Source organism: Dama dama, chromosome 11, assembly GCF_033118175.1.
Source record: "Dama dama isolate Ldn47 chromosome 11, ASM3311817v1, whole genome shotgun sequence".
Taxonomy (NCBI): Eukaryota; Metazoa; Chordata; class Mammalia; order Artiodactyla; family Cervidae; genus Dama; species Dama dama.
The window spans coordinates 98,469,580-98,577,091 of record NC_083691.1 but is presented as its reverse complement, the minus strand read 5'-3'; the positions used below and the strand labels follow the sequence as shown (position 1 = coordinate 98,577,091).

The following is a 107,512-nucleotide window of genomic DNA, read 5'->3' as shown; positions in this document are numbered from 1 at the left end:
GGTCAGCTATTCAAATCAGACGTGAACCTCTTCTGGAAACATCTTCATAGACACGCCCAGAAATAACATTTAACCAGGCATTGCGTGATCCAATCAAACTGACACATAACATCCACTCTTCCCGGAGGCCGTGGTGTTCTTTTCTCCCTCAAAGGGCCTGAAATAAGTTAGACTGTGTCCACTTTACACTATTATGAAATGCAAACCAGTGAACACAAACATCCTTTGGAAGTTTTGAAACCAGTGTCCCAGCCCGGTGTCCCTGCCTTTCATGACACCAGCCCCAAAAGTACTAAAAGGGCAAGCCAAGCAGGGACAGCTCGCAGCTGCTCTTTAAGCGGTGCCTTGTTACTGTTGTTCAGTCACTAAGTTGTGTCTGACTCTGCAACTCCATGGACTGCGGCACGCCAGGCTCCTCTGTCCTTCACTATCTCCCAGAGTTTGCTCAAACTCGTGTCCATTGAGTCGGTGATGCCATCCAACCATCTCATCCTCTGTCGTCCCCTTCTCCTCCTGCCCGCAATCTTTCCCAGCATCAGGGTCTTTTCCAATGAGTCAGCTCTTCATATCAGGTATCCAAAGTATTGGATAAGTCCTTGCAATGAATATTCAGGGCTTTCCTTTAGGATTGAGTGGTTTCATCTTCTTGCAGTCCAAGTGGTACATTATAGGGGGAAAAAAAACAACTTTGGTTTCTTTCTTTTAAGTAACATTCTCAGCAATGTGTTTGTGCTTTTGGGGCAGGGGACATAAATAAATATTGTGGAAAACACATTTGCATACCTTCCAAGGTCTCAATCATTGCAGCAGATATCAAAAGCTCCAGAAGACGTCGGCACCAAATCAAGGGACTTCAGAAATGCAGTAATAAATCTGTAGTCGAGCCTTTCCAGGAGAAAAGTGAACAACAAATCAACTGGCCTCACATAGTTCATTTATTTAATTTATCCTTTGGATTTATGAAGGGATCCAATTCATCTAAAGATGCTTCATTAGAGGTGGCTGCTCGGATGGATTTTCACTGAGAACATAAAGTTCCCGGAACCAGTGACTCACAGCTTATATTTTTGTGCATCCTGTTCAGCCCCTTGAGCCTAGTTTTCTCCAACTCAGAAGGTGCAGGGATTAACCCATTCAGCACCTTTAGGGGGACACTTACTCAGTGCCACTGAGACTGTTGACTTCAGTTGCAGCTTTCTGGGCTCATAAAATGAACAATAATATCCACAGACAGGGGAGGGAGGAAAAACCAGTTCTACCTAACGAATGAATAACATTCTTTCAAACACCCCTAGAAAATGAAGAATCACTTACTCTTTAACCTGGGTTAAAATTCTGTCTTGGAGACCTCTCCAAATTAGCAAATCTCTTTTTTAGAAGTACTATTCCGGAGCCTCCCTGGTTGGCTCAGTGGTAAAGAACCCACCTGCTGATGCAGAAGACATGGCTTCGCTCCTTGATCTGGGAAGATCCCACGTGCTGCGGAGCAACCTAGCCCCTTGCACCACAACTCCTGAGCCCATGCTCTGGAGTCTGAGAGCCACAACTGCTGATGCCCACATTCCTAGAGCCTGTGTTCTGCAATAAGAGGAAGCCTGCACACTGCAAGTAGGAGTAGTCCCCGCTTGCTGCAACTAGAGAAAAGCTCATGTAGCAATGAAGACCCAGCACAGCCAAAAATAAATAAAGAAAATTATATAAAAAAAGAAGTACTATTTCTTCTATTCAACCAATGGAAAACTATTTCTGTTTTATGAGATTATCCATATTGTCTATTTGTAGGAATTATTTGGTTTAAAATTTTGCCAAAGGTAAATTGACCTTGTATATTTCATCCTGTGGACAGATGTGCTTTCTGGCTTCAGGGTTTCTGGGTTGCCTCCTTCCCACAGTTCCACTGAGAATGCTATGAAATGGAGTTGAAAATGGAGTAATTCCATGAGACAGCTGAGAGTGGTACCCAGTGGCAGATTAAATTTTGATATACTTCTGGAAGGTGGAGAGGACATGTGCTGACACTATTAAGTTACCCACAGCAGGGTGGGCCACAGCTCAAAAGATGCATCAGAGAAAATGGCCTGGAAACAGAGCCCTCATCTTTGCTCCCAAAGATGCTGAAGTTTCAATTTCACAGATACAATCCACACTGGTGAAAAGAGGGGCTGAAATTAAACTGGTTCTATTGTTTGTGCAGTCACTAAGTCATGTCCAAGTCTTCGTGACCCCATGGACTGGAGCACATCAGGCTTCATTGTCCCTCAGTATCTCCCAGTTTGCTCAAACTCATGTCCATTGAGTCCGTGATGACATCCAACCATCTCATCCTTGGCCGCTCCCTTCTTTTGCCTTCAATCTTTCCCAGCATCAGGGTCTTTTCTAATGAGTCGACTCTTCACATCAGGTGGCCAAAGTACTGGAGCTTCAGCTTCAGCATCAGTCCTTCCAATGAATATTCAGGACTGATTTCCTTTAGAACTGACTGGTTTGATCTCCTTGCAGTCCAAGGGACTCTCTCAAGAGTCTTCTCTGGCACCACAATTTGAAAACATCAATTCTTCGGCACTCAACCTTCTTAATGGTCCAACTCTCACATCCATACGTGACCATGGGAAAAACCATAGCTTTGACTAGACGGACCTTTTTCAGCAACGTGATGTCTCTGCTTTTTAATACTCTGTCTGGCTTTCCTTCCAAGAAGTAAGTTCTATAAAAGTCTCTGAAGAACGACAGCCCCTCTGGGCAGTCCCCTCACAGTTGCAACTCCGGATATTATTCCTGCTAAGTCAGCAGAGCTGCCCTGAGAATGATGTGGTGGGGGTGGGTGGGTTAGGGTTAGGCCCAGTGTGGATGTTGGCACCCCACTCCTGAGGAAAGCCCTCCTCATGTAGGACTTTGTGCAGGTGGGAGGGACCAAGCATCTGCTTCCTGACCGTGCTTCCTAAAATTGAACCTATCAGTTGAATCTCCCTGTCCAGGGACTCGGTCTTCCTGTTCTGGAAGGAGAGTCTGGGGAGGAAAGGGTTCTGCATGTACAGAGGTATCCACAGTGCACATCCTCCTAGATCAACCAGTCTGGTTTTCATCCGTAAATACAATGGGCAACCAAGATAGCCTTGAGGAAAACCAACAGCTTCAAAGAAGGGGACCAAGATGAGGAACCTGGGGATGGATCCCAGGGGAAGGAGAGAGAATTCAAGAAATGGAAGTCTCAACGTAGATCAATGGAATAGAGTAGAGAACCTGCAATAAATCCAAGCACTTATGGTCAATTAACCTCACAAAGGAGGAGAGAATATACAATGGAGAAAAGACAGTCTTATCAATAAGTGGTGCTGGGAAAACTGGACAGCTACACGTAAAAGAATGAAATTAGAACACTCTCTAATGTATATTTTTTCATACAAAAATAAACTCAAAATGAATTAAAGACCTAAATGTAAGACCAGAAACCATAAAACTCCTAAAGGAAAACGGGCAGAACACTCATTGATATATATCGTAGCGATATTTTTTTTATCTGTCTCCTGAAGTTCAAATACAATAGGAAGTAAACAAATGAGATCTAATTAAACTTAAAAGCTTTTGCACAGCAAAGAAAACCATCAACAAAACAAAAAGACAACTTACTGAATGGGAGAAGATATTCTAGTGATATGACCAATAAGAGGTTAATACCCAACATATACAAACACATCATACAACTCAACGTCAAAAAGCAAAGAACCCAATTAAGAAATGGGCAGAAGAACTGATCAGACACTCTTCCAAAGAGTAAATGCAGATGGCCAAAAGACACATGAAAAGATGATCAACATCACTAGTCATCAGGGAAACGCAAATCAAAATTAGAATATCACCTCACACCTGTTGGAACGACTTTCATCAGAAAGGATACAAATAACAAATGTTGGTGAAGGTGTGGAGAAAAGGGAACCCTTGTGCGCTGTTGGTGGGAATGTAAATTGGTGCAGTCACTGTGGAAAATAACTAAAAATAGAACTACAATATGATACAGCAGTTCCACTCCTGAGTATATATCTGAAGAAAATAAAAACACCGGTACATGCATATCAACATTCATGGCAGCATTATTTATAATAGCCAGGATATGGAAGCAACCTGAGTAACTATCAAAAGATGAATGGATACAAAACATGTGAGAGATATAGATACAGATATAGATATATGATGGACTACTACTCAAGTCATAAAAGAAGAAGGAAAATTTCTCCTTTGTAGCATCATGGATGGACTTGGAGGTATTTTCCTAAGTGAAATAAGTCAGAAAAAGACAAATATTGTATTATATCACTTAAATGTGGAATCTAAAAAGTACAAGAAACCAAAGAATATAACAAAAAAGAAGCAGACCCACAGATACAGAGAACAAACTACAAACTACCATGTATAAAATAAGCTACAAGGATACATTGTGCAGCATGGGGAATCTAGCCAATCTTTTATAATAACCGTTCAGCAGGTAAAGACTCCGCCTGCAATGCAGGAGACTCAAGTTCGATTCCTGGGTTAGGAAGATCCCCTGGAGAAGGAAATGGCAACCCACTCCAATATTCTTGCCTGGGAAATTCCATGGACAGAGGAGCCTGGTGGGCTACAGTCCATGGGGAAGCAAGAGTTGGACACGCCTGAGTGATTAAACTACCACCATAAATAGAATATGGGCTTCCCAGGTAGCATTAGTGGTAAAGAACCCATCTGCCAATGCAGGAGATGTAAGAGATGTGGGTTCGACCCCTGGGTTGGAAAGATCCTCTGGAGGAGGGCATGGCAACCCACTTTAGTATTCTTGCCTGGAGAATCCCATGGACAGAGGAGCCTGGTGGGCTAGGGTCATAAAAGAGTCAGACACAACAGAAGCGGTATAGCACGCATGCACATAAAGTATGTCAATGAAAACTCAATTACTATCAAGTTAAGAAGAAAACAGAGAATTCAATTTGAGCCAAACTGAGGATTACAATCTGGAAAGCAGATTCTCAGACAGCCCTGAGCACTGTTCCTGCCTATTAGAAGTCAAAGGCTTAGTTGTATATCAGTATGACATACTGATATTTTACATAAAGGTAATACATAATCCAGGTAAACACATATAAAGTGAGTAGCAAGTCACCATGAACCACTACAGAGTTGGGAAAGAAGGCCATTTTAAGAAGTTACATTTCTAGCCTCAGAAGAAAGAAAACAAAAACTTGTCTTTATGGTTGAACAGGCACGCCCATCTTTGGGGAGCTCTGGTTAACATATAATGCAGATACACTCTGCACATTGCGGGGAGAGAATTCAATGTTCAATTTTTTTCTTGTCTTGCCTTTAAAATATAAATTTTATATTATCAAGTATAACCTATAAAAATTGTGAATCATTATACTGTATACCTGTTACAGTTTCATGGGGAAAATGTCACACAGAGTTCTGAGACTTATATTTCTTTCTTTCTTTTTTTTAATTAACTTTTTATTGAAGTATAGTTTATATAATATTGTACATCAACTATACTTCAATAAAAATTAATTAAAAAAATAAAGAAATATAAACCTTGGAACTCTGTGTGACATTTTCCCCATGAAACTAGAATAGGTTAATCTGAAAAAGGAGCAGGGAACAAGACTTCTTGAAGATTAATGATAGGATTTTCAGGACAAGACTGCAAACTAAATAACAGTAGGATTTTGAGTATTTGTTGGAGTATAACCAAAAAAAATTCACATGGCTTTGATTCTGGGAACATTGCGGAGATGGATTTAGTCCCAGAGGATTATATTTATTCCTCCAATCATACTACTTGGTTCTATAGTGATTGACAATGATTAATACATAGTTAAAATGTTATAAATGCAATTTTTAGACTCAACTCATGGATCACCAAAGATATAGCTAATTTACAAAGTGAATGCAAACATTATAACAAGGGTATTGTAAGTCACATTGAAACTTAGAGTAGCTGGGCAAAGATGGGGAGGAGTATAAGCAAAGGGATGACCAAGAGGAATGGTGTCTTGTTAATGGGAAAAGAAACAGCAAAAATCTTCTTTTTATCCCTAAATTACATTTTCTCTAATCACAATGCGTGTGACCTTGAAAATGGATTACTTACCGTGGAAGCCAGGAGAAGATATAGAAACAGGAGTCTGGTTGGCTGTTTGCTTATTTTTTTTCCCCAACAAAAAGCCCAGTTTTCCGAAGGTGTTTAGAAAATCAGGTTTTGATTCTTTCTTCATCACAATCTTATAAAAAGTCTTTTTAAATCAAAGGAAGGACAAGTGAGAGAAATTACAGAAAATAGGGATTGTAAATAAGACACTACTGTCCAGCAACCAAATCATAAATACTGTTAGAGCCCAGTAGACTAAGGACATAGCATAGGAATGTTTACAAGTGGCTGAAAAGAGCCTCCAGTATTCACAACTTACAGACTGACACTTGTTTACTGGGATAAAACAATTCACTACACCATGATCTGAAGTCACAATGAAGCTATAGATGGAAAAGTAACAATCTCGGAGGCATTACCTCTATGGTGATGTGCCTTTGTTGTTGTTGTTTAGTGAGTAAGTCGTGTCTGACTCTTTGGGACCCCATGGACTGTTGCTGGCCAGGCTTCTCTGTCCGTGGGATTTCCCAGGCAAGAATACTGGAGTGGGTTGCCCTTTCCTTCTCCAGGGGATCTTCCTGACCCAGGGACTGAACCTGCATTGGCAGGAGGATTCTTTACCACTCAGCCAGCAGGGAAGCCCTGGAGGTGCTTTTACTCTGACAGAACTCCCCCCCCTCCCCCGCCAGTTTCTGGCTTTTGATTCATGAAAGCAACAGGAAACACAAATCAGATTTGTTTGTTTTCTTCCCAGGGTATTGTGTTAATTAAAATGCCAAAGTAGGCTTCCAGTTTCAGCTCAGAGATGTAGACAGCTTGAAATAGAGTTGTTACTGCATTCACAATAAGCAAATACCACAGTAGACTACAAATTAATGACTTAGAGCCACTAGAGAACTGAGGTTGCAAGACAAACAATTTACCTGAAATCTGGAGACAGATGTTTGCTGGGAGAAACAGGACCCAAGCATTTGTTTATCTAGAACAGAAGCTACTGAACACTGTATAGGTCAATATGATGGTTCAGCTAGAAATTTCTAACAAATTGCTAACAGCTGAGAGGAGGCTAATATAAGAGAGGCTTCTGTTGCAGTATTTCCTCCTGGGAATTCTACCAGGTGACGATAGACAGGATTAGGAGAGATTTCTGAGAAAACTTTCCTGTATTACTAGCTGAGCGAGGGGACCATTAGCCACTGACACACTTGGCAGACTCACATCCCGCATCTTCCCTAGTTCTCTAGGGAAGTTCCTAGTTCCCTAGTTCTAGGGAAAAGCCTTAACATGCAGAGGGAAGTGTGACAAAACCTGTACCCTAAGTTCACTAGTGGAAACATGCTTCAGCTAGGGAAGAACAGAAAAACAAAACCTCTACCCATGAAGGAGGGACAGGAATACTTGTGAAGGTTTTACCTCTGAGACCCAGGTTGACAGTGTTTCCTAAGACTGAGGCTTAATCAGAATATCAGAGAATGAGCCATCTACCCTCTTCCCTCACACATGCTAGCAAGCATCCAATAAAAATAATGGCAGAATAAAAATCACTGTAGATGGTGACTGTAGCCATGAAATTAAAAGACGCTTACTCCTTGGAAGGAAAGTTATGACCAACCTAGACAGCATATTAAAAAACAGAGACATCACTTTGTCAACAAAGGTCCATCTAGTCAAGGCTATGGTTTTCTAGTAGTCATGTATGGATGTGAGAGTTGGACTATAAAGAAAGCTGAGTGCCGAAGAATTGATGCTTTTGAACTGTGGTGTTGGAGAAGACTCTTGAGAGTCCCTTGGACTGCAAGGAGATCCAATCAGTCCATCCTAAAGGAGATCATTCCTGAGTGTTCATTGGAAGGACTGATGTTGAAGCTGAAACTCCAATAGTTTGGCCACCTGATGCGAAGAGCTGACTCATTGGAAAAGACCCTGATGCTGGGAAAGACTGAAGGCAGGAGGAGAAGGGGACGACAGAGGATGAGACGGTTGGATGTCATCACCGACTCAAAGGACATGAGTTTGGGTAAACTCCAGGAGTTGGTGATGGACAGGGAGTCCTGGTGTGCTGCGGTCCATGGGGTCACAAAGAGTCAGACACGACTGAGGGACTGAACTGAACTGAACAGCAGGGAGGTGAGGGACAGGGAAGCCTGTTGTACTGTGGTCCACAGGGTTGCAGAGTCAGATGTGACTGTTACTGAACAACAACAGTAGGCAGAGCTACTTGAGATAGGTTCTCTTTTGGTAGTAGAGGAAGACCCAAAACCAAATGGGGAACAAAAATTCAGAAAAACTCACTGACAAAGTAACCCACACCATAAATATAGATAGCTAGAAGACTTAAAGCCTCTAGTGCAATGAAGGAAGCTAAATCAAATAGAAACTTAAAATCAGCCCACTTCCTGACTAGATTAACACAACTCACCACACTAAAGTCCGAGGCAAAGGAAAGGTAGGTCTATCTTCAAATATTAAAAAAAAAAAAAAAAAAAAAAAAAACCACTTACCTTAATATCTATTGTCTTATTCAGCATTTCCAATTTCTAATAAAAAATTATATGCACCCAAAAAGGCAAGAGACAACATAGTCTGAAGAGATGAAGCAATCATGAGAACCAGACTCACAAGTTGAAGATCAGACATTCATTGTGATTAATATTTCAAAAGGCCTAAAGGAAAAAGTAGATAGCATGCAATACCGAATAGGTAATCTCAGTAGAGAAATGGAAACCACGAGAAAGAATTAAATGGAAATGCTAATTTTTTTTAAACACACACACACACAAACCCGCAGTAACAGAGATGAAGAGCACTTTTGATGGGTTCATCATTAGAACTTATTGAACTGAATAAGGAATGAACTTGAAGAATTCAATAGATATTACCTAAATTGAAACCAAAGGGGGAAAAAAGTGAAAACAAGCAAAAGAACAGATCATTCAGTTCTAACATAAGCATAATTGGAGTCACAGGAGATAAAAGAGAAAATGGACAGAAGACATAACTTGGGGGGAAAACAAGGCTGAGAACTGTCCAAAATAGACGACAGATACAAAAGCATAGATCCAAGAATATTAGAGAAGAACAAGATAAATACCAAAACCAAACATACCTACGTGTATCATACACAAACTGCTGCAAACCAAAGACAAAGGGAAAATCTTAAAGGCAGTCAAAAAAGCAAATATACATGGGACAAGGGTAAGAATTGGGACAAGGGTAAGAATTACAACAGACTTCCTGTCGGAAACCATGCCAGCCAGAAGACAGTGGATTAATATCTTTAAAGTTCTGGGAGAAAAAAATCTCACAATACAAAACTCTATACCTAGTTAAAATAGCCTTAAAAAATGAACGATATGAAAATTCAAAACTTTCTCAGACAGAAAATTTGAGGAATTCATTGCCAGCAAACCTACCCTTCCATAAATGCTAAAGGAAATTCTTTAGGCAGAAAGAATATGATAAAGGTCAAAAGAGTATCATAAATAAATGAAGGTTAAGTAAAATCCTTTATTTTTATTTACTCCAAAAGATAACTATTGGGCGCCGTGGCGGATGCGGGGCGCGCGCCCTGCGGCTCAGCTCGGTCCGGGCCCTGGAGGCGCCTGCTGCCGCGCTGCAGCTGCGGCTCGCGGCCTGCGCCCCGGCGCCGGGCCGCGCCTCCTCCGACGCGCCGCCGCCGGTCAACGAGGATGTGAAGCGCACGGGGACCGCAGCAGCCACCTGGCCAAGGTGACGGCCCAGGTGGTCCTGGCGCGCGCGCGGCTCCTCGCCCCGCCTCCTTCCTGCTGGCGCTGGGGCCCGAGCCGGAGGCCCGGCTCGCGCACCTCTGCGTGCAGGTGAAGGAGGAGGATGAGGAAGAGAGCAATCTGGAAGTAAGAGAAACCAAAATTAAGGGTAAAAGCGGGAGATTCTCCACAGTCAAGCTCCCAGTGGCTCTTGATCCTGGGGCCGAGGTCTGTCATCGTGGAAGCCGTTTATACCCACGTGCTTCAGCCGTACCCACCCAGATCCCCCAGTCGGAGAAACAGTTCGTGGTGTTTGAGGGGAGCCATTACTTCTTCTCTCCCTGCCCAACCAAGACGCAGACCACGCGTGTGAAGCTGGCCTCCGGGAATGTAGAGAGCTGCACCAAGTTGGGGAACCCCAGGGGCCCCAAGGACCTTCTGGATTACGGACCCTTCCGCGACGTCCCCGCCTACAGTCAGGACACGTTCAAAGTGCGTTCTGACAGTGTGGAGATTCCTTAAAAAACTGGAAATAGAACTGCCATATGACCCAGCAATCCCACTTCTGGGCATACACACCGAGGAAACCAGATCTGAAAGAGACACGTGCACCACAATGTTCATCGCAGCACTGTTTATAATAGCCAGGGCATGGAAGCAACCTAGATGCCCATCAGCAGACGAATGGATAAGGAAGCTGTGGTACATATACACCATGGAATATTACTCAGCCATTAAAAAGAATTCATTTGAACCAGTTCTAATGAGATGGATGAAGCTGGAGCCCCTTATACAGAGTGAAGTAAGCCAGAAAGATAAAGAACATTACAGCATACTAACACATATATATGGAATTTAGAAAGATGGTAACGACAACCCTATATGCAAAACAGAAAAAGAGACACAGATGTACAGAACAGACTTTTGGACTCTGTGGGAGAAGGCGAGGGTGGGATGTTTCGAGAGAACAGCATCGAAACATGTATACTATCTATGGTGAAACAGATCACCAGCCCAGGTGGGATGCATGAGACAAGTGCTCGGGCCTGGTGCACTGGGAAGACCCAGAGGGATCGGGTAAAGAGCGAGGCGGGAGGGGGGATCGGGATGGGGAACACATGTAACTCCATGGCTGATTCATGTCAATGTATGACAAAAATCACTACAATATTGTAAAGTAATTAGCCTCCAACTAATAAAAATAAATGGAAAAAGAAAAACAAAACAAAGTGCATTCTGAGAACAATGGCCCATTCCTGCCCATCACCAGCATGACCCGCGTCATCGAGGTCTCCCACTGGGGCAGCATCGCTGGGGAGGAGAACGTGGACCTGAAGCGCATGGGCTCCGTGCTAAAGGGGCCTTTCTCGAGCTATGATTACCAGAGGCAGCCGGACAGTGGGGTTCCTCCGTCCCTTCTTTCAAGGTGTGGGCTGTTGGGCCTGGACACTGGGAGACATTGTGACTGTCTAGTCAGAGGGAGAACTACAGCCCAGCTTCAGTCCCTGGTCGGGGAACTAGCAGCACAGCCCCCAACCCCCCACAAAAAAACCCATTCATAAAGAAAATGGGAATAATGGAAAAAGGAAAAACAAAACCAGACCCTAGTATTGCTGACATATATTTCTTTTTTCTTATAATATGGTTTTTAAAAACATTTGATCATATTGCAAAAAAAAAAGGTAACTATTCAAAGCAAATACAATAACAATGAAATATGTTTTTATAGTATATGTAAAAGTTAAATTTATGATAACAATGGCACAGAGAGGGAAGAATCGAAAATATACTTTTATAAAATCCTTATAATACTTCTGAAATAGTATATTATTTGAAGAAAGACTCAGATTATTTCAAATGTATATTATAAATTCTAGGGCAGAGATTTAAATTTTTTTAAATTTAAGATATAATTGACATATTAGTTTTAGGTATATAACATAATATTTGTATATATTGCATAATGACCACCACAGTAAGTCTAGTTAACTTGCATTGGGCTTCCCAGGTAGCTCATCAGTAAAGAACCACCTGCCAAATGCATGAGACATGGGTTCTATCCCCAGGTTGGGAAGTGGCAACCCACTCCAGTATTCTTGCCTGGGAAATCCCATGGACAGAGGAGCCTGGTGGGCTACAGTCCATGGGGTCGCAAAGAGTCAGACATGACTGAGCAACTAACACTTTCACTTGCGTAGTGAAATCATTTATCTTAATCACCTCTTCAAAGGTCTATCTCCAAATACAGTCACTTTCTGAGATATGGGGGTTAAGACTTCAACAGTTGAATGTAGGGACACAATTAAGTCTATACCCCAGCAGCCCCTGGGAAGAGACCATATACAGAAGAGAGCCCTGAAAACCAGCTACTGGCTGTGCAAAGGTGGCCAGTGGATGCACAGAACGGCAGCCTACCAGAGCAGGAGTTGCCAAGACTTCCAGGATCCCTGGGTGACCCAGGACACGTCTGGCTCCAGCCTCTGCCAGAAAAGCCGGCTCCCAACTTGGCACCTTTGAATTTAATGCCTTAACCCCCACCCTTTGGGAACTTTCCAGGTGCTCAAAGCATTTCAGCAGCACCAGTGGCATGGCGATCTGAGGCGGGGACCCCTGGGGGCTGCCCTGCACTCGGCAGGGTTGTGAGCATCCAGACCCTGCCTCCTGCTCGGCCCTCAGGAGAGCCTGGGAGGCCTGCCAGGTGGGAGGGACTGGTCCTTACGGGTGAGCTGGTAGATGAAGTGGGGGGAGTGGGCGACAGTGAAAGCAGTCTGCTCATATTCCCTCCCCTTCCTCCTTTGGAAAGAAAGATGGGGCAACTCCTTTTAAAGGCTTCAGCTTCTCAAAGACTGAGTTTATTTTGCCTAAAGGACTCCCTGATGACTTGCCTCTAGTTTCCCTCATCTCAGTAGCAATTTTGTTATTTTCCTAAGTTTGATAGCAGAATTCTTGTCCCTGTGGGGAAGCTTTCAGGGACAATTTGTTGTTGTTGTTGTTTTTACTGGATGGTGAGCTAAATGGTGACTTTCTGTTTTTTTCCCCCCCAAAATGTAATAGCAACTGTTGAGCAAGGTTCTTGGCAGGGAGGTTTGTTTGAGCTCAGGGGCGTGCAGGTCTAGAGGTCTCTGGTCTCTCTGCAGATATGTCTGGGTGCTCTTAGGAGAAGTCAATAAGCAAGATTTTAGAGGACACCCCACAGCCAGCCCTACTGTTACGGTTTTTGAGAACCTTCTGGGCATTACAAACACATCTCTCTTTTATCTCCATGTTAATGAGGATAATTTCCCTATGGAGGAGTCAGGAAGAAACCTGGACCACGTGGATAAAGCAAATGTCAACCACCGCCTGAACACCTGTGCTGTTCCCCCAAACACACTTGCATTATTTCTGCTACTTGGTCCTGAAAAGCCTCTTTACTAGAGATTATTTTCATCTACCAAGGAATAAATTAGTATCTGTCTCCACATGAGAGTTAAACAAAACTGACCAGAAGATTCAGGGCTGGGGTGGGGGGAGGGGCAGGTCTGCATCTCTCCCGCCATCACATGCATCTCTAGAGAGGACTGCAAAGGACCATCTTCTGACTGGCTGGTTCCACCTGGCTTCCTTCTCTGGGTAGTAAAAAACTTCCAAAATGCTCTGGAAAACTACATTCTGCATAAAAGTCCATTGGGGTTATTTTCTAGATGATTATTTCTCGGTAATAATTAGTATTATGCTCAGTTACTCAGTCATACCTGACTTTTTGTGGCCCTGTGGACTGTAGCCCACCAGGCTCCTCTGTGCACGGGATTTCCCAGACAAGAATACTGGAGTGGGTTTCCATTTCCTTCTCCAGGGGATCTTCCCAACCCAGGGATTGAACCTGAGTCTCCTGCATTGGCAGGTGGATTCTTCACCACTAGGCCACCTGGAAAGCCCACAGTAATTAGTATTAAGAGCAATGTAATGTAATCATATTAGAAAACTAATGTGAAAGGCCCCACCTCGGATCACTACATGTTGTAGATCCAGAGCTGCTCCAGGCTGGGGAGGCCACCCAGTCCAAAGTCCTTTCCAGGGCGGACACAGATACATCATCCTGGAGGGACAGCCATCTTCCCTCTGCTTGCTTACTTTGGGTGTCAGGGAGCTCACCCTTGACCAGGCATCCTGTCCAATGCTAGACAACTGTGAGTGTTAAAACATTTCTTCATTTGTCCTTCTCTTGAACTTTCATTTCTGGTCTTGGTTCATGACCTGGAATCATAGTAAGTCAATTCTATCTTCTTTCTTCAAACAACCGGATAGGCTTAAAGTAGAGAAAATTTTATTCATTGAAATTCCCCTCAGTAAGATGACTCCATTTGTTTTGGAGAAATTCTGTTAAGCTGCTTGGAGGGTGAGTGATTGGAGGGACCAAGGCAGGTCTGATTGTTGTTGTTCAGTCGCTAAGTCGTGTCTGACTCTTTGTGACCCCAGGGACTGCAGCACGCCAGGCTTCCCTGTCCTTCACCATCTCCTAGAGTTTGCTCAGACTCATGTCCAGTGAGCCAGTGATGCCATCCAGCCATCTCATCCTCTGTTGCCCCTTCTCCTCCTGCCCTCAATCTTTCCCAGCATCAAGGTTTTTTTCCTATGAATTGGCTTTTCTCATCAGGTGGCCGAAGTATTAGAGCTTCAGCTTCAGCATCAGTCCTTCCAATGAATATTCAGAGTTGATCTCTCTTACAATTGACTGGTTTGATCTCCTTGCTGTCCAAGGGACTTTCAAGAGTTTTCTCCAGAACCACAGTTCAAAACCATCAATTCTTCAGCACTCAGCCTTCTTTATGGTCCAACTCTCATATCCATATATGACTATTGGCAAAAATATGGTTTTGACTATATGGACCTTTGCACTTGAGATAATCAGGAGCAATCTGGGACTTCCCTGGTGGTCCACTGGATAAGATTCTGTGCTTCCAATGCAGGGTCCCGGGTTTGATCCTTGGTCAGGGAACTAGATCCCCCATGCCACAACTAAATATCTGGTGCAGCCAAATAAAAAAAAATGTAAACTTAAATTTAAAAAAATCAAGAGCAATCTGTCCCACTGGTGGAGGCGGACTATGGGATGAGGAAGCTAGAGAGGCTGCTTCCCCTCCAGGAGACCCCCATCCTGGCCCCAAATATTTAATAGGTCTGACCAAGACAAAGAATGCCAGGTGTGCCTGGATTCCTTCTGCAGACTGTCAAGGGGCTAAGTTCTCTGAAAAGATAGCAACAACCAACGCCCTAAAATGCACTCAACTGGAACAGCAGACCCGGGGGAGGACGTGACTAGGGCACTGCCATCACAATGGGGCCTCCCCTCGCAGCTGGATCAAAATGGGGGACTCCTGGCTCTAGGAACAACAGCAGCCCACACGTGCAGGCATTACATCCTGTTGGAAGCCCTGGAAGGTGAGGTGTGCTTCACAAAGATCAGCAATTCTCCTTCTCTCCTGCAAGTTCACTTCCTTCCACACATGAACACAGTCCTGTATGTCCCTTGTAACCAACTAACCACAAGCCTCCTGCTGGCCACACACATCTCCCACCTCTCAGTTCAGTTCAGCTCAGTCGCTCAGTTGTGTCCGACTCTTTGTGACCCCATGAATTGCAGCACGCCAGGCCTCCCTGTCCATCACCAACTTCCGGAGTTTACTCAAACTCATGTCCATCGAGTCGGTGATGCCATTCAGCCATCTCATCCTCTGTCGTCCCCTTCTCCTCCTGCCCCCAATCCCTCCCAGCATCAGGGTCCTTTCCAATGAGTCAACTCTTCGCATGAGGTGGTCAAAGTATTCCAGTTTCAGCTTCAGCATCAGTCCTTCCAATGAAAACCCAGGACTGATCTCCTTTAGGATGGACTGGTTGGATCTCCTTGCAGTCCAAGGGACTCTCAAGGGTCTTCAACACCACAGTTCAAAAGCATCAATTTTTCGGCGCTCAGCTTTCTTCACAGTCCAACTCTCACATCCATACGTGACCACTGGAAAAACCATAGCCTTGACTAGATGGACCTTTGTGGACAAAGTAATGTCTCTGCTTTTTAATATGCTATCTATGTTGGTCATAACTTTCCTTCCAAGGAGTAAGCATCTTTTAATTTCATGGCTGCAATCACCATCTGCAGTGATTTTGGAGCCCCAAAAAATAAAGTCTGACACTGTTTTCACTCTTTCCCCATCTATTTCCCATGAAGTGATGGGACCAGGTGCCATGATCTTAGTTTTCTGAATGCTGAGCTTTAAGCCAACTTTTTCACGCTCCTCTTTCACTTCATCAAGAGGCTCTTTAGTTCCTCTTCACTCTCTGCCATAAGGGTGGTGTCATCTGCATATCTGAGGTTATTGATATTTCTCCCAGCAATCTTGATTCCAGCCTGTGCTTCCTCCAGCCCAGCGTTTCTCATGATGTACTCTGCATCTCCCACCTCTAGTCATGGCCATTTCCTGGCTCCCATTCACACTTCCTTGATGACTCAGCCATAAAGAATCTGCTTGCAATGCAGGAGATGTGAGTTCAATCTCTGGGTTGGGAACATCCCCTGGAGGAAGAAAATGGCAACTCACTCCAGTATTCTTGCCTGGAAAATCCCATGGACAGAGGAGCCTGGTGGGCTGTGGTCCATGGGGTCACAAAGAGTTGGACATGACTAAGGCAACTGAGCATGCACACACACATTCACAACAATAGTTCTTGAAAGTTGAGTGTAGCTCTCGTGTCAACAGGCTGGTTGGCTTTGACCCACTCTGCCTGTGCTTCTGCTCTCAGTGTTCTACTGAAATGGAAAAGGTCACCTATACCTCCATGTTCCCGGGGTCAGGGATCACCCTCATCCCCGTCTCTTGGAGGATACTCCCCTACACAACGTATGCCTCCCTCCTGCCCACACCTCCTTCTCTTGCCTCCTTCTCCTTCACAGATCCTCCCTGACTCCACTGCTCGCTCATCTTTTTGAGGATCTACAAGTGTTGGCCAATCCTCAGGTCAATCCAGGGACTCTCCTCTCCTACTTTCAGACCTTGCATTCCTAGCCCATCTAATCCTGATGACGTCTCAGTTTGTAACTCTAGTTTATATTTCCCCTTGCAGGTGTAATGGGAATCGCAACATTAAGATGTCCACAACTGAACTCCCTTTTGGTGGTATATCACCCCCTCCCCGCCATTTCTGTAATGATACGAGTCATCAGGATCTTGAAACAAAAATGTAGGTACTGGACCTCCCTGGTGTTCCAGTGGTTAAGAATCTGCCTGCCAAGGCAGGGGGCATGGTTCGATCCCTGGTTGGGGAGCTAAGATTCCACATGCTTTGGAGCAGCTAAGACCATGTGCTGCAGCTACTGAAGCCCGTGTGCCTAGAGCCTGTGTTCTGGAGCAAGAGAAGCATTGCAACAAGAAGCCTGTGCATTACAGGAAAGAGTAGCCCTTGCTCACTGAAACTAGAGAAAGCCTGTGGGTAGGAACCAAGACTCAGCATAGGCAAAAATAAATACGTAAGTAGCACAGAACTGAAATTCCAGGATCAAACACTCAAATTAAAAAAGTACGTGTCATTTCCACACTTTCCTTTTCAAAATCATAACCACCAGCACATGAACGTTACCCTTTTAAAAGCGTTTTGAATCTCCCACTTCTCTCCACCTCCACCATGAATCTAGACCACCATGATCCCACGTGGACCATGGCAACAGCCTTCCAGCCTCCTGCTTCCACTGTGTCTCCACATAATCCATTCCCATCCATCAGCTACAGCCATCTTCTTCAAATATAAATCCCCTCCCCTCCATCATTCACCTTTACTGACTTCCAAAGCACTGAGAACAAACCTGTCTTAAAAACAACAGAAATTGGTTTCTCATAGTTCTGGAGGCCAGGAAGTCCAAGATCTGGGTGCCTGCAAACTCAGTACCTGGTGAAAGCCCTCTTTTTGGATGTACATGGCCATCTTCTCACTGTATCCTGATATGGCAGAAGGGGCAGGGGTGCTCTCTGGGGTCTCTTTTATGAGGGCACTAATCCCATTCATAATGGCTCCATCCTCATGATCTAATCATCTCCCCAAAGCCCCACCTCCTAACACCGTTGCACTGGGCATTCAGATTTAACCTATGAATTTTGGGAAGACATAAAAATTCAGTCTATAGCCAGGCAAGAGCCCTCCAGGCAAGTCTAGTGCTCCTTTTGTGTTACATCTCTGAGGACACACTCACCTCCACACTACTACTTTTTAAAAATGGGGATCCACTCAAGGGTAGTAGTTAAAAGCACGGGGCCTGGGGTCACTTCCAGGAGCTTTGCTATGAGAACTTGGACAGGTGACCTTAATCGCAATAAAGTGCCTCTTGTTTCCTTATCTGCAAAGTGGAGATAGGGTCTTATCTCTGAAGGATTGTGGGAAGGATTATAAACAATAATCTGAGAAGCACTCAGAGCAGTGCCTGGGACAGAGGAGAGACTCAGGAACTACTGTCTTCATTGTTAGGAAAACCGAGGCTGGCAATTACTTTCAGCTTTTACCATCTCAGCTGCCATTCTAGACTGCCCACATCATCTTAAATTTTGGTCTCTGTCTCAACTCCTCTTGTTAGGGAAGAGGGTCACCACCTCCACGCAGGGCAGAGGGAAGGGTGGCAGCTTCAATATCACCCCCCGAGTGAATTCCCTGAGTCTGAAAATTCTATATTCTCTTAACTTCTCAGGGGCCAGAGAGAACAAGAGCCAGTCCTGAAACACACAGAGGGTATGAACCTGTATTTGAACAAAATGGAACCAAATACCTTTGATCTTACAGTGAAATCCACTGCCTCAAAATGGTTCACCTGAAATGTTCTGCTAACAGGAGAAGCCATGGTGTTGAGTAGTAATAGCCAACACAGTTTTTTCTTAGTTAAAGCTATTCATAGAGCAAGTCTTTTGGAGCAAGACTGGATGAAGGGAGTTCTTGCTTAGAGCACGTTCTCCAGGGAATTCGGCATTGGTGTTCTCTAAGAGAATGCAATTAATTAATTAATGCAATTAATAGATCAATTTGATTGGGGGGAAAAAACAACTACCCCAGGACTTTTTCAATACAGGCAGACCCAACAAAGCAGTGTAGTTCTAACAGAAAAATATTCATGAGGATGGAAAATACAATAAAAGGAGCAGAACTTAGGGTATATAAAATCAAATTATACTATATATGAAATCTTTTTGATTCTGAAGGCTAAATGTCCCCAGCTACACACATTCCCATGGAGATTAGCTTGTTCACAGGAACAAACTGGAAAGGTTTTTAAAAAGAGAGGTGTTATATAATTGAGACATAATTCTGAGATTTCAAATATATCCTCTTACTCTGCTGGCTTCTGCACTTTCATCCTGCTTAATGTACTGATAACACAGGTTTCAATAGAAACAAACAGGTTAGATTAACGAGATGCTGAAAAGTGGCAACTTTAAAGGAAATCTTATATTTTTAATAGGTTGTATCAAATAGTTGTAAAGAGCCAAAATCCTACAGTAGTTTCTGATTTCCAAAAATGAACAACAAAGTTTTATTGTGGGGGGGGGTGCGGATCTCATACAACCCAAACTCCCCAATCAACCTAACATGAAGTTTGACCATGACCTCTCTTATTCAACGAAACTCCACACACTGCATGTAACTCAGTTGCTAGAGGACACTCTCTCAGCCTGAGTAAAAATCACACACGTGTGTCAGGTCTGAAACCTTTTATTCGACAGGCAATGCATTGTTCAATGGTGAAGGACATGGATGACAAGTGGAGAAGTTTAAAAACTGATTTTGGAAGGAGTCTATGAATCGATGGAGCCTGCTGTGTTCCTTCCACTCCTTCGCAGGCTGGCTGCCTTCAGGAAAGTGGACCGTGCGATAGCTGCTCTTGGAAAAAACGACATCTCTGTTTCACCATGAATGTCATGCCTAACGGTAAACGTAAAAGGAGAAGACGGACTCCGCAGGCAGGACGGGGGCCCAGAGACACAAGCTGATCTCTGGTGGTGGCGCGGGCACGCGTTCTCCTGGAAGACCACCTGAGTTCCGTATCCGCGCTTCATCTGCATTTCCTCCCCTGCCTGAGCCCCCTCTCTCCGGGGGACTCTGAAAGACTCGCATTCATACCTGTGGGCACAGAGCCTTGGCCCTGGCCCTTTTCAATGGTGTTCTTGTCCTCGGGCGTCTCTGGCCCGGGGCCGCGGCCGAGCGTCCGTCCGACTCGTTTGCCTGGTTCCGCCCTCTTCCCTGAGCTTGCTCTCTCGAAACCTGATGATAAAATCGCTCTTCAGTTTCACAGTTTGTTTGCCTTGATTGAGTGGCAGTTTGAAAGGAAGTGACTCGTCAAGGAAGTAGACATTCTTTACCAGAGCACTGGTAAACCTATTTTATAATTTGGGGCATGTCACTCCAAGCTTGCGATTTCTTTCTGGCCAGTTCCATCCAGGAGGGCTGGTCTGTGCTGCCGTAGCTGGCTCGCTTCAGCTGATGCAGTTCCTTCTCCATCATCGCTGCCGACTGGGCTGCTGGACAGAAGACAAAACAAACGGAAACGTGAGAAACGAGTTTGGATTTGCACTTAAGTTTCTTGGAGGCCTTTTAAAAAACATGTCTAGAGTCTTAACCGTAGTCTCAAACATAAAACGTGCAAATGTGTGAAGAAGATGTCAGCATAGGATAATTTACAGTTCCAGCAACGTGGTGAGTTGAGAGAAACTTTCATGATCAAACTGCAGGAACTCTGTGGGTAAATATTCTTAACACCACTGAAATGGACACTTAAGAAAGGGTTAAGATGGTGAATTCTATTATGTATGTTTTAGCAAAATGAAAACTAAACTGAAAAATACGGTTACATGCCACAAGAAAGTTGAATCTAGAAACATTATGCTCTGCGAAAGAAGCCAGAAACAAAAGAACACATATTTTATGATGCCATTTATAAGAAAGGTCCCCCCCAAAAGGGGGTGATATATAGAGAGATAGAAAATAGGTTAGCGGTTGCTTAAGCTGGAGGTGAGCATGGTGAATGACTGTAAATGGGTATGGGATAGCTCTTTAGGGTGAAGGAAATGATCTAAAATTGGACTGTGATGGTTGGACAACTTGATAAATATATACTCACTGAATTGTATGCTTAAAATGGGTGAGGTTTTTTTTTTTTTTGGCCATGTAAATGATTATCTCAATAAAAGCTGTTTTTAAAAAAATCAACATACAACATTATAAAGCAATTATTACTGCTGTTTAGATAATGGCTCTCTTCAAGACCACATGGACTGTAGCCCACCAGGCTCCTCTGTCCATGTGATTTCCCAGGCAAGAATACTGGAGTGGGTTGCCATTTCCTCCTCCAGGGGATCATCTTCACCCAGGGATTGAACCTTCATCTCCTGCTTTGGCAGGTGGATTCTCTATCACTGAGTCACCAGGGAAATAAAGTCACTCTTCTATAAGTAAAAATAATAATAATAATAAATAATTGAATGATCAATGTGGCAGGATGTCCTTGGTGGTCCGGTGACTAAGCCTCTGCGTTCTCAATCGGGGGCCTGGTCAATCCCTGGTCAGGGAGCTGGATCTCACACGCCGAAACTAAAGATTCCATGTGCCATAACTAAGACTCGGTGCAGTAAAATGAATAAATATTTTTTTTAAAAATTAATGTGGCAGCAAGTAATTCAGAAAAGACAAAACAGAACAAAACAAAGCAGGACTAAACCTGGAAATGCATTTCTAAGGGCTCAGCACGATTTCCGGGCTTCATACCCAAATTCTGATGGGACAAGGAGATTCCTCTTTGCAGCCCCTCCTGGAGGCGGAGCTTTGTCCCCTGCCTCTGGTCCACAGGAGGCTTGGCTGGGGTCATCAGGAAAGACTTGCTGCGGACAAAGTCGGCTTGCTTCACGGGCTCCTGTCAGGACACAAGAGAGACACACGCTGTCCCGTCACCTGAGATTCAGACGGGGACAAACATAACCACAGGTGATGGGCCATGAAGGCTTCTCCACCCACGTGGCACATACTGCTGGCACCTTCTTGGGGAGCTCTGGTTCACGACTGACTGCCATCTAGCCTCCAGGATGGACTTGCCCCTGGCTCCTGACCTATCCTTGGCCATGGCCAGGTCAGAGGGCCAGGTTCCACTGGAAGGCGAAAGGAACTATGTTTGAAGATAGTTTTATGACTTTTAGGACACTTGGAATGACCGTGGATGCCAGGATCACTGGTGACTATTTGTTTTATAAATTCCCTAAGCCTGCAAATTTGTTTATAAATTTGGCTATGACAGCGGTTTTGGTGAACATGAAGAGAAGCAGGTTCAACTACAAGCTCAGGCTCACTTCCCCACATGGCTGCAACATGATTTGGGATTTTTACCGTGGCGACTGGGGGGAACACAAAAGCTGTGAGTCTCAGCCTGCTTTTAAGCACCGTCGCTTGGGTTGGAGAAAACTGTTTTCAGTCTAGAGTGTACAAGGGACTCCCAAGGTCCAGCCCTACGGACCTTGGTGAAGAGTACGGACCCCAGTGGGTGGCCGGGGCAGCAGCACATGCAGGGCTCGGTCATTTACTGCAAAATGAGTCAAGACGGGGCTGCTGACATGGTTGCCTAGCATCCAAATGAGAAGTTACTTTCACCCCGGGTCGCTTTCTCCAGATGCTGAGACATGTTGCCAAGGAGCCGGGGAGCAGAGGGCTGTCTGCACTGCCTGAGTGGTCCACGGCTCCTCTGCCACCCTGGCCACCTGGCGCAGGCACGGGGCAGACATCAGCTGTCATCACAGGCCACGGTCACTATAATGACCATGCAGGACGTGGGGCCACCATGGGGTCCCAGCCCCCAGCCCCCACCTGGGGCGCTCCCCTGCATACACGGGGAGACGGAGGGTCCACTCTAAGCACCTGGGTTCTCTCGGGTGCCTTGGCCGGCCTTCCTGTGTCAGACTTCAAGGTCCGGGCCGGTTTGTCTTCCTGGCTGGGGGGCTGCTCCAGAGGTCCTCGGCGCTTCTGGCGCCCCACGGGGATCCACGGCGGCGTGGGCTGGCCGTTGGTTCCAGGCCCTGCTACCTTCTCTGAGGGTAAAGACACAGGTCATACAAAGCAATCCTGGTCACCTCCAGCCTGGCGTGACTCCCCCCACCCACAGCACACTGCACAGGGGCTCTGGGGTGGGTGGGTGTGTGGGGGTCCGCAAGCCTCCTTGGTGACACTAGTCCTTTTCTTTCAGGGACTTTGTTTTCTCAGTTATGTTATGTTCAGTCACTAAGTCATATCTGACTCTGCGACCCCATGGACTGCAGCACACCAGGCTTCCCTGTCCTTCACAATATCCTGGAGTTGGCTTCAACTCGTGTCCATTGAGTCGGTGATGCCATCCAACCATCTCATCCTCTGTTGCCTTCTTCTCCTCCTGCCTTCAATCTTTCCCAGCATCAGGGTCTTAGTTAAAGATGATTCAAAGAGATTATGCCTCTCCTGCCTGAGTCACAAAAAAATCAAATGCAACTGCTCCCATACACACATTTAAAAGCAATCTTCCTCCTATGGGATGTTAGGGAATGAGATAAGAGTCAGTACCTAGATAGAGAAGATTTCTTTAAGACAGGCCTGTCACTTGGGACCAGTATATACTACCCAATACTCAATATGCTTGGAACACTATGCTTCTCTTTTATTTTAAAAATTGTAAGCACAATTTTCCCCTGTGGACACTGACACCAAGAATAAGCCACGACTGTTTTCCTTGATGTCTGGGAAAGAAGAGAAAAAAATGCCTTTAAAACAAAACACTATGATGAATTTCCTTCCATGTTCACAATTCTTGTTTTGGGTGGTAAAACTGTGGGTCGTTCCCCCTTTCCCTTGCCTTTCAACTCTTCTGTGTTTTTATATTTCCTATGATGAGAATTTATTCCCTTCGTCAACAGAAAAAAGAAGCCAGTTTGTTTTTTCAAGGAAACCAAGTGATCAAATAAGTGGCTTCTCACTTATTTAGAAAGTTCATTGTGTCTAGAAAGTTCACTGAATTCAAGGCCCACGAGCCGGCCTCCCTGAGTATCTGCCCACCACCCACAGAGCAGATGGACACGAATCCCCATCTCCAGCCAGGCTTCTTCCTGCTTCTCCCGTCCACAGGGCACGGCCGTCAGCAGCTACAGGCCGCACCATGTCACACACACACGGGGACATCCAGGGTGAGACAGTGCCCTTATTCTTTGTGGCCTGACAGACATCACCCCTTGATCGGGTGTGTTTAGAATTTTACTCTGTCTGGTTTGGCTACTGCCTCCAGTTCAACGTGGAGCCCCTTCTCCCACCCCCGGTCACCGAGGAGGGGTCAGAGACAGAGCCACCGCCCGTGAGCTTCGCCTCCCACCAGGGTTGCACACGCACGGACCTGCCCTTGGCCCCTGAGAACCTGCTCCATCACGGCGACTTGCCCCTCGTTCCCTCCGCCCTCTCAGGCTCTCCCTGGGTGCTGACCTCTTCCCCGACACTGCAAAGCGCTCGGGTCTCCCACAGCTCAGAGAAAAACGTCTCCAGAACCTCACCACCTCCCTGCAGCCCCTGTTCTCCATTCTCCTCCGCCCTCAACTCCAGCAGCCTCTGCCCGTGTCTCTTCAGCTAATGTCGGACTCAGACACAATGTGAACACCACGCCATCCATCTGCCCAGCCACTGGACCGCAGATCTGGGGCCTTGCCTGTCCTCCAGCTGTTTCAGCCCTGCAGCTCAGTTGCGACCATGTAGCCCCTGTGGGCCTATCTCCTGTGGGCACCCCACCTCCAGGACCCTGCCGGACTCCTGCTCATAAACCTGGAATTCCCCCTTGCTCCTGGTCCTCAACCTTTCTCTCTTGTTCCCCAAGTATTCTCTGTTCAACTCCTAACTTCAACACTCACAGTTGCTTAGATTGCTTCCAAATGTGTAATCCAGCCCTACCTTCTACTCTGAGTCAGAGCCTAGCATTTCTACTCCCCGCCCCTCCTTCCCTTCTTCCTCCCTCCCAATCATTCATTCATTCATTCATCCACTCCTTGTTTGCTATGGGCAGGGATTGTGCTTAAAAACTAAGATGGTGAAGAAAAAACTGTTTCTTTAAAGACTTCTGGGCTTCCCTGGTGGTCCAGAGGTTAAGAATCTGCCTGCCAATGCCGGGGACACAGGTTTGATCCCTGGTCCGGGAAGATCCCACATGCCATGTGGCAACTCAACCCCTGCACCAGAGCTACAGTGCCTGTGCTCCAGGGCCCATGCTCCACAATAAGCAGCACACAGGCCACAACTACAGAGGAGGCCCCCACTCGCCGCAACTGGAGAAAGCCTGTGGCAGCAACAAAGGCCCAATGCAGCCAAAAAGAAATAACGCGGCGGAAACCGGAACTCGCTGCACTTCACAGCGTGCTGTGGACATGGGGTAACACCGATGGCGGGGAGCTGAGGATACTGTCTGCAACTGGCACCTGAAGAAGGAAACTTCTAGGCTGAGAAGACGGGCAAGGAAAGGGGACAAAAGACAGCGACGCGCAGGCCAGCTCAGAGGGGTTGAAGGGTAGGGTGGGCCAACTGAGGGGGTCTTCCTGGCCTTTTTCTTGTCCATTGCAGGTTTAAACCCTGGGTACACTCTGGAGGAGACTGCGTGGGGAGTAATGTGAGTGGCGCTGGAGGCGGGGAGGGGGGTGGGAGGCTGTGGCCATGGTCCAGGAGAGGTTGGACAACGACTGCAGGATCGTCCCTTCACGTTCACCAAGCTCCTGCCTGGGTATCGCCTCCTCCAGGAAGCCTGTTCCGGTCACTCAGTTGGACACATTCCCCCTCCTAACCCTGCGGGAACTCTCCTGAGATGTTTGCCCCACTGTTTGGTACTAAACACTTCTGCCAGCTGACTGACCACCCCACTGACATATGCTTTTGGTCACCAGAACTTCTTATTTACTTAACAAACAGCCGGCAGCGACTACATACCAGGTGCTGTTCTAATATCAGCTTATCTAAGATGTAACTCTGCACTGTTTCTCGTCCAGAGGACCAATCACTTGCTGGGCACACAGGAGGCAGGCAGCGTGGCTGTGTATTTCACCAAAAGTCTGCATGCCTCATCCCTCCTTCTCAATTCCTCCTTCCAGGGTACTCATAATCTCTGTCTTTCTGGAGTTTTCCTGCAGGGAGGGGTCCTTTTATCCCTCTCAGATCTCTTCACGCTCAGTGGCTGGTCGTGCTCTCTGCTCTCTCTTGGCCCCTGACGTCTGGCCACACAGTTTCCCGGCAACACCCAGCACACGCCAGCCTTCACATCTGACAAGGAGACTGGAGAAGAGGAGGGCTTTGACAGGGGCTGAAACTCACTATCTCAGTCAACAAAATTATTCTGAGTGATCGAACCTGGCTCATCTGCATTGCAGGTGATTCTTTACGGACTGAGCTACCAGGGAAGCCCCTATTTATCATGTAATCTTTTTTTAAAAAGCCAAAAAAAAAACCCCAAAAAGCACTCCAAATTAATCAGGACTCAAGCGGTGTTTGGGCAGCGACCAGGGGAGGAAGTCAGTCCCTGCTCATCCTCTTCACTCCCCCTCGGGCCTCCACACTGCCTGGGGTCCTGGGACCACTTGTCTTTTCTACGGTTGCCCCCCGCCCTCCTACTCCTCCTCTGAATTCTCTGAAGGCTTACTCTGAATCTCTCCTCCCACTTTCATTTCCTAACTAAGCCCCCAGACCAGCAGGGGCAGAGAACCTGCCTCTCCAAACGCAATGGTACGACGCAGCTCTCAGAGAAGCACTGCTGTGTCTGCCTGCCGGCCTCCTTCTCGGGGCGCGGCGGGCAGACTGTCCTTATGCTGCTCCCCTCCTCCTGGGTCAGGAGGCACTGCTGGCATCCCAGCTCCTCAGAACCCACCTTCCCTTCGCCACTCATCGCCTCTCTCCCAACCTCCACACCCATGTCCGGGAAAAAAAGCTCCTGCTGCTTTCACCGTCTCCCCCTGGAGTGTTTACATCATAACAAGTGAGTGCTGGCAAGGCCTGGACAGTGCCCTCTGCCCCTGGCTCACAGACAGGTCAGTACAGCATCTTGTGCCCACTGACCCACATAGGACACAGTTAAACTGTGATGATAACTATCAGCGTGTCAAGGTTTTACAATGAATCCAGTCCTGGTGAAAAGGGCTGATGAGCTGATGGACTTAAACAGTGTTCCGGGTCAACACTGACCAGGGTCCAGTAACCCAGCGTAACCCAGGGTCCGGTAACCTCCATTTGTGGAGGGGACAGGGGGGCACTCCTTGTCCAGGGCCGGGCTTTGCGCAGGCTCCAGAGCAGGAATTTCTGTGATTTCTTTTTTCCCTGAATGGGGACCTAAAGTCTGCTCTGTTCATTGATAAAGCGCCAACTATAACAGTTTGGGATGGGGCTTCCCTGGTAGCTCAGATGGTAAAGAATCCGCCTGCAATGCAGGAAACCCGGGTTCAATCCCTGAGTTGGGAAGATCCCCTGGAGTAGGGAATGGCTACCACTCCAGTATTCTTGCCTGAAGAATTCCATGGACAGAGGAGCCTGGCAGGCTACATACAGTCCATGGGGTCACAAAGAGTCGGACACAACTGAGCGACTAACACTAACCCACTCACTCACTCATATAACTCTTTTAAGGCTCCGTGGCTCGTAGGTAAAATTTGTGAAAAAGCATTTTTAGAGAAAAATGTGTGAACCACATCTGGATCTGGATGTGCAGGGCTGGGCATCTGGTCATCCAAGGGCATGTGAACTGGAGGCTCCAAGGGTCAGACTCTTGGCCAGGCTCTTTGCTTGAGTTCAGGGCCTGAGCCAGGCCTCAGCATGTGAGGGCTGGCAGACCTTGTACCAACATCTAGTCCAACTCCCACACCTCACGGTGGTGACCTGGGAGCCAGCAACAGTCTCCAGGGCACAGAGCTGTGATGGTGGAACTTGGATTGAAAGCTCATTTGCTCAACCACCACTGTCTGTGCAATTAAGACAGTCTCTAAGCAGAAGACTTCTGAGCACAGAGACAACCCATCTCCCTGACCTGCCAGGATATAGATATCCTCCCTGACCTGCCTTATATGGATATGAGGGTGGAAAGACACTGTAATTTGAAAATAATTTTGAGGGCTTTCCTGGTGGCTCAGTGGTACAGAACCCACCTGCCAATGCAGGAGACATGGGTTTGAGCCCTGACCGGCGAAGATACCACAGGCTTTGGAGCAACTGAGGCTGAGCACCCCACTACTGGGCCTGTGCTCCACAGCACGGGAGCCGAAACTACTGCAGCCGCTCACCCTGGAGCCCGTGCTCCGCAGTAAGAGAAGACACCACAGTGAGAAGTCTGCACGCTCCAACTAGAGAGTGGTCCCCCCCTCTCTGAAACTAGAGAAAGTCCATGCGTAGCAACAAAGATCCGGCACAGCCGAAATTAAATAAATAAATAAATTTTTAAAAAGCTGGGACAGGAGAATCCCATTCCCGCACAGCTGAGAGGAGGGAAGCGTGACTGTATGGTATGAAACCGCATCACAGTCTGCAGTTAAAAGGCTCCTGCTGCCCTGTGAGTTACTACTAATCTCATTTTACAAAGGACGAAGTTAAGACGCAGAGGTTGACAAATTCATTTGCTCAGAATCTCACAGCCCCTGAGAGGTGGACCCCAGAATCGAACCTCCAAACCCAGGCTCTTCAGCCTCCCCACCCAGTGCCTGCCTGGCTCCCTCCCCTGCCTCATCCCGCCCCCAGCACAGACGTCCTACAGGGAAGTGAAGTCGTTGGTGTTCTCAGGAGCTGCTGGCAGGGGTGGGGCTGGAGGAGCCGTCAGAGGGAGGGAAGGCGTGGCAGATGAACTTGGGGAGGCAGAAATGTTGACTTTGGCCACAATCTAAACAGCCTTAAATGCCTTACATGGGAGTGTGAGTTTTATTCTAAATATCATGGGGAGGCATCCAGAGGATTTAAAAAAACTTTTTTAATTGGAGGAACACTGCTTTACAATGTTGTGTTGGTTTCTGCCCACAACAACGCGCATCAGCCACATGTACACATATATCACCTCCCTTTTGAGCCTCTCTCCCACGCCACCCCTCAAGGTCATCACAGAGCACCAAGCTGGGCTCCCTGTGTTATTCAGCAACTTCTCACCAGCTCCAGCCTGAGAAAACCGTAATTGAGAAAGGCACATGTACCCGTGTTCACAGCAGCACTCTTTACAACAGTCAGGACACAGAAGCAGCCTCGATGCCCACTGACATTCACAAGGTTTAAAGAGGAAAGTTCCAGGGTTAGACCCACGACTTGGGGAGAGAGAGTAAAGAGAGAGTTGGAAGGAGCGGGCGCTGCCGGTGTCCGGTTAAAGGTGCTGAGCGGGGACCTGGGGGCAGGCGGGGGAGGATAAAGACCTTCACATCAGGATGACCAGGGTGTGCTGACCAAGGTGTAAAACATGGCTGATCTTCATCCACCAGAAGGAAAAACGGAAACTAAAACTAGACTGACAGCACGTAGTGCTGATGAGGTGAAGAAACAGTCTCATCTCTGCTCTCAGAAGTGTAAACCTGTGCAACCTTTGTGAGGGTCATCTGAAGTTGTCCATTAAATTAAAACTTCCTAGCTCGGTGAGCCAGAAAATCCACTTTTAAGAATCTATCCTATGGTTTCCCTGGGGGTCCAGGGGCTGAGAACCCGCCTGCCGAGGCAGCGGACACGGGCGTGACCTCTGGCCCGGGGAGCTCCCGCACGCCGCAGAGCAACGAAGCCTGGGAGCCGCGGCTACTGCGCAAACGTGCTGCAATGACCGAGCGCATGCGCCTGGGGCCCGTGCTCAGAAACAAGAGAAGCCCCGCAACGAGACGCCCGCACACCGCACCTAGGGAGCAGCCCCTGCTCTCCACAGTTAGACAAAAGCCCGAGCGGCGACGAAGACCCAGCGCGGCCAGAAACAGATACAGCTTGAAAAAATCTGTCCTAGAGATAGAACTCCCCAGTGGTTATGACTCCAAATTTTCACTGCTGGGGGCCCGGTTTTGACCCCTGGTCAGGGAACTAAGTTTGACCCCTGGTAACGAAACTAAGATCCCACAAATCTCATGGCGTGGCCAAAAAAAAAAAAAACAAAAAAAAACACAAAACCACAACAAAAAACATTCTAGCCTAGCTTAGAGAAATGATTGTGTGAACACACAGAACTAAAACAAACAAGGATGGTTACTGCAGCAGTGTTAGCAAAAGGGGAAAACAAAACAAAACAAAAAAAACCCTTTCAGCAATCGGAATGCCCTTCAGCAGGGGAATGGCTAAATAATATGGTAAATGTACTCTGGTAGCTCAGATGGTAAAGAATCAGCCTGCAATGTCGGAGACCCGGGTTCGATCCCTGGGTTGAGAAGATCCCCTGGAGAAGGGGATTCTTGCCTGGAGAATTCCATGGGCAGAGGAGCCTGGCGGGCTACAGTCCATGGGGTCACAGAGTCAAACACAACTGAGCGACTACACACACACGTTGCCCTTAAAAAGAATGAGGACAAGTGGCTCACTCTGATCAGAAAAGATGCCCACTCTTTATTGTGGAGTGAAAACATCTAATTGCAAGCTAACATGGACAGTATTTTTATGATTAAAAAATAAAAAAAGATTGCTGGGGACTTCGCTGGCAGTCCAGCGGTTGAAATTCTGTGCTTCCACTGCAGGGAGCGCAGGTTCAATTCGTGGTTGGGGAGCTAAGATCCTGCATCCCCATTGGTGTGGCCCCCCAAATAAATAAAAACTAAAAAAAAAAAAAAACAGATTGCTGCACCGCCGGTCAATATTGCTGTAACTATGACCACAACCGGCATGAGAAACAGTAGGGATGAATCTATTAGTGGTGATACGTTTTGCATGTGTATGTGTGTGGAAGGGAGTTAGGGAGGTTCAGAGGTGGGTGGAGAGGAGGCTACTACATCTTTTTGTGTCATTTAAAAGATTTAAAAATGTACTTACAGTGAGATGCATTTTTCTGTCATACAGTTCTGGGTTTGAATATAGACTTAAGATTCTTGTGACAACCACCACAAATGGGCCACAGAACAATGTCAACACCCCCCAAAATTCTCTCTTGCTACCTCTTTGTAGTCAGTTATTTAGTTACTCAGTTGTGCCCAACTCTTTGTGACTCCACGGACTGCAGCACGCCAGGCTCTCCTGTCCTCCACCATCTCCCACTCCTGCCTAGAGAATCCCATGGACAGAGGAGCCTGGCAGGCTGCAGTCCATGGGATGGCACAGAGTCAGACAGGACTGAAGCAACTTATCACACACGCATGTCCATTGAGTCAGTGATGCCATCCAACCATCTCATCCTCTGTCTCACCCTTCTCCTCCTTGCCCTCAATCTTTCCCAGCATCAGGATCTTTTCCAGTGAGTTGGCTCTTTGCTCAGGTGGCCAAAGTACTGGAGCTTCAGCGTGGTGAGAGAAGGCGATCTTCAGGACAATAGCACCACATCTGTTGAGGGGGTATGGGTTCCATCCTGGCTCTGCTGAGGGGGAGAGTTACCGCACTGGGAAGCAGGCAGGGATAAGCAGATGCACACGGTTTGAGGAGCCCAGAGAAGGCAGGGAAACTGAGGCCCAGAGTGTGGGCAACACTTACTTGCCAGGAAGGGACCGTGGGGGGAAGGAGAAGGATAAAAAGAAGGGTAGGTATGAATGAAGTTGGTTTTCTTTAAGAATAAAAGACATGAATATATTTCTAGGACACCTAAAGCAAAAAAAAAAAACCCCACCAAACTCCTTGTATTCTACTTAAACAAACTTGAATACACTGAAATAACTGCCATTAGAGAAGGTGACAACCTCATCGAACTCATTTCCTTCAGAAAATGTCCCTGACATCCAAAGACAAGAGGGACATCTACCTACACTCACCACTTGCTGCCTCCCTAGGCCCTAAGTTCCTGGATGGCAAGGCTGCCAGGCTCTTCCTGACTGCCTTTCGGGGTCAGAACAGCACGTCGTCCAGCTACTCTCCAAAATATCCAACAAGTGTCCACCACAACATAGAAGATAAATCACATACACACAACTAGAAGGAAGGCGAACAGGAATAACATCCAGAGAATGAACTTAAAAGTGATGACTTTTTTCTATATATGTTTAGTATTTCACCATTTTTTCCTATGCTAATTCTAATCCTGTGAGCAGAAAGGTGCTTCCAGCCTGGTAATTTAGACTGTGGGACAGACTGGTCCCGGCCAGGTGAGTCAGCAGTACATGGCATTCTTAATCCCAGGGTTGTGGGTTCTAGCCCCATGCTGGGTGGTTGCTCCTCAATATTTGGGCTTCCCGGTTGGCTCAGACAATAAAGAATCTGCCTGCAAGGCAAGAGACCCAGCTTTAACCCCTGGGTTTAGAAGATCCCCCAGAGAAGGGAATGGCCATCTACCTCAGTATTCTTGCCTGGAGAGTTCTGTGGACAGAGGAGCCTGGTGGGCTACTGTCCACGGGCTGGCAGAGTCGGACACGACTGAGTGACTACTACTTTCACCGGCACAGATTGGTCCAGCAGGGGTGGGGACTGCCCTGCACACATCCAGGGCCATCCACCTGCTACGGCAAGTGAAGGGAGCAGACTGATCGGTCTCCTCCGTGCCGACGAGCACAAACGTGCTGGGCTCACCGTGAACACCCCAAGGTGCCCTGTGAGACTCAGCCCAGGCGGCAAGCTGGGAGGATCCTGTTTACTGCAACAACCCATCTGGGGCCCCTCCACCACCCAGCTTATGGTCGCACCCCCTCAGGGGGACAGGGGAGGTGGCAGCCCATCTGGGGCTCTGGATAAGGTGCTGTCATAACGAGATAATGAACAGCAACAATCAGGCCTTTCTAGAAAACTGGATAATACAACCTTTTATTATCTGTTTGTTTTATGTGAATTTAACTGCCTTCAGCTGCTATAATTTGGGAGCAAGGACGGTAGCAGAAGTTATAATAACGAATTGAACCACAGGCAGACCCAGCGTCTGGGGAAGGAGTGGAGACTGCTTCACTTAATGGGCTTCTGGAGCCGGGGCTCTGAGACTCTGCTCTGGCCTGGGGGAGGCAGCCCCCAGACTCCACGGTCCCGGATGGGACCAGAGAGCAGCCCCACCCGCTGCTGGCTCTCATGCCTCAAGTCTGGAGAAGGAAATGGCAACCCACTCCAGTACTCTTGCCTGGAGAATCCCATGGACAGAGGAGCCTGACGGGCTGCAGTCCACGGGGTTGCAAAGATTTGGACACAACTGAGCAACTAAACAACAACTGAGAGGGTCAGTTCCCAAAAGAATGTAAGAATTATCTCCTTTCTTTGCACAGATATGAAAATCACTCCCTGTGCCCCCTATAGTGACCTAGATTCTTCCCCTCCAGAATTCACCCGAGTCAGTTATTTCCATGGCTTAGGGAATGCTAATAAAGTTAGACAGATGAGACAATTCTCTTCCACTATTTAAGCAAAGAAATGAGTAAGTGTATATTGTACTTTATGTGCTGGGCTAAGTTGCTTCAGTTGTGTTCAGCTGTGCCTCAACCCAGGGATGGAACCCGTGTCTCTTACATCTCCTGCAGTGGCAGGTGGGTTCTTTACCACTAGTGCCACCTTAACCAAAGAAAAAAAAGAAACAGATGGTTTTTTCCTATGGTCTCTTAACTACAGACCATTCCAGCCAACTGTTCTTAACAATGAACAAGGCCTAACCCTCCCAGCTTAGGCAGAGGAAGTTATAAATTGTCAATGTGTCAAGCACTGCCCTCTGAAGTTTCTTTTCCAGCTCTGACCATGAAGCTGAGTATCCTGTGTTTAAGTTCCATTCATTTGGCAAGCCCATGACATCTTCATTTCTAGGCCACGGAGGTGGACGGTGCTGACATCAGGGTTTTACCTGCAGCCCCCTCCTCCATGGCTAGTTCAATGGCTTTTTAAATCACTCTATAGTAGCTTCAATAATCTGTAAATTTGCAGAGTGGATCACCAGTTATAGTTTGAACCTCCCCCAAAGCTCCCTATTATTCTAATGCAACAGCAGCAACGCAAATTACAGTGGAGCCAAGGGGTCTGAATCAGGAAAGTTACCTGTGGTGGCTCTTTTGGGGATGTGTTCCCGGAAACTTCACCTGCATCTTTGGGCGTTGCCTTAGGAATTTAGAGCCCCTATTTTTTTTTTTTTTTTTAATTTTCTGATTTTTTAAAAATTTATTTTAAATTGGAGAATAGTTGCTTTACCACGTTGTGTAGGTTTAGGCCATATAACAGCGCGAATCAGCCGTAAGTATGCGTGTAACCGCTCCCTCTCAAACCTCTCTCCCACCCGCTGCCCAGTCCAGGTGGTCACGGGGCACCGGGGGCACTCCAGGTGTCACAGAGCAACTCCCCACTAGCTGCCATTAATACTTCATATATGGTGACGCGCGTGTTTCAGTGCTGCTCTCAGTTCTTCCCACCCTCTGCTTCCCCCACTGGGTCCGCACAGAGCCCTTCACACACTGCTCTTCTACTAATATCTCAGGAGAAAGACCACAGCGTCTTTGAACCTGTCTTTGTGTGTGCCCTTCATCTCTCGTTTAGGGTGTGGGATCCCTAAGAACTGGCTTCTATTTCAGCTGTTCCACAATGAGTCCTAAAGGAGGCCTAGACTCACAGCACCCACTTAAAATATCCTGAAAGTTGTGTTGTTTTATAAAATCTACCACGGAAAATTTCTCCTTAGGGCCCCCATACCTCACTCTCACACACACACACACACACACACACACACACCTGGCATTCCTAGTTCCATTTCTGGCACACCAACTGCCATTAATAAATAAAAGAAATCAGCCATAAGAGATTCTTTAGCTCTGCCGAATATATCTGTTTCCAACAGATTTCATGAGACGCTATAAATAGTGACGCATGTCAAAGACACAGAAAGGTCATCTATTTTGTGTCTTATTTTAAAAGGCAGTTGCTTTAGAACTTTCTTACTTTCTACCCCAACCTTAACACCATCTCCCTTTGGGGACAGTTCACTCCTAACCCACTGAGGAACTCACAGACTCGTGACTCCAATAGAGGAGATGCTTCCTGTGTGAGGCTGGGCCCTGGGAGCCTGACTGTTAATAAATAGGAGGAGCTTCTTCCTTGGGAGGAAAGGTCATAAAGATGCTAAGTGACAGCAGAGCCAGATGCTTCATTTATTACCAAGAACCAGCTCAGGCCCCAGGAGGACCTCCATCCAGAGAACACACATGTCCCGGGAGTCTGGGCCTCTGGAGGAAGAAGCATGTGAGTGGTCCACTGAAGAGCCCACCTCCTCATGGAATGTTCCTACATTTTCCTGACTTCTCTGAACACTGCACATGGGATCTTAGTTCACCAACCAGGGATGGAACTGGTGCCTTCTGCACTGGAAGCAAGGAGTATTAACCAGTGAACCACCAGGGACGTCCCCTCCATTCCTAACTCTTCATCAAATACGTTAGTGCTGTCAACAGAAATTTTTAGTTTTCTTCCAGTTCTCCGGCAGCAAGGTTTTCACAGAAAGCATTTACATACCTCAGGGATGCCCAGAGAGACAGTCAAGCTGACCTGATCTCCCCCTGCCCCTCTGCATACACCCTCCCCAAGGCTGCTTCCACCTGGTCTCTTACCAGTTGCCCTGTGGGGTGACCTCCTCTCAGCCCGGCTCTCCTTCCGGGGCTCCATGGGCAGCCCCACCTTCTCGGGGTCCCCAGAGCTGGTGTCGGGGGGCGCAGGCAGCTGCGGGAGTGTGAGGGTCTGTAGCAAGGGCTTCCTGGGCAGGGGCGGCTTGGAGCTGAGCTGCTCCGTGGGCCGGGTCTTGGCCTTCCCGGGCTCACTTGGGGGCCTGGCGCCTCGGGTGGAGGGGCCGCTCCCGGGAGGCCCCTTGTCGTCTCTGGACAGCAAGCTCAGCCCTCCTCTCTCCAGCCTGACCTCCGCGCTGTACCTCTTGATGGCCTTCCCCTCCGGGCAGGGGGCTTCTCTGTGTTTGAAGGACAGAGACGTGGAGCGGAGCTTGACGGGGAAGGGGCCTCCTTCCCCGCCTGCCGCCCGCTCCTGGGCAGCCGGGTGGGCGGTGTCCGCAGAGCCGCGCTCGGCCGGGGCAGGCGACTTCCGAGGGCCGGGCTTGGGGCCCTGGGGCTCGGGGGCCGCCGGGAGGTCGTCGAGGGCGGCCTCGCTTTTCCAGGCCGGGCCGCTCCGGAGAAGCGGCAGCCGGACGGCCGGGCCACGGGGCTCCAGCAGGCGGCCTCCCGCGCGCGGCCACTCCCGGCCAGACGACACGGAGAACTTCTTGGCGGCCCCGCTCGCCTCGCAGCCTCCACGTTCCGTCTTGCGCTCCGGGGCCCCCAAGGGGGACCCCGCCCGCTCTGCCTTTGGGGGACCCCGGGGGGCGGCCCCCTGCTCTGGGGATCGGGGTGCGGGCACCTGGGGAGGCGCCTCGGAGGCGGGCGGCGAGGGGGCCTTGTGCTTCAGGCAGCTCTTGGGGGGCGGCGGGCTGGGCGCCGCGGCCGGACTTTCTGGCCCTGCACCCTCGGGCGCCGGCAAGTCCAGCGTCGGCAGCGTCTCCTTCTGGCCCGCCCTGTCTGTTCCGTCCGGACCAGGAGGCGTCTCCGGGGTGGCGGCCGGGCCCGGCTCAGGAGGGGTCGTGTCCCCCTCGGGGGGTAGAGTAGACAGTCGACCCTGGACGTTGTCTCCCGACGCACAAACCGCCTCATCCGCTGTGTCCCCGCCGGGGGGACACGCGCTTTCCAAGGACACGTCCTCCCTCTGGTTCTCGTTGTCGGGATTAGGGTGGGGGGAGCCTTCTGGGCGGGATGGGGACTCCGAGTGGGGAGCTGAGCCTGACAGGGGCTCTGTGACCTCCATGACCTCCAGGGTGGCCTCTGGGGTGGCCTCTAGGGTGGCCTCTGGGGTGCCCTCCGGGGTGGCCGGGTGGCTGGAGGGGTTCTCCCCTGGGGGGCTCTCCTCCTCCGTGCTGGCAGTGAGCGCCGGGCAGTGCTGCAGGCGCGCCCGCCGCAGCCGCGGCCCCGCGGGTGGCAGCACGGTGGCCGGCCCCTCTGGCTCAGAGCCTCCGTCCTGTCCTGCCTCCTGCTGCCCAGAGCTGGGCGGCTCCTCCTTGCTGACTTGGAGTAGCGGTTTCTCATCGTCTTCCTCCTCCTCCGGGGTGCAGGTCAGATCGCTCAGGGATTCCGACTGTGCTCTCTGAAAGTAAAGGGACAATGGACGAATATTAGGAAGCTGATGGCCTCCCCATAGGGCTTCCCAGGTGGCGCAGTGGTAAAGAACCCACCTGCCAATGCAGGAGACACGGGTTCCATTCCTGGGTCTGGAAGATGCCCATGAGAAGGGAATGGCAACCCACTCCGGTATTCTTGCCTGGGAAATCCCATGGACAGAAAGTCCATGGGGTTGCAAAGAGCTGGACACAACTAAGCGACTAACACTTTCACTTTCTTTTCATGTCCTCTTTGCACTTGGAGAACTGGAAGCTCCAAGAGGTCCCCGGCTCCGCCAAGACTGAGCTAGTAGGTGGCTGAGGGGCAAAGCTGTTCCCCCTGACCCCCATGCTGCCCCCGAGCCCATGTCCCATGTCAATGCCCTCTTTCTCCAGGGTTGTGCACTCATAGTGAAGGCGGGCTGGTTTGCCTAAAAGCCAGTTCATGTCATGTCCAACACAGTCAATAGCAAACCATCTCTGTAGGACAAAGCCCAAACTTCTCAGCTAAATTTGAAGTCTTGTATTCTTCGGTTTTAAATTATTTCTCCCACTCCCTACTCAGGTCAAGCCAAGCCCCTGCCACTGTATGTGCCAGATTCTGGATCTGAGTGACTAGTCGGCTGGCTGCCCCTCCGCTCACCTTCAGGGTTCCCCCAGGACCTCCAGAGCTATCTCCAATTTCACTCCTGAAGAAAGCCTCGCCTGGTGTGGTGTGACAATGAGACATAGCCTTGGGGCTTCACTGGTGGCTCAGACAGCAAAGAATCTGCCTGCAATGCAGGAGACCTGGGTTCCATCCCTGGATCAGGAAGATCCCCTGGAGAAGGGAATGACTATCCCACAGAGGAGCCTGGCAGGCTACAGTCCACGGGGTCACAAAGAGTCAGACACAACCGAGAGACTAACACGCATGCTATTTTTCTTCCGAAAGGTCTCTGGAATCTACAGTTAGTCCACTTCCTCCCGGCTATCCACAAAGTCAAGTCCTGCTCTTTTAGGAAGGAAAGGAGATCAAGGTAATCAAGATCATTCAAAAGCAGATGTGAAAATGACCAAAAGGCTGAGAGCGTTGAGGCTGGTGTTTCAATAAGACCTTAGGCCTGTCTTCAGATTTTTCAAGCTTCACCCTGGCTGCTGCACACGTGCAGTGACCTCCTCCCGTCTTTTTAGGAAACACCCAGGGGACTGTCCGCGATAGGTTTCTGTTGTTATTTGAACACTTTCCAGCTGGCATCTGCTTGCTCACACAAGATAACTGGGATGTTTGTGACGACACCAAAGCCAGCTGTGCCAAGACGCACAACCCTATTCCTCTGGTTTGAAAAGAGGAATATGTGAAACTCCCAGAAGAATTTTCAAAGGTTGCAGGTTCCTAAGGTGTTATTGGGGCATCCCAGGTGGTGCTGGTGGTAAAGAACCCACCCACCAATGCAGGAGATGTAAGAGACGTAGGTTCAATCCCTGGGTCAGGAAGGTCCCCTGGAGGATGGCATGGCAACCCATCCCAGTGTTCTTGCCTGGAGAATCCCATGGACAGAGGAGCCTGGCGGGCTACAGTCCATAGCGTTGCAAAGAGTCTGCCACAACTGAAGTGACTTAGCAAGCACGCAAGGTTTTACTGATCTTTTGTTACTGCGGGAAATCCTTGATGTGGAAATCCTTTAGGATATGGGTCATGTTTTAAAATGGCTAGAACTCAGGCTAAGTCAGCATAAAGTTGAGGAGCAGGCCTGGCTTGGGTACATCCAGCTTGAGCCACTGGCAGCTCCAAAGGGGTTACAGTGGGGGGCCAGGAAGGAGGAAGCTGGCATGGACCCAACAGTGACACAGTTGACACCTCTGTGCAATCCAGAAAATACAGACACCCCCAAAAATGTATCCATGTCTGCTCCCGACCCAGAAAGGGGGCAAGATGTGCAGAAGACAGAGTTTAAATCGAGGAATGACTGAGTTTACACAGACTGCCTAAATCAGTCTGTGTAAATCAGTCTGAAATCTTCTTATTCTAAAAGATGGGGTTCAAAAGCTAAGTCAAGTTCAAAAGTAAAGAAAGAGGATGAGCTCTGCCCAGGGGACAGTAAGAGAGGACGATGCATTTCTACCCGGAGTACGAGCTAGGCTTCCCGCTGCCAAGTCCTGGCCAGGCAGTGGCTGGCCACACACACCCGCTTCCAGGGCAAAAGACATCCCCGTGGGAAGGAAGCTCAGTCCTGAGGGCCAGAGGGAGCTGGCTTTGCCCTGGTCCTGTGGCTGCCATCAGCATGAGGACAGGCAGATTGGAGTTACTGGGTCGTGCAAGTCCCCATGGCACTGAGCCTTTAACTGGAGAGACACTGCAAACATAAGCATTTGCCCAAATACCTAGGTCCCCCCAGTCTGCAGGGGGGACAGGACAGGACATTAAGCCTGAAGGTAACATGGCCTCCTCCTTTCTGCAGCATTATTTCCCTCAGAATTCAATCCTGCTGGCCTGAGTTTAAAAAGCGCCTTCCACAATCAAAGAATGTGAAAATCCTACGTTACTTCATGTAAACCTTTAGATGAAGAACAAAACTAATGCATGACTTTGGGCAAATTATACCATCTCTGAGTTCATCACTATTCTCTTTATTTAAAATCTAGTCTGTAAAGCAATTATATCAACTCTAGAATTTTAGTTCTGAGACATAAATTATAAACCACTTCCATAATATAATAAGCAAGAGACAGACAGGGAGGAAAAAAAAGAAAAGCGCCTTCCACACGCCCAGAGGAAAAGCCACTCTCTCCAGGGCGTCCCTGGAATCTGAGAGGGCCCACCCACTGCCCTCCAGCTGAAGTGTCCAGCTTGCCCTGGTACCTCATCAACACCTCATGATCTTGTCCTGAGGGAAGGAGGAAGGGATGTCCATCTCTGAGTATCCCTTTCTTAGCCCTGTCATTCTCTGTGGCCAGGCAGGCCCCACACCCTGCATCTCAGCTCCTCTGGGGATGAGGCACAGCAGCGGTGAGGGTGGTAACTGTCCCATGAACCTGATTCACTGCACGAGGGAGCTCTTAGCTCCCAGGGGGATAAGCTGATGACTGCCCTGGGCAGCACCTCTAAAGAGGGGTCTGTCCTTACAGGGCACCACCCCTCTGCCGGTCGTTCACTCACTCACCTGTTTGATCATTCATTCAGGCATTCCACTAACATTCACGGGGAAGGCATCTCTGTGACTAGTGTTCTCTGGGGCTTAAAGCACAGTCTTCTCACAGAAAGTGAAAAAGTGCTAGTCACTCAGTCACGCCCGACTCTTTGTGACCCCATGGACTGAAGCCTGCCAGGCCCCTCTGTCCATGGAATTCTCCAGGTAAGAATACTGGAGTGGGCTGCCATTTCCTTCTCTAGGGGATCTCCCTGACCCAGGGATTGAATCCAGGTCTTCTGCATTGTAGGCAGATTCTTTACTGTCTCAACCATCAGCGAAACCTAAGTGCCTCCATTTACAAAGGTCACATCTGTGTGTGGCCAGTGCCATGGAAAAAGTGCCCACGGTGATGGGCAGGGGGGCTGCTTTCCACAGGATGCTCAGGGGGAACCTCATAGGGAGGACCTGGGAGCCCATCCCCCCAAAGGGCTGAATAGGGGCTGTCCCAAGCAGGGGATATAGCAGGTCCTAAGGCCTGGGGTGAGAGACTGGTGAGCTCCAAAAGAAGAAAGGAAGTCAAAACACGTTCAGTGAGAACAGGAGGAGATAAGCAGGCAGGGCCTGGTTGTGCCAGGCCTGCAGTGTGGACATCACCCTGAAGGCAGTGGAAAGGAGGGGCCCCATAGCTTACAGCAGATTCTTGGCACATGCTGGAGAATGAATGACCAAACATATAAATAAGTGTTTTTGTTGGGAGGGGCTTATCTGACTTAGGTTGACACCCCGAGCACCCCCAGCTTCTGGAGTCTGGTCGTGGTCTCACAGATCTTAGGTCCCACGGGGTAGGTGGTGGCTCAGAGGATGGGGACCCTGCAGGGGAGGAGTGGGGTGTCTGGGTGCTTGGGGCCTGCCCACCCTGCCTCTGCCCAGTTACCGAGGACAGCCGCCTCATCTTGCTGGACCGCTGGTTGCGGGGCTTGACGAGGAGCTTGTGCTTGGCCGCAGAGTTGTCCAGACAGGAGGAGAACTCTGGCGGGTAATCGAAGTCAGCCACAGGCACCATGCTGCTGTCCGAGGTTCTAGGGGAGGTGGAGGTTTCGCTCACTTGCCTGGAGAAGAGCTGGTCCGGAGACTGCGGCCGGGACGAGGAAACCACACAGACCTTAGGGGGACAAGGAGCAGACAGGCCAAGCATCAGCCTCCTGATAAGACAGCAAACAGCACAGCCAGCACATCCGCCTTCCCTTTCATCATGCTCGTCTCTGGGTTCGGGGTTTGAAATGGTGGGTCAACCCTGCAGGCCCATCACTCATTTCCAGGAACCCGAGTCTGAGGTGCTCCATGGCTGGGTAACTCTGCCTTCGCCCGCCCACAGCAGCTGCACAGGTGCTTCAGACAAGGAACTTTCTCCCATGAAACTGACCAGCCCAATTCCTCCGAGGGTGGGGTCTGGCTTGGCCCCATCTCTGAAAGTCATGGGGAAGGCCCAGGAGTGTGAAAGAAGAGAAAGAATGCTCCAGTATTCTTGCCTGGAGAATCCCATGGACAGGGGAGCCTGGCGGACTATAGTCCATGGGGTTGCAAAGAGTCAGACATGACTAAGCAACTAACGCTTCTAACACTAGGTAACTTCATGTTTAATTTTTTTCAGGAACCATCATACTGATTTCCATGCAGCTGCACTATTTTACATTTCCACTAACACTGCACAAGGGTATCAACGTCTCTGTATTCTCTCCACCAACACTTGTTATTTTCTGGGTTGGTTTTTTTTTTTTTTAACAGTAGCTGTCATAATGGGTGTGAGGTGGTGCAATGTTTACATTTTAACTCAAGACCATAAGTTTATGCACCTCAATATGATTTAGTCAATGGTCTTCTCAGGAATGAGGCAGCCAACACCTCATCTCAGGATGATACAGGTGGCCAGGGGCCTGTTAACATAATTAGCTCCTACTATCTGATGCCATGCAATTAAAAGACGCCTGCCCCTTGGAAGAAAAGCTATGACCAACCTAGACAGCACATTAAAAAGCAGAGACATTACTTTGCCTACAAAAGTCTGTCTAGTCAAAGCTATGGTTTTTCCAGTAGTCATGTATGGATGTGAGAGTTGGACTATAAAGAAAGCTGAATGCCGAAGAATTGATGCTTTTGAACTATGGTGTTGGAGAAGACTCTTGAGAGTCCCTTGGACTGCAAGGAGATCCAACCAGTCCATCCTGAAGGAGATCAGTCCTGGGTGTTCATTGGAAGGACTGATGTTGAAGCTGAAACTCCAATACTTTGGCCACCTGATGTGAAGAACTGACTCACTGGAAAAGATCCTGATGCTGGGAAAGATTGAAGGTGGGAGGAGAAGGGGACAATAGAGGATGAGATGGTTGGATGGCATCACCGACTTGATGGACATGAGTTTGAGTAAGTTCTGGGAGTTGGTGATGGACAGGGAGGCCTGGCGTGCTGCAGTCCATGGAGTCACAAAGGGTCGGACACGACTGAGTGACTGAACTGAACTGATCTGATGCAAGTATGAAGTTTATCCCTGTCGACTGGGAGAAGACAACTACTAAAATGAGGGGGTGGGACTTCCCTGGAAGGCCAGTGGTTTAAGACTCCAAGTTTCCACTGCAGGAGGCACAGGTTCAATCCCTGGTCGAGGAACTAAGATCCCACATGCTGTGCAGCCAAAAAATTAAAAAAAAAATCTATTTGTAAAAATAAATAAATAAAATGAGGGAGAGAGGAATCTAAGTGAATATAATCTCTTTTAGTTCTGTGGTTTTATCGATTTGGGTTCGTACGGGAATAAAATAGAAAAAAATTTTTACATGAACCATAAGACATGGCCATGTCTCCCTCTGTGCCCGTGGCTTTGACTCCCACCCAATCGCTGATGACTCGGGAAGTCACCTGTGACTGGACAGGTGATGTCTTCCCCAGGTAGTTCTCCTTAAAGTCACAGCAGGATGAGTCCATGTCATTCTGACTCCATGTCAGAACCCTTTGTCTGGAGGGACAGTGATATGCACGCTTGCTGAGATTTGGGTCTTCTTTCTTACTGCCTGGGAATCAAGAGAGCAAACAAGACGAACTGCTCTGCACATGGGGTGACTCTCACTCCGCAAGCGAGAGCGATCCCCAGTGACAACATGGGCCGGGGTCACGCCTTTGTAAACCTGAAGGACCAATATTCCCTGCCTGCTCTTCATGGGGCTCCCCTGAGTGCACCGTCCAAGCAGATGGTCCACCCTGGCTCTGAGGAGGGGGTCTGGGAAGGAGCTGAACGTCTCTGACACTGAACTTGGGCCATCACTGCTCGTCTTCCTGAAAGGGAACTGGACCCTCGCCTCTGTCTGAGCTGTCGTTCTGAGAGTCCTTGGAGCCACTTCCTAATCAAGGAGAATCAAGCTGTGAAGCAACTACGTGAGCTGGGCTGAGATCCGGGAGAGGAGGAGAAGCTGACTTGTCTTTCTATCTGCGGGCCAGCAGCTTCTGGAGCTCACTGCTTGCTCCCAGTGCCCCAGTTTTCCTGGAATCTGTGCTTCTGGATGATTCTGGAAGTGGAGCATTTAGTAAGAGTCTAACAAGTTGCTCTTTGTTGGGGGACTATGGATCAAAGAGCCCTGAGGAAGTAGCCTGGGATTGAGAGGCTTCTGTGGGGTGACCCTGGGTGACAGCTACTTTACCCTGACCATTCTCACAAAGAGGGGCCCTGCCACGGAGGAGGGGGTGGAGTGTGGTGCATGGGGAACGAGTCCCTGCACGGGGCAGGTCTGGTGGGAGAAGGGGAGGCACGGAGCTGCCCGAGTCCATCCCGTGCCCCGCCAGACCCCAGAGGTGACGGATCTAGACTGCGGCCTCACTGGCAGTGACGATGTGTCACCTTTTGCCGCCAGAGCGCTACCGTCTCCCTTGCTCTCTTCCTTCATCACCCAGAGCAAATGAGACCTGCCAGTTTGCCACCCTGGGCCCCCCCGTTAGCTACTTAATGGCAGAAAACCCAGGCAAGGACCTCTGAGGTGTCATTTTACCTAAGCAAACATCATCTGTTGTTACCTCACATGGTAATGCAATTTTAAAAATAATCCCATATATTTTCTGAAAAACCTATTCCACCAGGAAGTGTTTCCTTGGCAGTGTCACCAAATACATTTTACTGAAGACCTTTTTTTCATAATAATCTTCATTAAGTTTCTCTGTTGAGCAAGTGGGCCTGTGTGAGGTGTCACAACAGGAAAAGATCAAACAGCCCACAGTCCCATCCTTTTGGGGTTCATGGTTCTATTATATCAAATGTTGTGTGTTACATAAATGCATTTAAGAGTGCATTGTTTCCCCCTCTTGGTTGACTCCCTGGGCCCTAAAAACTTTCAGGGCACAAAATACGGTCATTGCATCTTCAAAAGCACAGTAATAAATATTTTATTTTTTTTTAAGTCTTAAAGGCTCAAATTTTGGTTACCGATGATGCCAGTGAATGGGTCCTATTACCCAATTAAAAAAACAAAGAACGTCACTACGAAAGGAGGGATGTTGAGGAGGACAAGGTCAGCCCTGCCCTGGATGAATGGCTCCCAGTCAGCTGACTATGGAATTTGTGCATCATAGCACTTTGTGGGTTTGAGGCTGGGTTCACACTTGAATCCTTAACAGATTTAGAAGCTACCAACTCTCCTGTGCTGTCTGTCCCAGCTAAATGCAGAGAACCACGCTGCTGGGAAAGTCAGAGAACCATGGGATAGAGTGGAGGTGAGTCAGCCTATAGCGGTTCACGCTCCCCCACCACAGGATACAAAACACACGAAATCACACCCATTCCTGAGGCTCCGCCAATGAAGATGCCAAGATATGTGTGTTACACGGCCATCAGCCTGTCACCTCTTCCCTGCGCCTAAGGGGTGCAGGGCGGGCTTGGAGTCCAGGAGATGGGCCACACCTTCCCCCGTGTCTTCTCTGCTTTCTTGTCCAGCTGGGAAAGCAGGTATGGGTGGCCCGCTGCCCTTTGACCTGCTCGTGGAGCAAGCAGGGCAGAATTCTGGAAGGAGTCATTCTCTGGCCTGCTGTGTGGGAACCCCTGCCCTGGGTGTGTTCACACTCAGCTATACCACAGCCCTTCCTCTGCCTTCTGAGAACCCACAGCCACACCCAAGTCAGGTAAATACTCCTTTTCCTGCTTCTGAACTCTGGTGCTGGAGAAGACTCTTGAGAGCCCCTTGGACTGCTAGGAGATCAAACCAATCGATCCTAAAGGAAATCAACCCTGAAAATTCACAGGAAGCACTGATGCTGAATTTGCAGCTCCAAAACTCTGGCCACCTGATGTGAAGAGCCAACTCATTGGAAAAGACCCTGAAGCTGGGAAAGATTGAAGGGAGGAAGAGAAGGGGATGACAGAGGATGAGCTGGATGCCATCATCAACTCAATGGACATGAGTCTGAGCAAACTCCAGAATATAGTGGAAGACAGGGAAGCCTGGTGTGCTGCAGTCCATGGGGTTGCAAAGAGTCAACACGACTGAGTGACTGAACAACAATCTGCCTTTGCAGGGGAGCTTCTGAGCTTCCCAGCTGAAGTGCTGCTGAATCTATTTCAGAGCAGTACAGAATCTGCAGAACTCCACCAAGGATGGCCCTTGACCAGGGCACTCAGACCCTCCGTGGGTACACAGGCAGGGTGTGGGTGTGGAACTGGTAATTCCAACTCCACCCACCCCACCAGGAGGCTGGTCTACAAGGGGAAAATGATCATCTGTTTCATCATTTATGCATTCGTGTAACACCAGTGATAAATATTTCATCATTCAGCCCACCCTATGGACTCAGATGGTGGCACTGTGAGTTATGTTGTTTGTATACAAGGAAAAAAGGCTCAGTTCTTCCTCCTGGATTTCAAAGTGGATAAGGGGCTTCTGGGATCAGTTCCCCACCTTATGGGGTCAGAGACACCTCTCCTGCTTGTCAAACTTTCCCTGCTGCCCCTGTCCACCAGCGCCACATCTCACATTTCTACCCCTAAACCAACAAACTCAGATGCAGGAGCCTAGACTAAATCATGTGTTACCACTCTCTTCTTGTGCTCACTCACGCAGTCATGTCTGACTCTTTGTGACCTCACGGACTGTAGCCTGCCAGGCTCCTCTGTCCATGGGATTTCCCAGGAAAGAATACCAGAGTGGTTGCCATATCTTCTTTCAGATCCAGGGATCAGACTTGCGTCTCCTGCACTGGCAGGCAGATTCTTTACCACTGAGCCACCTGGGAAGCCCCCATGATGACAGAAAGCAGACTCAAAGCTGTTTCCCTTTTTTAAATGGAATACCCGGTCTGGTCATCTGCTCAGACAGAAAAAAATGAGGTTGATTGTGTCAGATCTACAGCCACCATGGAAAATGTTCCCCAAACCATATCCCTGAATGAGACCTGAATTTCTGCTCAAAGAATGAAAATAAATACAGCCCAAGGACCAACAGTGGGTTCCAGGGAGCTGGCTGGAATCCCTCCGGGCTGCACTGAGCATGACTCGTCACGGGGAATTTTAGGGGAACACACACAGCGTCCACCAGAGTCCCCGGTGGCCCTGTGTGGAGGCAGGGGGAGGAGGGGGAGGGAGCCGGTGTGGCGCGGGTTGCACTTGCCTTTATGGTAGTGCCGGAACCAATGTCATGAAGCAGGGACATCTCTGGGGGGCTCCTGGGCAGACCATCATCCTCAGAGCTCATGCCGGCATCATCTCCCCGCTTGGTTGGAAGGCTCCCGGGAGGAGGAGGCGGCCCCATTTTCACATTGCACTGTATTTTTAACTAGATTGGAATAAAGAACATTTGCTGTAGTTTTCATCAGTGACTTTTCTCCCCAAATTCCCCTGCTGTAATTCCTTCATTCTGGAGGTATTTTTAACATCCTTGCCCAGGCCGGGGAACTAAATAAACTCAGTGTCTGCCACCAGTTCTCCCGCTGTCATCTTGAAAGTGAGTGGTTATAAATGAGAATGAGACATGGTCCAGTTGTAACTAACTGGGCGAGTCTTGGGAGAGCTGTGATGTGCATTCGATTAGGCTTTAAAATATATCAAGGAAAAGCACGCATCATTTTAAGACTTCCCAATGCATATCCGCTGCCCAGAAAAGTTTACCTGCAGAGCTTTAATCCGGTCGCACACATTTTCTTGGGAAAACACCCGCAAGGGCCGAGGAGGGTCCTGCCCCGATTCAGGGATGAAAATACTGTCGTGGGAGAGGGCCCGGCTTCCCAGAGTGCCCCTCGAGTCCCTAGAAAGAAAGAGGCGCTGTGACTATGGGTGTGCCCCCCGTCTCTCCCCCAGGGGGGCTCGGGATGAACATAGGGGTATGAGGGTAAGGGCACACCCTGCAGCAACCCTCTAGCCACGTTTAGTTTCCATCAAATACCACGGTCAACTATTAGAAGCTGTGTAGAGCTAGGAATTTTCCTGACATATCTGAAGGTGGTGTGAATTCTTTTCATTAAGGGGAAAACCAAGGTCTGATGAGGTGAGAAGTCCAGAACAGCAGGCCTGCAGAGAGGAAGGGCTGGCAGGGGGCCTGGGCTGCCTGGCGGGCTGTGGAGTGGGCCATGCTGCACGCCCGGAGAGGCTCAGGTCGTCCCTTGTGGGCGAGCATGCACTCCCTTGGGGGGCTGGAGGCCGTGTTTGCATAGGAGAATGAAGGCCTGCTGGACAGAGGCATGTGGTCCAGAGCACATCCCTGAATTTGAAATGAGGATTGGGGGCTTCCCGGGTAGCTCAGTGGCAAAGAATCCGCCTGCCAATGCAGGAGACATGGGTTCAATCCCTGGGTCGGGAAGATAGCCTGGAGAAGGGAATGGCATTCCAGTTTCTTGCCTGGAAAATCCCAAGCACAGAGGAGCCTGGTGGGTTAGAGCTAACGGGGTTTCAAAGAGTCACACGTGACTGGGTGACTAACAACAAAAGAACAGATCAGGAAGACCCTGCATGCCTCGCAGCAGCTAAGCCCTGGGCCACAGCTCTCGAGCCGGAGCTCCCTCCCAGGAGCAGCAACCACTGAGCCTGAGAGCCCTGGAGCGGGCTCTGCAGCAGGAGAAGCCACCGCAGCGAGAAGCCCGAGGGTGGCAACCCGCTCACTCCACAAACTAGTGTAAAAGCCCAGGCAGCAAGGAAGACCCAGCACAGCCGAAAATAAATGAATAAACAATTTATGAAATGAAAACCGCCAAGTGCAAAGCCACACCCCCCCACTACTGATGATGTTATTAGCGTGACTCGGCCAGTGTGTAGATGGCAGGCCTTTCGGGCGTCATCGGCACAGCCCCTTCCCCGGCCCCAGGCTCCAGGCTCCAATTGGAAACGGAACCCACAGGATGTTCACAAACGTCCTAAGAGGTTGTGGCAGTTCGTGTCAGACTTTCCTAGTGGCACTGGCAACCTGAACAATAGGTGGAAGGAGGTGACTCAGACGAGACGGAGAAGGAAGGAAAGCCCGGCCCGCAGACACTGCCATCTTCAGCACCAGCGCTGCCCCCCCACCTCGCCCTGGGCATCCTGTCCCCTGGGAGACCCTGGGGACTCCTGTGTGTGCCCTGCTCCACCACAGACCTAACTGCGCTGGTTGGTGATGTGAGACGCCCGGGCCCTGGGGCCCTGCGCGGTAGAGCTGCGATGCTTGCACCTGGGCACACCTCTTCGAGAGCAACAAAATACGAGGAAACGGCATGGGACTGAAAATAACTGCACGCATATGCAGCTGGGGCAAATTCTGGACAGAAGATACGAAGAGACCAGAAAACCCAACTGCTACTTCTGAAGAGAGGGGAGCAAGAGCAGGGGGCTGTGCATGTCCGTTGCACACAGCTCCAGCTAAGGGGTGGGCAAACCACCTAAGCCACCCCTCTGGCCCGACCCCTGGACACACCTCTACCCTCACCCCATATAAGGAACAAGTTCATCCCTTCTCAAGGAGCCAGCAAGCGAGAGAAACTATTGCTTGTTGTCATTTCCCCCTGTTTCAGCAGGGGCCCACGTAAAGCCTTGCCTGAATTTCTTCTCTGGCCTCTATTTCTATTGATTATGTTAAGTTGCTCAGTCATATCTGACTCTTTGCGACCCTATGAACTGTAGCCCACCAGGCTCCTCTGTCCATGGGATTTCCCAGGCAAGAATACTGGAGTGAGTTGCTATTTCCTTCTCGAAGGGATCTTCCCGACCCAGGGATTGAACCTGCATCCACTGTGTCTCCTGCATTGGCAGCTTGATTCCTTACCACCTGCAAAACCTGGAAAGCCCAAGGAGGCCAAGAACCCTGGTCAGTAACACTTCCCGCCAGCACAGTAAGTGTGTAAGTGCGGAACTTGAGGTTCACAAGTGTCCTCACATGTCTGGGAGAGAGTGAGGCCCAGTGAAAGAATCAGGAGGGCCCCTCTGCCAACAACTCGTCACAAAGGTCACAGGCACACCTGGGGCTCCCTCCCAGCCTCTGAAACCATAATCACTGCCCAAACACCTCCACTCTGCAAGTGACTAGAATTCGAGAGAGCATGGAAAAGACCCACCGTGAAGACAGAAAATGCCCTATGCTCAAGGCCACCGATGACAGCAGCATTTATAAACACAAAAGGCTGGAGACAGACCACATGCCCCCCAGTCGGTGGACGAATAAGCTATGGGACATCAGGTAAGAGATAACAGAGGCTCTGCAGGTGACCAGGGGGTGAGGCGCGTCCTTGGCTACAGGCGACACCAGAGCCTACGAAGGGAAAAATAAACATGAGCTGTGTTTATGGTGGGTTAGCTCTGAGTGGGAGCGGGGTACAGACATGTATGAACATAAGTGTGTTTGTGTATGTCTTTTAAAAGGCCTTTTGTTTTTGTTATTTTAATGTCTTGGCTGCACTGGGCAGCATGTGGGATCTTAGTTCCCTGACCAGGGCTTGAGCCTGCACCCCCTGTATTGGAAGCATGGAGTTTCAACCACTGGACCCCCAGGAAAGTTCCCATGTATATTCTTTCAAAAATAAAAAATGGAGGCTGAGGAACAAATGAATAAAAACAGTCTCCTTGGTGAACAGAACAAGATGGGGAGACAGGGTGCCAGAGTAATTACTTACAATTACAATTTTGTCTTTGAAACTATGTAAACATTTGGCATAGTTAAAAGACAAAACCAAACAAAAAGGGAAATCAATTGGTCTCTAAAACCAGAAAACAAACAAATCTAATTTTATATCAGGTTGTTGGCATAACCACACAGAGAAAAGAATGATTTCAAGAGACTTTAGCTTGATATCCAAGCGACTCTTCACTCTGCATCCATAACAGGATACATTCTAAGACCAAAAAACACAAAGACAGCAAATTTTAATTCTTATATTAGTAGCAATGCTGATTTAAAAAAAAACAACACAGAATGATCTTTATAGTATGTAACCTCTGTGTGGGGAAGGGTGTAATAAAATTATTATATGATGAAGAAAATAATTTTGTTAGTCTCATTAAGAACCAAGATTTCCAGTATTAGAGAAAAATGAATTCAAACAAAGAATTAAGGAAGTAAAATTTTTGTAAAATTAAATCTGAACTAGAAATATTAGTGAATTAATGATTTATTTTTCTCTCTTAAAAAAAAAAAAAAAACATTTTCTAGCTATATCTAGTGGAAAGGCTTAGAAGCAATGATAGCCGACTAGTCAATCCTAAAGGAAAGCAACCCTGAATATTTATTGGAAGGACTGATGCTGAAGATGAAGCTCCAATACCTTGGCCACCTGATGCAAAGAGCCGACTTGCTGGAAAAGACCCTGATGCTGGGAAACATTGAGGGTAGGAGAAGAAGGGGGCAACAGAGGATGAGATGGTTGGATGGCGTCACCGACTCAATGGACATGAGTTTGAGCAAACTCCGGGAGATGGTGATGGACAGGGAAGTCTGATGTGCTGCAGTCCATGGGATTACAAAGAGTTGGACGTGACTGAGTAACTGAACAACTAACAATCATCACCTCTGGCAGGCAAGCTGTGGTCTCTAAAAACCACTACACGCTAAAGGAACCTGTGAAGAAATGGCTGATTACAGGTCTAGTGCAGGAAATGTGCAAAATAATCTAAAATTTCTCAACAGGCAAGAAAGAAAAGAACCCTTCAGAAACAAATGGAATGTCAAAACATCAAAAGAACAAGGAACTAATCTGAAGTGACCCTCGGTACCATAAGATGGGATAATGTGAGCATAAAAATAAATAAAGAGTGGGACTTCCCTGGTGATTCAGTGTAATTCTAAGTCTAATATTATTAATTGGTAGTCTTATATCAGGCTTCCCTGGTAGCTCAGCTGGTAAAGAATCCACCTGCAATTCAGGAGACCTGGGTTTGATCCCTGGGTTGGGAAGATCCACTGGAGGAGGACATGGCAACCGACTTCAGTATTCTTGCCTGGAGAATTTCCATGAACAGAGAAACCTGGATTGACTGGTTGGATTTCCTTGCAGTCCATGGGACTCTCAAGAGTCTTCTCTGACACCACAGTTCAAAAGCATCAATCCTTTGGCGCTCAACTTTATAGTCCAACTCTCACATCCATACATGACCGCTGGAAAAACCATAGCTTTGACAAGACGGACCTTTGTTGGCAAAGTAATGTCTCTGCTTTTTAATGTGCTGTCTAGGTTGGTCATAACTTTTCTTCCAAGAAGCAAACATCTTTTAATTTCATGGCTGCAGTCACCATCTCCAGTGATTTTGGAGCCTAAGAAAATAAAGTCTCTCACTATTTCCATTGTTTCCCCGTCTATTTGCCATGAAGTGATGGGACTAGATGCCATGATCTTAGTTTTCCGAATGTTGAGCTTTAAGCCAACTTTTTCACTCTCCTCTTTCACTTTCATCAAGAGGCTCTTTAGTTCTTCTTCCCTTTCTGCCATAAGGGTGGTGTCATCTGTGTATCTGAGGTTATTGATATTTCTCCTGGCAATCTTGATTCCAGTTTGTGCTTCCTCCAGCCCAGCGTTTCTCATGATGTACTCTGCATATAAGTTAAATAAGCAGAGTGACAATATACAGCCTTGATGTACTCCTATCCCAATTTGGAACCAGTCTGTTGTTCCATGTCCAGTTCTATGCTTCCATGCTTCCATGCTACCATATCCATGCTTCTTGACCTGCATACAGATTTCTCAGGAGGTAGGTCAGGTGGTCTGGTATTCACATCTCTCTAAGAATTTTCCAGAGTTTGCTGTGATCCACACAGACAAAGGCTTCGGCGCAGTCAATAAAGCAAAAGTAGATGAGCACTGAGTGAGCATCAATAGGTATAAAAACCACCAGATAAGGGTTGATGGAGGGATCAGATAAGAAAGAACCCCTGAGTCCACGACTCAGTCTCGGCATCACCAGAAGTGAGACAAGCAGAAAGCAGGTGCCTAATGATGTGATGGGTCAGCAAGTACCAGCGCCATCTTGAATCCACCTCTAATTAAGTATCTAGATCCATCTACTACTTCACAAGAAATTCAGAGAATACAGGGATGCGATCAATCACAACAAAAGAAAACAAATGCAGATTGTGGGATAGTCTCCATCAGATCAGTGACATGAAACGAAGTGGGGAGGTGGGGTGGTGAAGTAAGATTGCTACACTGGGTTAGCGAAAAAGTTGGACAGGGTTTTCTATAGGGTCTCTTTTTAAAAAACTATTTGCTCATTTGGCTACACCTGGTTTTAGTTGCAGTATGCATGATCTTTAGTTGCAGCATGCAAACCAGTAGTTGTAGCATGTGGGATCTAGTTCCCTGACCAGGAATCAAACCATGGACTCCTGAATTCGGAGCATAAAGTCTTAGCCACTGGACCACCAGAAGAGTCCCTTCTATAAGAGCTTAAGGAAAACCCGAGCAAACTTTTTGGCCAAGCCAATAGATTAAGAGACTCAAGAAGCATAACCACGTTGACTCAATAAATGGGCATCAACTTTTTCAAATCTACAGGGTTTCACGTGGTTTGTCAGCATTAATGCACCTCGGTGAGTAGGACTTTTTTCTTCGTAAATTTGTTTTCTTTTCTTTGGCTGTGCTGGGTCTTTGTTGCTGTATGCGGGCTTTCCCTAGTTGTGGAGAGCATGGGCGATTCTTGAGTGGTGCGCAGGCTTCTCACTGCAGTGGCTTCTCTTGCCGCGGAGCACAGGCTCTAGAGCACGTAGGCTTCAGCAGGTGCAGCTCCCGGGCTCTGGAGTACAGGCTCAACAGTTGTGGCACACGGGCTTAGCAGATCTGAGGCACGTGGGATCTTCCTGGACCAGGGAACGAACCCGTGTCCCCTGCATTGACAGGTGGATTCTATACCTCTAAGCCACCAGGGAAACCCCGATAGTGGGCCTTTTTGCCCACAGTGATTGATGAGAAGTTTCTGCAAAGTCTAGCAGGCTCACGGACTCTTCACAGAGACTAAAGAGCACCTTTAAGTTTTTGTCTCTTATGCTGTCAATTACTCCATGACATAGAAACCAAGAATATACCACGGGGAAAGGACAGTCTCTTCAGTAAACAGTGTTTGGAAAACTTGGACAGTCGCATGCAAAAGAATGAAACCGGATCACTATCTCACACCATACACAAAAATCAAAATGGATTAAAGGCTTGAATGTGAGGCCTGAAACTGTAAAACTCCTAGAAGAAAAAATAAGGAGTAAGCACCCTGACATCTGGAAATGAGTTTCTGAATCTGACATCAAAGCAAAGGAAACAAAAGCAAAAACAAGCAAGTAGGACTACATCTCATTAAGTAGCTTCTGCACAGCAAAGGAAACCATCAATGAAATGAAAAGGTAATTTACTGAAGGGGAAAAAATATTTGCAAACTTGTATTTGATAAGGGGATAATATCCAAAATAGTAACATTTATAAAGGACTCATATAACTCAACAGCAAAAACCCAATCCAATTACAAATGAGAAGATCTAAACAGACATTTTGTCAAATGTTTGGCCAACAATAGTTGGCCAACGGGCAGGTGACAAGGTACTCAACATCCCCAACCATCAGGGAAGTGCAAATCAAAAACAAAGAGACATCACTTCGTCTATGAGAATGGCTTTTACAAAAATTAAAGGAGAGAAGTTATAGTAAGGATGTAGAGAGAAGGGAACGGTTTTGCACTGTTGCTGGGTAGTCGCTATGGAGAACAGCATAGAGGTTCCTCAAAACGTTAAAAGAATCAACAGAACTATCATATGATCCAGCAATTCTGCTTCTGGGTATTTATCTGAAGGAAATAAAAACAGGATCTTGAAGAGACATCTGAACTCCCATATTCACTGCAGCACTATTTACAACAGCCAAAACATGGAGACAACCCAGGGGTCTCTCAGTGGGTGGACGGATGAAGAAGGTGTGATACAGAAGTACAATAGAGTATTATTTATTCACGAGAAGGAAGGACATCCTTCCATCTTCAACAACATGGATGGGCGCTGAAGGCATTAGGCTGAGACAGGTCAGATAAAGACAAATACTCTATGACTTCACATGTGGAATCTAAAAAAGAAAGCAACCCATTCCAGTATTCTTGCCTGGAGAACCCCATGGACAGGAGAGCCTGGTGGGCTATGGTCTACAGGGTGGCAAAGAGTTGGAAACAACTGAAGTGACTTTGCAAACACAGACACAAAGATTAAACGGTGGTTACCAGGGGCTGGGGGGTAGGGGGAACAGGGAGATGTTGTCAAAGGGTACAAACTTCCAGCCATAAGGTGAGTAAGTTCAGGGGCTACAGCACAGCTGGTGCAGCATGATGATTAAAGTTAATTATACCATATTATATACTTGAAAATTGCTACGAGAGTAGATCTTAAACGTTCTCACCGCAAAAGAGAAATAGTAATTAGGTGACGTGATGCAGGTATTACTGAATGCTATGGTGGTGATCATTTGGCCACGTGTAAGTGCATTAAATCAACACAGTGTACACTTTAGAACTCCCACAGTGTTATCTACCAGTGATCTCTCAGTAAATCTGGGATAAAAAAAGACAAGATGTTGTCTCATCTCTGCTTGCTGAGCCTCATCCCTACCCCACAGCAAGCTTCCTCTTCTAGCAGCACTCCAGGGAGCCTCCACCAGTCACGGACTGGCCCCAGCCAGGAGCTGAGAACACAAAGATGAAAAGCGCACTGTCCACGGACGCTAGCGATAGAAGATGGACAAGTGGACAGGTCATTTCAGCCCAGCTCACCCCTCCAGCTATGCTCTCGTTTCTTGTCTGCGTTTTGGTGGAGAGACAGGGTGTGCGGGGGCGGGGGTGGGGGGAGCAAGTGTTATAATGTCCCTGGGGCCGGCCCAGTGAAGACATGTAAAAGTGAGCAACATTATAATCTCTGGCTCCCTGAGCGTCTGGAGCTGCCTTTTAAAAATGCGTGCAGAGCTCACTCTTCTCAAGCTACACGTGGGTGCTTCTTGCTCCCCGCCAACACCAGGAAAAACACTCAAAGACAAAACTCTAATCGCTCCTCTTTAGTCATTTGGTGCCACCAAGTGGTCAGTGTTATTTCCGTACCCGTGTGCAAAGTTGCTTAAGTTTTGTCTGACTCTTTGTGACCCCATGGACTGTAGCCCTGCAGGTTCTTCTATCCATGGGATTCTCCAGGACAGGAGATACTGGGGTGGGCTGCCATGCCCTCCTCCAGGGGAACTTTACAACCCAGGGATCGAACTCACATCTCTCATGTCTCCTGCACTGGCAGGCAGGCGGGTTCTTTACCATTAGCGCCACGTGGGAATGGAACACTAGTGTAATTTCTACTCCTTTAGAGATGGGTAAGGAGACAGTGAGGAGGGAGGAGACGGGACCCTTCCCAGGGACGCTGGAGCCGGTGACCCCGTCTCAGTAAGGTCTGTGAACCAATTCCAGGGTCATTATGCCTCCCGAAGAGTTTTATTCTCAAATTAAGGTGCCAATGTTGTTTAAAAGAAACATAAAGTCTGACAAGGCAACAAATCTGTTGTTTTTTTTCCCCTCCTTTTACTCACAGAAATAACTGCTAGAATAATTGAAGCATATGCATTGTAACTATATTTTGATGAAGTACAAGTTAGGAAATAAGGATTTCTTCACTAGACTTTCCCATATTTCACACCAATTGGTTTTGTTCTTCCTAACAATGTTTTTTTTTTTTTTTTTTTTTGCAGGGAGGGCCTTCCCCTGTGGCTCAGCTGGTAAAGAATCTGCCTGCAGTGCAGGAGACCCTGGTTCCATACTCCGGTATTCTTGGGCTTCCATTGTGGCTCAGCTGGTAAAGAATCTGCCTGCAATGCGGGAGATCTGGGTTTGATCCCTGGGTTGGGAAGATCTCCTGGAGAAGGGAAAGGCTACCAACTACAGTATTCTGGCCTGGGGAATTCCATGGGCTGTATAGTCCACAGGGTCGCAAAGAGTCAGACACGACCGAGCAACTTTCCCAGATTTTGTAGAGAACAATGTTTTTTGGATGATTTTTCCTAAGAAGTAAAGTAAGAAGCCTTTCCCCCTACTCCTCTCTAATGGAAAATTTTCTTATTCAGTTACTCAAGGTTTAGGCTTAGAGAGATGTATTTTTCTGGTATAGTATCCAGGTCCTCAAAAAGAGTTTTAAGTCAAATGAAATCAGGGATTACATCCTAATCTTGCCACTCTGAAGAGCAGGACACCGGGCGGATTTTCTGAAATTTCTCCCAGGCTTGGTTTGCTCACTGTTACCTCCTCTCCTATATTTATTGCAGACTTTTAATACGTACACACCTGGCACAGAGAAGGTACCCAACAATCTTCCCCCACCAACTTTCTGCATCCCTATGTACAAAAAGACAGAAAACATCACTTCTATGGAAGAATCTCAAACATCTTCTGTGGAATTATTTAGGAGGAGAGTGGGCTCAGAAGTCCATCATGACAACAAGCCTGAGTTTTTGGGTCCTCCTGTGTCTTCCTCTGTTCCCTGGAACACACAAGCCTGAAGGACGGAAAAGACAACTTACTCCAGCTCATCCTCTGAGTCGTAGCCCACTGGTCCCGACTCAATGGCCATGACCTCGTTCTTCGCCTGGCTTTGCTTCCAGGTGCTACTTCCTGTGGAAGAAGACGACTCCTTTCTCTTCTTCTTCCCAAAGAACTTCTTAAACGTTTTGAATTTGGACTTTTTCTTTCCTATGCAGAAAGAATGCATATAAGTATCTGCCAAACATGGATGAGATGTGTGTGAGGAGAGAAAGTAAGATTTCTGTCCAAACGTCAATTATTCTCTTCCGATAAGTCCTTTTCCCACACAGGAGGACACGAAGCACAGAGCATACCATTTTTGCACACCTGAAAACAAATCTTGAATGAAGGAGTCAAGAAAGCTTTGGAGAATAATCACAGAATCAAAAGCACAAGAAAATTTCCTCTTACTTGAAATGAATCATTTTCAACATGTCTTTCATTTCCTTGGTTATTAAATTTATTCTTTTTTAAAATTTATATTCCTCCTTCCCAAACTGATCTATTTATTTTTATCCCTCGGCCTTGCCACAGGGCATACAGGATCTTAGTTCCCCAACCAGGGATCGAGCCTGGGCCCTCTGTATTGGCAGTGTGGAGTCTTAAACACTGGATCAACAGTGTGTGTGAGTTGCTCAGTTGTGTCCAATCTTTGCAACCCCATGGACTGCACCCCACCAGGCTCCTCTGTCCATGGAATTCTCCAGGCAAGGATGCTGGAGTGGGCTGCCATTTCCTCCTCCAACAGGACCAACGGTGGTGGTGGTTTAGTCGCTAAGTCGTGTCCAACTCTTGCGACTCCATGGACTGTAGCCTGTCAGGCTCCTCTGTCCATGAGATTCTCCAGGCAAGAATACTGGAGTGGGTTGCCATTTCCTTCTCCAGGGGATCGAACCCAGGAATCGAACCCAGGTCTCCTGCCTTGTAGGCAGATTCTTTCCCAACTGAGCTATAAGGGAAGCCCAACAGGGAAGTCCTTAAATTTATTCTGAGTTTGTTTCCAAAAACTTTGTATTTTGCCTCGGGGTATAAAATGCAGGAGACTCCGCTTTGATTCCTGGGTCAGGAAGATCCACTGGAGAAGGGATAGGCTACCCATTCCAGTATCTTGGGCTTTGCTTGTGGTTCAGCTGGTAAAGAATCCGCCTGCAATGTGGGAGACCTGGGTTTGATCCCTGGGTTGGGAAGATCCCTGGCTTGGAGAATTCCATGAACTGTACAGTTCATGGGGTTGCAAAGAGTCGGACATGACTGAGCAACTTTCACTTCACACTGTCAATTAACAATGTTGTGACAGTTTCAGGTGAGCAGCAAAGGGACTCAACCATACATACACAGGTATCCATTCTTCCCCAAACTCCCCTCCCACTCAAGCTTGCCTCTTGACATTAAGCAGAGTTCCCTGTGCTGTATAGTAGGTCCTTATTGGTTACCCATTTTAAATACAGCAGTGTGTACATGTCCATCCCAAACTGTTTTGATGCAACCACTGTTCTTATTTATATTGCCGTATTTGTTTTGCCCATCTTGAACCCACACGGCCCATCCTGGGTGGAATCACACAGCATACATGCTTGTGTGGTGCTCCTTTCCCTCCATATATTGTGTTTGAGATTTTGCATGGAGATGCATGCATTTTCCAGTCTTCCTTTTTCTAAATGCTGAGCAATATTCCATTGTATAAGCAAAATCAGATTTTAATCCCTAAAATAAAAATAGTCCAAAGCAAAAAGTCTTGATGAGGTAAAGGCTATAATGATAACCCAAATCATTTTTCAAAATAATCCTCAAGCGCTAAGAATACGTGTGTGTGTATAAGGTGAATCACTTTGCTGTAGAGCAGAAATTAACACAACAATGTAAATCAACTACACTTCAATAAAATAACTTTTTAAAAAATCCTCAAGTGTTTCATTTAGCATGGATGTGGGCACCATGGACAATCAGAGGAGGCCCAGCCTCAGGCAAGAGGCGCTGCTGGAGTGCCGAATGCTGTGATGAGCTAACAACGTTTGGGGAGAAAACCCGTCAACTGGTGGTGGAACTGCTGACACTGTCATGCTTCCTGGAGTGTCAGAATCTGCACCGGGGTCCCCAGCCTCCGGAATCTAATGCCTGATGACCTGAGCTGGAGTTGATATAATAATAATAGAAATAAAGTGCACAATAAATATGATGTGTTTGAATCATCCCCAAACCATCCCTCCAACCCTGGTCCATAGAAAAACTGTTGCCCAAGAATCTGGTCCCTGGAGCCAAAAAGCCTGGGGACTGCTGGCCTACCCTTTTAAACATTTCGTGATCTCTTCTCTGGCATCGCCTTTGTCCTCACCCACAAATCCCCATCATATTCAGGATCCTGAGATTTCAGTAGGTCAGCAAAGTTGATTCCTTTCCTTCTGAATATGAGAACTAACAGAAGGATGGAACATCACAGGTTATCAGGATGCTGCCTAATATATCCTGAAAATTTGCTCACAATTGATTCATTTGATAAGTAGGTCATTTTGTAAAGTGAATTCCTTTCTAAAAAAAAAGTAGGATCTTTATAATTTGTTGACATTAATGCCTGCCTTGGGAAGTTTACATGATCGTGTCTTCATATGGAGAATTTCTTAGGATTATTCTATAGCAGGAATACCTGTATTACCTTAAGGGGAGTATATCCATACCCCAAAAGAAATGAGTTCTACAGTCAAGTTTTCTTAACTTCTTTTTAAAAATATTTCTTAGTTAATTAATTACTTTTTGGCTGCTCTGGGTCTTCCCATCTTTCTCCAGGTGCGGTGCTCAGGCTTCTCACTGCAGGGGCTCCTCTTATGGAGAACAGGCTCCAGGGCTCGAGGGCTTTTTAGGGCTTGGCTGCCCTGTGGCATATGGAACCTTCGCAGAGCAGGGATGGAAGCCCTGTCCCTTGCACCGGCAGGTGTATTCTCAACCACTGGACCACCAAGGAAATCCCTTCTTAACTTCTAGTGGAAGTTTCCCCACCTTTATAATGTCAAAATGTTCATGCTATTAACTGATGGGTCTTCGCTCAGTCGTGTCCAACTCTTTGCGACACCATGGACTGTACAGTTTCCATGGACTGTACAGAATTCTCCAGGCCAGAATACGGGAGTGGGTAGCGTTTCCCTTCTCCAGGAGATCTTCCCAACCCAGGGATCGAACCCAGATCTCCCGCATTGGGGGCGGACTCTTTACTAGCTGAGCCACAAGGGAAGCCCCAAAATACTGGCGTATGGAACCAGGTCTCCTGCAGTGCAGGCGGATTCTTTACCGACTGAGCTACCAGGGAAGCCTGATGGGCCTCAGAGAGAGCGGATTATCTGGAAAGGCTCCTCAGGGTTTTCTGAATCATGGGGCACTATCTGGCCTTGCCAGTTGACAGACAGATATGCATCCCAGAAAGGCGGAACAAACACGCAGCCTCACAGTCCTTTACGGTCGAAGACAGCGCTTCGGAATTAAAGGGAGTGGCTGCAAAGATCCAAAGTACAGTCGCAAAACACTGATTTGCCATGACTAGCTGGCCTTACAGTGGGGGCCTATGTGTGTTATATCTGTTCACCTACTAGGCTTTTTAATTTGTTTAATGGCTATAGGAACTATTTGGGTTTCCTGCTTCTTGAATTCATTTTATTTTTCTAAATATCTGACTTTTTTCTTTTTCCCCCCAGGTTCATCACTAATTTTATTTTATTGCTTATTTTGTAATTCGGATACAATAGATTTACAACGTTGTGCTCGTTTCTGCTGTACAACATCGTGGATCAGCTATTGTAAACATATATATCCTCTTTCTGGAGCCTCCCTCCCACCGTCCCCCTCCCCCAGGTCATCCCAGAGCAGCGGGCTCAGCTGGCTGTGCTGTGGGCAGCTTCCCGCTAGCTGTCTATTTTACACACGGTCGTGTATATATTTCAGTGTTACTCTCTCAGTGCCTCCCACTCTGTCCACAACTCCATTCTCTATGTCGGCATCTCTATTCCTGTCCTGCAAATAGCTTCATCAGTACCACTTTTCTCAGGTTCACATAATGTGTTAATATATGATTATTTGTTCTTTTCTTTCTGACAACGTAACTCTGTATGACAAACTCTAGGTTCCCACATTTTCACATGTATTGGCACATAGTTATTAATAATAGCCTTTTATTTTAGCATCTATACTATCTATAATATAGCTCCCTTTTCTCAGCCCTGGTATTATCTGCACCTCCTTTTCTCCTGGATCAATCGCATAGGTTTGTCAATTTCATCTGCCTTAAAAAAAAAAGTCTGGCTTTGTTAATTCTTCTCACATGAGAAAAGAATTAGTGCAATATTTTTGCACTGAATATTTAGTGCAATATTTTTATTGCACTAACAATATTACTGCAATATTTTTTAAATTGCACTAATTTCTGTTTTAGTTTTTCTTTCCTTTCTCCTACTTTCCTTTGGGTTTACTTTGTTATCTTTTGAAACTTCTTGAGATGAATACTTAGCTAATTAATTTTTAAGTTCTCTGCTTTTATAATACACACATTTAAGGCAATATAGCTTCCCTGGTGACTCAGATGGTAAAGAATCTGCCCATAATGCATGAGACCCTGGTTCAATCCTTGGGTTGGGAAGATACCCTGGAGAAGGAAATGGCAACCCACTTCAGTATTCTTGCCTGGAGAATTCCATGGACAGAGGAGCCTGGTGGGCTATAGTCCATGGGGTTGCAAAGAGTCAGACACAAATGACTGGCCAACACTTTCACTTTCAAGGCAACACATTTCCTGCTAAATCTATTTTAGCTGCATTTACATGCTGTGATATGTAGTTTCTTTATATTTGGCAAAATATTTTCTAATTTTCATTATAATACCTTCTTAGACCTATAGGTTATTTAGAAAAGTATGTTTTAATATCCAAGCACTTGGGAATTTTCTTATAATCTTTGTTATTGAACTCCAGCTTAATTGCATTGTGGTCAGTGAACACACTACATGATTTGAATCCATTGAAATTTGTCCAGACTTGCTTTATGGCTTAACATAAATTTGAAAATGCTCCTAGAGTGCTTAAAAATAATGTATTCTCTTCACTGGCCCATATACATCAATTAGGATAAGGTCTTTTTAAGTGTGTTGTCCAAGTACTTTATGTCTTTAATTTTTAATACATTTGTCCTATCAATTAGGTGTATTAAAAATAACCCACTTTGATTGTAGAGTTATCTTTTTACTTAACTGCCAATTTCTACTCTATATCTTTGGACATTATGTTGATAAATGTCATAGAAAGGTAGAATTAATATCTTCCTGTGGAAGTGAACCTTTTGTGAAATGACCCTCTTTAGTAATAGTAATGCTTTTTGCTTTAAACTTTATTTTGACTGCTATTGATACAATGCCAGCTTTGTATTGTATTGATACACCATGCCAGCTTTCTTTGGCCCAGTGTTTGCAAGTTTCATTTTCTGCTATCCTTTTACCTTAAACTTTTCTAATCCTTATATTTAAGAGATTTAGAGTTTTAGAGTGGGCTTCCCTGGTGGCTCAGTGGTAAAGAATCTGCCTTCAATGCAGGAGACAGAAGTACCATCCCTGGGTCGGGAAGATCCCCTGGAGAAGGAAATGGCAAACCACTCTAGTATTCTTGCCTGGAGAATCCCATGGACAGAAGAGCCTGAAGGGGTCCATGGGGTCACAGAGTCAGACACAACTTAGGGACTAAACCACCACCAGAGTTTTAGAAAACCAATCTGATCTTTAACTTTTGACGGGAACAGTAATATAATTAGCTACTGCCACTTACTCTAGTTTGTTCAGTCGCAAAGTCATGTCTTATTCTTTTGAAACCCCATGCACTGCAGCCCACGAGACTCCTCTCCATGGGATCTGCCAGCCAAGAATACTGGAATGGGTTGTCATTTCCTCCTCCACGGGATCTTTCCCACCCAGGGATCAAACTCACTTCTCCTGCATTGGCAGGCAGCTTCTTTACCACTGAATCACTTGAAAGTGAAAGTCGCTCAGTCGTGTCTGACTCTTTTCAACCCCATGGACTGTTGTTCCCTAGGCCAGAATACTGGAGTGGGTAGCTTTCCCCTTCTTCAGGTGATCTTTCCAACTCAGGGATCAAACCCAGGTCTCCCATATTGCAGGCTGATTCTTTACCAGCTGAGTCACTTGGGAAGCCCTACTTCTAGTTACTGCCATGTTAATAAAAAACAAGCCTACCATCTTTGTGGTCTTTTAAAATCTTCTTTCTTTCTGTCTTTTGGATTAACTGACTTTAAAAGAACATTCTATTTTTTTCCACTTCTAGTTTGTAAACTTTGTCTTTTATCTCTGTTCTTTCAGGGGTTACCCTAGAAATTATACTACACATTCTATTATGGAACAAAATAAGAAAGTCAGAATCAGTTCAGTTCAGTTCAGTCACTCAGTCGTGTCCGACTCTTTGCAACCCCATGGACTGCAGCATGCCAGGCCTCCCTGTCCATCACCAACTCCCAGAGTTTACGCAAACTCATGTCCATTGAGTCGGTGATGCCATCCAACCATCTTATCCTCTGTCGTCCCCTTCTCCTGCCTTCAATCTTTCCCAGCATCAGGGTCTTTTCAAATAAGTCAGTTCTTCAGTCAGTTAGAATACTTTCATCTTATTTAATGCCCTACTGTTTTCATTCTGATCTTTAAAAACCCAAAGATACTATTCCATATTCATCTGCTTTTATTTGTTTATTGTTAAATTTTTATTTTGTTTAATTTTTGGCCACGCCGCACATTATGTAGAATCTTAGTTCCCCGACCAGGGATTGAACCCGTGCCCCCTGCATTGGAAGCACAGAATCTTAGCCACTGGACCGCCCGGGAAGTCCCTCACGTTTGTTCAGATGTGTCTGCCTGTTTCTGATCCTCTCTGCTTGTCACTCCTTCTTTGTCCAGACCTTCCATAGAGTATGCTTTTCCTTCTGCCTGAAGGCAGATTCCTTTGGAATCTGAGGATCTCCTGGTGACAAACTCAGTTTTTGTTTATCTAAAAATGACTTTATTCCTGAAGCTTCTTCCTGAAACATCATTTCTCTAGGTTTAACATTCTAGGTTGGCAGTTACTTTTTCTAAGTTATTCTTTTAATAATATTGAAGACATCATTTTACTGCCTTGTGGCTTCTGTTGTGTGGTCCACAAGTCAGGTTTTTGCTTCTCTGAAGGGCCGTTTTTTTTTTTTTTCCTCTCAGACTAATTTTAAGATTTTTCACTTTTGTCTTTGGTTTTCTATATTTTCGTTCTATGTGGATTTCCTTTTATTTATCCTTCTTGGGAGTCATTCAGTTTGTTAAATCTGTAGATTGGGTCATCTTTTTTTTTTTTAAGTGAATTCCAAAAAATTCTCAGCTTACTCTCTCCTGTCCTGAGACAGTGCTCAAACCCACGTAATACCCTCTCATTTATCTCCATGCTTCTTGTCCTCTTTCTGTATTTTCCTTCCTTTTACCATTTTATGATACATTCTGTGTACTTCCCTGTGATCTTCCTCAGGCTGATGTAATCTGCCATTAAACTCATCAAATGAATTTTTCATCGTAATAGTTTTACTCATTTCTAAAAAATCCACTTGATTACTTTTCAAATCTGGTACGGTAGGTCCCTTTACATACTAATGAGTTCTGTTCCAAGAATGTGTACAATTGTACAAGTACAGTTTGTTCATAAGTTCAACAAAGTTAGCCTAGGGCCCCCACTAATACAGTTGGCTATACATTAATAGTGCAAGCGTGCGTGTCTGTGCTAAGTCACTTTGGTCGTGTCTTGACTCTGTGACCCAGGGACTGAACCAGTATCTCCTGTGTTCTCTGCATCGCAGGAGGATTCTTCACCATTGAGCCACCAGGGAAGGCCAATATTACAGCGCAGTACCTTAAAAAGCACAGCAGGTACAGTGCAAGAGCTGTCATACGGGGCTGGCACACACGTTCCCATCTTTGAAAGCTGAAACTTGAAGGTTTGTATGTAGGGGACTTACTGTACATCATTTGAAAGTTGTTTTAAAAATTTTATCAATAAAATTCACTCTTTTGGGGGTATACAGAGTTGAATAATCACCACCAAAATCACACTGATTGGATCACAAAATCACGCATCACCCCGCTGTGCTGTCTTTTATACTCAAACCTTTCCCCTATCTTTAACCCCTGGAATCCACTAATATCTTCTCTGCCCTTACTGTTTTTCCTTTTCCAGAATGTCACATAGAGTCACCCAGACAGTATGCATCCTTTTGATTCTGCCTCTTTAAACTTTTTATCATCACACGCTAGAGATTCCTTCATGTTGTTACAACAATCAGGAGTTTGTTCCTAACTACTGCTGAGTACTGTTCCATTGTATGGGCTTCCCAGGTGGTACAGTGAACAAAGAATTCGCCTACCAATGCAGGAGATGCAGGAGACTCGGGTTCGATCCCTGGGGCAGGAAGATCCTCTGGAGCAGGAAATGGCAACCCATTCTGGTATTCTGGTATACTTGCCAGGACAGAGGAGCCTGGCAAGCGGGCTATAGTCCATAGGGTCCCAAAGAGTTGGTTCCATTGTATAGATACAAACAAAGTGGTAAACAAAACTAAAATTGCTATGGGCTTTTGTGTAACCATACGGTTTCATTTCTCTTAGGTAAATGCCTAGGAGTCAGATTGGTGAACCACAGACTAAGCGCGTGTTTAATTTTATAAGAAACTGACAAGTACTTTCCAAAGTGGCTGTAACATGTGCATTTTCATCGGCAGTATAGGAGGTTTCAGCTGCTTTGAATTCTCCTAGCATTTGTTATTGTCAAGTGTGTTTCTGTTGGTTTTTTTCCCCCATTCTAATAGGTGTATAGTGGTATCTCATCATAGCTTTTAGTTTGCATTAACTAATGACTATTGATGTTAAGCGTTTTTTCATGTGCTTTTTGCCACTTGCATATCCCCTTAAGTAGAACATCTTTAAAAATCCTTTACCTATTTTTAATTGGGTTGTTAGTTTTCTTACTGTCAAATTTTAAGCGCTCTTGTCAAATGTGATTTGTAAATATTTTCTCCTAGTCTGTGACTTGACTTTTCATTTTCTTAACATCATCTTTCACAGAACAAAAGTTTTAAATTTTGAGAAAGTTCCATTTATCAACTTTTTCTTTTAGAGTCTGAGGTATCGTATCTAAGAACTCTTATCTAATCCTAGGTCATAAATAGTTGCTCCTATGTTTTCTTTTATTAAAAGATTTATAGTATTACATTTATGCCAATTATACATTTTAAGTAATTTTTGTAGCTTCATTCGAGTTTAAACCAACTGTGAAGTCTCAAATTTCATTTTTTTTTTACATACAAATGTCCAATTGCTTTAGCACCATTTGTTGAAAAGAAAATTACCACTGCATCTACCGAAATGTGAGAGAAAAAAGTAATCCTAACATATAGCATAATAAGAAAAATCTATCTGTATTATATGAAATAAAGTCTTTAGCGAAATTAGTATCTGAAGCTAAGAGTTAAAAGCTAGGGTTTAATATCTTTGGAAGCTGTTCACTTGAACTACTATCACTACTAGTACTTTGACTTAAAACAACAGAGAGAGAAATGGAAACCTTTGTCACAAAAATAAGGTGAATACAAATAGCTGATATGAGTCTCATGTGGGGAGATCACATGGTTTCCTAAGGTCAATTTTCCACCTCTATCAAGACACACAGCAGTCTACAGATAACAGTAAACCAGTCACATAACTGGGTAACTTGTGGAGTGTGTTTTGAGATGATGATTCATGGACTTGGAATTCAGCTCCCTAGAAAAGCACAATAAAGGTCTCTGGAAGGAGAATAAAAGCCATAAAAGAGGCACCAAAGGCTCTCTCTTGATATTGTTGTTTCTTCTGGATGTTTAGACCAGCCAAGACTTCACCCAATGTCTCACTGAAACCTCTGGATGTTCCCAGATAAGGAATGATTCCATTGCCTCTCTCTTCCTCTGCTTCTGTCAACTAAACCTGGGGATGTGTTCACCTTCAGGAACGAGGAAAAGGACTTAATCTCTCTCTTGGTCTCTCTCTCTCTCACACACACACAGACACACACACACACGTTGTCCCTGGTGTGTCTGATGGAGAAGCCAAGGAGCATGGCCCTCAAGTGGCTGTCCACAGTCTTAGATGGGCTCTCCAGCCCCTTGTGAGGGGTCTGGGGACGTCTGAATACACTGAACTGAACCCACTCTCCATGCGGAGAACCCGAAGCCCTGCTTCGGAAGCCCCTCTCCCAGCCCCACAACCCAACAAGGGTCCTCCCAGGGCAGGGAGAGCGAAGGAAGGCCTTACCTGTGCTGTCCTCCCCGAGGCCTTCTGCGGCCTCCCGAAGCTTAATGTCCATCACCCTCGTGGAAATCATGTCCAGCTCACTAAAAATCAGGGAGAAAGCCATGTGAGAGGAAGAAGTCTAACTGAAGTTAATGACTGAGATGGTGGTGACTGACTTTTGCCCATGACCCTGGCAAAGACAGAGGCCAAAACACAGGTCCATGGCTCAAGATTAGTAACCACATCAGTGTTCATCTAACCACTGACCAGAGCCATTTAATGGAAAACATAAAACTGGGAAAGCTTCACCAATTTAAACAATGCAGATTTGGTTTCTTTCTTCGAAAGAAACATTTTCAGAAATTATGTTTTGCTCAAATACCATGTATTAACGCGAATATGTGGAATCCAGAAAATGGTACTGATGAACCTATTTGAAGGGCAGGCATAGAGACACAGACTTGTGGCCACAGCGGGGGAAGGAGAGGGCGGGAGGAACTGAGACAGCGGCATGGACCTGTATACACTACCACGCACGGAACAGGCAGCTGGCGGGGCCCCTCCGTAAGGCACGGGGGGCTCGGCTCCCGCTCTGGGACGACTTGGGGGCAGGGCAGGGCGGGAGGGGGCTCAGGAGGGAGGAGGAGACGTGTGTACACACAGGGCTAATCCATGCTACCTTACAGCAGAAGCCAACACAACGTTGTAAAGCAACTGTAATCCAATCTAAAAAACTTAAATAAAAAGAAATTACATTTTTCTCTTGTTCACCGTAGAAAGTTTGGAAGACACAGAGAAAGAAAATCACTCACTATCCCACCGATCAAGGAAGACCAACCACAGCCAATGTTTTAATATTTTTCCTTCCAATACTTTTTTGTGAAAATATTTATGTGCACAAGCACACATACACCACATCAGTAAGACTGGCTTCCTGATTTTCTTATCCCATGTCAGTAAAATCCTTGATGTGTTGTTGTAATGGCTACATAATGTTTTGATTGGATGCTGCACCATCATTTATTTACCTTATTTCTTTTCAGAACTTTTTATGAAAAATTTCAAACAAAAGTACACAGAATGTATAATGAACTTAATACATATGACTCTTGCTCATCTTGACCCCTTACCCCCTCCCACTTCCACCAGGTCATTTCAAAGTGAATCATCCCAGATACTAGCATCATTTAATTCATAAGGACTTGGCTTCTTCCTAAATTAAAAACCTCTGACTTTTCATGGAACGCAAATAAATGATTACTGGCCAATATTCCTGCTAGAGAGTACTGAGCTGTGCCCCTGCCTTCCATAGCTGACTTTTAAAGAAAATTAATATATTTATTTTTGGCTGTGCTGGGTCTTCACTGCTGTGTATGGGCTTTCTCTACTTGTAGGGAGCAGGCGCTACGCTTTGTCGTGGTCTGCGGGCTTCTCTTGTTGCGGAGCACAGGCCCTAGAGCAAGAGGGCTTCAGTAGCTGCAGCAAGCGGGCTCTAGAGCGAAGGCTCGGTAGTCGTGGCACAGAGGCTTAGCTGCCTGGCGAGCATGTGGGATCTTCCCAGACCAAGAATCGAACCTGTGTCCCCTGAATTGGCAGGAGGATTCTTAACCACTGGACCACCAGGGAAGTCCCCACAGCTGACTTTTAAAACAGCACATTCTATCCTACACAGACTAACTCATCATTTACTTGGAAAGCTATTTCTTACTGGCAGTCATTATGAATTTTCCCACTTTAAAAGGGAGCTAAATATTTAACTAATGAATTAACATTTATCACTTATACACAGTACACAATGGGAAATGATGGGAGAAATTTAAAAAAAATTAACGGAGGAAAGAAGTTGCAGGTCTTTGCTAGACTTGAGTCTAATATTTAGGTCTCCTTCAATACTAATGTCAAACAGTCCATCCCTGATTAGCCAACTCCTTAAAAGGTGAACAAGCATTCGTAAGTCTTGCTTCCTGATTTTGATATAATTTGACTTTACAAAAATGTTGGAGCAACAGGATGAAGAAAAAAAAAACATGATCATCTCAACTGATGCAAAAAAGCCATTTGGCAAAAGTCAACACCTTTCATGACAAAAAATTTTAAAAACTAGAAATAAAGGTAAACTACCTCAATGTAATAAGGTCATATATGAAAAGGCCACAGCGAACATCACACTCAACAATGAAAAACTGAATTTTTCCTCTAAGATCAGGAACAAGACGCTCACCATATCTACTCAACACAGTACTAAAGTTCTAGCTGCTGCACATAGACAACAAAAATAAATAAAAGGCATACAAGCTGAAAAGGAAAAAGTAAAATTATATCTGTTCACAGATGAAATGATCTTATATTCTAAAGATCCACCCCCTACAAACAAAAAACTATTAGAACAACTAAATGAATTCAGCAAAGCTGCAGAACACAAAATGAACACGAAAAAAATCAGTCGTTTTGATAAAATAAAAATGAACAATCCAAAAAGGAAATTCAAAAAGTAATTCTATTTACAACAGTATCAAAAAGAATAAAGTACTTAGGAATAACTTTAACCAAAGAGGCAAAAGACTTATACCCTGAAAACTAAAAAATGTTGCCAAAAGACTGAAAATAATGTCAATAAGTGCAAAGACATCCCATGTTCATGGAATGAGAGACTTATTATTGTTATGATGTCCATACTATCCAAAGCAATCTACAGACTGAATGCAAACTCCATCAAAATCCTTGATCCCATAGACTCCTGAGGCTTAAAGTTACTATAGGGGAAGCTACCAGAGTATTTGAAGGAAGATGCAGTAGAGAAGGAAAAGCAGGAAAATACAAGGAGCAAGGAGAATAAAAATGGTGAGGACTGGATAAGTACCAACTACTACCTTGGGTACCATCTTCCATGGTTGCCAGTGAGCTAGAAAGTACAAGTGCTCGAGCTTTCTATTGTCTGAATTTGGAGTTAACAACTGCAGCGACTTATCAAGCACATAGATTATCATCTGAATTATCTCATTTAATCCCCAAGAATTCTAAGTATTCTCATTTTGAAATTGAGATCATGTATTAGGTATCAGGTAAGTTTATTAACAGCAGAGACATCACTTTGTTGACAAAGGTCCATATAGTCAAAGCTATGGTTTTTCCAGTAGTCATGTTTGGATGTGAGAGATGGTTCATAAAGACGGTTAAGCACCAAGCCTTGCCCAGAAAGAAGCATTTTATAAAATGTGTGGATTTTGTGGCAAGTTTTCCATTTGAATTCTCAAAGTTTATAAATTTATAGCAGTAAAACTATTGGGTAGGTATTTCCTTGGTGGTGCAACAAGGAATTGATGCCTTTGAACTGTGGTGTTGGAAGAGACTCTTGTGAGATCTCTGCAAGGAGATCACACCAGTAAATCCTAAAGGAAATCACTTCTGAATATTCTTTGGAAGGACTGATGTTGAAGCTCCAATACTTTGACCACCTGATGTGAAGAACTGACTCATTGGAAAAGACCCTGATGCTGGGAAAGATTAAAGGCAGGAGGAGAGGGTGGCAGAGGACAAAATGGTTGGATGGCATCACTGACTCAATAGACATGAATTTGAGCAAACTCTGTGGACACAGTGGAAGACAGAGGAGCCTGGCGTACTGCAGTCCCTGGGGTCACAAAGAGTCAGACACGACTTAGGGAATGAACAACAACAACAAAAATTTGTTGTTAAAAATTAAAAATTTTTGTTGTTAAAAATTAAAAGTTAAAAAATTAACTGGTCCAAAATAGTGAAGCAGAGACACTAGCTTGTATATGCATGTTGGCTGTATCCCCAGCATGGGAAGGCACTTCCGAAGCCTGGGGCTGCAGGGCTGTGTGAGGCCGATGTTGACCCAGTGGAGTGGAGCATTCTGAGCTGTCCCCAGAGAAGCTTAAGGGGAGCTGGGAAATCCAAAGGACACCGGTCTCCAGGGAGATGGCTCCGCCTGCCGAGTAGCCCCTGTCTAGGATCAGGCTGGAGTCCAGAGGCTGAAAGAGCCCCATGAGACCATCCATTGGGTTAGATGGGGCATCTTAGTCCAGAGAACAGGGGTTGAGGCTGCTATAATTTATCAACTAACGCCTTTAAGAAACCATGAGATTACCTTCAAATTGTCTACTTCTGCACATTTTTTGTTGCTGTTGCACAACATTTTTTTAAAGTCTTTATTGAATTTGTTAGAATACTGCTTCTGTTTTGTGTTTTGGTTCTCTGGCCAGGAGGCATGTGGGATCTTAGCTTCCCAACCAGGGATCGAACCTTACCCCCTGCATTGGAAGGTGAAGTCTTAACCACTGCACCACCAGGGAAATCCCTACCCAATAGTTTTACTGCTATAAATTTATAAACTTTGAGAATTCAGATGGAAAACTTACCACAGAATCCACACATTTTATAAAAGGCTCCTTGCTGGGAAGGGCTGAGCATGTGAAGGCATACGTGAGTGTGTGCACAAGCCTCTGAGGTGGGTGTGCAGGAGGGCGTCCACCCCCTGAGTGTGGAACAGACCCAGGAGCTCTGACATGCTGCTCCCTGGGTTGAATGATGTGGCTGTGATAAAGCCTTGTGCCAGGGCAGGGGGCTCAGGAGCAGGTTGGAGGGAGGGCGGGGGACTCTAGAGGACAGCCTGGGGCTCTTCTTGCTGGAGGTACATCCTGTTGGACCCCGGATGCAGAGAGCAGCACCAAATGCAAGGTGCTAACAGACTCACACTAGGAGCCAAAAGTCACCCCACAGAGAAAGCGACAACAAGCCAGGCTCACCACACATGGGAGGTCTGAAAACCTGCTCGTTTTATGTCCCAAACATCTTCTTATGAATAAGAATGTAATATGGTGCGCTTGTTGGTGTTCAGTCACCGAGTTGTGTCCGACCCCATGGACTGAAGTATGCCAGGCCTCCCTGTCCCTCACCATTTCCCAGTGATTGCCCAAGTTCATGTCCATTGCATTGGTGATGCTATCCAGCCATCTCATCCTCTGTCACCCTCTTCTCCTCCTGCCCTCAATCTTTCTCAGCATCAGGGACTTGTCCAATGAGTCAGCTGTTCGCATCAAGTGGCCGAAGGATTGGAGCTTCAGCATCAGTCATTTCCAATGAATATTCAGGGTTGATCTCCTTCAAGATTGACTGAACCAGTCAATATGGTGCAGAAGAAAAGGGAAAGACTTGAAAGTGAGGCAGGCCTGGAGCTGAAGCTGCACCCTAGCACTGATGAGGGCTGAGCTTCAGTTTCCTCATCTACAAACACAGGCAGTAACACTTTAACTGAATGGGACTGAGAATGCAGCACATACAAGCACCCGCTGAGAAGAGCTGTTGGTTTCTACACCTTGTTCTCACCACGGGCTCACACCTCTGCACAACTGCAGACAAGAACACACACAACCGTATACCCTAGGGATAGTCCATTCTGTCCCATGAAGGCACAGTCTCCTTGGGCAAACAGATCACTTCAGGGCCACGAGTATCAGAGATCAAAACTCCTGGGCTCCTAAATGAGCCCTGATCTTCCCAATGACCCATAGCTCAATGGACCATGAATAAAGCTGCTGCCAAGTAACAGATAAAACTATATTCCAGGCCACGGAGGCATGTCCACCCCCTGAGACTCTGGGCTGCGAGGATGGAGAACCAGCCCCTCCACTTGGATGCCTCAGGCGCAAACACTCTACAGCTGTTATAAAGGGAATGTCTTCTCTGTTGAGCCAATAACCTGTGCTGCTGAATACATGTTCCCCCACCTGAGTAAAGTTCAAGAAAAAACCGGGAGAACCTTAATTAGAAAGTGTTAGTTGCTCAGTCGTGTCCAACTCTTTGGGACCCCATGGACTGTAGCCCACCAGGCTTCTCTGTCCATGGGATTCTCCAGGCAAGAATACTGGAGTGGGTTGCCATGCCTTCTTCCAGGGGATCTTCTCAACCCAGGGATTGAACCCAGATCGCCTGCATTGCAGACTGATTCTTTATTGTCTCAGCCACCAGGGAAGCCCTTTTATTTAGAAAAACAATGTGTTAAATACCCAGTATCTCCCAGGATCCCTTCTGCTTCTTACTGGAACTCAAGGTTCAGGTCAAGTGGTCCCAACACTCCCTCAACCAGCTTTTGCCCTCCCCTCTCCCACTCCGTTGCTCTGACAGCTCAAGTCCAAGAACAGAAAAACTTGTTCTTCAAATCTGGGCCTGAGGGGGCCTCTTCAGGGGTTCTCATTAACTCAAAAGGGTGCTTAGCCTCCAGCCCCCTCCACACAGCACTCATGAGTGTGCATCTGGGCACCTACAGAATCCAAGGGAGTCCTGGATCCAAAGAAAGATCCTTGTGGGGGCTGTTCCCACTGCCGCTCTCTGATCCCTAACTCACCACAGGCTTCTCCCCAGTTTTTGGCAGAATTCCATTATTAGCTGCAGCTCACACTAAAAAATTCTACAGAAGTTTACTCATGTAAAGAATGAGAACAGGTTTTTACTATGGTATTTTAAAGATAACCTATGCATTACACTTATTTACACAATGCAACGAAAAACATCTGTATCCTGAGTACATGACCCTGAGTCCATAATTATGTACAAAAAGCCTTCGTGTTCACCCTTACAGACCCACTCATTCCACACCACCCTCCAGGCCATGCGCACATCTGATACTCTTTCTCAGCATCTGTATCTGTCTTTGCAATGCTCACCACAACTGTCAACAGTGACTTGTAAGGTATCTGCCTACCACTGCCCTTACTTTCAATGCTTCGATTGAAAGAGCTTCGATGCCTGTCACATCCAGTACTCTCTCACCAGGAGTAAACAACCCAAAAATGAAGTAAAAAAAAAAAAAAAAAAAAATTCCATTGACAATAGCATACAAAAGAAAAAACTACTCGGGAACACATTTAACCAAGGAGGCAGAATACCTGTACTCGGAAAACTACAAAACACTGCTGAAAGAAATTAAAGAAGACACAAATAAACAGAACGTTATCCAGTGTTCACAGATGAAATAAAATATGTTTAAGATGGCAATACTTTCCAGATTGATACACAGATTCAATGCAATCCTCATCAAAATCCCACCTGGATTGTTTTTCCCCAGGGGAAATTTTTGTTTTGTTTTGTTTTTCTTTTTGCAGAAATTGGCAAGTTGAACTGAAAATTCATATGGCAATACAAAGGACCCAAAACAATCTTGAAAGTGAAGAAGAAAGATGGCCGATTCGCACTTCTCAGTTCCAACACTGGCTACAAATCTACAGCAGTCAAGAATGCATGGTACTGTCAAACGTAAAACAGCTAGTGAGAAGCCGCTGCGTAACACATGCAGCTCAACCCTGTCTGTGATAACCGACCGGGGTGGGCCTGGGGGCAGGTGGGACGGGGGTTCAGGAGCGAGGGGACACACGTGTACTTATGGCTGATTCACACTGCTGCACGGCAGAAACCAACACAGCACTGTAGAGCAATTATCCTCCAATTAAAAATGAAAGAAAGTGGGACGCTGCCATGTAACACAGGGAGCCCAGCTCTGTGACAACTAGAGGGGTAGGTGGGAGGGAGGCTCGAGGAGGGGATATATATGTATATACTTATGACCCATTCCCATTATGGCACAGCAGAAATCAACACATTGTAACATTGTAAAGCAATTATCCTCCAACTGAAAAATAAAAAAAGAATGCATCGTACTGGCATACAGATAGACATATAGGTAAACTGAATTCAGGGTTCAGAAATAAAATATATTTATGGCCAGTTGATTTTGACCATGGGTTCCAAGACAATTCAATGTGGGAAGAATACGTCTTTTCAACAAATGCTGGAACAACTGGACTTTCACATTCAAAACATAATTTATATTCCTACCTCACACTACGCATAAAAATTGCCTCACAGTAGATCACAGGCTTAAATATAAGTGTTAAACCTATAAAAACTCTTAGAAGAAAATACTGGAATAAATTTATGATCTTGGGCTAGGCAACGATTACTGAGATGCAACACTAAAAGGGAAGATGACGTAAGTTGGACTTTACCAGATTTATAAACATTTTGTTTCAAACCTATCTATCAAGAAGGTGTGAAGGGAGCCTGCACACTGTGAGAAATTTTTGCAAATCATGTATCTGGTAAGTGATCTGTATCCAGAATACATAAATAATTCTTATAACAATAATAAAAGACATCCATTTCAAAGTAGATGAAAGATTTAAACAGATACTTGTACAAAAAAGTAAACAAACGGCCAACAAGCATATGAAAAGATGTTTGACCATTTTTTGTTGTTTTAGTCGCTAAGCTGTGTCCAACTCTTTACGATCCCATGGACTGTAATCCACCTCTGTCCATGGGACTTCCCAAATAACAATACTGGAGTGGGTTGTCACTTCCTTCTCCAGGGGGTCTTCCATGTCTCCTGCATTCCAGGTGGATTCTTTACCACTGAGCCACCAAGGAAGCCCATCACTAGGGAATTGCAAATTGAAACCACAGTGAGATACTACTTGACACTCACTAGACTGGCTAAATAGAAAGATAGACAATAACAAGTGTCTGCAAGCACATTTAGAAATTGAAACCCTCATTCATTGTTGATGGAAATGCAAAACATTATAGACACTTTGGAAAACAGCTCCTTGTGAAAAAAAAACCTCATGAAACATAAAGATACCATACAGTCTGGCAATTCCATTCCTAGGTATTTACCCTAGAGAAATAAACACATATGTCTATGAAAGATTCCAGGAATACCATGGAGTAGGAGGCACCAGGAAACTCTCTCCCACCTAGACAACAGCAACACTTGCAGAATCTGTCTGGTGTAGCTATTTCAGAGTCCATTTAAGGCTTGCAACTCCCAGAGGAAGGCTGGTATGTAAATCGCAGGTAATTTCTGTCAATTTCAGCTCTTAGTTCAACAGCATCTACTCATTCCCATTCCCAACTCTCTTGACAGGCAGCCATGCATCTGAGAGCAGCCTGCACATGCCTTGAAGGAACCATGGTGGGCAAAAAGAACCCAGTTCTCCAAATACTAGAGATCTGTGCTGTGATTGGTGCTTACGATGACAGAGTGGCAAGGTGGTGGGCTGCCACTGTTGTTGCACCTTCCCTACTGTTGCAAGCCCCTCCCCATCTAGCTGCACTAACTTCCAGGAGATTTAAAGGGCTGGGCTGGGTGCCCCATTTCCCCTTTCCCTGGTTCAGTTTTCTGTTTTCCCCTTTTGGGAGCCAGACATTGACTATTAGGACATTCAAAAGCTATTGTATATATGGGGGAAATGAGAAAGTTACTGCATATGCCCAGGGAAACTCACAGGCTTATTCAAAGACCTTAGAAGATCTTAGAAAACCTCAGGCCGATCCTTGGCACAAAAAATAGAGCCTAGCAAACCCAAATGAAGGGGGAGAACTGATTTCCAGAGTTACCATATTATTAGATTCAAACGTCCAGTTTTGAATCTGTCCCTGATAAAAGATCTGGTGGCTAATCTACTAGACAAACACTTAAAAGCAATGATCTTAAAGATGCTCAGAGAACTAAAGAAGTAGAGAAACTCAAGGAAATAATGTATGAACAAAATGGAAGTATTAAAAAGGAGAGAAAGCCTAAAAAGGAAGAAAAAATCTGGGGCTTAAAAAAAAAAAAACTGAAATGGTAACTGGAATGAAAGATTCAGTAGAGGGTTTCAGAGGCAGATTTCAGCATGCAGAAGAATCAGAAAACTTGAAGATAGGTCATGATAATTAGAGTCTGAGGAATTGGAAGAAAAACATTGGCGTAAACTGAACAGAGCATAAGGGACCTATGAAAATGAAAGTGTGAGTCACTCAGTCGTGCCCAACTCTCTGCAACCCCATGGACTGCAGCCCACCAGGCTCCTCTGTCCATGGGATTCTCCAGGAAAGAATACTGGAGTGGGTGGCCATTCCCTTCTCCAGGGGATCTTCCCAACTCAGGGATCAAACCCAGTTCTCCTGCGTTGCAGGCAGATTCTTTACTGTCTGAGATACAAGGGAAATACAACGGACCTATGGGACACCATCAAATGGATCAAAATGCACATTGTAGGAGTCGCAGAAGAAGGTGGGAGAGAGAGAAAGGGGTAAAGAGAGTATTTGAAAAAATAATGGCCCCAAACCTCCCAAACTGGATGAAAGACACAAATAACAACATCTAAGGAACTCAATGAATTGAGATACGTTATAATTAAACAGTTGAAAGCCAAAGATAAAGAATCTTGAAAGCAACAAGAGAGAAGCAAATCATCACACACACCGAATCCCCAGTAAGATTATCAGCAAATTTCTCATCACAAACTCTGAGGGTAGAAGGCAGAAGGGGGATGTAGCCAAAGTGCTAAAAGGAAAAAAATGTCAACCAATAACTCTAAATGTGGCAAAGCTGTCCTTCAAAAGTATGTTAAGAAATTAAGACATTTCTAGATAAATAAAAGATGAAGGAGTCCATTATCACTACACATGCCCTGCAGGAAACGTTCAAGGGAGTCCTGCAGGTTGGAATAAAAGGGAACTAGACAGTAACTTGAAACTGTATTTTAAAAATGGATAAAGAAGATAAACACAATAGAATACTTCTCAGCCATAAAGAAGAATGAAACTTCGTCATTTGCAACAACATGGATGGGCTTGGAAGAATAAATCAAAGACAAATACTGTATGATATCACTCATACGTAGAATCTAAAATATACAACAAATTAGTGAATATAACAAAAAAGAAACAGACTCACAGATACAGAGAACAAACAAGTAGTTACCAGTGGAGAAGGGGGAAGGGGTACTATGGAGGTAGGTAAGAGGTATAAACTATTAGGTACAAAATAAGTTACAAAGATACATTGTACAACACAGGGAATATAGCTGATATTTTATAATCAATGAAGTATAAACTTTAAAATTTGTGAATCACTATATTATATACCTGTAACATAATAGTGTAAATCAACTATAATTTTAAAAAACTAACTTAAAAACTTAGTAGAAGTAAATACATGGGAAATTATAAAAGCTAGTACAGATGACTCTTTAACAAGATGGGTTTGAACTGCCCAGGTCCACTTATATGTGGATTTTTTTTTTTTTCAGCAAGTATGTATTGTAGTACTACACGATCCATGTCTGGTGGAATCCCTGGACAGGCCACAGATATGAAGGACCAATTGTAAAGCTAGACTCAGATTTTGGACTGTGTGGAGGGTTGCTGTTCCTAACAACAACCCTCAATGTTCAAGGGTCAACACTGGTTTATGGTTGATTTATGACTCCACTTTTGTTTTCCAGTAACTCCACATTTTGTTTTCTAATTTAAGGGGTTATTGTATTTTTTCAAATTATTAATTTATGTTTTTAGACACACAACGCTTAACGATGTTATTCTGTGGCATCAGCAACTGAAAGGAAGAGGAACAGAAGTGTAAAGGGGCAGGGGTTCTGTGTGTTGTGGATGTTAAGCTGGAACAAATCCAAATCAGAGTATTATAACTTTAGGATGTTCAATGTAATCCCTGCGGTAACCACAGAACAGCTGTAGAACACGGACAGAAGGAAATGAGAAAGGAACTTAAAAGCTTCATAACAACAACCACAAAAACCCAACTCAGGACTTCCCCGGTGGTCCAGTGGCCAAGATTCCACATTCCCAATACAGTGGGCCCAGGTTTGATCCCTGGTCAGGGATCCCACATGCCACAACTAAGACCTGATGCAGATAAATAAATAAATAAAAATAAATACTAAAAAATCAACTAAAAGGGGACAGTAATACAGGAAACGAAGGATAAAAAACCTATAAGCATAGTGAAAACAAATAGCAAAATGACAGAAACAAGTATCTTCTTATCAACTGCAAAAAGGAAAGAAATTCTAAAACAGGCTGCCACGTGGATGAACCTTGAGGATTTTATGCTAAGTGAAACAGACCAGTCACAAAAGACAAATGCTGAATGATTCCACTACTTATGTTGGAATCATACCAACACTTATGTTGGGGAATCAAAATCACAGATTGAGAAAGCAGGATGGTGGCTACCAGGGGCTGGGGAAGGAGGGAATGGCGGGAGTGGGTTTAATGAGTTCAGAGTTTGTGTTTTGCAAGATGAAAAGAGTTCTGAAGATGGATGGTGGTGCTGGTTGCACAACAAGATGGATGTACTTAATACCACTAAACTGTATGTTTAAAAATGGTCAAGATGGCAAAATTTTATGTGTATTGTACAACAATAAAAATGGGGGGAAATGCACAAAAAAATGTATTCACCAATGTTCAGCATTATTTATAATCAGAAAGTGGAAACAGCTCAACAACTGATGAATACATTTAAAATAGGATACATACATACAACAGAATATAATTCAGCCATAAAAAGGAATGAAGTGTTAACACATGCTACACTGTGGGTTAGTTTTGAACACATTATGCTACATCAAAGGAAACCAGACACAAAAGTCCGCAAGCTGAATGATTTCACTTATATAAAATACCCAGAACAAGGCTTCCCTGGTGGTTCAGCGGTTAAGAACCTGCCTTGCAACACAGCGGATGCCGGTTCAGACTCCTGGTCTGGGAAGATCCCACGTGCTGCCAGACAGCTCAGCTGGTGTGCCACAGCTATGGAAGCCCTCACGCCCTGGAGCCCACGCTCCGCAGTAAGAGAACCCACCACAAACAGCAAGTGGCCCCTGCTTGCTGCAGCTGGAGAAAGCCCACGTGCAGCAAGCAAGACCCGGCACAGCCAAAAATAAATAAATAAATATTTTTAAAATACCCATAATAGGCAAATCCATTGAGACGGACAGTAAGTTAGTGTCTGCCTAGGGTTGGGAGTGGGGTGCTCTGGAGAGGGAGGGAGAATGGGAAGGGATGCTAATGAGCAGAAGGGGAGATGAATACATTCTCAAATCACATTCTGTTCATAGTTGCACAACTCTGGAAATAGACTGTTGACTGCACACTCCTAACAGGTGAACTCTATGGTTATATAAATTATATGCCAATAAAGCTGCTGGAAAAAAAGAATCACCAGATAAAAAGGTGAAGTAAAGACATTTTTGGAAAAGAAGACATGATACACTGTGTCTCTAGCAAACCCACAGTAAAGCCGATAAGAAGGGAGGAAGGATATGATCTTAGATGGAAGCGGGGAGGGGTGGGTGGGACTGGAGGGCAGTATTTATCGGGGTAAATCTCAACATGGACAGACGAGCAGGTCATCTGGATTTCAGTGACACACACAATCGGCACCAGTGTGCCCCCCTGCTCTCCCTGCCCTGCAAGCTTCATTTCCTCCAGCCCAGGACCTTTGCAGATGCTGTTCCCTCTGCTTGAATGCTCTTCCCTGCTCTCATGCTCCACTTCCTTCTTACTAACTTCTGCTCAGCCCTCATTCCCGCCGGCGGGTGTGATCAGAGGCGCCAGCACCTTCCACAATGCACAGTGAGAAGCCCTGACCTTTTTGTTCACCGCATTCCCCAGTTTTCATCACATATCTGTTTGCACAATTCTGTGATCTGGTTCCCCTTTAAGGATTTAAGCCTGCTCACCTTCCCTATACATTTAATCAATTTTCCCTTTTTTGGGGGAAAAAGACGAAAATAAACTGTGACTTGACTATTGTTCTCTAGTGAGTCACACCAAGATCTGCCTGTACCTTTTTTTAGAAAAAGAAGTTTCACATTACTGAGGCAAGGGAATGTGTAAGGCTTGTAAAGTTCCTGTGAGAAATCTCTGCTCAAAAATTGTGCTGGCTTTACTGCCTCATGATAGACACTTTTATGCCCAAAACCAGAGGATTTGACCTTTCAGAGTACACCTCCAGGTGTGTGCATAAAACCTGCTCCATCCACTTGTCGGGAACAACAGGGAGGAGAAGGAGTAGATCCACTGTGACATATGGAGAAAAGAAAGCAAAGAAATTGCTCAGAAATAAACCCACACACCTACGGTCAGTTAATCTTTGACAGAGGAGGCAATAATATACAATGAGGGACAGTTACTTCAGCAAGTGGTGCTGGGAAAGCTGGACAACTGCATGTAAATCACTGAAATTAGAACCCACCCACACACCATACACAAAGACAAGCAAAATGGCTTAAAGACTAAATATAAGACCTGACACCATAATACTCCTAGAAAAGAACATAGGCAAAACTTTCTCCTACATAAATTGTAGCAATGTTCACTTAGGTCAGTCTCCCAAGGCAATAGAAACAAAAGTGAAGATAAACAAATGAGACCTAATCAATGTATAAGCTTTTGCACAGCAAAGATAATCATAAAGAAAATGAAAAGACAATCTTATAGGCTAAGAGAAAATATTTGCAAATGATGCAACTGACAAGGGCTTGATTTCCAAAACATACAAACAGCTCATACACCTCAACAAAAACAAAAAACAACCCAATCAAAAAACAAGCAGAAGACCTAAATAGACATTTCTCCAAAGAAGACACAAAGATGGCCAACAGGCACAGGAGAAGATGACCAGGATCGATAATTATTAGAGAAATGCAAATCAAAACTACAATGAGTTAGCACCTTCTATCAGTCAGAATGACCACCATTAAAAAGGTTCCAAATAACAAATGCTGGAGAGGGTGTAGAGAATAGGGAATCCTCTCTGCCTCTGTGGGTGAGAATGTAAATTGGTACAGCCACTAAGGAGAACAGTATGGGGGTTCCTTAAAAAGCTAAAAATAGAGCTTCCATATGATCCAGCAACCCCACTCCTGGGCTAGAGGAAACAATAATTCAAAAAGACATGCACCCCAGTGTTCATGACAGCACCACTTACAGTAGCCAAGATACGGAAACAACCTGAATGTCCGTCAACAGATGACTGGATGAGGATGTGGTGTGTATATACACACGATGGAACACTGCCAGTCACTCCTAAAGGAGACCAACCCGGAATATTCACTGGAAGGACTGATGCTGAAGCTGAAGCTCCAGTACTTTGGCCACCTAAGGCGAAGAGCTGACTCACTGGAAAAGGCCCTGACGCTGGGAAAGATTGAAGGCAGGAGGAGAAGGGGGCAACAGAGGATGAGATGGCTGGATGGCATCACTGACTCAATGGACAGGAGTTTGAGCAAACTCCAGGAGATGGTGAAGGACAGGGAAGCCTGGCGTGCTGCAGTCCATGAGGCTGCAAAGAGTTGGACACGACTTAACAACTGAACAACAACAACTCAATGTGTAGGTATGTGTGTATGTATATATATTACATATATATATATATATATATATATATATATATATATATACATGAATCACTTTGCTATACACCATAAACTAACACAACACTGTAAATCAACTACAGTTAAAACACTGCTTGAAAAAACGAAAGCAAAGCAATCAGATGAGCAAAGAGCTGAAAACCAAGAACTCCAACACTGAGTCACAGTGCTCAGAGGACAGCAGGAGGGGGAGCAAGGGAACTTACAGGGAGGCCAGTTTCCTAGAGACCAGTAATTGATAGATAGTCTTATTAAAAACCTAAAATGAGGCTTGACCTAGAGAAGTGAGTCATCGCCAATCTGGCTAAAGATGTCAAACTTGCAGACTAACTCCTTGAGAATAGGGAACACATACCAGCGTGGTACTGCCATGCAGGGGGTCCCCAAAAAAGACTGTTGAATGAATGAATGGATGAATGAGCAACTGAATCAGAGGCACTTACAACACGTGTTAGACAAAGGATTCACCTTCTGAGGAAAAGGACACAGCATCCACCACCCAGCCACAGTTCCCAAGACCAGGGGACACGCCGACGTCTTCAAGACAGGCGTCTTTCAAAGTTCATGACTTAAGACCTCCCCAGTGGTCCACTGGTTAGGAATTCACCTACCAGTGCAAGGGACACGGGTTCACCCCCTGTCCTGGGAGGGTCCACATGCCTCAGAGCAGCTCATCCTGTGCACCACAACTACTGAGCTCACGAGCCCCAGGGCCCACACCCAGCAACGAAGACTCAGCACTGCCAAAAATAAATACATTTAAAAAAAAGGGCCATGACTTAGCTAAATGATGTCAGATTTCTTTAGTTTGATTTCTTCTCCTTGGCTCCCTAGACATCACCTGCCCTAGACCCATGCAGAGCCTTTGGGAGTCAAGGAACATGGATGCAAGGAGGACCCTGCTTCAGATGCCTGATTCCTGTCCTTGGGGTTCCCTTCAGCCAGGGGCTGAAAGGGAAAGGGAGAGGACCCAGAGGGAATGAGGCGGTGGACCGCAAGTGGCTAGCCTGTTTCTTTGCCAAACAGCATAGTTTATAAGTATATAGGTAGTGTCTCATGTAAGATAAACGATACCATTTTTTTGAAACGTATGCAACAGTTGATTTTGCAGTACTCAGAGTCCTTATGAAGAAGCACGCTGGTAAGTTACTTAGCTGGGAACGCATACCCTCCTACAGACGTGTACAGACACACACACAGGAACCTGCGTTCACGTATGCAGCCTGTGTCTGCATGGATGCTCCTCAATGAGGCTCACGCAACACACGACAGCTTTCACAGGAGTTACCTGTTTTCCCTCGCTCAGAAATGAATAGCTTCATACAAGATTTTTACAACGCTAGTTTAGATGTTTTTATGTTAATAGGATAAAACAAATCTATGAGCTAGGTTTACAAAACCATAATTTCAAAAATAGGTAAGGGGCTTCCCTGGTGGCTCAGTGGTAAAGAATCTGCCTGCCAATGCCAGAGACGCTCATTTGATCCCTGATCTGGAAAGATCCCACAAGCGGTGGAGGAACGAAGCCTGTGAACCACAACTACTGAGTCTGAGCTCTAGAGCCCGGGAGTCGAGACTACTGAAGCCTGCATGCCCTAGAGCCCAGGCTCCGAAACTAGAGAAGCCACTGCAAAGAGAAGCCTGAGCACCGCAACCAGGGAGCAGCCCCTCTCGCCCCAACTTAGAGAAAAAGCCCTCGCAGCAGCAAAAAACCAGCACAGCCAAAAATAAACAAATAAAAGAGGTAAGCCTTGAACTTTGCAACCTCAGAAACTGCATTTGTACAGTTCCTGGGAAAACATATTCTAACGCTGGGGTATCTTGCCAAGATGTGATCTAACTTGGAAACTTCCAGTCTCTGAGTGAGCTGTGAATTGTGCTAATCACTACCCACACGGGATGAATGGACCCAAAGCCCAGGGCGCAGGGAAGCTTTATGAGGGCTGGTCTGTTTTTAACTTGAGGTTTTTTTAGGTAGTAAATTCCCCTCTTTTCTGTATGTCTACCAAAAATAAGGACATGAAGAAAGTTCTTAAGGCTAAATTTATCTAGGATGTTCCATATGTGATTGGCACTTCTGTAGCACAGCAGATGCAAAGCTGAAGTTTTGTTTTGTTTGTTTTCCTTTTTTAATTAGGAAGTCATGCTCCAAAGTCTATTAATGAGGAGACATCACACCACCACTCTATTCTGGTCCATTTAAAACAGGCAGCCTCTGACACTGAGGTTGAATAATTATAAGTAAAAAAAAGAAAAGATTGTAATGAAACAATAACAGTGGTGGTGACTTTCCTGCACAGGGCTTTGCAACAGTACAGAGATGTGTGTTCACAAGGAAGCCTTTGGTTGCTGGATTCCTGTCGCTGTGTAGCAAAAGAAGGAAGTGAGGTTTGGGGGGGAGTGGGTGGTCTGCCAGGTCTCCCAGCATCCCCCGCACCTCCAGATGTATGTTGACAAAGTGGCAATATTTGTTTCCCAAGACCGCCCACCCAGCCCAGATGATGTGCAGACGTGACCATCACTTGGTTGGATAGAGGCTGCCATACTGGAATTTTCCATTTGGTGTACAAGACATGCAAGCTGTTTACTTACACTTGCAAATGCATTTCAACCACATTGGCGCTCTGCTTCCCTTTGTACTATCATGGTGGAAGCACCAAAGGCCAAACATTTTCAAAGGATGAGGTCACCTGCAGCAGGGCGAGGTGGCTTTGCAGGTCCACTGGCCTCTGCTCCCTAAGAACTTGAGCAGGCCGCCACCCTCGGCAAGTCTGTCAGTTAATAACAAGCCCTTTGGTGTTACGTGAAGACAAAGACAAACACTGTATGATCTCACTTACATGCAGAATCTAAATAATACAACAAACTAGTGAATGTAACATAAAAAAAGCAGATTCACAGACAGAAAAAACGAGTGGTTACCAGTGGGGAGACGGGAAGTGGAAGCAATGGACAGGCAGGGAATTAAGAGGTACAAACTATTGGGTATAAAATAAGCTACATGGATATACCGTACAGCACAGGTAATATACCCAATATTTTATAATAACTATAAATGGAGTATAAACTTTAACATTGTGAATCGCTATATCGTACACCTGTAACTTACATAATATTGTATGTCAACTATACTTGATTTTAAAAAATTAAATAAATAAATAAAAAAGAACAAGCCCTTTGGGGCTGATCGCTAGTTCCAGGAACAATTCTAACGACCTTTTACATTGCCCTTTGCTGCCTTCTCTCCACCAAAAGGACACAGACTGTGCCATGTGGATCCACCTTGTTCGGGCGTGGGATGTTCAGAGGAAAACACTCTGTCTTCCAGCCCCCTTCCCGTCCCCTTCTCTCTTCCTTTCACTCCCCATCCCCTTCACCTTAGCACCCTGCTCCCCTCCGTTTCAATATATGCATGTGTCACAAAGAAAATAAAGAAAATCATTATTTTGTTCCAGAATTCACATAATTGAAGGAGATATATAATATATACAGTGACATCTGTAAGGAAGGGGTCATGAACGACAACAGATACTGAAAGGGCCCTCAGGCCCTGGGGGCTGGGGTGCAGGGTCGGGCCCCCCTCCCTCTCAGCCCCTCCATCTACCCCGCCACCTCTCAGCTCTCAGGGGCGCACCTGGGCTCAGGCTTGATGCACTGGTAAAAGGCAGCCATCTTCGTGAACACGGAGGGGGCCTCCGGCACTTTCATTCTCCGGAAGGACAGAAGGCCTCCCCTTCCCCAAAGGGGCCCTCGGGTCACCCCTGGGTGCCGATCAAGAGCCTTGCTCCCGTTTCCAGAGCAGCACTCGGGCCCCGAGGACACGGAGGCGTCTACCAACTCCTGCAGCCCCGTGGGGCCTCCGGGCAGGTGTGGAGCACAGGGCATTGGAAGCGCAGACACACAGCCACTTCCTTCTTCCCTCCATCCACGTGGACGGCCAGGGTGGGGCTGGAGCTGCCACCCGCCTCCCTCTGAGCTGAGGGTGGAAATTGACAAGCCCGGGCTCTGCCTCCCTGTGCTCCTGACAGAGTTGGGCAAAGGGCACTAATCACCCCATCTGAGCAAGGGTTCAGGGCCCTGGGGGAATGTCTAACCCCCCCGCCCCACAACCGCTTGTTCCCTTGCTCTGGCTTTCTCCTTATTCCCTCTTCAAGCTTGTTGCTGCAGGGCCTGGATGTATTTGATGAACGTCTTTCCTGGGCCCTTCCCAAGGCTCCTCCTTTCAGGCGGGCACCTGCCCCAGGGCACGCTGCGGCAGCCGGAGCTTCAGTACTCCCTGCTGGTGACCACACCTGGCAGGTACACAGGCCACGCCCTCCCCCCCACAAAGCTACCTCCCCATGACGTCCTCTCTGCTGACCTGCGGCTGCCACTTCAAAATAATAGACTCCTGTCGCCCAGCCTCGCAACTGCACCTGAGCTCCTGCAAAGTACAAAGGCTGCTAACCGCACTGCCGGTGGTTTCCAGGCAACGTCTAGAGGGCTGACAGAAGGCTCCAAATGACAAGTGTGACTGTATTATGAAAACTGCGGAGCAGCAGGCAGCAGGGGTGACTTCTGAAGACGGTGCTAAAGAAGTCCTAGATTCCTCTTCTGTTTTCCAAAATGCATCCATATATATAAAGTTCTGGTCATTGTTGTCGTTAGTCATGTTTGACTCTTTGTGACCCCGTGGATTGCAGCATGCCAGGCTCCTCTGTCCTTCACTATCTCCAAGAGTTTGCTCAAATGCATGTTGAGTTGGTGATGCTACCTAACCATCTCACCCTCTGTTGCCACCTTCTCCTACTGCCTTCAATCTTTCCCAGCATCAGGGTCTCTTCCAGTGAGTTGGTTCTCATATCAGGTGACCAAAGTATTAGAGCTTCAGCTTCAGCATCAACACGTCCAAAGAAAGTTCTGGTTGATTGGTTTATAATTGAAATAATAAAGCATAACCAGTGTACTTGATGGTAACTAAAGAAAGCAGTGGGAAAAAACAACTGCTGAGTGTTCTGCTGGCAGTTTACACCCACCTGCCCTTGGACTCTTTAGAATCTTCTAAAGATGCTCTCAGCTGCCTGGATGTTGCCAACAGCTCAGCCTTCTCTAGGGAGAGGGACAACGGACTGGCGGGAGTGTCCCTGTCTCCCGTGAGGTGGGTCAGGGGCAGAGCGAACCACTGAAGTGTCAGGGATGGGCTTGGCTTCAGGGTGGATGTCTCTAAGGAGGGGTCCCGGCCAGTAGCCTTCTCTCCCCAGAGGCCAAGTCCAACAGACCCACAGCTGCAGCTCACCCCACTGGAGGCCCGCTCAGCACTCAGAGCACTGAACCTGAGCCACCCTGCCGCTCGCTACGGCCAGCCCTGCTCTGGGCCTGGTCAGTGTCCCTGCAGGTCCAGGATGGTGTAAGTGGAAAATCTGATGCTGAAATCAAGGCCTGTACCTCATCCAGCTGTGAGCCCCACGAGGGCAGCTGCCTCCTAAGAAGCCCAGGTCAAGGTGTCTCCTATCACCTGTCCTTGGCAGACATAAGTAATTCAACCACAGCATCATTCTCAGAACTGCTCACCACACAGCCCTCCAGGGAGCTACTGCCAGGGGCCTGGAGCAGCACTTGGCTAGAAGCCTGTCGACGTCATTGGCAGAAATCGCAGTGAATCTATAGAACTGGATTCTCGCCTTGACTGCCACTAGCTAGCTACTAACCAGCTGAATGACTCGGGGCAAACCACTTCCATCCCTGGGACTCTATCTCAAGTCCGATATGAGTGGTTTGAACTCTGATACCTGACAGGCTATCGGACTACTTCAGGAAAAACACAGGTCTGTAAAATTGGTCCAAACCTCATTTTTCTGTGAAGATGCTTCTGTTAACTAACAGAGGAAAAGACGTGCTCGAGCTGAGAACAACATCTATGGAAAATATATTTTCAAAATCTAGTCACTATACTGCTTGTCTGTGAGCCAGAAAAATGAAGTGGCAATGACAACATCACAGAAGTCCCTCCAGTCTGGCCTGGCCATCTTACCTGCTGCCACCACCTCCCCGCCCCCCGCACCCCCCACATAGCCACACCTGATACTCTGCTATGCAAGGGAATGCCTCATCCACACACACCAGTGCCTCTGCCCACGACCCGAAGAAACCTCAGAACTTGCTAGGCACCTCACATTCTTCCTCTGAGTCCCTGCCCACTCACATTATTTCCCCTCCTGGAATGTGACCTTCTTCAGGGCAGAGGTAAGCTCTTTTCATCTCTGATATCTACACACAATAGATGCTGGGAAATATTTAATGAATATTAAATATTTAATATTAAATATTAAAGCATCACCTGTGCTTATAAAAATCTAAGGGCAGGGACTTCCCTGGTGGTCCAGGGATTAAGACTCCACCTTTCCAATGCAGGGGCCCCAGGTTCAATTCCCTGATTGGGGAACTAAGATCCCACATGACATGTGGTGTGGCCAAAAAAATTATAATAATAAAAAAAGGGCAAAATCACTTTTAATAAGGTAATTTGCTTTATTAAGTTTCTCCTAAGGAGGGGGGATTCTCAAATAGTTGGATTCCGTTTGAGCCATTTGGTAAGATGCTCTGACAAAGTGCTCCTGTGTGATTCAGATGTGTGGGTTGGCTGGGTTTGACATAAATATCTTCCTATTTTGCAATTTGGAGACATCACATTTGGAGAGTGAGGACATGGAGCAATCTGAACACACATTTGGCTCATTATGTGAGGACATCTAATATTCCAAATTTTTCCATCCTCTCAGTATTTTAAAGACCTTGGAGAAGCAGCCAAGTTCCCATTTTCTTCAATACTGCCATGGTGGGAGGAGGGTGTTGTATATATATATATTAATAGATGCCCCATACCAGTTGGTAGCTAATGTGTATAGCTGGCCTCCTCAATCAGATTGCGAAGTCTCTAAGAACAACGCCAATCAACTAGATTGTTTTATGTATTCCAAGAAGCCAAATATGCAGTAGGTGCTTAATAAGTGCATAGTGATTAATTAATACAGGCCTTCCCCAGTGGCTCAGCAGTAAAGAATCTGCCTGCAGTGCAGAAGACTTGAGTTTGATCCCAGGGTCAGGAAAATCTCCTGGAAGAGGAAACGGTAACCCACTCCAGTTATTCTTGCCCAGAAAATCCCATGGAAGAGGAGCCTGGTGGGCTACAGTCCATGGGGTCACAAAGAGTCGACTAAGCATGTGAGGACATGTCGTGACTGATTAATACGGTGCAACACACAAGCCACATCCTCCTGGACTAGCCAGGGCCACCAGCGCACACAGCAACGGGCACGGCACCTCAGTCAGTGGGGGAGCGCCCGTGAAGTCCTTAGCTGACGGATGCACAGGAAGGTGACTAGAGGAAGGCAGACTGTGTAGACAGGTGGGATCCCGCGAACAAGTGAGGACTCTGGGAATTTCTCACACTTTACCTCCGAGCGAGCCAAGGCATGATGCCGGCGGAGCTTACATGTGCCAAGAACTGCTGTACATATTCCACATGCACTTCCTCTTTAGATGTTAGCTGAACTGAATATTACGAGCATCCCATCCAAGCCCGCCCACTCGGAGTCGTGCACTGGAGAAGGAGCGTCACCGGGTGATGGTTGGCAGCAGCACGAGGCACTAGCGCAGGCTCAAGGTGGAGGGTGGAGCCTGGGGGACTCCTGTTTCCGCTGCCTGCTCCTGGGATGGCTGCAGGCTTTCCTGCCGAAAGGCAGCTGAGTCAGGTGGCCTAACAGGCAGGGGGCCCTCTTCCATCTCCACTGAGTCACATTTCTCCCCAAAGGCAGCCAGCTGCACCCAGAAGGGCAGCCCCGAGTTCCTGGTAGACACAGTCCCACTCAGCCCCGGGCTCTGAGTTCCCGGGCAGGCGGCTCAGGGAATGCTGCGGTCCAGTCTGATACATCCCCCGCTGAGCAACAGAGGAGAGCACCCTACTGACTCTGCTCCTCGGAGAGGAAAGCTTACCCAGCGTTCTGCTTCATGGCGTGAGGCGCTGACAGGCTGACCAACTGCGGCACTGGTGCCTCACCTGCCTGGAAGGCCACCGCGGGGCAGCTGCTGTGGGCAGGGTGTCTGAGAAGCCTGTGGTTCCGCCTTCTCCTGGAGGCAGCCCAGGGGGATGGAGTCTGAGGGTGAGCAGGGGCCGAGGGTAGTGTGTGCATCTGCCGGGGATGTCGGGAGGCCTCGTGAATGGAACCCCGGTGGCCCTGCCACTCCAGGGGCAGCCAGGGCACCGGCGGCCTCAGCATCGCCTGGCAGCTGATGAGAGGCGCAGCATCTCCGACTCCATCCACCCAGATCTATGCTCTCAAAGTCTGCCCTGGGCCAGGGGCCCGTGGTGATCCCTCTGCAGGTTAAGGGTTGAGAACCACTGCTTTACAGCAGCTGTTCTCAGCCCTGCCTGCACATCAAAATCCCCTGGGGAGCTTTAAAAACTCCTGATCTTCAGATCATGCCCCGGCCCAATTGCTGGCAGGGTACCGCAGGTCACATGCAGGCAGAGTAGAGAACGGTTGCTCCCCACCGCTGGTACTGATGAACCTCGGTGCAGGGCAGGAACAGAGCCACAGTCATGGAGAAAGGACTTGTGGACACAGGGTGGGAATGGGAGGATGGGACGCACTGAGAGAGCAGCATGGACACATGTATGTCACCATGTGTGAAACACACAGCTGGTGGGAGCTGCTGCAGCAGCTCAGACCAGTACTTGGTGATGACCTAGAGGGGTGGGAGGTGGGAGGCAGGTGCAACACGGAGGGGATATGTGTTTACTTATAGCTGATTCATGCTGCTCTACAGTAGAAACCAACACAACATTGTAAAGCAATTATACTAAAATAAAAAACACTTAAAAAAAAAAGCACACTTCTGCATTCAATTCTACAGTTTCAGTCACAAACGGTTTTCCTTCAAGTGACAAAAGGTCAAACAGGCACACTGAGGGAATACAGCTTTTCACGAACAGGAGCCCATCTCGGGGAGAGAGGGTTAAAGACCATTTAGGCTGCCTGTCACTAGAAACTGATGGCAGAGGCAGCGACTCCATTCCTGGATCTGAAACCCATCAATCCTAAAGGAAATCAACCCTGAATATTCACTGGAAGGACTGATGCTGAAGCTGAAGTTCCAGTACTCTGGCCACCTGATGGGAAATGCTCTCACTGGAAAAGACACTGATGCTGGGAAAGATTGAGGGCAGGAGGAGAAGAGGACAACAGAGGATGAAATGATTAGATAGCATCACCGACTCAATGGACATGAGTTTGAGCAAACTCTGGAAGATAGTGAAGGACAGGAAGGCTGGTCTGCTGCAGTCCATGGGGTCACAAAGAACTGGACATGACTTAGCGACTGAACAATTGAGTACAAGGGCCTACTCTTCCAGCAGGGGCAGAAATGGGGTTCACTCAGGCCCAGACACCCAGGAACTCAGTAAGAACCTGCCAAGGCCTGACTCAACACACGACGTGGCCCAAGTCAGGAACCACAGTTGGTCAACGCAGTTCTACACCCTGGCGAGAGTGGCTTTCAGGGACAGGCATGTAACTCATTTCAGGCCCAGGAGATGAGGCTCAGGGCATTTATGGAATTGTTGAAAGAGAATACTTCTTTTCTTTTGGGTCTGGAAGGATATGAGTTTAGAGAGGAAAGAAGCACCAAGAGGTAAAGAGGAAAAGCAGAGCACCTGGGGACTCTGCTTAGAGTCCTGGATCAAACTGTTCCTGAAGGCAGTTACCAGTGATTTTCCAGTTACTAAGCTACAAAGTCTGTCTCTTGGGTTTTTTAAAAGCCAACAAACCTTTGCAAGCCTTATTTGCAAAATAAAGAGTCCCAAGTAATTCCTGGAGGAAACAGGAACTGTATGAGTCAGGTCAAGCCACCCAGACATGCTTTGGTTCTATTTTTAGATCTTTAGGACAACAGTTAGATACACTTTCAGGACAGGAAAGGCTGGGGCAAACAAAAGGCGGGTATCAGTAAAGAAAGAGTCTGTTCACAGAAGATTTACAAAGGGCAGAGGTGTGACCCCTCTGTATCAGAATCACTTTTTTAATTTTTCTTTTTTAAAAAGCTTTTTATTTTGTATTGGGGTATAGCCAAGTAGCAAACAATGTTGTGATAGTTTCAGTGAACAGCAAGGGACTCAGCCACACATACACACGTATCCATTCTCCCTCAAACTCCCCTCCCGCCCAGGTTGCCATATAACACTAAGCAGAGTTCCCTGCGCTATGCCGTGAGTCCCTGCTGACTATCCATTTTAAATACAGCAGTGTGTACATGTCCATCCCAAAGTCCCTAACTGTCCCTCCCACCCATCCTTCCCCCACAGTTGGTTCTCTAACTCTGTGAGTCTCTTTCTGTTTTGTCAGTTCATTTGTACTGTTTCTTTTCAGAGAATCACATTTTTTTAAAATGATTTTTTTGATGTGGATCATTTTCAGAGTCTTTATTGAATCTGCTACAACACTGCTTCTGGTTCATGCATTGGTGTTTTGGCTGAGAGGCATGTCGGATCTGAGCTCCCTGAGCAGGGAGTGAACCCGCACCCCTTGCACTGAAAGTCGAAGCCTCCACCCCTGGATCGCCAGGGAGGTCCCTCAGCATCACCTCGGAACGGCTCGGTAACCGGCGGAATAAGCCATGGCTGAGGTCTGTCCCACTTTCTGCACACACTCAGTGTCCTCTGGTGGAAACGCTTCTCCCTTTGAGGGGAAAACAGTCTGGCAAAGAAGGAAGGGCCAGGGCTTCAGAAGAAGCCAGATCCAGCTGACAAGCGGTGACAGCGAGATCCGTGGATGAAAGGGCTGAGGAGGGGGGCTCAGGAAAGCCAGTCTTTGATGCATCATGGTGTCTTGGGCCCCCATAGGATCAGAGCTCCAGAATGACTCCCGGGCTCCAGGGGAGCCAGAGGGCTCAAAGGGACCAGAGAAAAGGAAGACTCCACACGAACACTGAGGCCTGGCAGAGCGACTGGCGCAGAGGCAGGAGGATGGCGGTCTTGATGGACTGGACAGAGGCACTGAGCCCGCAGCATTCCTCCCACTCCGCCCACCTGGACACCATGCAGCAAAGCTCACTCTCCAGAGCCCGGCTGCCAGGGGCTGAGGGCTGGAAGAAACACCATACCTGCTGAGATTGAGCTGGGCAGCTCTGGGCTCCCAGGGCTCAGAGTGCAAATGAAGCTGAGCTGTAGGAAAACCAAGTTGCTCCTTGGGCGCCCACCCTGGTGGCCTGCGACCTGCACGTGGGGACCAGCCTGGGGCCTGGCTCCCAGCAGGCACGTGGCCCCCCTGGTCCCGCGCCGCCTGAAAGGGACATGTCTTTACACTAACACCAAGCACGATTCGGGTGACCCACCAGAGGTGATAAAATTCTACCCCGAACAGAGGGATGAGCCTGGGCCTGAGTAGGACGGGAAGAGCCCCGAGTTGCTGTCTGCGGGGGAGCCCTGGTTGTCACTCACCGGCCGGGCCTCAGTGTCCTGCCTGTCACCGGAGCCGCCGCGCAGGCCCGGATGAAATGATGTAATGCCTGAGGCGCTTGGAGCCAAGGGGAGGGCTTGCGGCTCACCGATATTTTTGGCATCTCTCAGAACGCAGCACATGGCACCCACACACCACCTCCACACAGGCCTGCTCTGGCTGTCCCGTGCTCAGCTCCCTGGGATGCGGAGACGGTGCGCCCACGGGAGCCGATCTGTGGCTGGGGGGTGGGCTGCAGGCCCCCGGGGGCCCATTCCGCCTGGAGACCGCGGCCAGCAGGGGGCGTGAGCGGGACTGTGCGTTAGAACCTGGTGCCAAGGGGGCCCTGGAAGCACAGGACAGACATCTCCCCCTTCCTGCCAGGATGAGCAGCTCTGAGTCTGAGACCAGGACAGGCAGAGAGGAAGAGAGGAAAGATAAGATGGCAGGGCTGGACTGGACCCCCACCTTCTCCCTGAGAGCCGGCCAGCCTGGCCAAACCACCAGGACACCCCTGTCCCACTCCTGCCACCCAGGCCCACTTCAGCGCAAAGAGGAAGGCACGAGTGACGATCTGGGGCCCACCTGCAGGCACCTGAGAAACGGGAGATGGAACTGGGCTTTCCAGGGAGTCGCGCCAGATGCCGTGCCCCGTCCTCCCAAGCTGGAAGCCAGTGTCCGCTGATCGGGGCTTCCCTGGCGGCGCAGATGCCGAAGAACCTGTCTGCAATGAGGGAGACCTGGATTTGATCCCTGGGTCGGGAAGATCCCCTGGAGAAGGGAATGGCAACTCACTCCAGTATTCTTGCCTAGAGAATCCCATGGACGGAGGAGCCTGGCGGGCTACAGTCCATGGGGTCATAAAGAGTCGGACACGACTGACCAACACTCTCACTGAGCTGGGTGCAAGGAGGGCAGAGAGAGGGCACCTGGCACCCAGAGGCGCAGGCGTGTGGGGAGTGGGTGGGTGTCCATGGCGACTAGCCACCTGTAGCATCAGAAGGCAGCTGAAGACCAAGCATAGAGGCTGTGGTTTACAAAGATGATACGATCAAGGCAGGCTGAAATCTGCAATTGGGGTCAATTCATCAGCAGTTATATTAGGGCATGGGATGTGTGGCTCGGTTGCTATGGCATTTTACTTCCAGACCTGGGTACCATTACCCTGTACCAAGGCCCGTTTAAAAGCATCTCCTACTTCGTGCCAAAGAGCTGCTAACCCGGGGTGGTGGGGGCGGACAACAGTGAGAAGAGTAACCCCCTTTCTATGGTAAGATACATAGCAACTGCATTTTTAAAGTCTCTCAGCAGGAATAGATAACAGCCAAGAGCCATAATGATGTTATCAGAAGGATGTTTACAACTCAGAATGAAATAATTATCACAAAAATATGACTGACAGGGTATGGTAAGAATTTTTAAAAATTAACTCAGTAAAGCTGCATAAGAAAGAACTGAAAATGAGGGTGAAAATATGGCCTTTAGAAGCTCAGAATCTCAGACGTGGAAAAACTGAAGCTTTCACTAGGCAACCAACCATTTTTCAAGCTGTGGAACTGAGGCTGACAGATTCTGTCACTTTCCCCAGGACACAGTGAATTAGTGGCAAAACTGAGCTTTCTTAGCTAACCAAATATGATGATGCCAAACATTCAATGTGATTCTAAACATCTTTATTAATAGTAATAATAAAAAATCAAGAGCAAATGACATCAGCAAGAATGGGGGTATAAGGACCTTCAAAAATCTATCCTCCACAAAAGCAATTTAAAAACTGGCAAAAAATAAATAAATAAAAAGTTAGAGTCAACTTTGTCAAAACTCTAGAAATTAGCCAAAGTCTTTACCATTCCATGGAGCATCTATTCCATGGCTGAAATCTCAGTTAAAACAGTGAGTGCTGTGGCATTTTAACTTGCCTTATTCCAACCTTTGGCTTTCCATCACCCTGGTAGCCTTGCAAACTGCCAGGTTCATAATTACTGTGTAAATGAGTAGCCTGGCAGCCAACAGATGTGGAAGAACTGGGCTGGAGTGTCTTCAAACCTCCACTCTCAGAGAATTGTCACTGTTTAATCTGTTTAGTGGTTCCCTGGAGAAGCCTGCTTGCAAGGGAAGAAAGCCCAGTCTGACCTGAGTCAGAGTTCACTCGATATAAAAAGCTCTTTTCCCCCTAAAGGTCAATATTCAACTTTACCGAGGCAAGTGGATACAGTCAGGGCAAACAATACTATGCCGTGCTGTGCTCAGTCGTGTCCGACTCTCTTGCGACCCCACGGACTGCAGCCCCACCAGGCTCCCCTGTCCATGAGATTCTGCAAGCAAGAATACTGGAGTGGGGTGCCATTTCCTTCCCCAGGGGATCTTCCTGACCCAGGGATCGAACCTGCATCTCCTGCGTCTCCTGCATGGGCAGGTGGGTTCTTCACCACTGTGCCACCAGGGAAGCCACCTAGGGACAAACAACAGACTGTTTAAAACGCTTAAAAGGAAACGCCCGACATACTCCTAGGAATCTAGAAGACCACATGAAGGGCTGTGCACACACTCAGGAGAGATCTGAGAAGGCACTGAGGTCTCACCTCTGCTGTCCTTGAGGCTCTCTGTGCAAGTAGGAAGTCAGGGTTTAGACAGAGCTGTCATCTGTCTGTCTGAGTACAGAGTCCCTTAGCAAAGACTGGGAGGATGGCTGATTCTAAATGTCTAAGGAAGTCTCTGTCCAATCACTAGCTGATTACTAAACCAACCAAAGTAGAGACTTCAGTGGCCACACATGACAAAAAATACAGAGTTTATAAAATTTGTTCAGAAAAGTCAATACAAACAACAACAACAAATGCTGGGGAATTAGGGAGAATCTGAAATTCAAAGTTGCCACATAATATATTTTATATGTTCCACAAACTTACTAAACATACAAAGGAAAATAAGTGTGACCCATATACTGGACACCCAGATGTTAGACTTACTTGACAAAGAACTTAAATCAGCTACTTTAAATATGTTCAAAGAACCAAGAAACTGTGTATTACGCAAGGTATGAGAATGATATCTCACCAAATATACAAGAATAAAGAGAAGGAAATTATAAAACAGAACTAAATAGAAACTGGACTTGAAAAGTACAATAACAAATTTTTAAAAAATCACTAGAGGGACTCAAGAGCAGATTTAAATGGATTCAGTGAACTTGAAGATCCAGCAGTTGGGATTAACCAGCCTGAGAAACAGAAAGAGATACAATGCGGAAAAATTCGTATCACTGAACATATGAATATATGCATATCAGGAATCTGAGAAGAGAAGAGAATGGTGTAGGAAGAATATTTGAAGAACTAATAGTTGGACATTTGTAAAATTTGAGGACATTTATCTACACATCTAAGAAGTTCAACAAACTCCAAGTTGGATAAACTCAATGGATCCATCCTGCAACACATCTAATCGAACTGTCAAAGACAAGGGGGAAATCTTGAAAGAACTCATATCCTGTAAGGGGTCCTCAGTAAGACCAACGGGCTTCCCAGGTGGTGCGAGTGGTAAAGAATCCACCTGCCAGTGCAGTGGACACAAGAAGGTTTGACCCCTGGGCCGAGAAGATCCCCTGGAGAAGGAACTGGCACCCCGCTCCAGTATTCTTGCCTGGAAAATTCCATGGGCAGAGGAGCCTGGCAGGCTGCAGTCAGTGGGGTCCTAAAGTTGGACACGACTGACAGACTGAGCACCAAGATAAGATGAATGGCTGATTTCTCATCAGAAGTCACAAGGCCAGAAAGCAGCGGGATGAACTATTCAAACTGCTAAAAGCAAAAGCCTGTGCTGTGGGAACTTGAATAGAATTTGTATCCTATCATTGTGTGAAAACCGTATAAATCTTAATTACGCTGAATTGGTTCACAGAGCTTTTCAGGTCTACCACATCCTCTACTTCTCTGTCCTATTAATTTTTGAGAGTTTGATACTGAAACTCCAACTAAAAATCTTAATTTATCTACTTAAAAAAATTGCAATATATAGTGGAACTATATGTAACTTTGTTCTGTATTTTCCAAGTCTCCTGTGACTGTGTCTTCATAGTTTCATAATTTAAAAAAAATAAAAATTTTAAAAAAGAACAAGACTATGGATGAACAACACTAGACCCAGCAAACTCTTCTACAACGATGAAAGAATGAGGGCACTTCCCTGGTGGTCCAGCATTTAAGAATCCACCTTCCAATGCAGGGGACGTGGGTTCAATCCCTGGAAGGGAAGTCAGAACCCACAGGCCGCAGAGCAACGAGGCCCACTTGCTGCAGCGAAGAGCCCCAGTGAGGAGCCCACGCGCTGCAGCAAAGACCCAGCACAGTCAGAAAAACAAGCAGAAACAGTATTAAAAAAAAAACAATGAAAAATGGGGACAACTGCTTAACAGGTACAGAATATCCATTCCGAGTGAAAAAAAAAAATGCTTTGAAAGAAGAGAGAGGTGGTGAGTGTACTGAATGCCTCTGAACTGTTCACTTTAAAATGATTAATTTTATGTTATATAAATTTCACCTCAATTGCTAAAAACGAAGGAAAAAAAATAAGACAAATTAAGACATACTCAGGTAAACACTAGCAAACCTGCCCTACAGGAAATACTAATGGGCACTAGATGGTAACTCAAAACCACACAAAATAAGTGAGCGCCAGTAAAGGTATTACATAGGTAAATATATAAAAGTCATTTATAATAATAGAAATGTATTGTTTGTAACTCTTTTTTCCTTCTATTTATAGAAGACAGTTGTATAAAGCAATAACCATAACTCTGTGTTAATAGGCACATGGTGTATGAAGATACCATTTGTACGACAACTGAATAGGGATGAGGAAATGGAATTAGAGCAAACTGTCGATATAATATTGAATTACGTTGGAATTAATCTACACTAGATTGGTATAAATTTAAATTGCCAAGGGCAACTACTAAGAAAATAAAGCCTAAAGGAGGTAAAGAAATGACAAGGGAATTTAATGGCACGTGGAACACAGTGGAGGAAGGGAAAGGTGGGACTGACTGAGGAAGCATCGCTGACACATGCACACTATTACGTGTGAAGCGGGTAACTGGTGGGAGCTGCTTCAGCACCAGTCCTTCAATGAGTGTTCAGGGCTGATTCCCTTCAGGATGGACTGGTTTAATCTCACTGCTCTCCAAGGGACTCTCAAGAGTTTTCTCCAGCACCACAGTTCAAAAGCATCAATTCTTTGGTGCTCAGCCTTCATATCATGGTCCAACTCTCACATCTATACATGACTACTGGAAAAACCATAGCTTCGACGATACAGATCTTTGTTGACAAAGTGATGTCTCTGCTTTTTAATATGCTATCTAGATTTGTCATTCTTTCCTTCCAAGGAGCAAGTATCTTTTAATTTCATGGCTGCAGTCACCATCCACGGTGATTCTGGAGTCCAAGAAAATACAGTCTGCCACTTCTACTTTTTCTCTTTACATTTGCCATAAAGTGATGGGACTGGATATCATAATCTTAAATTTTTGAATGCTGAAACATTCTACGTTATCTTTTTTAAAAAGCAAACGAAACTGAAAGCAAGCAGAAGGGAAAAAATGATAAAGATTAGAGAAGAAATGAATGAAATTGAGAAGAGAAAAACAATGGAGAAAATCAGCAAAACCAAAAGTCGGTTCTTGGACAAGATGGACAAAATTGACAAACCTTTAGCTCAACTGACCAAGAGAAATGAAAAGACTCAAATTACTAAAATCAAGAATGAAAGAGGGACCATCACTGCTGACTGTACAGAAGTGATTATAAAGGAATTTTATGAATGATTGGATGTCAACAAACTAGATAACCTAGATGACAAAGACATATTCCTAGAAAGAAACAAACTACCAAACTGAATCAGGAAGAAAATTTTAATTGATTGATTATGACTAAAAAGATTGAATTAGGAATTTTGAAACTGTCCACAAAGAAAAGCCCAGGTCCAGACAGCTTCACTGGTATACTTCACTGAGTGTTTAAAGAAGACTACTAATGGACTGCAGTTTCTTGTTGAGGCAAAGAAAATATTCTGGAATTAGACTGTGGTGGTGAAAAATATGTGGGGATATGTGAATTATATCTCAAGTATTTTAAAAGTAGGAGGAGAAACAAAGCAAAAGCCAGCTAATAATTATAACAATGGGACTCCTGGATTTTTTTTTTAATTGGTAAAGTTAAACCCTATTTGAAAAGTTGTATGTGAATGATAAGCCCCTTCGTCGTTGTTTTTTCCCAATCCTAAAAGTAGGTGGCTTCTTATTTCATCTCTTCCAAACCTTTTCTACACTGTGAAAGCTTTCATTAAAGCTGAAGACTCGAGTTGTCCTAAGAAAAAATACATACAATATACATAAGACAGGGAATATATATTCTTGATTTTTAAAGAGCTCTTATAAAGGAATACAGAAAATGCAAACATTCCATTGAAAAGTGGGCAAAGCTTATGGAAAAACAATTCACACATTAAGAAATAGTCAGTAAGCATAGAAAAAATCCCCAGGATAACCAAACACAACAATCAGACACCTCGAAGTTTTAAAAGGCAAGTGCTCCTCGTCTTTGGCAGAGTGTGAGAAATGGGCACACCCGTATGCTGCTGGTAGTGTAAACTTGGCCCAGCTTTGCTGGACAGCCGTTTGGCACCATTTAGCAGTTTCTATGAAAATCTTAAATGCTTTCAGTCTATGACACAGCAATTACACTTCTGGAAATTTGTTCTATAGAAACAAATAGACAAATGAGCAAATATATCCCCTGCAGCCAGATTTGTATTAATTTAATTTAATTTAGTCATATCAATGTACACACTACTGTATTTAAAATGGATAACAAGTACCTACTGTATAGCCCTGGGAACTCTGCTCAATGTTATGTCGCGGCCTGGATGGGAGAGGAGTTTGGGGGAGAATGGATGCATGTGTAGGAAGGGCTGAGTTCCTTAGCTGTTCACCTGAAACTCTCACATTGCTTGTTAATCAGCTAAACAAAAGAAAAAGTTTAATAAAGAAGTTAAATTTAACTTAAAAACCTTAATTGTATCATAAACACTTGATTTGGGAATAGTTAACTATTTAGAATACTAAAGAGTGATTAAAAGAAACGAAGCAGATCCATTTGCTGACTTGGAAGTATTTATAAAACATGAAATGTCAACAAAGATCTGCAGAAAAATATGCAAATGTAGTATGATCTAAATTTGCAAAAAATGTAAACCCCAACATGCATGCATGTAGTGTATGTTGATATACAATGTGTACATTACATGCGTTCATCTATAACATGTATATATTATATACACACAGACACATATATGTGTATATACACATATATATATGCAGAACCAGTTACAGACAAGCCAGACTCCTCAGAGTGAAGCAGAAACCACCCTGCTCCTACCACCTCCCTGCATCTTGGCCATAGCTTTTCCAGGCTCTCTGAAATAGCAGCTAAATAGCCCATCCCTTTGAGCATCAAACACTCCAGTGCAATCCATGGACCTCAGGGTAGAATCCTTTCCACAAGGAAGTGCCTCTAGTCCCTAGCCAGCAGAGGCCCACAGGCCTACGGGGGAAGCTGTGTGCACACCTGTCCAGCTCAGCGCCTGGCCTGGACCTGGACAGGGCCTCCAAGGACAGGTCCGTCCAGCTGGGGCCAGGGCCCACCTCCACACCCCCACTCCCGCCTGCCTCCAGCAACACTGCCCTTGGCCTGTGCCCACCTCCTCACTGTAGGTCAACACGCTCTTGGGGACCCCTTGGGCCAGGCTCCTCGTGTGCAGCCCTCACACTGGCCGCGGCCCTGGCAGGAGGGCCGTCCGTCCAGAGAGGCCCTTCCCAGGCGCCCCCCGCCCCCTACCTCCAGACGCACAGGGGGCGGGGTGGGGAAGGAAAGGAGCTGCCTGAAGACACCTCCAAGGACCTTCTCTCCCACTAGGATCCCAGCTCCTGGAAACAGGACCTGTGGCAGCACCACAAACCTGTCCTCAATCAGAGTGCAGATGAGCCCTGGTCCCACACCCTGTTGGATGAAGGACCTGGAGAGACACGTACCGGCTTATCTCTGGGGGGTGGATAACAGCTTTTTACTCTATATGTCACTGTGTTTACTTTTTATTTTTTAATTACTCACATAAATGAAAGGATAATTAAAAAGAAATACATCTCTGGGGCCTATTTCTGATCTTCTCAGTGTGAACAGCTTGTCTTTCACTGCGGAAGCCCCACAGAAGCCTAGTGAAGGCTCTGAATCCTCACTTCTATCTGAATTCACCTGACCTCCCAGGGACTACACAGCAGAGTCGCTGGGCGCCATCCCCAGGAACTCTGATGTAATCAGCCAGGAATGCGTGTGGGCATCAGGCATGCTAAAGCTCCCCAAGTGACAAAGTGCAGCCCGCTTAAGCAGCGAGGGCATGCTCCTTTCCCAAACCACGCCCAGCTCTTCCCACTCCCGCCCTCCACTCCCCCGCTTGTGTCAACACCACCTCCCCCTCCCCGGGGAGCTGGGAACACGCCGCAGAGGCAGAAACAGCTGCACCTGGTGAGGAGGGGACGACGTCAGAGCCCACAGCCAGGACTGGGACGGCTGGGAGGTCAGGGGACCACTCACTGGACAGCAAATGGCGTGGTCAGTCCACTGGAAAGGAAACCTCTCCACTGGACCCGAGACGTTTCAACTGTTGTTCTTGTTCAGTGGCCAGGTCATGTCTGACTCTGCAACCCCATGGACTGCAGCACCCCAGACTTTCCTGTCCTTCCTTCACTATTTTCCAGAGTCCAATCAAACTCACGTCCATTGAGTCGGTGATGCTATCTAACCATCTCATCCTCTGCCACCCCCTTCTCCTTTTGCCTTCAATCTTTCCCAGCACCAGGGTCTTTTCCAATGAGTCAGCTCATAGAATCAGGTGGCCAAAGTACTGGGGCTTCAGATTCAGCATCAGTCTTTCCAATGAATATTCAGGGCTGATTTTCTTTAGGATGGACTGGTTTTATCTCCTTGCAGTCCAAGAACCTCCAACAGTCAGGGTCTATTTGGACTTTCCTGGTGGTCTAGTGGTTAAGAATCTGAATGCCAGTGTAGGGAATGTGGGTTCAACCCCTGGTCTGGAAAGATTCCATGTGTCATGAGGCAACTAAGTCTCTGCTCCACAACCACCTAGTCCTCTTGCCTAGAGGCCATGCTCTGCAACAGGAGAAACCACTGCAAGGAGAAGCCCCCAGCACTGCAGCTAGAAAGTAGCCCTCATTTGCCACAACTAGAGAAAGCCTTTGAGGCAACAAAGACCTAGCAGAGCCATAAATTAATTAACTTTTTAAAAAGTCAGGGTCTAAAAAATAAATAAATAAATAAATAAAAATAAAAAGTCAGGGTCTATTAAAGCATTTCCACTTTTCTCCAGGTATCTTCCCTTCTTCTGGATCACTGGCTGCCACCATTTCTTGCCCACCAAGCCATCTCTTTTTGTTGTTGGATTGCTGCTTTTTCTTTTGCTTTATCTGGAGGATCACTTTGACTTTTTTCCCCCATATGGGATGTAAAGGTGAATTTCTGAGTTCCTCAAGGCACAGAAATATCCTTATAGATCTTCACACATGATTAATAGCTAGGAGTAGCTTTCCAGGTTGGAGTTTCTCTCCCTCAAACGTGGCAGATACGGCACCAGCAGTGGGGCTGAGGAGAAGTCTGCTGCCAATTTGATTCTGTTCTTTCTGGTAAGATGCTTCTTCTCTCCAGAAGCTTAGCAATATGTTTCTTAAAATTCGGCTAGAATTAATTTCCCTCAGGCCTCTCCTTTCGATGGAAGGCTGGGTAGGTGGGAAGGAGGCTGGCAGCCCGGGACTGTCACTCACGGCTGCTGCAAGTAAGAAAGCTTTATTCTGGGTGCAAAGCACATGATGTCTTTCACTCCTGTGCGTGTGTGCTAAACCGCTTCAGTCGTGTCCAACTCTTTGCGACCCCATGGACTGCAGTTCACCAGGCTCCTCTGCCCATGGGGATTCTCCAGGCAAGAATACTGTAGTGGGTTGCCATGCCCTCCTCCAGGGGATCTTCCTGACCTAGGGATCGAACCCGCATCTCTTACATGTGCATTGGCAGGTGGGTTCTTTACCACGAGCATCACCAGGGAAGCCTCATGGAGAGCGTCATCTCTCCTCTTTGTCTGTTCTGAAGTCTCAGGTTACCTCGGAGCCTGCACCATCACCAGGAACTGTCCAGGAACTGTCTACCTTCTTCAGAGAACACTCGGTTTCATCCTGGAGGCAAGATCTGCTCTGGGCTACTCTGCTCTGCAATAAGTGTCGCTGGGGATTCCTGGGGGTGGGGCAGTTGCTCCAGGCAGTTTCAATTCTCATTCTCTGTGTTTCAGGAGCTTGGAGCTTCTCCAGGGCTCCATGAAAAACTCGCTCAAGTTTCTCTCCAGGGTCTTGAGCTGCTGCATCCTCTGCTCTGGTTTTCTTAGCAACCCATTCCTTTCTTACCTTCCAGGGACTCCTCTGCACTTATGGTTTGCTGAGGGTATTGTCACTTGCTTCTTTTTTTTTTTTCACCTCATTGTCTATCATTTCTTTGGGACCCAGTGAGGAAGGAAAGTAGATGTGCGTGCCTCATCTCCCTGCCCGGACGCTAACTCCCAGTAGATATAACAGTAACTTTATTAAATCAAACTTCTGGAGAGAATCAGTGATCACCACCTCATGCAAATTCCTCCTTAAAGAGATGAGGGAAGAGGCCCAGAAAGGCTGGTGCCCTGTCCACGTGCCACGCTGGCTGGTCAGTGGGGAGCCGGGGCGAACGATGGGCCGGGCCACACAGGCAGTGCCCATAGGCTGAGACCATGAGACTTCCATGTTCCTGGCGGTCTGCTTTAATCAGGAAATCAGATGAGGCTTCAAACAAGAGCGGGCAGACCCTTGGCCTGGCAGGACTGTGAAGTCAGCAGAGCCTGCCAGCGCTCCAGGGTCCCTCTCTGTGGCAGTCTGGACGGCTGCGGGATGCGGGGCAAACCATCCTTGACCAGGCTGGCTGCACACGACTTCAGAGACAGCAGAGTCAGTCCTGGGTACAAGGCACAGTGCTCCGCGGCCCAACACGGGAAGGGGGACCACAGAGACCTGATGGAGCGGAGAGCATCCCCCGGCTCCCCCGGCCACCCCGGTCTAGGGTCTCAGCAGGACACGTGCTCCCAGCTAGGGCTGCGGGGCACACCCCAGGTGAGGGCTGCCTTCAGCATCTTAGGTTCCAATCAGCAACACGGAGCCCAAACCTGGACTCAAGACACCATGTTTTCCAAGTGGATAGCCATCTTTTTTTAGGTGCTGGGGGAAAAAAAGAGGAGGAGGAAGGAGTGGACACCCCCCAACTCCAACCTTCTTGGCAACAGGGACTGGTTTCATCAAAGACAACTTTTCCACAGACCTGGGTGGGGTTGGGGTGGTGGTTTGGGGATGGTTCACATGCATTATATTCATCGTGCACTTTATTTCTAGTATTATTACGTCATCTACACTCAGATCATCAGGCATTAGATCCCAGAGTTTGGGGATCCCTGCGGTAGACAATCTGGCGCAGGACCACACAGTAGGGGATGGACACAGAGGCCCAGCTGGGAGGCGTTTCAATGTCAGCTAGAGCAGGGAAGCGATAGCTCAGGCCTACCACGTGAGGGTCAATTGACAGACAGCGCTGCTGGGAGTGGTGGCCATGTGACGCAGCAGCAGGTGAGATCCTCCCTGGAATGTGACGAAAGCCTCCAGGCCCCCTGACGTCACCCACAGAGGGCGTGGGGTGGGGGTGGGGCTCAGCCTTGGTGAGTGGGCAGTGACCTGTGCGGTGTGAGAGGACAGGCAGATATGTGACACGCTGCAAAAGGAGTGAGGCAAAACTTCCTGCAGAGGGGCTCCCCTCTGGTGGCTCGGTGGGAAAGGATCTGCCTGCCTGTGCAGAGGACACAGGTTCGACTCCTGGGTCTGGAAGATCCCACGTGCCGCGGGACAAGGAAGCCTGTGCAACACAAGGGCTGAGCCTGTGAACTGCAGCTACCGAAGCCCCCGTGCCTGCAGCCTGTGCTCCACAATAAGAGAAGTCACCACCTTGAGAAGGCCATGCACCGACACCAGAGAATAAGGCCCCCTCTCCGCAGCTAGAGAAAGCCCTCGAGAAGCGATGAAGACCCAGTGCAGCTAAATAAATAAATCTTTAAAAAAAAGAAAAGAAACTTCCTGCCAAAGGGAGCTCTGTGCAATTTTCTCAACCCCTCCAGCTCCCATTCTCTCCCTCAGGGGCATCTGGAGTTTCTGTACCATTATTCAAGTATATAAAAGGTTATCATTTCCCTGCTTAGACTGTAGGCAAATCAGAAGGCAGGGGCTGGCCCCTCAAGGTCATTTCATCCCTGCTGTTCTCTGGCTCTGGGATTTTCCAGATGACTCTGGCCCTTCATCATCAGGTCTTCCCTGAGCGCCTTCCAGCGTGAGGCTGCGCTCAGCGCCAGGACACAGCAGTGACGGCGCAGGGAGGCCTCTGTCTGCAACAACCTGGGGACGGGGATGGCACCGCGGGGCAGCGTCCAGGACAGAAGAGTGGGCCATTCTCAGGCCAGCAAGGAGGGATGCTCAGCCCAGAAGAACATGACGTGCAGGCTGAGGACAGACAGGTGGATGGAAAACCTGCCACACAAATACTGTGTGTGGCCAGGAGTGGGAGGCACGGCTCCAAGGACAGGGAACAGGATGCTGCAAGCGCACGGGTAACACGCTGAGCGCTGGACTGGGGGTGGGTGGATGCGGAGACTAAACCTGACAAACAAGCAGAGAAGAGTTACATGGTTCAAGGGTATGAAGCCACGTCAAGGTGCTCGGACTCTGTTCTAAAGATATTGAGAGAGGCGCTTCCCTGGTGGCTCAGCGGTAAAAGAATCCGCCGGCCAGTGCAGGAGATACAAGTTCAATCCCTGATCCGGGAAGATCCCGCATGCCTCGGAAAACTAACCCCCTGCACCATGCGCTACAACTACTGAGCCTGTGCTCTGGAGACGGGAGCAGCAACTACTGAACCCCTGTCACCCAACGACCGAAGCCCACGTGCCCGGCTCAGAGCCCCTGCTCCGACAGGAGAAGCCACTGAAGTGGGAAGCCTGCACCCTGCAACGAGAGAGCAGCCCTCACTCTCTGCAACTGGAGGAAAAGGTCTGTGCAGCAGTGGAGACTCAGCAGGGCCAAAAATGAATAAATAAATTAAATAATAAAGGGAATGAGAGC

The 107,512-nt window shown here is 46.7% G+C and overlaps 1 protein-coding gene and 1 long non-coding RNA gene across 3 annotated transcripts; one reads left to right on the top strand and one right to left on the bottom strand.

The window, feature by feature from the left end:
- Positions 1–19,357: 19,357 nt before the first annotated feature.
- CRACDL (CRACD like) lies at positions 19,358–86,899 on the bottom strand. 2 transcript variants are annotated; one of them, XM_061155948.1, is made up of 10 exons: positions 86,376–86,899; positions 67,518–67,597; positions 57,184–57,352; positions 47,327–47,462; positions 46,830–46,994; positions 41,126–41,353; positions 35,496–37,065; positions 22,747–22,916; positions 21,610–21,754; positions 19,358–20,363 (listed from the first exon to the last, which is right to left on the bottom strand). In XM_061155948.1, the coding sequence occupies exons 1-10, from the start codon at positions 86,624–86,626 to the stop codon at positions 20,224–20,226; spliced, it is 3,054 nt and encodes a 1,017-aa protein (XP_061011931.1). In that variant the 5' UTR covers positions 86,627–86,899; the 3' UTR covers positions 19,358–20,223. The 2 variants fall into 2 exon arrangements, with proteins under 2 accessions (XP_061011931.1, XP_061011930.1); XM_061155947.1 differs by having other exon boundaries at positions 19,362–20,366; positions 86,376–86,896.
- Positions 49,399–57,326, top strand: LOC133065168 (uncharacterized). The gene is made up of 3 exons (XR_009694864.1): positions 49,399–49,859; positions 56,359–56,462; positions 56,929–57,326. It is a non-coding gene; the product is annotated as an uncharacterized LOC133065168 (long non-coding RNA).
- Positions 86,900–107,512: the final 20,613 nt, after the last annotated feature.

Excerpts from the sequence above, each read along its gene's own strand:
- CRACDL (XM_061155947.1), bottom strand. The coding sequence starts at position 86,626 with ATGCCCTGTGCTCCACACCTGCCCGGAGGCCCCACGGGGCTGCAGGAG. Across the intron at positions 46,995-47,326 it reads ACCGGATTAAAGCTCTGCAG|TTAAAAATACAGTGCAATGT; the intron begins GTAAACTTTTCT and ends ATTCCAATCTAG. Across the intron at positions 22,917-35,495 it reads GTCACCCCACAGGGCAACTG|AGAAGGTAGCAGGGCCTGGA; the intron begins GTAAGAGACCAG and ends CTTTACCCTCAG.